Here is a 144,179-nt window from a genome sequence, read left to right as displayed (position 1 = left end):
TTTAACAGCATCATCTTTAGGGATTTGAAATAGCTCAACTGGAATTCCATCACCTCCACTAGCTTTGTTTGTAGTTATGCTTCCTAAAGCCCACTGGTCTTCACATTCCAGGATGTCTGGCCTCTAGGTGAGTGATCACATCATCATGGTTATCTAGGTCATGAAGATTTTTTTTTGTATAGTTCCTCTGTGTATTCTCACCACCTCTTCTTAATTATCTTCTGCTTCTGTTAGGTCCATACCATTTCTGTCCTTTATTGTGCCCATCTTTGCTCATTTTTAAAGATGGTTTTGAGTAAAGAAGCAATATATGACAATTAAAAGCTGATTTAATGACATTTAAGGCCCACATTATAAAAGCTATGCATATATTACTACGTTCTAGTGACATAACTATAATATTGCCACAATTTTGAAAACTAAAATTTATTTTATGGTTAATAGAGGGAAACTCATCATTGATGATAAAAGTTCAACAAAACAAAAATTTTTACTTGTCACTCTTCAGGAAAATTACTAATTGTTTTTACCTTACATATGGTCTGATTTGTTCAAATCTATAAACGTATCCTATAACACAAATACAAATGCATATGTAAGAAATATCAACTTAATTTTAAAAGTGTTGATTGTGAATATGTCAATTAAATGTCTTTATTAATAGATAAATATATTGCTGTGTAATAAAACACTTATGTAGGCTATGAAATGTGGACACCAAATTAATCCTAACATTAGATAATTGAAATTTGTTTCTCAAATTACCTGAATTATCCAATTTTTTTTTATTTCAAACACTCACTAAAAAAAAAATCTATTATTAGAAAAACCAAAGTCTTATTGCTGTTTTACTGTATTTTTATATGACTAATGGAAAAGTTTTTCATGAGATAAGCAGTTGAGTTTTACATTTGTGTTCATATAATCTACTTATCATAATTTTTGTAATAAATATTGGTTTGAAACAAAAAAAAATCATTGCTAGTGTGAAAATCTAGACTAGAATCTGTAACTAAATAAATATTGGGATATTTGTTTTACTATGGGATCAAGAGAATTCTACTTTCAGAAACTCTAAAGTACCAAGAGTAATGGGGATTATGAATAATTCTGTCAAGACATGAAAATAGGCCACATTGACATATAAGCAATATATTTGAAATGTACGGTGATGGGCTGTCAAATCAGGCTTTTCAGTCAGACATACAGCCTTTTCCTTGTCTCACTTTCTCCCTATCTTCTCATCTATCAAGCACAGTCCTTGGTCTCATTTTCTACCTAAAGACTTTGACAACTTTGAATTCCATTCGTCTTCTCTTCTCAGTTCATTATTTTATTTCTCAAATTTTTGGTACATGGTCACATGCAAGAGATAAACATTTACTAAATTTCCTTAGAAATAAATAATAAAGACAAGATAGGTTAGGATACTTTCAGCTACAAATACCAAGTATACACTAAAAAATTATTTTAAAATAAGTAGATTACATTAACTCACAGGAAAAGAAGGCAAGGTAATTTGGAGACTCTTTAATTCAAAGATATTATCAAGGATCTAAATGTGTTTGTTATTTTTTCTACCTTTGTTGGCTGGAACTTCTCATTTATTCTAGACAGTTGCAAGAATTCAGGTGTCTTAAGACTTTTAAAGTCTTTTTTTCACAGTAAAATTTGTTTTCCCCTAGCATCTATAACCTGAAGGAAAATTATTGGTTCAGAGTAATCAGTAGTCATTTCTGGATATTTGGAAAACATCAACTAAAATGATTCTGAGGTAAAAACTAGATTAAATACATTGGCAAATAAATTGTGTTGCTGACTTTTTCCCTTTGTTTTGCTTCCCATTCCAAAGTTGAGAGAAAAATTTCTATGAGGAAGAAGCAAATTTGACAAATAAATACCTATGAACTGCTGAAGTATATTGGACCCACCTCATTCAAGAAGACTGATTTGTTTGCAATCTGAGATTTCTTTTCTGTGCCTTTTTATTTATTTACTTTATTTTTAATTGGAGGACAATTGGTTTACAATATTGTGTCAGTTTCTGCCATACATCAACATGATTCAGCTATAGGTATGCATATATATATATATATATAGATATAGATATATATATGCCTCCTCCCTCTTGAAACTCCCTCCCACCTCCTACCCCATCCCACTCCTCTAGGTTGTCACAAAGCACCATGTTTGAGTTCCTTATATCATACAGTAAATTCCCATTAGCTATCTATTTTATAGGCTTCCCTGGTGGCTCAGATGGTGGAGAATCTGCCTGCAATGCAGGAGACCTGGGTTCTATCTCTGGGTTGGGAAGATCCCCTGGAGAAGGGAATGGCTACCCACTCCATTATTCTTTCCTGGAGAATTCCATGGACAGAGGAGCCTGGCAAGCTACAGTCCATGGGGTTGCAAAAAGTTGGACAAGACTGAACGACTAAAACTTTATCTATTTTACATATGGTAATGTATGTGTTTAAGTGTTACTCTTTCAATTCATCCCACCCTCTCCTTCCCCTACTGTGTCCACAAATCTGTTCTCTATGTCTGCATCTCCATTGCAGGAGATGCAATCTGAGAGTTAAAGCTTCCAAGCTTCCTAATATCTAAATATCAACATCAATAACTAAATTGTCATTTGTTAATAATATGTTGATTACTGCCAGGGTAAGCAGTCTAGAGTTGCTAGTCTTTCATTTGTCAAAACAAGGTTCCTTGATCCTTCCTTACTTTACTTTTAAATCCAATGGACACCATCAGCACTCATATGAAGACTTTTGGGAATACCAGTTACTAGCATTGTCCACATTTTCCTCAGATCTCTATCCATTGTTCATATTAAACTTTCATTTCTTGATGATTGTTGATCTTCATTAATGATTAAACTGAAATGATTAAATTCAATTCCATAAGCAATCATATTGATCAATAGACAAGATTTCTGATTGGTCATTAATATTTTTAATGTATATTAAATAAAATCAATTTTTAATCAGTGAAATTGAAAGGATAGATATTTGTAAGAATGGTTCTGTTCAGTGCTTACCAATTACCCTTTAAGGAACTAGATCAAGATTATTTTAGCTCTGTTTTTTGTATGTTTTTGCTTTAGACCCAGGTTCCTTAGATTCTAGAATGCTAGAAGAAGACAAAAAACTAAATTTTGATAAAATTTAGGTAAAGTTCAGTTCAGTTCAGTTCAGTTCAGTTCAGTCGCTCAGTCGTGTCCGACTCTTTGCGACCCCATGAATTGCAGCACGCCAGGCCTCCCTGTTCATCACCATCTCCTAGAGTTCACTCAGACTCACATCCATAGAGTCCGTGATGCCATCCAGCCATCTCATTCTCGGTCGTCCCCTAAATTGGTGCATATAATACTCCAGGAATCATAGTTTAATGCAAAGAAAAAGAATAGAGAATGAGCCTAGCACCTGTTAAGTTTTGTTTTTTATCATTGACATTAAACATGGAAATGATAGTACCCACCTTCTCGATAGATGGAACAGAAGATAATTGTTAGGGAGAACATGACAACATTCACAGGTCCCATGCTTGTGGTTAGATGTCTGATTTACTCCTTGACACATTCTCACTAACAAGGTGTTTATCTTTCTTTCTTACTATTAGCTCACAGTTAATGATGCATCTTTATACAGAGGTTTCATACCTCATTTTCTTTTTGGCTTATGCTTTTGACAAACTGTAGAGTGTTAATCAAAGGGAAAAAATTGTAATTCATCTTAGTTTTAGAATTAATTTTTAAACATTTCATGCTTTACTCTCAGGCACTTAAGATTTACTTCCTTATTTACAGGTTTGAGTGTAGTGAAATTCCTTGATAATAAGAGCCAGGAATACAATTCACTCCGATTTCACTCCCATCCTCTCTACGAGTTACCATGAGCTTTGGGTACTCCACCAATAAATAAAATACAAGAAATTGTAAATGACTTCTATTTCAGTTCTTTAGCTGTTATTATATTAAAATCTATGCTGTACACAATGAGACACATTAAAAGAATATATTATCCCCTGAAGTATATTTAGGGTATTATTTTGCATTTAATTATTTCATGTCATCCTTTGCTACTTCACTGAAGAATTCTGAACTATTTGATGTCAGGCATTAGAGGATTTCAAAATTTTGGTATTTGCTTTAGCAGGTTGCCCTCTAACACAAAATATGCACTAATTTAATCTCATGAAACTCTCTTTTAAATAATGAAAATAATTATAAGAAGTATTTTTGATGGGAAGAGATAATAATCATGACAATTGCCATTTAAAATCATGTAATTCACACACAATTTGCAATATGTTTATAAAAGAGCATCCTTACAAGAGGAAAAAATATCACCCAGTTCTTTAAGTGGCTATAAGTTATTACTTCCAATATGACACTTCAATCTATACGTATCTGTTAAAATTTTAGGATAAATAGAAGATGTTAAATATCCACATATTCTTAAAGAATATTGTATATTTTGTAAAAGTGACTGTAAAATAGATTAATCAGCTCTGGTTTGCAACTGAGACTTTGGATAATAAACCCTTGAATGATTTATAGGAATTATTCATGCAAAGTCTTCTTTTCAGCAAAGACTCAGTTGATTGGCCCAAACTAGCATTATTCTGAAAGAATTTTCAAATGAAATTAGATTGTCTATTCAGATACTGGCTGAACAGGTTTTTGTCCAAGCAGTCATTCAGCTTGGAAACTTGACAAAATTAATTGGATCAGTCTTCACATTGTATGAATTTCTCTGAACACAAAGAGCAGACATTCACCACATTAGACTTAAGCCAAAAAAAAAAAAAAAAAGAGCAACTCCTGACATTGAGGCAATGGCTTGGCGCTCACATCTAGGCTATGTTATTTTCCCACTAGACATAAACAATCTCACAGAGTGCCAGCCTCAGACAAGGTTATTCTGAGACCATAATGCTGCTGCTAAGTCGCTTCAGTCGTGTCTGACTCCATGCGACCCCATAGATGGCAGCCAACCAGGCTCCCCTGTCCCTGGGATTCTCCAGGCAAAATGAGACAAATAGAGGCTACTTCATAATTTTGTCTATGCACAGACAAAATCAATATTCTTGTAAAACCTCCGAAATATGAAGTACCTCCCCCACTTTCTGGGCAAAATAAATGAATACTTAATTAATTACAGTGTAATTCTTATGTTTGTCTTCACTTTCTGTACGTAAATTTTATTGAGAGAGACAATCACAGAAATGCCTCTACTTCCTGAAAACATTCAGTCTAGAGAGAACACTTGCTTCCTGACATCCTGCCTTAAATTACCCAGCCAAAGCCCCAAATTTTATAATAGGTCCTTTTCTAACAACTTCTTAAGGCAACACCCCACTGTTCACCATTGTCTGTTTTCCCCCTCGTGACAGTGAGTGAAAGGTTGAATATGTTTAACTATAAATGTGTTTCTGGAGATTTTTGGCTTAAATATATTAAATAAAGGTGATAATATTTATGGTAATTTGACAAAGAGTAAACCGCCATGGTCATCAAATATCTAAGTTATGCTTGCTTCCTATTTTGAATTCTCTTATGACTGAAAACAAACAAATGCACACATTCACAAAATCCTCTTTAACATTCAAACCCAGAGGAAAACAGCAGAAAATGATATCGATTTACCATTATTATAAGAAATAATACTTTTAGCGAGGAATAATGAGAGGAATCATGAATAGAGATATGTTTTTAAATTTTAACATTAAAATTAATTAATGGTGTTTTTTAGGTTTTTTTCTTCCAAGAACTTGGTGTGTGGGTGTGATAGGCTGAACAATTGTCCCCCAATATGTCCAGTTTCTAATCCCTGAAATCTGTGAATGTGTTACATATACTTTGCAAAGGATTTTGCAGACATAATTAAGGTTATGGATCTTAAAACAAGGAGATTATCCTGGATTATCTGAGTGATCTCAATTTAATCACATGAGCCTTTCAAAATAAGTATTTTCTCTGGCTGGAGGCCAGGGATATATTAGAAAGAGAAGGAGGAGTTACTGGAAGTAGCGAGAGACCTAACCCCCAGTTTCTGGACAGAGGCTATTGGAAAGCATGAGAAGGAATGTGGTAACCTCTAGGAGCAAAGATTATACTTAAACTGACAACTGAATCATAGTGGGGACTTCATTCTTACAACTACAGGAGGAATTAAACTTGAATGATTTTAGAAGTGGATCCAGAGACTTATGAAAGAAATGCAACCTTGCTGACACCTTGATTTCAACTCTAACCAGAGGACACAGTAGTGTGAAGCTATATCTGGACTCTGACCTACAGAACTGTGAGATAATAAATGAGTGTTGCATCCAACTGCTAAATTTGTAGTCATTTGTTATGCAGCAATAGAAAACTAAAAATTCCTTTTGAAGCTAAGGTTAACCAAAAGAGTTTGCTCTGCAACCTTTTGGGAATAATTCTTTTACTCAGGGTGATTCTCTAGATCAACATCGATTTCTGCTTTATATGTCAATTTCTTTTTCTCTGGAACAGGGGTCCACAAACTCCAGGATCTAATTCTGAGCTGGAACTGATGTAACAATAAGCACACAATAAATGTAATGTGCTTGAATCATCCAAAAACTATCCTTCTCCCCCAGTTTGTGGAAAAGCTGTCTTCCATAAAACCAGTTCCTGGTACCAGAAAGGTTGGGGACTCCTGCTCTACAATCTATGATTCACTTTTATAACTGAAAAAAAAAAAATACAGTATATTTTTATTTAAAGAAGAGGAGATAAGGAAGGCAGATACTACCTTGAGGAAGTATCTAGGAAATATGAAAGTATAGTAAAGGAATAGAGCATGAAAGAAATTTATCCAAGTATAAATTAATCTAATGTATGAATACAAATACAAATTTTGTTACATGGAAGCAATTGGGTACAAAAGAGAAAAGTCTCTAAATTATTGTAATAAGTTGATGAATGGATCCAGAAAAAGCTAGAAAGCTTTCAGGCATTTGAACATGATGAAAGCAAGAAAGTAGGAATAAAATACTTAATCTTGGTATATGTGGTTAGAAGGTTATCAAATTGTTAAAGGAAGGAATTAATTTTGAAACTGGTAAGTCACAATTCATGTAATTAAGTGTATTAGCAAACATGCTTACATTTATATAATGCATTTTATACAGGCATGTATATAAAAATATACAAAAATCTGCAAAATTTTCTATGGATTTATTTTTTATATGCATTTATTTTTATTTACTTATTTATTTGGTTGCACAAGATCTTAGTTGCGGCATGTGGGATCTAGTTCCCTGACCAGGGCTGAGTCTAGGCCCCGTGCATTAGAAGCTTGGAGTCTCAGCCACTGGACCACCAGGAAAGTCTTGGAGTTATGTTGATATTGTTAACTAGTTCACATTTTTCTGAATTACCAAGACAGAAAAATATGTTTTATATACCAGAAATATTTGAATCTATGGAGACCTAAGAAAGAATTAGGAAAAGACAACAGTTGTGTCCAAAAAGCCACAGCTTCCTACTTATTAGGGAATCATACAATTACTCCATAAACAAAATGTTTCTAATTGGATTTGGCAAGATTTACCTCTGATCCTTTCCTTAAGAATGGCTTTTGGATTCAATGTTTTCTTGTACTTTATATATGACAAAAATTTATAAAACTTTTTCATTAATTATATTAAAATTTGTTAGATTTCTAAAAAAATCTATAGGTACATATTCCTTGAGTCTATCTTCAAGTTATTTGAAAATTTCCTGAAGTGAGTTAATTTGGCTTATAGCATTTTGAAATTTAATTTAGCTGCAGGTATATGAAACACCTGACTAGAATGGTCTAATCAACGATGGATTTTATTTTTCACCTACAATGTCTGAAAGTAGATGCCCCAAATCTAGTGTAATGACTCCACAATTTCTTAAATGTCTCAGTCACATACTATTATTTAGTTATGGTTCCTTTAGCAGCTGCTCATATGATTCTGATATGCTCACAAAGACACCTCAACATTTTTACCTTCTTTTTTTCCTGTGTGCTACACAAGAAGATGAGGAAGTGACAAATTAGACATATTATAGAAGCAAAACTTTCCTAACCAGCTCCAGAAACCATGTCCTTTTGTCTAGTTAGTTGGCATTTATTCACTTTGTTGTTGTTCAGTTGATCAGTCATGGCTGACTCTGTGACCCCAAGAACTACAGCATGCCAGACTTCCCTGTCCTTCGTGGTCTCCTGGATTTTGTTCAAATTCATGCCCACTGAGTTGGTGATGCCATCCAACCATCTCATATTCTGCCATCTCCGTCTCATTTTGTCTTCAATCTTACCCAGCAACAGGCTCTTTTCTAATTAATCAGTTCTTCCCATCAGGTGGCCAAAGCACTGGAGCTTCAGCATGTCTTTCCAGTGAATATTCAGGACTGATTTCCTTTAGGATTGACTGGTTTTATCTCCCTGTGGTCTAAGGGAATCTCAAGGATTCTCCAACATCACAGTAGAAAAGCATATATTTTTTGGTGCTCAGCCTTCTTTATGATCCAATCTCACATTGGTACATGACTACTGGAAAAACTATAGCTTTGACTGTGTGGAGTTTTGTCAGCAAAGCGATGTCTCTGCTTTTTAGTATGCTGTCTAGGTTTGTCATAGCTTTTCTTCCAAAGAGCAAGAGACTTTTAATTTCATGGATGTAGCCATCATCCAAAGTGATTTTGGAACCCAAGAAAATAAACTCTGTCACTGTTTCTAATTTGTCCCCTTCTATTTGCCATGCAGTGATGGGACCTGATGCCATGATCTTAGTTTTTTGAATGTTGAGTTTTAAGCCAGCTTTTTCACTCTCCTCTTTTACCTTCATCAAGAGGCTCTTTAGTTTCTCTTCACTTGGATAGCTCTTATTGCAAGAAAGTTAAGGAAATGGAACTGATAATCTGAGCCTGCTTGCATGTATGCTAAGTCACTTCAGTTGTGTCCAACTCTTTGTGACTGTATGAACTGTATCCTATCAGGCCCCTCTGTCTGTGGGATTCTCCCGGCAAGAATACTAATATGGGTTTGCATGCCCTCCTCCAGGGGATCTTCCTGACCCCAGGATCAAACCTGCATGTCTTATATTTCCTGCTTTGGTAGTCAGGTTCTTTACCACTAGAGCCATCTGGGAAGATAGCCTAAGGCCAAGTCCCTGGGGGCAACTCTGGCTCCTTTTGAGCTGCTGTCTGGCTCCGAGCCATCAGAAGCATTTGTTTGTTCTAGCCAATACCTGAGGAAAGATCCCTGTCCTCCCTTTCTCAAAACATTTACTAAAAGAAAAAACAAACAAAAAAACTTGAATCATTAAACGTTTCTCTGTCCTTTAGAGATATATGTGTATCTCTTCCAATTCAGGAGTATCTTTCTCAGTGATCCGAAAACAAGTTTTTGAAACATAATCATCAAGAAGTATAGGACCTTCAGTCTCCCAGGCTCTTTGGGAGGATAGAATCCTAATCTGTAATTGTCAACTAACAGACACAGCTGGTGTAATGACATTTACACTAACCAGTTTGTATTTTTCTCTTCTCCAACTACCCAACTTGTTCTCCTCCCTGCTCTTTTATTCTCTTCAGTGCTCTCTTGATCTCCTTTTAAAATGTCCTGTCCTCTCTACACAAATCAGAATGGAGTTCAGATTTTTCTGTAGTGTCTTAAGCATTGAGTAAAATCTGTGAAAACAGATATCCAGCTTTGTTTATCACTGACAGGATGAACTTAAAAGTACATTGAGTTTAGAGTGCTATTAGATGCTTTTTTAATCAAGCCATGACAATCGAACAGCTTTAAGCAGTCTTCCTATTTGTTTCCAGAAGGCATTATTTTCAAATTTAAATATAAATCATTCTCATAATTAGCTTTAAGCAGTCTTCCTATTTGTTTCCAGAAGGCATTATTTTCAAATTTAAATATAAATCATTCTCATAATTATTCTCCATAGTTCAACACATTAAAATTGTTTACATAGGGAAGTAATGAAGAGTTGGAAAAATGTGCATTACTTCTTTCTTAAACTGTATAGATTACTAGAGAATTTAACAGTAGAAACTTGAGTTTTTATTCAAGATAGTAGAAAGAACAAAAGGATTAATTTAGTTCATGAAATTCTTTTAAACTTATGGTGAAAGAAGAGAAGTAGGGTAGCTGAAATCATGGCCTAAATTACTAGCAAAGAGGGTGACTTTATTAGAGGAAGGTTAAATACTCAAGGGGCTTCCCTGGTGGCTCAGAGGTTAAAGTGTCTGCCTCCAATGTGGGAAACCCAGATTCAATCCCTGGGTCAGGAAGATCCCCTGGAGAAGGAAATGGCAACCCACTCCAGTATTCTTGCCTGGAGAATCCCATGGACAGAGGAGCTTCGTAGGCTAACAGTCCACGAGGTCACAAAGAGTCGGACACAACTGAGTGACTTCACTTTAACTTTCACTTTCAAATACTCAAGAGATCCTGGGAGGATTGGATAGGACGGTGTGATATGAGCTGATTAAAGGAACAGGAGAAACAGAATTCTCCCATCTCAACTCCTGTTTTACCCAGTGCACAAAGTACTGGAATTAGTTACCTAAACCCGAGTTAAAAATGAACAAACAAGCTTACAAATAACTATTTATGATAAAATAATAAAAATAAAATCACAAAAGACAGGTTATTTTCTAATAATGTAAAACAGTGGGGGAACTGAGGACTCTAATATTAGCTTTGATATTTTCTCCTGGTGGTTTTTAGTGTATTCTCAACTTAAATATTTCTTTCTCATGTATTCTAAAATACGTTTGTTTCACAATTCGGCACATGTACATAGACCTCCCACTCATATTTTAAAAGTTATTTTCTGTTCTTCTATATAGATGACAGTATAAAAATTACACAATCTGTATAAAACATAAAACACAAAACTCTGAAAAACTATAGAAAAAATAAACCCTGGAGGAGAGATAGTCAATGATAATAAGAGAATGAAATAAAACATACAAAAATAAGAGTAAAAAATGATATCCAATAACATAATGAAAAGAATACACAGAATCCAAACAAAGGGGTTAGACAATAAAATAAGATATAAAAAGAACTTTTTAAAAATCAGTATAAGTTCATGTTGAGGTTTGACCGAAAACAGCAAAATTCTGCAAAGCAACTATCTTTCAATAAAAAATAAATTAAAAAAATAAGTGTAAGTTGAGGAGCGGATATCTGAGCTAGAAAATTTGTCAATAGAATTCTTGAATACTGAAAAAAAAGAACAAAGACAAACAACAACAAAAATCCCAGAGTATCCAAGACCTGTGAGACAGGTATAAGAGAGGAAATATATATGTAATGGGAACAGCAAAAAAGAAAGAGGGAAGTACAAAGGAATAATAATGGCTAGGATTTCCTCAGATTAATTTCAGACACCGAACCACAGATCCAGGAAGTTCAAAGAACATGAAACAGGATAAGGGTGTCCACAAAACTCCTCCTAGGCATATCATTTTTAAACTATAGAAAATCAAAAATAAACTCCTAAAGAAACCAGGGGAAATTAAAAAACCTTACCTGGAGCAGATGAATAATAAGATTAGCATTCAGTTTCTCCTCAGTAGCCAAGCAAGCAAGAAGACAGTGAACAAAATATTTTAAGTTTGTTGAAAGAAAAATAAGAACCAACCTCGAATTCTGTATTGATGAAATTATCTTTCAAAAGTGAAGGAAAAATAAAGCTGTTAAGGAATTTGTTGATGGTAAACTTGAAAGAAACCTTTAAGAAGTTCTTTAAAGAATGGAAATAATATAGGTCAGAAACAGATCTATATGAAAGAAGGAGGAATATTAAAGAAATATTAAGTAAAGGTAAAATAAAAATTTTCTTACTATCAATTAATCTAATAGTAATGTTCAAAATAATAATACAAGATATTAGACTATGAATGCTAATATATCATACATATACTGTCTGGTTCCAACTATATGACATACTGAAAAAAAGAAAAACTGCAGAAATAGTAAAAAGAATAGTAATTTCCAGGAGTTGTGGAATGGGGAGGGATAAGAAGGCAAAACAGAGGATTTTTGCATGCTCAGTCACTCAGTCATGTCTGACTCTTTGTGACCCGCAAGGCTCCTCTACCCACAGGATTTTTCAGGCAAGGGTACTGGAGTGTGTTACCATTTTCTTCTCGAGGGTATCTCTCCAACCCAGGGATAGAACCCATATCTCGTCTGTCACCTGCATTTGTATGTGGATTCTTCACCACTGAGTTATCAGGAAAGGCCTAGAGGATTTTTAGGATAGTGAAGATTCTCTGTATGAAATCTGAAAAAAAGATACACGTCATTAAACATTTGTTCCAACCTATAGGATGTACAATGCCAAGAATAACAGCAGTGTAACCTATGGACTTAGCATGATTGTAATATGTCTATGTAGGTTTATCCCTTGTGACAAACGTAGCATCTGATAGGGATATTGTTGATAGGGGGGCTATGCACGTATAGGAGCAGAGTGCATATGGGGAATCTCTCATGTTCTCTCAATTTTCCTGTGAATCCAAAACTGTGACCCCAAAAGTCTTGAAATAAAATAAGAAAAGAAGCATAGATTGGAAAAATAAATTATCTTAAGATCAAATATATAAAACTTCATTTTTCATAATATTTTGTTCACTATTTTGAGGATAGGTACCTATCACTTTTCTTTTATAAACCGTACTTGTGGCATTCCTTTCACAATTTCCATTTTCAGTTTCCTTAAGGTGAGGTGAGAACTTAGAGACACTTGCAAAGATATCTAAATGCAGTCTTAATATATTTTTTTAAATTTCTTATCTTTTACAGTTGTCTCACCCACACCTTTTCAGCAGGAAATATTTTTAGTGCCTCTACTTTGTCAAATCTTTTAAAAACACTCTTACTTTTCATAAATGCAACACTCTCTCCATTCACATTCAGTATGTTTTAAAAAGAAAAGGAACAACAAACAGTCAAAAAATGCTATCTAATATTATCTAATGTTTAAACTTGTTTGTATTATTAGAGTTATGTCTATGTGCATGTTTTAGTAAAATTTAAAATGAATAAAATATTTTTTTTTAAATAGAAGAAAATGCCTTATGTTGTGCCTTTATCTTATGCTACCTGGGAAACATTCACTTCCCTTCTATTTATTCACTATGATGGTGACTTTGTTCTGGTTCTTTATTGCCTTGGTATTATTTATCTGATATTTCTTAGCACTTCATTCAATTTCTGAAGAACAGAGATTACCTACACAGCTTATATTTTAAGATAATTGTTTAACACAGTTCAGCAAGCAGTGAAGATTTTCAAGAGCCTAAACAAAAATGTATTTTATAATGAAAAATACAATCTTAGATTAAGCTCCAGTGAATTCCATTTCACTTAATTTTAAATTTAGGAGATTTAGTATGTTTCACACAGATCTATTACTTACTGGAGGAAGTATATTCATTTTTAAAATGACTTTTTTGTCCACTAAGAAATTAGCCCTGTAAAATCAATGTTTGATTGTTTTGCACTGACTTTAATCCTGATGCCTCCCACAGGAGCAGCCCCCCATTCCCTCTCTTTCTTCCTCTTCCAGCCACAGAGAGTTTTCACCAACACCCTAATGTCAGCAAAGCTTGTAGTCATTTCTTCACAGACTGAGATAGTGGTGCTTTAGGATCAGAGCAGGTCTGAGATTTACCTCCTACTCTCCTGACATTTCCTTCTTCTGTGTCTGCGCCACACGTTTTTAGTGTTCTTTCTAAACTTCTCTTCGAACACTTATTGAGGTTTGTGGGGGAGAATCTGTGAGAAAATGCAGACACCACAGTTTCTGCAGCCCCTGTCGGTCTCACATGTTCTACCAGCCTGCAACTGGCCTTCTCCCAAGTGTCAACTTGTTCTTTTGCTCAGTTGTGTCTGACTCTTCGTGACCCCATAGACTGCAGCATTCTAGGCTTCCCTGTCCTTCACGATGAGAGAGTCAACTCCTAGGTAGGTTGATAAGCAATCTGAGGTCCCCGAGGAAGAGAGAATATTCTGGGGCTCTTGAGGAGGAGATAGGAGTCTGGAGTTCTCAAGGAGGAGAAAAGGACAATTTTTCTTTTTTTCCTGCATTGCTTTGTCTTAGCAAAATAACAATGTAGATTCCTCAAGGACATGTTTCTCCTTAACAAGAACTTTCTGACTAATCTTGCTATCTTAAGACATATATTGTGAGTTTGGTCTGGTGAAGTGAAAGTGAAGTTAGTCGTGTCCGATACTTTGCGACCCCGTGGACTGTAGCCCACCAGGATCCTCCATCCATGGGATTCTCCAGGCAAGAATACTGGAGTGGGTTACCATTTCCATCTTCCAGACCCAAGGATTGAACCCAGGTCTCCCGCATTGCAGGCAGACACTTTAACCTCGGAGCCACCAGGGCAGACCTTTCTATTGTTAGTTCTAATCTTGTTAATTTATGATGTATGTTGTGGGAGTGGGTCTGGTAAAGGTATATAATTCCTTGATAAGACTAGCCAGTGGGGGCACTCTCTGTCCCCCTTCTGATGTCTGTGTTAGAAGCTTTCTTTGTCCCTTTTTGTACTTTAATAAAACTCTGCTACACAAAGCTCTTGAGTGATCAAGGCTGGTCCCCAATCCCAAAGCTAAATCTTCTTCAGAGATCACAAATCTGATTCCTTTCACTGTAAGCTATCAACTATCTTTGAGCTCAGACTCATGTCCATTGAGTTGGTGATGCCATTCAATCATTGCATCCTCTGTCTCCCCCTTTTCCTGCCTTCAATCTTTCTAAGCATCAGGGTTTTTCCAATGAGTCAGCTCTTTGCATCAGTTGACCAAGGTATTGGAGCTTCAGCATCAGTCCTTCCAATGAATATTCAGGGTTGATTTCCTTTAGGACTAGCTAGTTTGATCTCCTTGCTATCCAAGAGACTCTCAAGAGTCTTCTCCAGCACCACAGGTGAAAAACAAATGTTCTTATTTTACCTTGTTGCATCTTTTCTAGGTAAGAATATGCTCCATTATTCTTTCTCCTGAAGGCCCAAATTTCCTCATATTTTTAACCTCAGCTCTCTGATGGGTTTGAATAAAGCAGTGAATTTGAAGTTAGACCAGATTGTTTCCGCTGTGAGTTTGAGAAGGGAGCTAATTCCATTTTTATATCTTAGAGCAAAACCAAAAGTGGAAAAGCATAACTTAAAACATTATTTCTGGTGATTAAACACATACGCATTATTGCTAAAGATTTTAGAAGTGATGAACATATTTTTTTACAGTATTAACCTACTTTGTCTATCTCTACATTTTTAACTTGAAGCTATAAAAAGTAACTTATAGTCCTGTTTGCCTCCTAAAGAACTAGGAAGCTAACATACAGGAAGTTAATTGCTACTTGTTTTTGTGGGAATATTTACAAGAAGTATACATTTTAAAAATGTGTCCATATTTGCTTTTATATTTTAAGTATAAAAGGAATTGAAGCATAAGCTACCATAAGATACTTTATGCTGAAATAAAGACTTTTTATTTTATTCTAAGTAAAATGTAAATCTATTTTTTAATATATATATAGCAGAGGAATGGTAATGTGATTCATATGTGAAAACTTCAGAGAATATAATCCAGAGAGGTAAGAACAAAGGTTTGAAGATCATTATGAAAGAGCTCTTAGTAGTCCAACTGAGAAAAAAAAATTCAAAAGTAGTTTAAATATTGCACAAAATGAAAATGTACAGCATTTAGGGTATATTTTGAAATTAAAATTGATAGGTTTGCTAATGGGTTGGATATAGCTTGTGAAAAAAAGTGAGGAGTCAAAGACTAATAGATTATTGGCCCGAAAGTTACATAAATTAAAGTGTCATTTACAAAAATTTATTTAAAAAATAAATATTAAGTGAAAATAGAATTTAGTCTCAAATTTAGCAGCTGTCACTTTAGGAGTCTTGGTAGCCTATCTATATGCCTTTGTGTAATCTTTCACTTTAGAGAGAACTATATTAGGTAGCAGTGTTGGGTATAGACATCTGGACCCTGAGATAGGTTAACATTGTGACAAGAATATAGTATGATGTAGATATTCACATTCTACCCTAAAGACTCACACCTATTCTTTATAGAGAGGGACTCCATAGAAAACAAAGAAATGCTTGCATTCGGTGAAATATCTTGCTATAAATAAAATTTGTCACAAAAGATAAAAGATGGGGAAAAATGTGTTTAGAATTTCAGTTGTATTAAGTTACACTATGTTTTGTTTTGCTGCAGTAAGCAAACCAATTCTGTGAAATCTAGAATAGCTATAAAAGTTTTAAGGAAAAAAGTTCACAAGTGAGTTTCATACAGCTATAATTACAGCTTAAAATTATAGAGACATGATCTTAAAGACTAAGTAAAACTGAGTGCACGGACACAAGCTTTTGAAGTTTCTTTTCAACTAGGGTATTAACTAACTCCAGAAGAGATAAAATTGCAAGAGACATGCTAAGAAAATATTTCAGCAGCTACAAAGGGCTACTAGGAAAATCAGAGTCCAAGTTATGTCTCATAGTTTTGTATCAGGGCCCAAGAAGTACAACAGAAGTGGAAAACAGCTGGTCTTCCCAAGGACTGAAATTCAACTTTTCACAATATCCACGAACCAGGGCTGATAGTCCTCCAGAGACACTAAAAGAAAATAACATCATTTTAGACCTCACAGTGTTACCACAATTTTTTTAATACAATTTTTGGTACATACTAAAAGCAAGCTGTTCATAAGGAGGCAGGAAAATGCCATTGAAAACTAAGAGAAACAATAGAAATAGAAGACTCATAGATGTGACAGATACTAGAGTTTTCAAGGACAAATTTAAAATAAACATGCCTAATATGACTTAAATGATAAAAGATAAAAATTTTGGAAAAAAAAATACTAGAAATCATAGAAAAATTCAGAAGGAAAATTTAGAAACAGTATTACATTAAAATCAATTCAAAAGTTGTTAGTGATGAAACTCATAGCAATACAGGAATGGAAAAAGTCTCTTTACATTATAAAGATTATCTTAAAAAAATTTTACTTACAGCAGGCTTCATACTTACAAATTTCTTCTAACTACAAAATTTTAAAAAAGAAGCCTACTACTAATACTTCTAATCAACATTATATAAGAATTATTGTATAATGCAATAAATTAATGCAATAATTTAATGCAATAAATTATGCAATAAATGTAACACAAGGAAAGAAAAAGAATTAAATAAAATGGAAAAGAAAAAATAAAAGTGTACTTGCTAATTAATATAATAGTATATATAAAATTTGAAAATATCCATTATAATTTTTATAATGTAAAATTCAGTTTAGATGTTGGTTAATCAATAATAAAAATCTAAGTTCAAGTTACAAAAATTGATGTCATCGTTAACTTTGTAACTCAGAAATGAAGATAAAGAACAATATATATTAATTATATAATTGAAAATATAAATGCTTAAGAATAAATCTAAGAAGAGTTATGTTAGATATGAAAAATACTATATTGAAGATAAACTAAAGCCTATAGAAATAGGAAGCTCAATATTTTAAAGATCTCAATTCTCCTCATATTGCTTTGTAGGCTCATTGCCCAATTAAAATGCAAATAAAAATCTAGCAAAATGCTTGTATTCTGAAAATCACATCTTTAAATTTCTATAAAATTGAAAATAGCCAAGAATAGCAAAGTCAATTTTGAAAGAAAAAGTGGGTTCATTGTTCTACAGTTATCAAGATTTTTTTAGACTGCTGAAATCAGTTAAGAAATGTGGATTTTGATATTTGAAATAAAATGTTTGAAACAATGTTGTGTGTCAGTTACACATCAGTGAAATTAAATAAATAAAAAGGTGATTAGATCTATGACTTCAAGCCTCAGATGGGTCTCTAGGTTTTTGAGAACACTCTGGGCACTGATGAAAGTAGCTATCACAGCATTCTACAAGCACTGACACAGATATTTGTCTTTTCAATATAACATTTTCTTTACCTTCCTGGATAGCATACTGTATATTTTTATTCATTTTTATTCAACTTAAAATTTGTTAAATAAACATCCAATCAAAAATTCTACATTTGACCTCATATTTCACCTTGGATCTTGCTGATTCTTTCTCTACGTACTTGTGGAGCAATCTAAATTTAATGGCTCTCACCTTTTAACCATTAATTAGACTCTTTTGGGAAAAATATGTTCAAGTTGTGGCATGCCGTAATGAAATATAGAAAGTGTAAAATCAGCATTTTTCTTTAGCTTAGGCATCTTTAGGCAGGAAGTAAATTAACTACACACAACACTATTGAAGCATTTCACCTTGATGGTTACCTATGCACATACAACTCAGGCCAAACAGAGATCACTAGTGTCAGCATCACAGTCATATGCTGGTAAATGGTCAATAATCAACTGGGTGGGATGGGGAGAAACCCTGATCTGTAGCATTTACTGATTTATGTACTGTAAATACTTCCTAAATAGCTTATTTGAAGCTATAAATGTGATGTCATGAAACATAGACTTGGCAAAATTACTCTTCCAAGGCAATCCCTGCCCAAATTGCCTATCATTAAAACATCAGTTATAGGCACTGTAATTGACTAAATAAAGCTCTCTTAAATTATTCTACTTCAGATTTCACATTAAATGACAGTCAGAAATTTGTTGTCCTTTAAAAATTTTTTTTTGTGTGAAACTAACATTTAAAGTTCACTTCAGAAGGATTATCATACTAAATCATTTTAATTCCACCAACAATTTCAAGTATATTTGAAAAGGGACAGATGGCCTACAGTGAAGAAAGGACCTCCGTATTACATAAGGACACATGCAAAGAGATAGAAAAATGACCTCAGAAAAGCCATGCATCATTAGTTTAGTCTTTGCCTTTAACTACTCTTTTCATAGTGTAACTTTGTTTCAGATATCATTCATGAGTGCCCTAGGTTAAGAATTATAATAGAATTTAAATGACAAAAATTCTGTTTCAGTATGAACTGTGCCTACGTTTAAATTTTTAACACATATATTTTAAAATATGCTTTTGGCCAAATGTGCTCAGTCACTTAGTTGTGTCTACCTCCTTGCAGCCCCATGGACTGTAGCCCACTGGGCTCCTCTGTCTGTGGAATTTCCCAGGCAAGATACTATAGCAGGTTGCCATTTCCCACTCTAGGGGATCTTCCTGACCCAGGGGTTGCACACATGTCTCCTGTGTCTCCTGCATCAGCAGGTGGATTCTTTACTACTAGTGCCACCTGGAAAGCTAGCTTTAGAGGTATTTTGACATTTTTAAAGATTTGTATTTTAACTGAGAGTGTTATCTGTGGTCAAATAAAATATAGTTTATTACTAACAAATAGGAAATCTCCAATCTTGCTCCAATTACAGAGTTTAGCAAATTCTCCAATTAATATGTACTCTCCAATGGGAAGACCCAATTTACTGTTGCCTTACTGTGTGCCTTCCAGGCTTTGGTCTATGTGCAATTCATTTGCACTGGAAAAACGTGCATTATGAGGATGATAATCTAAGGTTAGCTGCAAACAGTAAGTTTAATTCTTAAATATTTAAAATCTCCCAAGCACTAATCACGGGAAAGGCAATGGCACCCCACTCCAGTAGTTTTGCCTGGAAAATCCCATAGACAGAGGGGCCTGATAGGCTGCAGTCCATGGGGTCACGAAGAGTCGGACACAACGGAGCGACTTCACTTTTACTTCTCACTTCCATGCATTGGAGAAAGAAATGGCAACCCAGTCCAGTGTTCTTGCCTGGAGAATCCCAGGGATGGGGAGCCTGGTGGGCTGCCGTCTATGGGGTCGCACAGAGTCGGACACAACTGAAGCGACTTAGCAGCAGCAGCAGCAGCAGCAAGCACTAATCAGATGACAAGATCCCAAGTGTTGAACACAAAATATTAGTTTGCACAAAAAGAGAGCATTTGGTAGATGCTATTAAAAGAATTATTCTGATATAATTGTGTAGACATTTCTTACTTCTGGTGATCTACATACACTCTTTCAATGGATCTTCAAGTTACTTAACAAAAATAGTTTTGGGGATTTAGTTTGTGCTATCATTGGGCTCAGTTCTAGGAACAGGTCCTTACAACAACAAGGGTTGGTGATTTCAGGCGATCAAAATAATTTCTTTTTCAAAAGAGGCATGAAACAGCATGATGTGCCAAAAAGGAATTAGCACAGAAGTACATACTTCAATCTACCAACATTTAGAAAATTCCATCTCTATCATATTCATCACATGTTCTGAGGAAAATTGCACACAGGAGAATTAAATGATTACCTAAAGACAACAGGCCAAATTAATAATTGAGGTGCATAATTTGTGTAATAAAGTAAATTTATTTAAGGGACTTGATTACTCATATTCATTATCTGCACGGTGTGAAGTGCTCTACTTTCAATTCTGCTTTAACTAATGAAAACATCTTTTTACCATAATTGATTGTAAAACAATCCTTATAGATTTTATTATTTTTTTGTGAGTAGTTACATAATTTTTTTCCTAAGGCAAGTATTAATTAAACTTCCTAAATTTGAAAATGTATGATTTTATGATATTTTGAGACATTAACCTTAGAGTAAATTCATTCTAATATTTCTATCTTCTCTATTATTTTCCCTGAATCTCCTCTTTCTCTGTTCATTTTCAAGTAGAGGATATGATAAAAAAATAATCACACATTGTAAGTTTTTATGTTTGATTTCTAAACCCTAAATTCTAATGAGTGTTGAAGTAGTTAGTTGAAAAGAAGGTAGGGACTTCCCTGGCAGTCTGGTTAACATTTTAGCTGCCAGTGCAGGGGAAGCAGGTTTGATCTCTGGTTAGGAAGTTAAGATCCCACATGCCTCTCAGGCAAAAAAAAAAAAAAACAGAACATAAGAAACATAACAATACTGTAAGAAATTCAATAAAGAATTTAAAAAAATAACAAATGTAAAAAAGGTGGATTTCAGATAGTAGATCATGCACAAAGCCAATAATGGAGAATGATTAAGTTTGGGGTGGGGATTCCTTTAAGAATTTGTGAGAGCTGGTGAGAACATTATTGGTGGTTTCCAGCCCAGAGATTTGGTAGCACAGTGAAGCTTCAGCTGCCCTCTCAGTTTCCAGAATCTGTGATGGCATCTATGTTATCTATCAAAAGGCATTTTGCAGATATGGTTTTTCTAGTAATCATGCACGAATGTAAGAGCTGGACCATAGAGAAGGCTGAGCACCGAAGAATTAATGTTTTGGAATTGTGATGCTGGAGAAAACTCTTGAGAGTCCCTTGGACTGCAAGGAGATCAAACCAGTCAGTCATAAAGGAAATCAACTCTGAATATTCCTTGGAAGGACTGATGATAAAACTGAAGCTCCAATACTTTGGCCAGCTGACTCATTGAAAAAGACTCTGGTGCTGGGAAAGATTGAAGGCAAAAGGAGAACAGGGTGGTAGAAGATGAGGTAGTTAAATAGCATCACCAACTCAATGGATATAAATTTGAGCAAACTCCAGAAGATAACTGAGGACAGAGGAGCCTGGCCTACTATAGTACATGGGGTCGCAAAGAGTAAGACACGACTCAGAGACTGGGCATAGTTCATGACCTTATGTGTGATTTTGATATTAGATTCATTTGAGAACTAATTAGATTCTTTAACTCATTTTATTAATAGGCAAAAATTTATAAACATTATTTGTTTGTAAATTCCTAGTTCTTTATTGGCAAATCTCAAAACACTGATTGATACTCCTTGATAATAAGCAATACCAAAATAAATGTGTCTATATTGCACTTTATTTTATTGCAACTCTGTTTTAGATAGGAAACCAAATACATTATTTTTTTTTAATTTTTTCCTATCTCATTCCATTTTGTTTTTCCTTTTTTTTCTTGTTTCTTATCTCATTAGGATCTCAGTAAATTACTGACTACTTCTTTCAACATATCCATAACCTAATTCACAATATCATAGTGTTAGAGCTACTTAGTAGAGAAGGAAATGGCAACCCACTCCAGTGTTCTTGACTGGAGAATCCCAGGGACGGGGGAGCCTGGTGGGCTGCCGTCTATGGGGTCGCACAGTCGGACACGACTGAAGCGACTTAGCAGCAGCAGCAGCAGCAGTAGCTAATATCGGAGACGGCAATGGCACCCCACTCCAGTACTCTTGCCTGGAGAATCCCAGGGACGGGGGAGCCTGGTGGGCTGCCGCCTATGGGATCACACAGAGTTGGAGATGACTGAAGTGACTTAGCAGCCGCAGCAGTAGAGCTACTTAGAAACTCATATCAAAAACAAAATACACATAGTAAATGGAATGTGTTTGAAAGTAAACACTTAAAACATCAGAGTGCTTATTGGAAGAGAATTTTACCAATTTTTAAAAAATTATTTACTTAATCACTAAGCTAAGACTAGTGTATATAACTATGTGGGAAATAAGACAGAACTTTAAAAATATATCAGCTTAACTGGATTCATTTTTCTCTTAAATACATTCTATTTCAGGTTCTGGAATTTTTTAAAACAAAAAAAATAGATAAAACAAGGTCTTTGGCATTCAATTTGCTAAATCCTTAAAATTGGCAATTATATGAGAAGCATTAAAAATGTTTTATATGTACATACCAAGAGCTCTCTATTTAAACAAACTTTTGAAATTATTTTAGTTGCATAACTTTGCCCATACTCTTCTTTTTAATTTTAATGAATTCTTAAATTGATTCAGCATTTATCTAGTGAGGATTTTAATATTAAAAGAAGAATCAATTCTGCTAATGTCAAAAGAATAACAAGATTTTTAAGATTATTTATAAGGGTTATATGTGGAGGGTGCAATTTGCTTCCACTATGTCAATTAGGAAAACCCAAAATATTCTTTTCATTATAATTGCACTTTAGAATTCAGGCAATATTACCAATTTAATATAGTGGTAACATTTTCAAGCAAGAACACTGGAGTGAGTTGCCATTCCCTTCTCCAGGGGACCTTCCCAACCCAGGGATCAAACTCCAGTCTCCTCCATTGCAGGCAGATTCTTCACCATCTGAGGTACTAGGGAATTCCTCTTAATTGATAGGCATATAGTATTTTCAATTATCTCCACTAGAGAGAAAATGGAAAAAAGACTCAAAACATCATTTAGTGTATATTTATATTTATTACATAGTTATGTCAGCTAACTTTCAAATTAAGTTGGTTATTGAAGAGGTTCAGATCTTATTTTTTCATAATATCATAAAATATGAAGGAAATATTTTCAGAGTAAGAATAAAGTTAATTTATGGAAAAAATAATAATTTTATATTGATAAAGTATTAGTGATCATCAGATCTAAATTTTCTTTTTTAATAGGAAAGGAAATTGAAAGTGAAAAGTTTATTGACTTGCTCAAGGTTTTTGACTACCTAGGAGCATTCAAAGATATGGAATTTTACTCTCACTTTGGTTTTGTTTATTTTCTTTAGGTTATTGCAGTAAATACATTGATTTTTACATAAAATGCTATATGAATTTTATTGCACAGTTTTTGAGTACTTTAATATATGTCATAACTGAGAAGCATGTGTTTTATTACAATTGGTTAATACATTTATTCAGTCCTTCACCTTACACTTTGACTTTTTGAAGATGTTTGCTTTAGGTTACAAAAAAAAAAAAAAAATACACCAAATATCTCTATCCTTTCCCCAGTCTCTCCTCCCACACTTAACACTGAAGAAGATAAATAGATGCAGAAGAAATAGAATGAGTGGGAAAGAAGAGCGAGTAGAAAGACATGCTCTGCTTCGTCACTTGGGCTGCCTGAATTTTAAGGATAAAGTGTGAACTGAGGAGGTGGATGATAATTCAATTAAATTTAACATTAAAGTTTTAAATGAATTAATGTAGGATAAGGAATGTATCCAGGAGAGAAAGCAAGAAATAACCTTGGAACTGCATTAGAGACACTAGTTTTAATGACCCTGTAGGGAAAAGAATATGAGACCTTACACTCAGTCATATGGCAGTGTTTGAACTGAAATGACTGTATAAAGCCACGTTTCTCAAAAGCCAGGTGGTTAAGTGAAATGATGAAATGAGAAAAAATTTTTTTTTTAAATTGAGATAAAGGGTGACCAGAAGGGGATTACTTTTATGCTGATTTCTATTAGAACTGGCTAAAATTTGAAAAAGAAAGGAAGGAAGGGAAAAATGTCCATCTTAATGTGAATCCATAGTGTTGCTGTCATGGAAATTTGAGATTCAAAGGTATACACATGTACGATACAAGAATCCTAAAGATTAGAGAATAAAATAAAGCAAATTCAAACTGGCAGTACTCAAGTGCATCCAAAGATGTAAATACAAATTCTTTCTAGAGGAACTAATCCTCATGATGTTTAAACATTTAGATCAATTGACTATCAGCTTGCAATCAATAAACAGAAGAAAAATATGAAAGAAACCATATAATAAGGCATGACTGGAGACATTAGGAACTATTAGCAGAATTAAACTTTGATGTTTTCAAATATGATATTCTAAGATACAAGAACTATAAAAAATAAATTATTTCAGCAAGAGATAAACTAAAATTAAGTTTCAGGTCACCAGTAAAAAACAAATGCACTATATTCACCTTTAAAACACATCTCATTTCTTTATTTTTAAGGACAAGAAAACATGTTCACTTTCTTAGTGGAGGAGAAGTTAGATTTTGTGTTCTTCAGTTTCCCTTCCAATTGCAAAATTCTATAAAATGTGTATGATTTTCTTGATGACAACTATACATGTATGACAAACACATGTTCATAGCCAGTCTAAAGTTATTTGAGAGCTTCCAATACTGGGCAGGACCTTGGAAGTAAATGCACATTGCCTCTTCACCCACTCTGGTAAAGAATTGATTCCCCTTGCTAGCCACATTCTCCCTATTAGCTGTCCATGGATCAACAGCAAGAAAGCCAGATCTGCTATTGTCATAAATTTTTTCAGCTGCAAGAAATCACATTTCAGAAAATTAAAAAAAAAAAAACTTGATGGAAATTCATGTACAGAAAGTACAGAGGTGTCACGACCACTAGGTACAGAGCACTTGGGTATGTGGCTCCTTTTCTATGTGGTTCTCTTGACTCTGCCTCCTCCATGTGACTTCAGCCCTGGGATGGCTGCTCACTGAGGCAAGAAAGGTGTTTGTTCACATCCATAGGGGGAGAGGGAACAATATACGCCTAACAATGAAGTACATTTTTCCCTTGAATTTTAGCAGACTATTGCAGTTTATCTGCTGACACCTAACACACAAATCCAGGGATTCGATGCCAGACACTAATAAGATCAGGCTTACGTTCCTGAACCAAACACAGATTCCAGGAGTCCTGATCATCAGGACTGACTCACTCTAATCAGGACTCAGAACAGCTTGGGTTGCCTTCAGTTTCGCTGAGTCATCTGGAAAACATGAATTGAGTGAACACAAGAAGAAAATTGTGGTTCACTAAGCAAAATTGACAGGAGGGATTGATAACCAAGTATATATATACCTTAGGGGTCAATGTGTGGCATAGGAAAGTATTTTCTCTCTGTTGAACCTAATCAAGAATCTTAAAATTAAATCTATAGCTTTGAAAGATAGGAAATTCAACAATACAAATGTATATGCCATGTGTACACTATTTTATAAATACTAGGCTGTTTAATGGAGAAGGCAATGGCACCCCACTCCAGTACTCTTGCCTGGAAAATCCCATGGATGGAGGAGCCTGGTGGGCTGCAGTCCATAGGGTCGCTAAGAGTCGAACGTGACTGAGCGACTTCACTTTCACTTCTCACTTTCATGCATTGGAGAACGAAATGGCAACCCACTCCAGTATTCTTGCCTGGAGAATCCCAGGGACTGGGGAGCCTGGTGGGCTACCATCTATGGGGTCGCACAGAGTCGGACACGACTGAAGCGACTTAGCAGCAGCAGCAGGCTGTTTAATAGCTTCCCAAGTGGCACTAGTGGTAAAGAACCTGCTTGCCAATGCAGGAGACATAAGAGAGGCAAGTTCGATCCCTGTGTTGGGAAGATCCCCTGGAGGAGGGCATGGCAACATACTCCAGGACTCTTGCCTGGAGAATCCCTATGGACAGAGGAGCCTGGCGGGGGGTTACAGTCCACAGGGTTGCACAGAGTCAGACACAACTGAAATGACTTAGCATGCACACAGGTTGTTTAATGTAATTCAAACTGCAACTGCTGTTTTATCTTCAATGGAACAGAGATAATTCACCTTTTTAACAATTAAACCAGAGGCTGTCCTTATCTTTAGTAGTTTGAATACTTTGAAAGTTGGTTTTATCATGGTATGACTTCAGATATCAACATGTTCTCTTCACTGGAAGATCTATAGGATGAGCATTGTATTAAGTCTGGGTTCTCTCAAGAAACAAACTATTAGGATATATACATATATATATCTTTATCTATCTATCTATCTATCTATCTATAAAGAAAGAGACAGAGAAAAGAAAGGAAAGGATGAAAAAAGAAAGAAAGAGAAAGAAAGAAAGTTTTACTGTAAGAAATTGGCTTATGTGATTATGGAGGCTGATAAATCCAAGCTGGAGTCCAAAGGCCTGAGAACCAGTGTAACTGATGATGTAAGTTCCAGTCCAAGGCCATATCCAGAGACAGAGAAGGCTAATGTTCCAGCTCAGACACAACCAGGCAGAAAATTATCCCTTCCTCTGTCTTGTGTTTTATTCAAGCCTTCAATTCAAATGTTAATCTTGGGAGTTCCCTGGTGGTCCAGTGGTTCAGAATCTGCCTTCCAATGTAAATGTTAATCATGTCTGAAAACACCCTCACAAACTCACTTAAAAATACTGTTTGTCTGAAAATCTGGGCCCCTCATGGGCCAGTCCAGCTGACAATTAAAATTAATCATAACAAGACTTACACAGTCAAAGGAACAATGAGATAATGTTTTCAGAAAGGTGGCTTTTGAGAAATATCTATTATCCATTCGATTGACTGTGGAAGTTTCTGTAGGTTTTCCTTTCATGTTTCTAAAGAAATTTGTGAGCATTGCTATCACTGCATATCAGTATTTTCATATGAACTTGAAATCTGTGTTGGTGACCTTCACAATTGCCTTAATTAGCATAGTCTTACTAAGTGAAAGCAGTTACATTGGTTTACTACATTACTTAAATACATTCATAGCTTAACATCATTTTCTTCAAAAGAAAACTGCAAATATGCCCTTAGTTTGACCCATTGTATTAATTTAAATGTCTGGAAATCAAGCAAAATATTTAAATCAGGCTTTTGTATAATACTGGGGTTTAACTAAGAACACATTTAGGTAGCAATGCAATGAAGCAGTGAAACTCTGAGTTTTATGTTTGCTGTCATGAATCTGAGATAAAAACTGCTGCCTGTGCATATCTCTATATGATACACTGTATTTAAATATATACAAAATATTTATATAGTTAATTACTTGAACTTACCTAAATTATGGGTTTTATCTTTAATAGTTTACTTAATCCTCTCTCACTAGGGAGAGGGAGTAAACTGTGATCACTCTAATTTATTTAGAAAAATACTTGTCTAATACTTCTACCTTCTCTAACAGGAAATTAGGAATGACATTTTGAACAACCAATCACCTGGCCAGTGGCAGCTTATTGTCATGCACCCCAGGAAAAATATAAGTTCATGAAGGAGCCCTAAAAAAACTACCAAGGTCAGTTTTAAAGCACCTAAAGTTTCTATCCATCCTATCAGGATATTTTAAATTGAAAGTAAAAGTTGCTCAGTCGTGTCCGACTCTGTGACTCCAGTCCATGGAATTCTCCAGATCAGAATACTGGAATGGGTAGCCTTTCCCTTCTCCAGGGATCTTCCCAAACCAGGAATTAAAAATTTCTCTCAAATAAGTTCAGGGAAACTTTTGTTCATAAACCTAATGTGTATATATACTGTATATACTGCATATGTTTAATGGATATTAGAGAAAAGAATATATATATATGGATATATATAATATGTACATAATATATGCATACTATATAGAGAGTATAGATGTAGTATAGCATAGAATTATAATATAGAACAGTATTCCTTTGTATAACATTCATTATGAGATTTTATATATATATAACATATATGTTTCCACTCCTTAGGCCAGATACACTATCCTTCAAGTTCCTAGCATAATTATGAACTCCTAGAAATCATAATATACTCAGTAAATTTTTGACAGTAAATGAACGAATGTGTGAATGAATGCAGAAATATCAGGACTTGGAATTTTTGACATTCTAACCCAAATATTTCCTGAAATATAATCATCGTATATCATGGGTTAGATTTATTTTCTTTTTAACTTATACAAACAAGAAAAGTATGATATTCACAAAAAATAAATATAATAAAAAATAAAATAAAACTATAAAAACCCCAAAGTTTCCAAAGTTAATATTGAGTGAGTGGAAAAAAATCAAACTAAAACTTTCCCATATGTTCAGTAGTAAGGGGAAAAAAAAAAAAAAAACACACACACACCCTTAAATATGCCTTTGAAAACATGAAGAGAAGAGGAGGTCCTGAGAGCCCAAGATAGAGTGTTTCAAATGGCAGGGGGATAATATGAAAATGTGAAATGTGAAAATGAGTGAGGAACACAGTCCTTCACTCCATCAACACCCTCTGAGATGCTGTAAAAGGGACATATGGGGAGCTCAGGCTTAACTAAGAAGTGGGAATTTCCTTGCCGTGATCATAATGATTTTATAACATTTCTTATACTTCTGAGGAGATGGCGTGTTTTAAGATAACAAAAAATGTCATATTTATTATAAGCTGTTTAAAATGTTTTCTTTTAAACATAATGTTATTCCCATAGCATATATACATGAATATGAACATATACTTCCTATCATAATTAGTGCAGAGGAAACAATGCCACCTATCTCATTTAATGGTGCCAAAAGATGTATTTAGAAAATAAATAAATCACAATTCTTCATTAAAAAATCTGTTATGAGTCGATTTATTTTATATTTAAAAAATGAAGATATTATCAGCATCTCGGGCCATCTTACATAAAAGACACTGTTGCATATTTAACTGTTAATGAGAAGTGAACAGAATTTTAACTATATCAAATAAACTTGGAAGCACATTGATGACACATATCTACAGGGAATGTGGCAGTAGGAGTTGAAATATTAGTATAGTAGATGATATAAGAGTTGACGCTAGAGAAAAAGGCGATGTGTACACACAGATTCCTACCACATCTGTTTTGAAAGGTGAACTTTGTACATGATATGAGATGTATTGAAGTGGTTCTACACAGGAAAATATGGAATATACCATCTTAGTGATTTTACTCATGTCATTAATGTAAAAAAAAGGAGTGGCAAGTTTAAAAATTTTATGTATATAACTAAGTGGCACAGTGGTAAAGAATCCACCAGCTAATGCCGGGGATGCAAGAGATGTGAGTTTGATCCCTGGGTCAGGAAGATACCCTGAAGTGGAAATAGCAACGTGTTCCAGTGTTCTTGCCTAGAAAATGCTATGGACAGAGGAGCCTGGTGGGCTACAGTCCATGGGGTCTCAAAGAGTTCTGAGTGCATACACACAGTATATATGCATATACATACATTGTATACATATATAGAGATTTGTATTTATATTCTTTTGTCATCCCAAATGTATTTTGAAGAGATTACTAATTGGATAGTCTGAACTAGACTGAACATACCTGTACTTCTTTATGGTTTCACTTTCTAACTATACAAAATGTTTTAGTTACTAAAAAGGTCACAGTTCTAAAAATCCAGGTTGTATCAAAACAAATTTTGTAAAACAAATCTATTTTCATAGTTCAATTGGTGGATTTAGTCATTTGAGGTTATAGGGGACATATTCTTTTACACAGGTGAACATGGAAGTGAGGAATAAACCTTTGAAATATGAAGTCATTCTCTTTTATTACATTTTTTTTTTTAACTTGAATTCCCAAGGCTGTATCTTCCACCCAACTGCAGACAGCTAGACCTAAGACACTAACTTCCTCAAGGGAACTGTTGTTTCTGTGGAACCAGCAAAGATGTAGGATGAAATGCTTTATATTTTATGCAGTTAGAAAAAATTCACTGTGAACTACACAGTGAATATCAAACTCTGTCTGGAAAAAAAAATCCCCTTGTCTGGGCACATGTATCAGTTTCTGGAATCATTTTTGGCTGCCATAACTGAGGGTGGGGGGGCACCCTTGGCCTCTAGTGTGTACAGGCTATATCTGCTGTGAATCCTAACACACACATGATGGCTTCCACCACACAGAAAAACCCAATTCAAATGTTGATAATGCCGGGTTGGCAAACCCTGGGTTAGAGGAAATGAGGAAAGAAGAGCTTCATTAACATGGGAGGAGAGGTAAAAGCAAGAGATCACTAAGCTCTTTGCATCCTTCACCAGAATTAGAGAGGCCTGTAGAAATTCAGTCTGTTGGCAGAGAGTATGAGCCTCCATTCCTGTGAGTGCTAAACGTCATCTATGCTAACAATTAATAATTTAACTGCCCTCGCTTTGCAAGCTAACAAGGATTTTCCTATTAACAAGCAGCAAGTATATTACCCACTAATTGTTCAAGGAGTTCTAATGCCTACTTTTGACCCCATGATTTGTTACCTTATCAAACAGACTTCCTATTGACCACCCTTGTTTCCATGACTGAGGTCATCAGGCACTTTAAAGGGAGATGCTGTAAAGGGAAAAGCCTCTATATCTGGCCCCAGGAGGATCAGAGACCATCATCTGAAGACTGACCCTTGAGCAGTGTGGTGATTGAACACCCTCCACATTATCACGTGCACATCTTCCTCTCAAAAAGTAAAGTTTTGGCATGAGGCTTCCCTTCTGGCTCAGCTGGTAAAGAATCTGCCTGCAATTCAGGAGATACTAGTTCAATTCCTGGGTCGGGAAGATCCTCTGGAGATGGGATAGGCTACCCACTCCACTATGCTCCAGCTTCCCTGGTGGCTCAGCTGGTAAAGAATCCACCCACAAAGAGGGAGACCTGGGTTCGATCTTTGGGTTGGGAAGATCCCCTGGAGAAGGCTACCCATCCAATATTCCAGCCTGGAGAATTCCATGGCAAAGAGTTGGACACCACTGAACTGCTTTCACTTTTCACTCTTAAAAGATAATTTGAAAGTCTCTATCTTAGCAAACAACTAAAAAGAGCTTGGAAAACTGTATTGAAAGGAAATAATATTTACTTATATTGTTGTTTGCCTTACATGCATATTTCCCTTGTAAGTCCATAGTAATTTCCAGGAGAAGTCATCGTGATGTAATTACTTTCATGAGATTGACAGCAACAGCACATCTATTATAGATTTTTATGACATGCTAATTTCCCATCTGTCCGGGGCACTTCTTTTCATGTGCCAACATTTTATAGAAAAGTTATAAGACTTGAAAGCATGCTCCTCTTCTAATTGCAGCTTGACAATTATTAATGCAATATACTTGCTAAAGGAGAAGGCACGCCTCTTCATTTTTTAAAAAGGTCATTTTTATTAAAAAAGAATGTTCATTATAAGCTCCAAATTGAAAATAATTTTCTCGTCATATAAGTAGGCTCTGTCCCTTTTTCACACTTATCCCTAATCCTAAAATGACTTCCTTTTACACGTTTATTTTTCCCAATATTCTCTGTGAAATTTCTTTTACATTAAGAACCTCAAGAAGTCCTCCTTGAAACATACCATGTAGAAGATTATAAAATTAGCATTAACTCTTTCATGAAAACATTGTGGATGCTATAAGTGAATCAACCAGTGATAAGTTCACTGAATTTTTTCCTTGGTTATGAGAGAAAGCAAAAGAATATGATAGAAGGCTTAAGAAATCTTAAGTTGAAGTATACATTTAAGCTACATCAGAAAACATTAAAAAAGCTTGTTTTTACTTCTTACTCGGTGTGGTGTGCTCCAAGTAAATGACATTTATGCCAACATATTACTTGCTTTGTCATTATGAGTGGCTTGAGGGGCCTGGACTCACAAGGCCTCTGGACAGATTGCCTCACATCGCAAAAAATTTTATACTCTTGTGCGTGGGACAGATGTTATTTGAGTGAAGAGAGCCATTATTTCATATTCCAATGTTTGTATATGTCATTTTATTAGTGACTAGTCAAAAAAACACGAGATTGATGGAATTGCTAGGGAAGAGAACATACACGGAAAACTAGTAGGGAGACCAGAGTGACATACACAAAATAATACTGTAGATATCATTTTGATTATAGACTATAGAGTGTTGTTATAAACTAGTAAAGTTTTTGAAAATATTGTGTAAAATATAGATTTTAAACAAGATTCCCAGATAAAGAAGTAAGAAAAGAACTAATATTCTTTAGTGCTTCGGAGGGATAGGACTTGACCTGAGAAGCATGTACTTTAAAATGACCCCAACATAGTTTCTCCCACTTAATAAATCCATCAACAAATAAGGACATTATTGTCTCCTTTCTCAACTGATGCAGGGGGAAATCCTCAGTTTGACTATAATGCCACTAAAATGGGGTGAAAAAAGCAATATTAGTTGGAAAGGTAAATTTAGCAAGGTTGATTAGATAAATACTCAGCTGATGTGACAGTTATTGAAACCAGCATTTGCAAGTTGCGTTAGATCTGCACTTTTTTCATTTAATTTATTTGAATGCTCTGAATACAGATTAACTCTCTTAGCCTAATATTTCTTGGTTCATTAGCATTAAAATGAGAACTGCAAGTTCCTGGGAATAACCTTTAAATTGTTTCCTCTAACTTCAGCAAAACTTCTGACAGTATCTCTAAATCTCCTTGAACTATTATTTTGTCATGTTCAACTCTTCCTAAGTTGTTTCTAATTTTGTTTTTTTCACCAAGGGCTAGAGATTTAAAATTGACTTTTAAAAGCAATCCACAAATTTTATCTTGGAGACAGGGGGCACAAAGCAAAGGACTTCCAAGTCTTTATTTATATACACTAGCAAAACTTCAGGCCATATGGTGGCTTTGAGAATAAGTCCCTAAAATATAGCAAGGAGCATAGTGAGGGTGGTCAGACAAAATGTTTTATGCATGATGTTTTCCCCACATTTTCAGTAGCAGAAAAGAAAGTGTAAACAATAAAGTTCTTGTTACCATCTCCACTGCTTTTTTCTAAAGACTCAGGGAGGAAATTCACTGAAGGCACTGCACGGTATTGGTTATGAGAGATATAGTGCACAGAAACCAAATCGTTTCATAGAAAAGCATTTTGAAAATGAAGTGAAAAATAAAAGGAAGAAAAGGAAAGAAGAAAAGAAAAGCCCTAATGAAAAGACTGAATAAAGCTCTGCAGGCAATGCTGGACAGAAAACAGTCTCAAGATTTTTAAGTTGATATGTAGCTTAAAAATGTCATATTGAGTAAATCAACTGTATTTCAATAAAAGGAAAAGAAAAAGTATCATGGACCACTCTCATTCACACACACACACATATATATATATATATATATATGAATAAGTGTGGTAGTAGGGGTTTTGAGAAAAAAATCTGGCACATTTAATACAAATATTAAAGTGCATTTTAAACAGGAAAGCAAGTCAGATTTTCTAGGTCAAAACAATCTCCAGAAAATAAAAATGAATTAAGGTTATGAATGCTTCAAGGTGAAATGGACCAGTCTTAAACTCTATGATTTATAATTCTCTCTGAAAGAGAGTTTTTGAAGGCACTTCAGGAAATTACAATTTTACGCTTCTTTTTCAAACGTTCTATAAAACAATAATTTAAAATATATCACAAAATCAAACATTTTGACTTATCAACAAAATTGAGAGGTAGTTATATAACTGATTTGAAATTATTATATTTTACTATTCTAATTATGTGTCTAGTACTTTAACAATATTAATTATGTCACCTAAAGAACATATATAGTTTCCTTAGGTTTTCCTATCCCTATTTGCAATAGTTTCTGGATTTTATAGCACAAGAAACAAAATTTTATATTTCTGTTTTTTCTTTTGATAATGATAATAATCCTTATATGTGTGATTGATCCACTCCAAAGTAACCGTAATAAATAAAATTAAAGATTAACTTTTATACCAAATTCAGTTATGTAAGTGAAATCCTTCAGTCTGTGTGACAATAATCATCAGTGTACACATGTTTGTTTTGGTCACATATTCTTTTTAGAATTGTATTGCTCAGTAAGAAAGCCCAGTGAAATGAGTGATTTTCTACTGTCACTTCTGTTTTCCCATTATGACTTTCACAGGGATGTATTCTAGTTTAGCCTAGTGCTAAGTGCTCAGAAAAGTTAGACCACAGAGGATTATACCAATTGAGAAAACACTTTTAAATAAATTTCACTTTCTACAGAAGGCAGCATTAACAAATGTGCCTTTTTTACTGACACTATTTTGAGGTAGAATTAACAATTTTTTTTCTTGTAGTGAAGAAGTACTTTTTCCACACACTAAACCACATATTCTACATTTCTGTGCATTACATTTCACTTAGGCCATTTCCGTTTAGGAAAATAACTTCAAATTGATTTAAAACACAATAGCTTAAAAAAAAAAAAAGAATCCATGATTTTGTCTGTCCAGAGGCAATAAAATATTAGCCTAAATTTTAACTTTTTTTTTTTGGTTAACATTACTCGGTCATTTAGTTGTCACATATGTATTTGAAATCATGCAACAGAATCAAACATATTTTAAATATTTTCAGATAATTATATTAATCATAGGACAACTTCTGTTTACTGAGTAACAAAATCTACTTCTTCTTAGCAAATAGCAGTATGGCCCAAGAGTTTTAAGATCTGTGATTAGCAGCCCTTGTTCTGCTTCTGGATATACCAACTTTTTCTCGTGGCAAGATCTTCAAACTCTTAGAAGCTGCGTATGTTTACCATAAAATTGCACCTGCTGTACTTGTTAAGCAAAGGAGATGTTTATGAATTTTAAAATCCCTGTCATCGTTTAAAGAAAATGGGCTTTATTTATTTTTTTAGTAAAATCATCCTGGTTTCTTCATTCAGAGCAGATTTGATGATGGATTCAAATGCCCTAGCTGAAAGCCACAAGTTTTAATTTTGGTTTATTTTTCTTTGTAAAACATAACCTTTGATGATTATTATAGTGGTATTCTGCAAGTAATAAACTCTTTTTTATATTAATAATTCAGCTATATTTTATTTTATCTGTAAAGGATGGTTCATTTAGATGTAAAATTCAAAACTGAAGTGTTTTCTTTTTTTTTTCAGTAGTCTAAAGCTATTACTGCTTGCATATATAGATACACTCATCTATATTTGCTAATGAGAAACAATATCTTGAAATCATACCTTTGTAGGTAGTTTGTCTCTTCTTTTTGGCTCAAAAAATTTCTTTGTTGAGATTACACTTTCACGTCAATGAATCTATGTTTATATTTGTTATGTATATATATATATATATATTTTTTTTAGTAATCCAAAGCTTAAAATGATACAGCATAAATTCTTCCTGGATAGATATAGCCCACACCCAGATAAATTACTTTGGGGGATTATCTAAGTATTAGCTTAAAAAAAAAAAAAAAAAAGCTTGGTTATGAGGATGGAAATCTACCTCAAATAAAAATCATGAAGGCTAGAAAGTAGATGGTAGTAGAGTGATAAGAATGAAGCTAGAAAGGCAACAGATGGCTAGTTCATGTAGTGTCCACAGAGTTCATGTATGGTTGTCTATATGTTAATGTATAATAATCTAAGTTCAGTTCAGTGCAGTCGCTCAGTCATGTCCGACTCTTTGTGACCCCATGAACCGCGGCACGCCAGGCCTCCCTGTTCATCACCATTTCCCAGAGTTCACTCAGACTCACCTCCATAGAGTCCATGATGTCATCCCGCCATCTCATCCTCGGTCGTCCCCTTCTCCTCCGGCCACCAATCCCTCCCAGCATCAGAGTTTTTTCCAATGAGACAACTCTTCACATGAGTTGGCCAAAGTACTGGAGTTTCAGCTTTAGCATCATTCCTTCCAAAGAAATCCCAGGGTTGATCTCCTTCAGAATGGACTGGTTGGATCTCCTTGCAGTCCAAGGGACTCTCAAGAGTCTTCTCCAACACCACAGTTCAAAAGCATCAATTCTTTGGCGCTCAGCCTTCTTCACAGTCCAACTCTCACATTCATACATGACCACAGGAAACAGGATAGCCTTGACTAGACGGACGTTAGTCAGCAAAGTAATGTCTCTGCTTTTGAATATACTATCTAGGTTGGTCATAACTTTTCTTCCAAGGAGTAAGCGTCTTTTAATTTCATGGCTGCAATCACCATCTGCAGTGATTTGGGAGCCCCCCAGAAATAAAGTCTGACACTGTTTCCACTGTTTCCCCATCTATTTCCCATGAAGTGATGGGACCGGATGCCATGATCTTCATTTTCTGAATGTTGAGCTTTAAGCCAACTTTTTCACTCTCCTCTTTCACTTTCATCAAGAGGCTTTTTAGTTCCTCTTCACTTTCTGCCATAAGGGTGGTGTCATCTGCATATCTGAAGTTATTGAGATTTCTCCTGGCAATCTTGATTCCAGCTTGTGTGTCTTCCAGTCCAGCGTTTCTCACGATGTACTCTGCATAGAAGTTAAATAAGCAGGGTGACAATATACAGCCTTGACATACTCCTTTTCCTATTTGGAACCAGTCTGTTGTTCCATGTCCAGTTCTAACTGTTGCTTCCTGACCTGCATACAGATTTCTCAAGAGGCAGGTCAGGTGGTCTGGTATTCCCATCTCTTTCAGAATTTTCCACAGTTTATTGTGATCCACAGAGTCAAAGGCCTTGGCATAGTCAATAAAGCAGATATAGGTGTTTTTCTGGAACTCTCTTGCTTTTTCCATGATCCAGCAGATGTTGGCAATTTGATCTCTGGTTCCTCTGCCTTTTCTAAAACCAGCTTGAACATCAGGGAGTTCACAGTTCACGTATTGCTGAAGCCTGGCTTGGAGAATTTTGAGCATTACTTTACTAGCATGTGAGATGAGTGCAATTGTGCGGTAGTTTGAGCATTCTTTGGCATTGCCTTTCTTTGGAATTGGAATGAAAACTGACCTTTTCCAGTCCTGTGGCCACTGCTGAGTTTTCCACATTTGCTGGCATATTGAGTGCAGCACTTTCACAGCATCATCTGTCAGGATTTGAAATAGCTCAACTGGAATTCCATCACCTCCATTAGCTTTGTTCATAGTGATGCTTTCTAAGGCCCACTTGACTTCACATTCCAAGATGTCTGATTCTAGATTAGTGATCACATCATCATGGCTATCTGGGTCGTGAAGATCTTTTTTGTATAGTTCTTCAGTGTATTCTTGCCACCTCTTCTTAATATCTTCTGCTTCTGTTAGGTCCATACCATTTCTGTCCTTTATTGAGCCCATCTTTGCATGAAATGTTCCCTTGGTATCTCTAATTTTCTTGAAGAGATCTCTAGTCTTTCCCAATCTGTTTTTTTCCTCTATTTCTTTTCATTGATCACTGAAGAAGGCTTTCTTATCTCTTCTTGCTATTCTTTGGATCTCTGCATTTAGATGCCTATATCTTTCCTTTTCTCCTTTGCTTTTTGCCTCTCTTCTCTTCATAGCTATTTGTAAGGCCTCCCCAGACAGCCATTTTGCTTTTTTGCATTTTTTTCCATGGGGATGGTCTTGATCCCTGTCTCCTGCACAATGTCATGAACCTCTGTCCATAGTTCATCAGGCACTCTATCTATCAGATCTAGGCCCTTAAATCTATTTCTCACTTCCACTGTATAATCATAAGGGATTTGATTGAGGTTGTACCTGAATGGTCTAGTGGTTTTCCCTATTTTCTTCAATTTAAGTATGAATTTGGTAATAAGGAGTTCATGGTCTGAGCCACAGTCAGCTCCTGGTCTTGTTTTTGTTGACTGTATAGAGCTTCTCCATCTTTGGCTGCAAATAATATAATCAATCTGATTTCGGTGTTGACCATCTGGTGATGTCCATGTGTAGAGTCTTCTCCTGTGTTGTTGGAAGAGGGTGTTTGCTATGACCAGTGCATTTTCTTGGCAAAACTCTATTAGTCTTTGCCCTGCTTCATTCCGCATTCCAAGGCCAAATTTGCCTGTTGTTACTCCAGGTATTTCTTGACTTCCTACTTTTGCATTCCAGTTCCCTATAATGAAAAGGACATCTTTTTTGGGTGTTAGTTCTAAAAGGTCTTGTAGGTCTTCATAAAATCGTTCAACTTCAGCTTCTTCAGCATTACTGGTTGGGGCATAGACTTGGATAATTGTGATATTTAATGGTTTGCCTTGGAGACGACCAGAGATCATTCCTTCGTTTCTTAGATTGCATCCAAGTACTGCATTTTGGACTCTTTAAGGCCAATGGCAAATCAAAACTTGGAAAGTAGTAGGGGGTGGAAGAGATCATGTTTGTATGTTGAAAGCCTTCTTTATTTCACCATGATAGATTGATAAGAAAGCATCTGGGAAAAGCAGTGAGCCTAAGGGGGAGGTGATTGTACCTTTCTACATGAGCAATGAACCAGGAGCTTCTATGTTTTCTATGAACCATAAACCAAAATGAAATCTGCCATGTATATTAAGAAAAGGAAAGTAAGCAACTTAAAATCATGCTTTATAAGAGAAAAATCTTCAAAATTTATTCAAAATATTACTATTTCAGGACACAAATATTAGTTATTAAGTTGAATGAGACAACCATGTTTTTATGTCTAAATTCAGAACTGTTCATGTTTTTAGTATTAATAGATACATTGCACTAGTGCTGAGCACCATTTAAAATACAATTGAAAAACTTTTTGTTTATTCTACTGACATCTAATCTAACAAAAATTTCATCTAAACAGTACTCAGGACTCTTAAGTCTCTATGGGATATGTCTGCCCTTAGCATTGCCAGAGGCAAAATGTATTTTTGTTGATAGGATGAACATTATGCTTTCCTCTGAAATTCTCTGGTGATGGCTTGATCACTAAGTCTTCAGTTTGTTCAAAGTACTCTTCTTATGTTTTGGACTTTTTGTGGTCTTTTCTGAATACTGGTGAGAGTCTGTATTATTTTGTTTTCCGGGGATTAAGGTGATAGAGTAGTCTTTTCAGAAATGAATTACATGGAATATAAATAGACTCATCTTTTCTCAGTGACAAAGTAAACAATTACATGGAAACAATTCATGGGGAAAATTGTATTATACAATAAAAAAAATGTGTGTGTTCTATGACCTTAGAAAAATAGAAACTGTTGATTCATGAAATGACATTTGTCTTACTTTAAACACAGTAATTAGACTAAATAGGGCTTGGTGGCCCTTCTTTCTTTCCCTCAAATCTTTTCCCTCATTTTGTGTCATCTTTCATTATTATTCTGGAAATATTTTTAAATTATATAATTTGTAAATTTTGCCAAAGTACCAGTATATTAATTACTTTTGTATATTAAGTAGTAACTGCTTAAAAGTACAGTGATTTTCAAGTTTACTAGCCATCTGCTGCCATAATTTAGGATGTCTCTAAGAAAGTGAGAATGTAGTGTAAGGTTATGCGATCAATAAGATCTCAGGTTTATATTTGCTGTGTGTGAAATAGGAAAACTGTGTTTTCCCTTTAAACAGAATGGCCAATAAATTTAAAATGATTAAAAATATGGAAAGCATGTTTCAGATCACATTAAATGCAAGTGAAATTAATAACAGGAGGAGATCACAGGAAATAGAAATTTAGTATTACTCATGTATATATAAGTGTTGGGTCACATGAGAAAACTGGGAAAAATTCAAATCTGATGATAATGAAAAAAGTCATATGAAATTCATAATATATAGCTGTAGTAGGATTTAGAGAATATCTTATAGCTTTTATTTGCTATCACTGGAGGAGAAAAATAATTTCTACAATATTAAAAATCAATCATCCCATATTTCACCCTAAAATACATAAAAAAGAAAAGTAAATTACAGTCAAACCACAGAAATAGAAGACTGAACACAAATAGAAAAATTACAAAATCACATATTGATTCTTCAAGCAGATTTTTTTAAAAATGGACCAATGGAAATAAAACAAAAATCCTTATAAGCACTTACTCAGATTGACCAAGAAACAGGAAAAAGAGGTCCCGCAAACTAGTAGGAAAAAGAGAGGAGTTATTGCTATAGAGCTTTTAGATACTGAAAGAGTCCTGTCTGATTCTGTGCGACCCCAGAGCCGGCAGCCCTCCAGACTCCCCCATTGTCCCTGGGATTCTCCAGGCAAGAATACTGGAGTGAGTTGCCATTTCCTTCTCCAATGCATGAAAGTGAAAAGTGAATTCACTCAGTCATGTCCGACTCTTAGCGACCCCATGGACTGCAGCCCACCAGGCTCCTCCATCCATGGGGTTTTCCAGGCAAGAATACTGGAGTGGGGTGCCATTGCCTTCTCCATATTTTGTACTACTTAACACCAACTAGCTGGAAAACTGTGTTGAAATGGACACATTCCTTGGAAAATGCAAATAAGCAGAACTCACATTCCATGAAAGAGGAAACTGTAATAGCCCTGTGTCTACTAAAGAAACAGAATTCATACTCAAAAGCTTTGCTACAAAGAAAATTTCATGCTCAGTATGTCACTGTTGAATTTTATCCAATACTTAAAAAAATACCAATCTTACACAAACTCGCCCAAGAAACAAAAGAAGAGGTGTCTCTTCCTACTTGCTTTATGAGTCTAGAAAAAAATCCCCCCACCTTCACAAAGACAATAAAGTAATTTATGGACCAATATTGCTCATGAATATAGATGCAAAAATGCTTTTAAATAGTGGTAATTGACTCCAGCAACATATTAAAAGAATAATACATACATTAAGACAGAGTAAATGTCATCTATATAATGCAAGGTAGTTTAAACAAACCATTTCCACAGATATTTGAAAAAATCAACTTTAACTTCTGTTAAAAATTATCAATAAACTAAGACTAGAGGAGAAATTCCTCAGTTTGATAAAAGAGAAGTATGATAAGTCTACAGCCAATATCATAACTAATGGTGAAATACTGAACACATAAGGATATCCATTCTTAACAATTCACATTCTAAGGAGAGTCCGAAAAAACTATGGGAAATAATAACTGCATTTAATACAGTTGCAAATTACAATTTTATTTTCAAACACTAGAAACAACCAATAAGAAAATAAAATTTAAAACAGTCTATTTTTGATAGTGTTGAAATTCACATGAGTTAACTATATATTTAGCAAAAGGTGAACAAAAACTATATGCCCCCCAAAACAAATTACAGATTGGAGAAAGTATAGAAAACCTAAAGGAATGATGAGTTATTTTATATTTGTGGTTTGGAAATCCAATACTGTTAAGAAATCAGCCTACTGTCCATATCTTGAAAGATATAAGAGAGGAAGAAGTCAAGAATTTGTACCTGATTTCAAAATGTGTATACATTTATATTAATCAAGAGAGTGTGGCATTTGAGTGACAGAATACATACAGATCAATGGAACAAGGCAAGAAAGCCAAAGTGAAAAATAAAACAACAAAACATCTTTTTATTTCTTCAATTTTGCTATGTAAAGTTCTTTATATTTTTACAATGTGAAATTTACCATGAGAGATATCAAATACTTCCATTGGTTTTTATCTCTCCTTATTTTTGATCTCTTTTCCTTTTTTCTAAGCATTTTTAGTTTTTAATCTATAAAAATCAATTATGAGATTTTTAAATGAATGATTATGTTGAGACCATATTTAATTTTATTTCTACCCTACTATTTCTCCTTTCACAGAACCTCCTTTTTAAAATGGTGTCAGTCAGGCATATATGACTTTTTCTTTTAAAATCATTTAGTTAATCACAAATGAGAAAACTAAAAGGGAAAAATTTTTATAAAAATATCATTAATGAAGAAAGATCAGTTATTGTCAGAACTCATATCCAACAGCAAACAATGATAACTCTGAGGCAATACAAAATGGTGAAGTAATTTCTCCCCAACAAATCACTTTAAAGAAAAAAAAAAAATCTTTCCATTGGAAATACAGTATTATTATTTCTTATCTTGTTTTATAAAATGAACTTTAGAAAATTTAGGGGGTACATCAGCTTTTATTAAAAAAAAGATTAACCTGCTTTTTATTGGCATTTCTTTCATATTTGGACATAGTCATTTTTATAATAAATGCAAGGTTACCAAAGAGATGGCTGGCTGAGTTTTACTTTCCTTCAGCAGAGCTGAACCAGGTGAGATGTCATAGAAGCATTTTACATTAAGCTTCTAGATGGTATTCATACTTGAATTCATCATCCCTCTTCTTTGTTTATATACTGTTGCTACTGCTGCTAAGTCGCTTCAGTCGTGTCTGACTCTGTGCAACCCCATAGACAGCAGCCCACCAGGCTCCCCCGTCCCTGGGATTCTCCAGGCAAGAACACTGGAGTGGGTTGCCATTTCCTTCTCCAATGCATGAAAGTGAAAAGTCAAAGTAAAGTCTCTCAGTCGTATCTGACTCTTAGCGACCCCATGGACTGCAGCTTACCAGGCTCCTCCATCCATGGGATTTTCCAGGCAAGAGTACTAGAGTGGGGTGCCATTGTTTATATAACTCCCATTTTATTCAGGTGAAATGTTCCCTGATAAAGGGGATGGGTTGCAGTCTGCTTGAACCCATGAATCTCAAACCCAGGTGCACATTCTATTCACCTGTGGAACTTCGAAGAAATTCTGATGCTCTGGAGATTTTGGACCAATTGGTTAGAGATACAAACCAGGAACAATAATTGTAAAGACCTCTAAATATTTTGACTGTTTAATATTAAGACAATGTGGCATCTTTTAGTCTAGAGATTGAACTGTCAATATCTAGACTTGAAGGGATTTTTTTTTTTTTAATTTCTGAGGAATACAAACATGAGACCAGGAGAAAATCTTTATGTGTCTATAGCTGCCTGTCCTCAACCTTCCTACATTCTTTGTTTCCTTATTTTTAGAATGCTGAAGCTTGACAATCTCATGTTGGAAAATTTGGCAGTCCTTTAGTAATCTTGAAGGGTGATTAATACCACAATGCTAAAAGCTGTAAAATTAAAGAAGTGAGGAAACTGGAATTTTTATATTAAATTGCAGAATCAACTCTAAAGATTTCTTGACATTAAGCAGTGAATAGTTTCTGCAAATAGGTTTTCTGCTGCTTACCACCAAACATATCCCAACTGATTTAATTACTGAACCATGCAATAACTCAACAATTAGAACTTAATTCAGGAAAGTTAAAACAAAGGAAGCTTTTTAGACTAGGTTTACACCATTACAATCTTTCATTTTCTTCCAAAGAGACATTCCCCAAAATTCTTGTTCTCTGAACTAGCTTAGGCTAGCTGTTGTACATTTTGATAAAGTCATTTCTTTAGTGTCCATAGTGTTTTCCAATAATATAGTTGCAGTTACATTTGATCCAGCCTGTCTCATATACAACTAATACCAAGTTTAATAATTTAGACACACTGAGGTCAGAACCATATTGTGGCATTTTGTGTTCAGAATTCAGGTATTCAAATGCATTTATTGAGAACTATTATTATCAGTCTGTTTAACTTAGTGTATAAATATATGAGATTTGGAATAAAACATGTTCAAATTCAATCCTTCAAATAAATGGTTATTTAAAGCACTCTGACAAGGGAAAGAACCTGTGGCCTTTCTAAGAAGAGTGGAAAGGGTTACAGAAGTGTAATAACAGAAAAATATGTGAAGTATATAGAACGAGGTAGTATAGACTGTTGTGTTATCCAGCAACCTGTAACTCAAGACCCACAGGGGAAGTCATTCAAAAGACTGAGAAATGTTAAAACATTGTTTTCACATTTTTTCATATCAAGGTAAAAAGAGGTCAGATAAATTTCCCCAGATAAATTGTATATAAACTAATGCAGTCAGGAGTGGAATCCTCCTTGAATTGTAATATTACATCATACTTTAAAAATTTATGCTGGAATATTACATCATTTACTGGTATACAGTAAATCTGTGATAAATTAATGAATATTGAATAAAGATGGGAATAAACAAAAGATAAACAATAACCAATGAAACCAAAGTAATAATCAATGAAGCAAAGCTATGAGAAATTTGAAACCGAGACTGCTCAGTTCACTTCATGGGCCAGGACCCAGAAATAAAAAGCCACCAGGACTCATTCTGTTTCTCTCTTCATTCTAATAGACAGTCTTTCAACCTAAGTTAGGAGCCAGGGTCACTCCTTGTGTTACAGGAGAAAAAGGGCATTATATTCCCATATCCAAAATTAAAATAAAAATCCTTATAAACTCCTGACGGTCCTAAATGAGGTCACACATTCATTACTGTGACCAGAGAGGATCAGTCCCATGAGAACCACTAAACTAGAGTTGTAGTTTGGGAGTTATATCAAAAAGTGTTCTAAAATAAAGAGGATAGATGTGACAATCTATTCCAAAAGAGAAAGTGCACTTGGAAGACACCATGTAAATTCTCTTATATTTTGTAAGGATTTCATATCTTACTCTAATGACAATAGATGCTACTCAATGGTTTAACCAGGATTTTGTAAGCCCATTTCTGTTTTAATAATTTTTTTGGTCTGCCTTTGAAGATTGAGTAAGGGAGGCACATACATCAGTTCAGTTCAGTCACTCAGTCATGTCCTACTCTTTGTAGCATGCCAGGCCTCCCTGTCCATCACCAACTCCAAGAGTTCACCCAAACTCATGTCCATCAAGTTAGCGATGCCATCTAGCCATCTCATCCTCTGTCGTCACCCTCTCCTCCTGCCCCCAATCCCTCTCAGCACCAGAGTCTTTTCCAAAGAATCAACTCTTCACATGAGGTGGCCAAAGTATTGGAGTTTCAGCTTTAGCATCGTTCCTTCCAAAGAACACCCAGAACTGATCTCCTTTCGAATGGACTAGTTGGATCTCAATGCAGTCCAAGGGACTCTCAAGAGTCTTCTCCAGCACCACAGTTCAAAAGCATCAGTTCTTTGGTGCTCAGCTTTCTTCACAGTCCAAATTTCACATCTATACATGACCACTGGAAAAAGCATAGCCTTGACTCAGTTCAGTTCAGTCGCTCAGTAGTGTCTGACTCTTTGCAACCCCATGAATCACAGCATGCCAGGCCTCCCTGTCCATCACAAACTCCTGGAGTTCACTCAGACTCACGTCCATTGAGTCAGTGATGCCACCCAGCTATCTCATCCTCTGTCGTCCCCTTCTCCTCCTGCCCCCAATCCCTCTCAGCATCAAAGTCTTTTCCAATGAGTCAACTTTTCACATGAGTTGGCCAAAGTACTGGAGTTTCAGCTTTAGCATCATTCCTTCCAAAGAAATCCCAGGGCTGATCTCCTGCAGAATGGACTGGTTGGATCTCCTTGCAGTCCAAGGGACCCTCAAGAGTCTTCTCCAACACCACAGTTCAAAAGCATCAATTCTTCGGTGATCAGCCTTCTTGACAGTCCAACTCTCACATCCATACCTGACCACAGGAAAAACCACAGCCTTGACTAGACGGACCTTAGTCCGCAAAGTAATGTCTCTGCTTTTGAATATGGTATCTAGGTTGAGACATGTATATAAAGTATGCTAAATGGAAGAATACACTTTTCAAATGACTTTTATCAAACTTTAAAGGAAAATGTATTTCTTTCTGGCTTACTTCACTCTGTATAATCGGCTCCAGTTTCATCCATCTCATCAGATACAGTATACTAACACATATATATATGGAATTTAGAAAGATGGCAATGATGACCCTGTATGCAGGACAACAAAAAAGACACAGATGTGTATAGCAGACTTTTGGACTCAGAGGGAGAGGGAGAGGGTGAGGTGATTTGGGAGAATGGCATTGAAACATGTATAATATCATGTAAGAATTGAATTGCCAGTCTATGTCCAATGCAGCACACTTGGGGATGGTGCAGGGGGATGACCCAGAGAGATGTTGTGGGAGGGGGGTGGGAGGGGGGTTCATGTTTGGGAACGCATGTACACCCGTGGTGGATTCATGTCAATGTATGGCAAAACCAATACAGAATTGTAAAGTAAAATAAAAAACAAATTAATTAATTAATTAAAAAATAAAAAAAATAAATAAACGAAAATGTAAAACTAGGATGGTAATAATATATCAATATATACAAAATTAAATCTTTTATACATTAAGTAGTAAACAAACTGAACATACATCTAATTCCAGATGAAGCACTACTGACCCGCCTGACCCTCCAGTCTCTATGGACTGGACCTGATATCATTGAGGCTTCTCAATGATCAAGGGTAGAAATCCCCAGCAAGATGGTAGGTGCTGGAGCAGTGGTTGTGCAGAGCTGTGCATCTTTGAGAAGATACCCCACATCTAAGGGCAAGGAGAAGCCCCAGAAAGATGGTAGGAGGGGCAAATTCACATTTAGAATCAAATCCCATTCCCACCAGAGATGCTCAGAGGGCTCAAACAAAACTCGTGCACACCAGGACCCAGAAACCCCACAGAGACTGAGACAGAACTGTGTTTGAGTGTCTCCTGTGGAGGTCAGCAGTGGACTGCCAAGGGACAGGGGCTCTGGGTGCAGCAGACGTGGGTATGGCACAAGCCCTCTTGGAGGAGGTAGCCATTAACCCTACCACAAGCTACCAGAACTTAACAGGCATTGGAAGTAGACTCTTGGAGGGCACAAACAGAACCTTGTGTGCACCAGGACCCAGAGAAAGGAGCAGTGACCCCACAAGAGAACCAGACTTGCCCAGGAGTGTCCAGAAGTCTCCAGTGGAGTCATGGGTCGGCAGTGGCCTGCTGCAGAGTTGGGGGCACTGAGTGTAACAGTTCCTACATGGGATCTTTTGAAGGAGATCACCACTATTTTCATTACCTCCAACATAGTTTGACCTCAGGTCAAATAACAGGGAAGGAAAAAAGCCGTGTTCTTCAGCAAAAAAAATTGCATTAAAGGTTTCACTCACCTAGAGCCAGACATCCAGGAATGTGAAGTTAAGTGGGCCTTAGAAAGCATCACTATGAACAAAGCTAGTGGAGGTGATGGAATTCCAGTTGAGCTGTTTCAAATCCTGACAGATGATGCTGTGAAAGTGCTGCCCTCAATATGCCAGCAAATTTGGAAAACTCAGCAGTGGCCACAGGACTGGAAAAGGTCAGTTTTCATTCCAATTCCAAAGAAAGGCAATGCCAAAGAATGCTCAAGCTACTGCACAATTGTATTCATCTCACATGCTAGTAAAGTAATACTCAGAATTCTCCAAGACAGGCTTCAACAATACGTGAATGGTGAACTTCCTGATGTTGAAGCTGGTTTTAGAAAGTGTAGAGGAACTAGAGATCAAATTGCCAACATCTGCTGGATCATGGAAAAAGCAAGAGAGTTCCAGAAAAAACATCTATTTCTGCTTTATTGACTATGCCAAAGCCTTTGACTGTGTGGATCACAATAAACTGTGGAAAATTCTGAAAGAGATGAGAATAGTAGACCACCTGACCTGCCTCTTGATAAACCTGTATGCAGGTCAGGAAGCAACAGTTAGAATTGGACATGGAACAACAGACTGGTTCCAAATAGGAAAAGGAGTATGTCAAGGCTGTATATTGTCACCCTGCTTATTTAACATATGTGGAGTACATCATAAGAAACGCTGGGCTGGAAGAAGCACAAGCTGGAATCAAGATTGCTGGGAGAAATCTCAATAACCTCAGATATGCAGATGACAACACTCTTATGGCAGAAAGTGAAGAGGAGCTAAAAAGCCTCTTGATGAAAGTGAAAGAGGAGAGTGCAAAAGTTGGCTTAAAGCTCAACATTCAGAAAACGAAGATCATGGCATCTGGTTCCATCACTTCATGGGAAATAGATGGGGAAACAGTGGAAACAGTGTCAGACTATTTTTGGGGGCTCCAAAATCACTGCAGATGGTGACTGCAGCCATGAAATTAAAAGATGATTACTCCTTGGAAGGAAAGTTGTGACCAACCTAGACAGAACATTCAAAAAGCAGAGACATTACTTTGCCAACAAAGGTCCATCTAGTCAAGCCTATGGTTTTACCAGTGGTCATGTATGGATGTGAGAGTTGGACTGTGAAGAAAGCTGAGCACCAAAGAATTGATGCTTTTGAACTGTGGTGTTGGAGAAGACTCTTGAGAGTCCCTTGGACTGTGAGGAGTTCCAACCAGTCCATTCTAAAGGAGATCAGCCCTGGGTGTTCTTTGGAAGGAATGATGATAAACTGAAACTCCAGTACTTTGGCCACCTCATGTGAAGAGTTGACTCATTGGAAAAGACTCTGATGCTGAGAGGGAATAGGGACAGGAGGAGAGGGTGACGACAGAGGACGAGATGGCTGGATGGCATCACCGACTTGATGGACATGAGTTTGAGTGACCTCTGAGAGTTGATGACGGACAGGGAGGCCTGGCATGCTGCAATTCATGGAGTCTCAAAGAGTTGGACACGACCGAGTGACCTGAACTGAGCACTGAGCACTGAGCCTGGCTGAGACCATCAGATCAAGACCTGGCTTCCGCCTCAGTCTGTCTCTTTCATCAGGAAGCTTCCATAAGCCTTCTATCCTTATCCATCAGAGGGAAGACAGACTGAAAACCACAATCACAGGAAACTGAACGATCTGATCACATGGACCACAGCCTTGTCTAACTCAATGAAACTGTGAGCCATGGAGCATTAGTTCAGGTCAGTTCAGTCCTTCAGTCATGTCTGACTCTTTGCAATCCCATGAATCGCAACATGCCAGGCCTCCCTGTCCATCACCAACTCCCGGAGGTCCCTCAGATTCACATCCATCGAGTCAGTGATGCCATCCAGCCATCTCATCCTCTGTCGTCCCCTTCTCTTCCTGACCCCAATCCATTCCACCATCAAAGTCTTTTCCAATGAATCAACTCTTCTTATGAGGTGGCCAAAGTACTGGAGCTTCAGCTTTAGCATCATTCCTTCCAAAGAAATCCTAGGACTGATCTCCTTCAGAATGGACTGGTTGGATCTCCTTGCAGTCCAAGGGACTCTCAAGACTCTTCTCCAACACCACAGTTCAAAAGCATCAGTTCTTCAGTGCTCAGCCATCTTCAGAGTCCAGCTCTCACATCCATACATGACCACAGGAAAAAATATAGCCTTGACTAGATGGACCTTAGTCGGCAAAGTAATGTCTCTGCTTTTGAATATGCTATCTAGGTTGGTCATCACTTTTATTCCAAGGAGTAAGCGTCTTTTAATTTCATGGCTGCAGTCACCATCTGCAGTGATTTTGGAGCCCCCCAAAAATAAAGCCTGACACTGTTTCCACTGTTTCCCCATCTATTTCCCATGAAGTGATGGAACCAGATGCATGATCTTTGTTTTCTAAATGTTGAGCTTTAAGCCAACTTTTTCACTCTCCTCTTTTACTCTCATCGAGAGGCTTTTTAGCTCCTCTTCACTTTCTGCCATAAGGGTGGTGTCATCTGCATATCTGAGGTTATTGAGATTTCTCCCTGCAATCTTGATTCCAGCTTGTGTTTCTTCCAGTCCAACGTTTCTCATGATGTACTCTGCATAGAAGTTAAATAAGCAGGGTGACAATATACAGCTTTGATGTACTCCTTTTCCTATTTGGATCCAGCCTGTTGTTCCTTGTCCAGTTCTAACTGTTGCTTCCTGACCTGCATACAGATTTCTCAAGAGGCAGGTCAGGTGGTCTGGTATTCCCATCTCTTTCAGAATTTTCCACAGTTTATTGTGATCCACACAGTCAAAGGCTTTGGCATAGTCAATAAAGCAGAAATAGATGTTTTTCTGGAACTCTCTTGCTTTTTCCATGATCCAGTGGATGTTGGCAATTTGATCTCTGGTTCCTCTGCCTTTTCTAAAACTAGCTTGAACATCAAGGAGTTCACGGTTCACGTATTGCTGAAGCCTGGCTTGGAGAATTTTGAGCATTACTTTACTAGCATGTGAGATGAGTGCAATTGTGCGGTAGTTTGAGCATTCTTTGGCATTGCCTTTCTTTGGAATTGGAATGAAAACTGACCTTTTCCAGTCCTGTGGCCACTACTGAGTTTTCCACATTTGCTGGCATATTGAGTGCAGCACTTTCACAGCATCATCTTTCAGGATTTGAAAGAGCTCAACTGGAATTCCATCACCTCCACTAGCTTTATTTGTAGTGATGCTTTCTAAGGCCCACTTGACTTCATATTCCAGAATGTCTGGCTCTAGATGAGTGATCGCATCATCATGATTATCTGGGTCGTGAAGATCTTTTTTGTTCAGTTCTTCTGTGTATTCTTGCCACCTCTTCTTAATATCTTCTGCTTCTGTTAGGTCCATACCATTTCTGTCCTTTATTGAGCCCATCTTTGCATGAAATGTTCCCTTGGTAGCTCTAATTTTCTTGAAGAGATCTCTAGTCTTTCCCATTCTGTTCTTTTCCTCTATTTCTTTGCACTGATCCCTGAAGAAGGCTTTCTTATCTCTTCTCGCTATTCTTTGGAACTCTGCATTCAGATGCTTATATCTTTCCTTTTTTCCTTTGCTTTTCACCTCTCTTCTTTTCACAGCTATTTGTAAGGCCTCCCCAGACAACCATTTTGCTTTTTTGCATTTCTTTTCCATGAGGATGGTCTTGATCCCTGTCTCCTGTACAATGTCACGAACCTCATTCCATAGTTCATCAAGCGCTCTATCTATCAGATCTAGGCCCTTAAATCTATTTTCTCACTTCCACTGTATAATCATAAGGGATTTGATTTATGTCGTACCTGAATGGTCTAGCCGTTTTCCCTGTTTTTTTTCCATTTGAGTCTGAATTTGGTAATGAGGAGTTCATAATCTGAGCCACAGTCAGCTCCTGGTCTTGTTTTTGTTGACTGTATAGAGCTTCTCCATGTTTGGCTGCAAAGAATATAATCAATCTTATTTCAGTGTTGACCATCTGGTGATGTCCATGTGTAGAGTCTTCTCTTGTGTTGTTGGAAGAGGATGTTTGCTATGACCAGTGCATTTTCTTGGCAAAACTCTATTGGGGATTAAGTACTTGAATTTGACTTGTCATCTTGGACCCAGTTGATTTTAATTGGTTTACATTATACCCTTGTGCTATGTCATTCTTTCAAAGGTTGTACTCTGCCTCCTTCCCTCCTGTTTCATGCTCTTTGCCTGAGCCCCATCCAGACCCACAAGGTTGCCTCTACAATCTTCTGGAGGGACAATCAGAAAATAGCTCGCCTTGAGAGAGAAATACTCTATAATATCCAACCTCCTAATCCTACCCAGTACTGGTCACACTGGAGACCTTGGGGATGCCCAACTCCAGTCTGGAGGTCCCACGAGGTCATCACACCTTGACCTGCCTAGGGATCTGGTCCTCGATAGGTTGTCATGCCTCAACCTGCTCCAGGATCCACTAGTTCCAAGGGTCCCAGGAGGTCATCACGCCTCGACCTGCCCAGGGACCCCATTCTTGGGAGGCCATCATGCCTCAGCCTGCCCGGGGATTTGATCTCTAGGAGGTTGTCACGCCTTAGCCTCCCTGGGGATCTGCACCCTGACCCGGGCACGCCTGGCTCTCAGGTTGCAACAGTTCTGGGTAAGATAAGCTTCAGAAAGACTCACCCCTAAGGAAGTCCACCCATGGAAACAGAAGGAAGCCTATTGTGGGACTGTGCCCAGTCTCAGCAATAACTCAGGAGCCCAATGAGAACCCCATTGCTTTTTCGGAAAGGCTAGAAGAGGCACTCCAAAAGTTTACCAATCTGGACTTAGACCTTTATGAGGGACAGGTAATTTTAAAGGACACCCAAGACGGATGGGTAATGGTGGAGTGTTCTGACAAAATGTGGTCCACTGGAGAATGGAATGGAAAATCACTTCAATATTCTTTCATTGAGAACCCCATGAACAGTATGAAAAGGTAAAAAGATAGGACACTGAAAGATAAACTCCCCAGGTCGGTAGGTGCCCAATACTCTATGGAGATCAGTGGAGAAATAACTCCAGAAAGACCGAAGAGATGGAGCCAAAGCAAAATCAATACCTAGCTGTGGGTGTGACTGGTGATAGAAGCAAGATCCAATGCTATAAAGAACAATATTGCATAGGAACCTGAGATGGTAGGTCCATGAATCAAGGCAAATTGGAAGTGGTCAAACAGGAGATGGCAAGAGTGAACATCGACATTTTAGGAATCAGCAAACTAAAATGGACTGGAATGGGGGAATTTAATTCAGATGACCATTATATTTACTACTATGGGCAAGAATCCCTTAGAAGAAATGGAGTAGCCATAATAATCAACAAAAGAGTTTGAAATGCAGTACTAGGATGCAATTTCAAAAACAACAGAATGATCTCTGTTGGTTTCTAAGGCAAACCATTCAATATCACAGTAATTGGAGTCTATGACCTGACCAGTAATGCTGAAGAAGCTGAAGTTGAAGCTAAGAAGACCTACAAGACCTTCTAGAACAACCAAAAAAGATGTCCTTTTCATTATAAGGGACTGGAATACAAAAGTAGGAAGTCAAGAAACACCTGGAGTAACAGGCAAATTTGGCCTTGGAATACGGAATGAAGCAGGTCAAAGACTAATAGAGTTTTGCCAAGAGAATGCAATTGTCATAGCAAACACTCTCTTCACACAACACAGAGAAAACTCTGCACATGGAAATCACCAGATGGAGGTCAACACTGAAATCAGATTGATTATATTCTTTGCAGCCAAAGATGGAGAAACTCTATATAGTCAGCAAAAACAAGACTGGGAGCTGACTGTGGCTCAGATAATGAACTCCTTATGGCCAAACTCAGACTTAAATTGAAGAAAGTAGGGAAAACCATTAGACCATTCAGGTATGACCTAAATCAAATCCCTTATGATTATACAGTGAAAGTGACAAAGAGACTCAATGGACTAGATCTGATAGACAGAGTGGCTGAAGAACTCTGGATGGAGGTTTGTGACACTGTTCAGGAGATAGGAATCAAGACCACTCTCAAGAAAAAGAAATGCAAAAAAGCAAAATGGCTGTCTGAGGAGGCCTTACAAATATCTGTGAAAAGAAAAGAAGTGAAAAGCAAAGGAGAAAAGACAAGATGTAGCCATTTCAATGCAGAGTTCCAAAGAATAGCAAGGAGATATTAGAAAGCCTTCCTCAATGATCAGTGCAAAGAAATAGAGGAAAACAATAGAATGGGAAAGATGAGAGATCTCTTCCATAAAACTAGAGACACCAAGGGAACATTTTATGCAAAGATAGGCACAATAAAGAACAGAAATGATATGATCTAACAGAAGCAGAAGATATTAAGAAGAGGTGACAAGAATACACAGAAAAACTATAAGATCTTCATGATGCAGATAATCACAATGGTGTGATCACTCACCTAGAGCCAGACATTCTGGAATGCAAAGTCAAGTAGGCCTAAGGAAGCATCACTATGAACAAAGCTAGTGGAGGTGATGGAATTCCAGCTGAGCTACTTCAAATGCTAAAAGATGATGCTGTGAAAGTGCTTCATTCAATATGTCAGCAAATTTGGAAACATCAGCAGTGGCCACAGGACACAAAATTGTCAGTTTTCATTCCAACTTCCAAAGAAAGACAATGCCAAAGACATGTTCAAACTACTGCACAATGCACTCATTTCACACGCTAGTAAAGTAATGCTCAAAATTCTCCAAGCCAGGCTTCAACAGTAAGTGTACCATGAACTTCCAAATGTTCAAGTTGGATTTAGAAAGGGCAGAGGAACCAGAGATCAAATTGCCAACATATGTTGGATCATCAAAAAAGCAAGAGAGTTCCAGAAAAGTATTTATTTCTCCTTTGTTGACTCTGCCAAGGCCTTTGACTGTGTGGATCACCACAAATTGTGGAAAATTCTGAAAGAGATGGGAATACCAGACCACCTGACCTGCCTCTTGAGAAATCTGTATGCAGGTCAGGAAGCAATAGTTAGAAGTGGACATGGAACAGACTGGTTCCAAATAGGGAAAGGAGCATGGCAAAGCTATACAGTGTCACCCTGGTTATTTAACTTACATGCATAGTACATCTTGAGAAACATTGTGCTGGATGAAGCAAAAGCTGGAATCGATTACCAGGAGAAATAGCAATAACCTCAGAAATATAGATGAGGTTATTGCTCATCTTATGAGGTTATTGCTCATCTTATCACCCTTATGGCAGAAAGCAAGAAAAACTAAAGAGACTCTTGTTGAAAGTGAAAGATGAGAGTAACAAATTTGGCTTAAAATTCAATATTCAGAAAACTAAGATCATGGCATCTGTTGTCATCATTTCATGGCAAATAGATGAGGAAGCAGTGGAAACAGTGACAGACTTATTTTAGGGGGTTCCAAAATCACTGCAGAATGTGACTGCAGTGATAAAATTAAAAGACGCTAATTCCTTGGAATAAAAGTTATGACCAACCTAGTCAGCCTATTAAAAAGCAGAGACATTATTATGTCAACAAAGGTCCATTTAATCAAAGCTATGGTTTTTCTAATAGTCATGTGTGGATGTGAGATTTGCACTATAAAGAAAGCTGAGTGCCAAAGAATTAATGTTTTTGAACTGTGGTGTTGGAGATGAGTCTTGAGGTTCACTTGGACTGCAGAGAGATCCAACTGATCCACCCTAAATGTAATCAGTCCTGAATATTCATTGGAAGGACTGATGCTGAAGCTGAAACTCCAATACTTTGGTCACCTGGTGTGAAGAATTGATTCAGTGAAAAGGCTTTGATGCTGGCAAAGAGTGAAGGCAGGAGGAGAAGGGGAAGACAGAGGATGAGATGCTTGGATGGCATCACCAACTCACTGGACATGAGTTTGTGTAAACTCCAGGAGTTTTGATGGACAGGGAGGCCTGGCGTGCTGTAGTCCATGGGGTTGCAAAGAGTCAGGCAAGACTGAGTGGCTAAACTGAACTAACATGATTTTTCTCATATCTATAAAAGATAAGGAAATTAGCCAAAGTTAATAATTTGAATAGCACCAAATATTTTTAAAAAGTTTCAGTTAATATAGTCAGCATGTGCTCAGTTGCTCAGTCATGTCTGACTCTTTGCCATCCCATGATTTGTAGCCTTCCAGGCTCCTCTACCCATGGAATTTTCCAGGCAAGAGTACTGGAGTGGGTTACCATTTCCTACTCCAGGGCTTCTTCCCAATCCAGGGTTTGAATCCGCATTTCTTGTGTCCTGCCTTGGCAGGCAGATTCTTTAGCACTGAGCCACCTGGGAATCAGAGTCAGCATAATTCCATTTTTCTATTCAATCATGTTTTAATGGTGGTAAGTAATTTACTAATTTACATATCTATTATTTTTTTATATTCATCTTTTAATTTACTTGTTATATGTTTTTCATATGACATCTTCTAATATATTATAAAGTCCATGTTCCAAAATGATTCAAGGTGTGTTATGCTATACAACATTGATCTAAATAAGAATTGAATGCTTAAAACCTGCAAAAGTATATTTGCTCTAGACACTGAAACTGCATCTGTTTTATATATCTAGAGCCCAGAATAGGCAAACTTGTGATTAAAATGGTGTTCCCTTTCTAGAATGTTTCATTACTGTCTCAGTGTTCTCTTTTGGAAAATTTCTCACTCCAGGCCCTGTCTTCCTTGTCAGGGCTAGGCTGGAGCTTTGAGTGAGTGAGCATTTCAGGGCTCTGGGCAGTGCCTGTGTCTGCAAGGTACTTGGCTAGACGATAAATCTAATTCAACATAAAAATAACAGAAAATAACTAGGATATATCAATGTCCAAATATCATGCCAGCATGCCTCTTTACATTCACACTACTTTTTAAACTCAGAAGAGGTGAAATTTCTATGATAGTAAAGGTTAAGACAAAGGAGAGGCAGAAAGAGTGGTGTCCTCATGTCACAGGAAGAGACTTTTAGGAAGTATTAGAGCCAAATGCTCTTGTTTAAAAATATCAAAAATTAGTTACTGCCTATTTAGCACTTGAGAAAACTCAAGAGGAAGATACATTGTGGTGAATGTAATAATAGACACAAGATTTTTAAATTGTGTATATGACAATAGGGAACATAAGAACTGAAAATTGAATACACAGTTTTTTTCTAATCCTTCTACATTGTATGGCAATTTAAAGATAGCTCATGAATGAGTTAAAACATTTTATTTGCTTGTAGAATAAAATTTATAAATCTTGTTATATCTTTTTGTAACATAACATTTTAAGTGGTCATGGGTGTTTCAAGGACAGAAAATAATTTCAGTTACTTATGAATTTCTCAGAGATGTCAAAAGGGAAAGTAGTCACCATGGTAATTATTTTGGAAGTGAGAAAACACTGAGCCAATAAAGAGTAAGCAATTTCCCCAAAGTAGACTAGATGAGACCAAGATTTAAGTTCCACTAAACCTGTTTCTAGATTTTGTTTCTTTGTAGTCTAGGTTTTCTTAAGGTAAATAAAGTCAAGAGACAGAAATAGAGATGACATTATTATAGACCTACATATGCCAGTAGATTTGTAAATGGTAAAATTCTATAATATTTCTCATGCTAACCTAACAGATGGTACTGCCTCCATAAAATGCTAGCACCAACACAGAAATTAATAGATTTAATTAGCATTAATTTATCTGAATTAAAGAACCAGGGTATTTTTACACCAAGATTGATTTAAATTTTATATAAAACACAGAGATGGAAAAACTTTCATGTATTTATTCTACAGTGCATGTTTATGCATATGTATCTATCTTTCTATCTATATATATACCTATTTATAATTTTAACACAAAAAGTAGCTTCATAGCCTGGTGAATCCATGAATGTCCTGTTACAAGGAATTATTATCTTGGCAGACAAGTGTACCAGGTCTTATAATAGGAATCTCCTTCACTAGCTCTAACAAGCAAATTCCCTGTTTCCCAAGAGACTCTTGAACGTGTATCTGCCTTGAAAGGATAGCCTCTCTGCACTGTGGTTTTTCTCTTTTTATCGTCAATATTTGGAATTCAGCTCAGATCAGGACCAAAGAAGCAATTCTACCTCACAAGGGCTGCAGCTGGTTTCCTCCAGCACCCCTCCATTCATAGAAAGGGAAGGAGTGGCAGACTCATACAAGATTAGTTTAAAAGGAAAAGCAATTCTGCTTCCTCATCCTCATGAAGTCTTGAGCTACGCTGGCCAGGATTCAAAGAAAGGCTCAAGGGAAAAAAACGTGGCTGTTGGCGAAAACAATACTTGGAGATGTACACCAGGTTATTTGGACTTTTGCCAATGAATACATCACTAGAAGATGAAGATGGCATGGCTTCCCTCCACCATCTGGCTTAACTGAATTGAGAAACAATAAGCCAAAGGTTTCTTTCCCTTAGCCATGTGTTATTATTGTTTAGTTATGAGTTGTTTTTCCAGTATTAAAAAGTTTCTTAAATATGTGTATAAATATAACACATGAAACAAACAATTAATTATTATACTAATATTACAAACTAATGGTGAATTCTATCAAAAACTCATTGATGTGAAATATTTGGATTATCTCAATAGTATGTTTTCCCTTTTCCCTTTTGATTTTTAATCAAAATACAAATCTAGAAATTATTTTAATTTCATGGAAATGTATTATTTTCTTTATGTTTTACTTAGGCATTCTAAATTAAAAAGTTCCAGTGCCAAATGGAATAAAAAGAAATGTAAAATTATATATATATATATTTATGTACATATGTGTGTGCACGTGTCATCATTTGCTAAGCACTGGTATAAGAAATAATATATGATCCCTACTTGGAAGTGGGGATACACACTAAACTGGGAAAAATATAAAAGTTAATAGATTTTTCCAAATTTACAAAGTTAATGTCAGTAACTAACTTTAAATTACAGAAAAAATGCATTTCCCCTTCCAACATTCTAATTCCTTCCCCTTTCACATATTTATTTCCTCTCATAGTGAATGAATTCATCTGACCTTAGTCATCTCCTTCAAGGCCCCATCTCCAAGTACAGTCACATTCTGAGTTACTGAGGGGTTAGAATTTGAACATATGAATTTTGGAGGGAGGCAATTCAGCACATAAGAGAAGAAAGACTATCTTTGAAAGTTAAAAATGATACCTCTTATATGATTAAAATATAAATTTTAATAAATAAATATAAATTAATATTAAATTTAAAGGAGACTAAAGATTGTTGAATGTTTATGCTAATTTTTATATACTCATAACCATGATCACATTGGACTCTACATAATGAAATAATAGCTAACCTTTATGCAGTTTTATTTTCTACACATTTTTCCATTTTCCATGTGTTAATGATTTCATTGTTCAAATTGTATAAGATTGATTCTGTTATCAACCAGAATTTTTTGGCAAAGAAAATAAACCTGTAGATTTGTAGTGAATTTCACAGGGGAATGTGAATACTAAGGAATTCAGCAAATCTATATTGCCTATTCTGTCTAACTTCAAGCCCAAACATTTATTTATATAGAATGTGACTTTTTGAAAATTTATTATAACATATCTTGGTTGTATTTGAATTAGAGTTTTAAGAAGAAAAGTATAATATAACATATATTTTATACTGCTCTGTGTTAGTCTCTCAGTCGTGTCTGACTCTTTGTGACCCCATGGACTGTTGCCTGCCTGGCCCCTCCATCCATGGGATTCTCCAGGCAAGAGTACTGGAGTGGGTTGCCATGCCCATCTTCAGGGGATCTTCCTGACCCAGGGACCGAACCCAGGTCTCTTGCATTGCAGGCAGACTCTTTACCATTTGAACTACTTGGAAAGCCCCTTTATACTGCTAGTTTACTAAAATATTGTAGGGATACTAATAAAATTAAGTACTTCACTTTGTTCCATCACAGAAATATTTGTTTACACAAGTAATTGTACAGCACGATAGCAATGGTGAATTCACAAAGCTGTATTCTGGATAAACCACTGTAATATTTTGCTCTCCTGGAATCTGCTTGGTTACACAAATATTTAGCCTAAGTAAAGAGAAAGCTAAGGAAGAAAACCTATGACTAATCTAGACAGCATATTTAAAAGCAGAGACATTACTTTGCAAACAAAGGTCCATCTAGTCAAAGCTATGGGTTTTCCAGTAGTCGTGTATGGATGTGAGAGTTGGACTATAAAGAAAGCTGAGTGCCAAAGAATTGATGCTTTTGAACTGTCGTGTTGGAGAAGACTCTTGAGAGTCCTTTGGACTGCAAGGAGATCCAACCAGTCCTTCCTAAAGTAAATTAGTCCTGAATATTCATTGGAAGGACTGATGCTGAAGCTGAAGCTCCAGTACTTTGGCCACCTGATGCATAGAACTGACTCACTGGAAAAGACTCTGATGCTGGGAAAGATTGAAGGTGGGAAGAGAAGGGGACAACAAAGGATGAGATGGTTGGATGGCATCAGACTCAATTGATGACAGTTTGAGTAAGCTCTGGGAGTTGGTGATGGACAGGAAAGCCTGGCATGCTGCAGTCCATGGGGTCACACAGAGTCAGACACAACTGAGTGACTGAACTGAAAGATAAAACTTCACACACATTTCACACGATTCTCTTCCATTTATACAAATAAAAAAATAAAAATTTACAAGGTTGGGAAATTCTTTCAGTATCATATCTTTTTTGTAGTGTAGTAGGGTCAATCATACCACAAAAGCTACAATATTAATTCTTAGAACCACAGATGTGTGCTTTTTTTTCAGTGTTTAATTGGAATTAAAAAGCCAGACTTCAACGTCAAATTTAATTTTCTAATGTATGGGGATACACCATTGGGAAAGTGTAGAAAAGATATTCCCTTGTTGTCCAGGATTGTATTTTTAACTATAGAAACACATAAGGTGGTGTTAACTTTTTGATTTTTCACTTCTATCTTGACAATATTGTTGAAAAAATGTCAAACACAGATAATTACCTTGTAAAGTAGAAAAAAATTTCAATCTTTCACCCTCAAGGCTACTTTATAAAAAGTAAATAATGTTGTATAATATAGAAAATTTTAAATAAATCATAATTCTTTGAGTTTAGAAAGATGAAGAGCAACTGTAGTAACAAAATTAGATGTCACACTATGCTAAATATGCAAAAAAACTTTATGCAGATGGTGGAAATCAAATCCATTCTCAACTTCACAAGGCATGTCTATATGATGAAAAATATCATTTTAACAAATGATCCATCTGTCTTATTCAACCATCTTAAAAGCAAAAATGAAATGTAAATATCTCATGGCTAATTGTACAGAAATATTGTGCCTTTTAAAAAATTATAAATAATATGTGTAACTCCATTCAACAGTTCTTTGATTAGCCAATTTTATATTCACTCTTAAGATAAGTATGTCATTAAGGTATTTTTTTAGTTGATATTCTTAAAGTGAAGCTATTAGTTAAAACAACAACAACAAAAAACTTAGTCCAATGGAACACATAGATATAGATACAAATATCTATTTATGTTCCTATCTATGTATTAGTAGATATGGACATCAATAAATCTATTATCTCACATGCTAGTAAAGTAATACTCAAAATTCTCCAAGCCAGGCTTCAGTAAAACATGGACTATGAACTCCCTGATGTTCAAGCTGGTTTTAGAAAAGGCAGAGGAACCAGAGATCAAATTGCCAACATCCGCTGGATCATGGAAAAAGCAAGAGAGTTCCAGAAAAAACATCTATTTCTGCTTTATTGACTATGCCAAAGCCTTTGACTGTGTAGATCACAATAAACTGTGGAAAATTCTGAAAGAGATGGGAATACCAGACCACTTGACCTGCCTCTTGAGAAACCTGTATGCAGGTCAGGAAGCAACAGTTAGAACTGGACATGGAACAACAGACTGGTTCCAAATAGGAAAAGGAATACGTCAAGGCTGTATATTGTCACCCTGCTTATTTAACTTCTATGCAGAGTACATCATGAGAAACGCTGGACTGGAAGACACACAAGCTGGAATCAAGATTGCTGGGAGAAATATCAATAACCTCAGACATGCAGATGACACCACCCTTATGGCAGAAAGTGAAGAGGAGCTAAAAAGCCTCTTGATGAAAGTGAAAGAGGAGAGTGAAAAAGTTGGCTTAAAGCTCAACATTCAGAAAACGAAGATCATGGCATCTGGTTCCATCACTTCATGGGAAATAGATGGGGAAACAGTGGAAACAGTGTCAGACTTTATTTTGGGGGGCTCCAAAATCACTGCAGATGGTGATTGCAGCCATGAAATTAAAAGACACTTACTCCTCGGAAGAAAAGTGATGACCAACCTAGATAGCATACTCAAAATCAGAGAGATTACTTTGCCGACTAAGGTCCGTCTTGTCAAGGCTATGCTTTTTCCTGTGGTCATGTATGGATGTGAGAGTTGGACTGTGAAGAAGGCTGAGCACTGAAGAACTGATGCTTTTGAACTGTGGTGTTGGAGAAAAGTCTTGAGAGTCCCTTGGACTGCAAGGAGATCCAACCAGTCCATTCTAAAGGAGATCAGCCCCGGGATTTCTTTGGAAGGAATGATGCTAAAGCGGAAACTCCAGTACTTTGGCCACCTCATGAGTTGACTCATTTGAAAAGACTCTGATGCTGAGAGGGATTGGGGGCAGGAGGAGAAGGGGACGACCGAGGATGAGATGGCTGGATGGCATCACGGACTCGATGGACATGAGTCTGAGCGAACTCCGGGAGATGGTGATGAACAGGGAGGCCTGGCGTGCTGTGATTCATGGGGTCGCAAAGAGTCGGACACGACTGAGCGACTGAACTGAACTGATGTTGATCTATATATATTTGAATCTATATATACCCCATTTCATCTTTTCTGAAATAATATTAGAATATAAAAATCAAATAAACCTTAGTATCTAATGTTAGCTTATAAAATATGTTGTTGTTACCTTTTTATAGTTTATACAGTGATTATAATGGCGTTTGTGGTATAAATTCTTTAACTAGTGTAGGTGAAATTATTTCTCAATAAAAGTTGAGAAAATTAGACTCTAAAATGTTTTTGTTATATATAATTCCATAGACAGTATAGTCGTAAGAGTCGGACATGACTGAGTGACTTGCACTTGCACTTTTCATATCAGGCTTCCCTGATAGCACTGTTGGGGAAAAATCTGCCTGCAGTGCAGGAGACCCTGATTCAATTCCTGGGTCAGGAAGATCTGCTGGAAAAGGGACAAGCTACCCACTCCAGCATTCTTGAGCTTCCCATGTGGCTCCGTTGGTAAAGAATCCGCCTGCAATGTGGGAAACCTGGGTCAATCCTTGGGTTGGAAACATCCCCTTGAGAAGGGAAAGGCCATCCACTCCAGTATTCTGGCCTGCAGAATTCCATGGATTGTATAATCCATGGGGTCCCAAAGAGTTGGACACAACTGAGCAACCCTCACTTTCATATATATACAATTAAATATTAAAAAATATATAAAACATTATCCTTCATGTTTTGCATTACAAGCTCTTAAAATGTTTTCACATAGACAGATTTCATTTTTCTTGACAGAATGTTTTTTATGTCTTTTGAGCTAAAAAGTGCTCATTTGAGTCAAAGATTATATTACAATGTGATTATCACCTCTCGCTGATCAATTTTCTCTTTACTTTATTTCTAAATCGAGGAATAGATCTTTGTGTTTTCCCTATATTTCACTGATTACATTATATGCCATATCAACTGTTTTGACTGTTTCTAAACCTTTTGAAAATTTTATATAAACTTATCTCTGTTGCCATCCCAACCTGCTCTCTTTTCATTAGATAACCTAGCTTTTTAGAAAACAAGTATTGGGTTATGCCTCTATGAAAGTACAAATATTTTCTTATTGTAGAATTATAAGGGATTATATTGGTGTTCTTCCCAGATTCCCGCTGATCCCTTTTATGTTTTTGTGCACAACTACTCTGGCATCTGTGTGTTTGCGTCACATGCATCTCGTATAGGACTCCCTTTGGATGACTATGCCAGGTTACTTAGCTTGCTTTTCAGAGAAAAGTGCCTAGGAATTTTCATTGCTGAAGTGAAGGGGAAGAACAAGGATCTGGCCAATAACTGACTAGTTGGGTGATCAAAACTCAACTCCATTTTCTAGTCATGATTTACACTCAAGAGCTTCCCCAGAGCAGAAAGGGAAAGGTGGAAGCTATAGGGTGTGGCCTCTCTCCTCTAACATTTCTAATGCTCAACATTATTCTTCCACCAAAATTCCTGATAATTCCTCATTTTACAAGCTGACTCTGTAGAATCAGTCTTATGACCCGAACTTTTCTCTAAGATGCCACAGAAATGAACATCCGTGTTAAACTAAATAAAATCATATATATTATTATGTAATACATATGATATATAATTTTCTGTACAGACAGTCTCCAGCTTACAATGGTTCAATTTAACATTTTTTTGACTTCATTATGGATGGTGCAAAAGTGATAACACATTCAGTAGAAACTGAACTTCAAATTTTGAATTTGATCTTTTCTTGGGCTAGTGATGCATATGAGATAGATGCTCTTTCATAACGCTGGGTAGGGGCAGTAAGCTGCAGCACCCGATCAGCCATAGGAATCACGAAAGGGAACAACCAATACACTTATAACTATTCTACTCCCTTACAACCATTCTGTTATTCACTTACTGTATGATATTCATTAAATCACATGAAATATAAATGCTTAATGATAAAATTAAAGTGTTAGATGAGTTTGCCCAACCATAGCCTAATGTAAGTGATAAGAGCACATTCAAGGTAGATAAGGCTAGGGTTATAATGTATATTTGACTTATGATATTTTTAACTTATAACAGATTGCCTGGGCCTATATACCTGGATTTGTGCCCAAACATGTACAGTAAATTAATATTTGACTTGAGATCCAAGAATAGTCAATGGAGATAAGACAGTCTTTTCCATAAATGGTGTTGGGATAATATGATAATTCACTTGTAAGAAAATGAACTGGACTCATAACTTATACCACTCAAAAATTAACTCAAAATGGCCTAAAGATTTAAATATAAGACTTGAAATTATAAAATTTCTAGAAGAAAACAGCAATAAGACTCTTTGACATGAGTCTTAGTAATGATTTTTGGATATGACACCTAAAGCATAAGCAACAAAATAAAAAATAAGCAAACAGAATTATATTAAACCAGAAAACTTCTGTATAATAAAAGAAACCATCAGAAAGTGAAAATACAATCTATGAACCAGCAAAAATATTTACAAGCCATATATATCTGATAATAGGTTAATATTCAAAAAACATACTAAAAATTCATACAACTCAATAGTAAACAAACCAAATAAATCCACTTGAAAATGGGCAAAGGACATAAATAGACATTTCTCCAAAGAAAATATGCAAAGGAACAACCGGCACCTGAGGAGATACTCAATATCATTAGTCATTAAAGAAATGCAAATTAAAACCATAATGAGGTATCATCTCATGCCTGTCAGGATTGCTTTCATCAAAAAGACAAAAGATAACAAATGCTGGCATGGTGTAGAGAAAAGAGAACCACTCTGCACTGCTGGTATAAATTGGTATAGCCACTGTGGAAAACAGTATGGAGCTTTCTCCCAAAATTAAAAATAGGACTACTATGTGCCTCAGCAATTCCCCTTCTGGTAATATATACATGGAATGAAAACACCAACTTGAAAAATATCTGCACACTTGTGTTCATAGTAGCATTATTTATAATAGTGAAGACATAGAAACAACTGTCCATAGATAAATGTATAAAGAAGATACGATTATATGTGCATGTATAAATACACACACACACATACAAAATACAGAAATAATTGTTAGAGTTTTTAGTTCACATTAGCAAAGTTTTGATATCTTCTATATAATTCATTTACTTGAATAATGAATTGTAAAAGTGATTATTTTTGAATCATCCTCTAACATCACTTGATATTTGGGTAAGAATTCTATTCTCCTTTTGGGTACAAATCAATCAATCTAACAATAAATATATAAAACATTTATTATGCAGGTGGAGAATTATCATTCTACAGGTGTACATCCAGGTGAGGACACTTCGCTGGTTTTAAGCTTTCCTGCTCTGACTTAGTATACGTATTCCTGAATGTTTCACATTCCATAAAATTACACTCAACATACAGCAATGAATGTGGTAAAAATATAATTTATCACCTAAACTGAGGCACTTTTAAGAATGAAGTAAGACACTATTCATAATCACACCAGAGACAAAGACAAAACCCAGGACCATCAGGGGCAACCCCGAATTTCAGATCACCTTGTTTATGGGAAAACAAGTTGGAGGAAAGACATCTCAGAACACGTGCAAGTCTGTATCAAAGCTGTAAGATAAACACAACTGATCCTTGTGGGAGATGATCTGGACCACTTAGGCAATTCATTCTGGTTAGAGGCTGCCCTTGCAATGCCTATTTAGGCATGACAGTAACAATCTAGAAGTCTTGACAGCAATTTACTTAGAGTTCAATCTACCCAGTGCCTGTGAGGACAGTGCAAAATTGGAGTCCTGCATTAGTGGACCTGCAATTCAGGTTAACACAGTGGACTGTGCACCCCATGGGTGGTCAAGAGTTGCTCAAGGTTGAGAGTACACCCCTCTGTGGAAGAAACCCCAAAGGCATTTTTAATTTTGTTGAAATACAGTCCAAAGATACATGCCTTCAGCAAAGCACACTTACTTGACTTTTCCTGTTGGAAATTTTAACCACATCTCTATGATTTTAACTTTTCTCCCTTAGCAAAGATTGTGAATGAAACAATGAAACTCCTACCTTTTCTTGATGTTTCCCTATTTGGTGTCATGCATAGAAAATCATGTTACCAAAAAGGGCTGTTTACAATTAACTCTAGGTAAAACAATACATTGAAAAAACATTCTTTAAAGAGCTATCTGTAGATTCACATGAAAGAGAGCTCCCTTGTACACTTAGGTCTGTCTTTCAAGGCTTCCCTGGTGGCTCAGACAGTAAAGAGCCACGTGCAATGCAGGAGACCCAGGTTTGGTCCCTAGGTAGGGAAGATCTCCTGGAGGAGGAAATGGCAACCCACTCCAGGATTCTTGCCTGGAGAATGCCAGGCACAGAAGATCCTGGCAGGCTATGATACATGGGGTTGCAAAGAGACACAACTGAGCAACTAACACTTGCACCTACAGTAATATTTTGTAAAACCTTTGTATATCATAACCAGGATATTGACATCAATATGATCCACTAATCTCAATCAGGTTTGCCTAGTTTTACCTATATTTATTTGTGTGTGTTCATTAAGTTCTACACAAATTTATCATATGTACAGTTTTCTGTGCCTACCATCACAGTCAAAATCCTGAACAGCTCCAACACAACAAGAATTACTTTTGCTGCTCTTAAAACCACCTCACCTCCTACTTCTTTGGCTTTTCACCTCTATCATCTACCAATCGTTAGTCTGTCTTTTAATTCCAAAATTTTCTTATTCCAAAAATATTATATAAATGATATTATACAGTGTGTAAACTTTTGGGATTAGCTTTTTTTTTTTTTTTTGCTCACCATATATTCCTTGAGATCTATCCAAATTTTTGCATGTATCAATAGCTTGTTTGTTTTGTTGTTGATTAGCATTTCACTACATGGATATAGCATATATGTACACATAGCAAGGTGTTCTTAACCATTCACCAGTTGAAGAAATACTAGGCTTATTCCAGTTTTTGTCTGTTAGACACAAAACTAAAATAAATTTCTTCTGCTGGATTTTTTGAACGTAAGTTTTTATTTTTCTATTGATCAATGCCCCAAATTACAATTGTTGAGTTGTATGGTAGTTATACAGGGCTTCCACAGTGGCTCAGCGGTAAAGAATCCTCCTGCAATGTAGGAGATGCAGAAGGCTGGGGTTCGATACCTGGGTCAGGAACATCTCCTGGAGGAGGAAATGGCAATTCACTCCAGTATTCTTGCCTGGAGAAACCCATGGACGGAGAAGCCTGGCAGGCTGAAGGCCTTGTAAAGAGTCAGACACAACTGAAGCAATTGAGCATGCATGCATGGTAATTACACACTTAGTTTTTACAAGAAACTGTCAAACAGTTTTCCCAAGTGATTGTACCACTTTTAGATTCCCACTCTCCTGCATGAGAGATCTAGTTCCTCTGAACACTTTACACTATTTGGTATTTAAAATAATTTTAGCGATTTTGGTAGGTGTGTAAGGATACCATATCGTGTTTTTAATTTTCATTTCTCTAATGGCTAGTGACACTAAATATTTTAATGTAATTATGTGCTGCTTGTACATCTTCCTTGATTAAGTGTCTATTCATTTAATTCATCCATCTTTCAATTTTTTCTGTTGTTTTGAGAGTTCTTTATATTCTAGATATTAGTTAATTGTTGTATATGCAGCCTGGTAATATTTTTACCCAGTCCATAGCATATTTTTAAATTCTCTTCACATAAGATTTCAAGAACAAAATTTTTTAGTTTTAATTGGGGATTGTGACTAGTTTAACAATTTTTTTTTTCTTTTTCTTGTATATGACTTTTTTTTGGGGGGGGTTGAGAATTATAACTTTTTAATTAGCTATTATCCCATGATTTTCTCTTTTTTTCCTAGAAATTTTTATAGCTATATATTTTAAGTCCATTATCCTTTTGCATAAGATTGAAGATTTGGGTTAAGATTCGTTTTGCCTATGGATGTTTAATTGATGTAGCACAATTTGTTGAAAAGACTATGCCCGCTCCCTTGAAAGAGTTGAAAAAGAAAGAGAAAGTGAAGTCGCTCAGTCATGTTCTACTCTTTGCGAGCCCATGGACTGTAGACTACTGGGTTTCTCCATCCATGGGATTTTCCAGGCAAGAGTACTGGAGTGGGTTGCCATTTCCTTCACCAGGGGATCTTCCCTATCCAGGGATCGAACCTGGGTCTCCTGCATAGTAGGCCGATGCTTTTACCGTCTGAGCCATGATAAGGGAAATGGTTGAAAACTTTTGCAAAAAATCAGTTGGACATATTGGTGTGGGTCTATTTCTGGGATTTCTTTTTCTGTTTCACTGATCTATATGTCTATCTCTCCTCCTATGTCACACTGTTTGATCACTCTAGATATAGTACATCTTTACCGTTGGGTAGAATAGTTCCTCCTTCTTCATTCCTCTTTGTCAAGGTTGTTTTGTCTATTTCAAATTTATGAATGAGTTTATGTCTATGCCTCCCTTTGATTTTTACAGAAATGACATATTAATAGTGTAGATCAACTTGGAGATAACTGACATCTTTACTATATTGAATATTTCAATCTATGAATATAAGTTTCCCTTATATGTGGATGTTCTTTGATTTCTTTCATTACAACTTGCAATTTCCAGCATCACAACAGGAAATATTTTTAAAAGTATGTTCTTAAATATTTCATTGTTTTTGGATTTTTGTAAATAGTACTGTATTAAGTTAGCTGCGGGATTCTTTTACTATCTTTTAATGGCACCAGATTTGTTAATGATATAACAGTTTAATTCGTGAGACTGAATTATCTTCTATTTTCCTGACTGTGGTGAGAAATTTATCAATATTTTTAGATTTCTGAGAAGTGTTTTACTTCAACTTGTTTACAGATTTTACTATTGCCTTTCTGAAATTGATTTTGTTATTGTTAGAAATGTCACACTATATGATTCCAGTGCTTTTAGATGTGTTAAGGTTAATTTTATGACCTTGGCATTGGTATGACTTGGTGAATGTTCTATCAGCATTTAAGAAAAAAAAAAAACCTTCATTCTGCTTTTTAGGTGAATATCAGTTCAGTTCAATTCAGTTGCTCAGTCATGTCTGACTCTTTGTGACTCCATGGACTGCAGCATGCCAGGCTTCCCTGTCCATCACCAACTACTGGAGCTTATTCAAACCCATGTCTATCGAGTCAGTGATGCCATCCAACCATTTCATCCTCTGTCTTCCCCTTCTCTTCCCACCTTCAGTCTTTCCCAGCATCAGGGTTTTTTTCCAGGGAGTCAGCACTTCACATCAGGTGGCCAAAGTATTGGAGTTTCAGCTTCAAAATCAGTCCTTCCAATGAACACCCAGGACTGCTCTCCTTTAGGATGCACTGGTTTAGATCTCTTTGCAGTCCAAGCAACTCTCAAGAGTCTTCTCCAACATCACAGTTCAAAAGCATCAATTCTCTGGTGCTCAGTTCTCTTCATGGTCCAACTCTGATGTCTATACATGACTACTGGGAAAACCATAGCTTTGACTAGATGTATCTTTGTCAGCAAAGTAATGTCTCTGCTTTTGAATGTGATGCCTAGGTTGGTCATAGCTTTTCTTCCAAGGAGTAAGCATCTTTTAATTTCATGGCTGAAGTCACCATCTGCAGTGATTTTGGAGCCCAAGAAGATAAAGCCTCTCACTGTTATCATTGTTTTCCCATCTATTTGCCATGAAGTGATGGGACCAGATGCCATGATCTTAGTTTTCTGAATGTTGAGTTTTAAGCCAACATTTCACTCTCCTCTTTCACCTTCATCAAGAGACTCTTTAGTTCTTCTTCACTTTCTGCCAAAAGAGTGGTGTCATCTGCCTGTGTTAGACTATTGATATTTCTCCTGAAATCCTGATTCAGCTTGTGCTTCATCCAGCCCGGCATTTTGCATGATGTACTCTGCATATAAGTTAAATAAGCAGGGTGACAATATATAGCCTTGATGGACCCTTTCCCAGTTAGGAACCAGTCCATTGTTTCATGTCTTGTTCTGACTGTTGCTTCTTGACCTCCGTATAGATTTCTCAAGAGGCATATCAGGTGGCCTGGTATTCCCATCTCTTTAAGAAATTTCCACAGTTTGCTGTGATTCACACAATCAAAGGCTTTTGGGTAGTCAATAAAGAAGAAGTAGATGCTTTTCTGGAACTTTCTTGATTTCTCAATGACCCAACAGATGTTGGCAATTTGATCTTTTGTTTCTCTGACTTTTATAAATCCAGCTTGAACATGGAAGTTCTCAGTTCACATACTGTTGAAGCCTAGCTTGGAGAATTTTGAGCATTATTTTTGCTAGTGTTTGAGATGAGTGCAACTGTGTGGTAGTTTGAACATTCTTTGGCATTGCCTTTCTTTGGGATTGGAATGAAAACTGACCTTTTCTAGTCCCATGGCCACTGTTGAATTTTCCAAATTTGCTGGCATATTGAGTGCAGCACTTTCATAGCATCATCTTTTAGGATTTGAAATAACTCAACTATTCCATCACCTCCACTAGATTTGTTCATAGTGATGCTTCCTAAGGCCCGGTTGACTTCACATTCCAGGATGTCTGGCTCTAGGTGAGTGATCACACCATCATCATTATCTTGGTCGTGAAGCTCTTTTTTTTGTACAATTCTTCTGTGTATTCTTGCCACTTCTTCTTAATATCTTCTGCTTCTGTTAGGTCCATACTGTTTCTTTCCCTTATTGTGCCTATCTTGGCATGAAATGTTCCCTTGGTATCTCTAATTTTCTTGAATAGATCTCTAGTCCTTCCCACTATATGCTTCCTCTATTTCTTTCCATTGAGGAAGGCTTTCTTATCTCTCCTTGCTATTCTTTGGAATTCTCCATTTAGATGAGTATAATCAGAAGTTAAGTTTTAAAATAGGTAATCAGGAGTTAAGTTTAAAAATTTTAACATTTAAATAATTTCCTAATATCCAATATTATTTTATCTTTTTATTTCAAATATGTATACTTCCCTAAAATTCAACCTGATCTCTAAATTATCTACAGGTATAAAATAAACTTTATTTTTATATTAAATCTTACTTTTAAGTTTCAATCTCACAATACCTACTGGCTTACTACATATCTCATCTGCTTCAACTTTTACTAAACCTGAAATCAGAAAAGCAAAACAGAAAAAATACATCAGATAGCTTAAGATTTCTCCTAAACTCACCAAGGTATTCCAGAACTACTTCAAAAATATAAATATCTGTTAATATTTTTAAAGCTTAATTTTGAGCTAATGACATGAATTCACTGAGTATGTTGTAGCCACGTGTTCTGGGAAACAAACTCACTCAGAAGGACAATGCAGATGGTGGAGTGCAGTTTATTACCCCAGTGGGCCCAAGGCAGAGTCTCCTCTTAGCTAAGGACCCTGACCAGTTTTTCTGAAAACCTTATATACCTAAGTGTACATGCCCAAACCCACCTCCCCAAATTCCCTGAAACTAGTCTGAACAAAGGAAAAGAAATATACAATCAAAGTTAACCTGTGATTCATATGCTTTAAGCCTAGGTAGTTAACAGTGGACAATTATCAATAGGCCTGTGGTCATACCCCAATAAGCATAATAGAATTTATGATTCTATTTGGTTACACAGATAATTAGGGTATTCTTTTAGGTGACAGAGAGTCTAGGTATGAGCCCTGGGGCTCTTCCTTCCAGGGGGCCTGGTTTTCCAGTTGGTATGTCATTTCCATAGATACTGGGCATATAGCTCAAAGTCCACAGTCTGGCCCAAGATGGAGCCCTGCTTTCAAGATGGAGCCTGTTCTGTCTGTTTCCTCCTTCAAGTATACTCACAAATAGTTGAAGAGAAGCTATAAAAGATGAAATTGAACAGTGACTTTCTATTTCTGTCTCGTGTAAGTCTTTTAAATAATAGAGAAAATTCTATGCAATGTATTAGAATATGGTAACTTCATAGTCTGCAATATTCATGCATATTTTAAAGTTAAGCAAAAACATGGCAGTCTTATTTTAAATTTTTTATCATTTAAACATCTAATTTACATCAAAATCACAGTTACATGTATTATTTTCATGCTTATACTCTGTATCCCCTCCTCCCACAAAAAGTAAAATTTGGTCTATAAAATGGTTTTGTTTATATACCTTTTAAATTTTCATCACATTGTTGGATTACTTAGTATTTTTCTAAGAACTACTAGCTTAATCCTTGTAATCAAGTTGAGGAATATGTCATTATTTCTTTTTTCTTTAGAAAAGTCCTTGAAATGATTCTAGAAAAACTTCCACGCTGTTAACCATGCTCTTATAAATGTAAGAGCATTTATAAGGATAGATGTGTTTGTTTTGATATCAGCACACAAGCTTTTATGATCCCATTTTCAAATTTAATATAAGTACTTAAAAACTGTAAATAATAGAAGACAAGACGTTCTGAAACTTTTTATGTGATATGTGGATGTGTTTGAAGTATTTCAAAGTATGTTTAGAACTTAATTTTTAAAGAGGCAATATAAGCTATAGTGAGGAACTAAATGAAGGTTTTAATAAAAAGCAAAAGAAGGAAGATCAATTTGTAATTAATATATGGGCTTGCGGTATATCTAGTAGAGATTTATCTATTGAAGTGTAGCAGCTTTTGCTTATATTCTCACTGCCAAGGTACTAACTCATCTTAAAATTAGGGTTTGGCCTCTGGATATTATTTTTTTTCATAAATAAATGTCCTCAATTGTAGATGAGAATTTTACATTATGAATGTACTGTGTAGGACATTGTGTCAAGGATTATAATAAATCCTTCTTCAAATTTGAATCTAATGTATCATACAACAATAAGGGATGAAATCACATACATTAAGGAAAAAGGAAATATCCATTATGTGGTACTTTAACAAATCTTTATTGACCTCTAAAGATACACGTTTCCTATCTTCAATCACATTATGTACACAATTATTGTTCTTACTACTTTACATTAGAACATATATATATTTAAGGTGATTTTTCTTTAAAATTGTTAGAATAATACCTTTAGAATATGATAAATATGTTCTTTTGAAGTTACAGATCATATTCAATATTTTTGGTCCAATGTCAAAATCTCAATAACTTAAAAACATAACATAGAAATGTATGAAAACTATATGTTCATTAAATAAAATTATGAAAATATCTGTATTACACAGTTTGGAAGCTTGAAATTCAAATTATATTTATGCCAAAGTAAAATAGCATACATATAGAATTTTTTGAAATGTGGTTAAATCTATTTTATGTTTAAAATCACATAAATTGACACTATTTGAATTTGTAAAACATATAATTAGACAATATTTCATGTTTTAATATCCCTTCCTTTACTATATACTATTTTGTTGACTGTTCATGGGTATTAAATGGAATCATCCACTGTAAATTCCAAATTTGCAATACATTTGCTAAAACAGGAGAAAATACCTACAAGAGAGTGTTAATAGCCTCAGTAGGGAAGCGAGAGGTCCCCAGTTGGCAGGAGGAAATAAAACTTCAAGTGGCAGATTTTTTTTTTTTTCTTTTCTCTTCTAATCCTGTGTTGTCATGGTGACACCTGGTTCTGCCTAACTTAACTTTATCTCAAACCTTGAGCTAACCAATGTGTTTTTCTCATGGAAATACATTCCTCAAGCTATGTTGATGAACTATGTATTTGCTTGGAAATCTGCCTTTCTTCAAGATTTATGTCAATTGTTTTATGGCCAGGGATGACTCAACTTGTGCCAATGCTATCTCAAAAGGCATGTTGTGGGGGAGGGGCCTGGTGCAACTCTCTCAGTTTTGATGCATTTCCTTTCTCTCATTAGCAGCTTGCCAATAGGTGTAAAACTCCTCATTAAAAACTAGCAAGTGGGCACCCTTTCTGTCTGTCTCCTTCTGATGTCTATGTCAGAAGCTGTCTCTATCTCTTTTATACTTTAATAAAACTTTGTTACACAAAATACTCTGATCAATCAAGCCTCATCACTGGTCCTGGATCAAATTCCTCTCCTCTGGAGGCCATGAATCCCAATTTTGTTCATGGCTCATAGCAGCAACCTTGCATACATAAAAAGAGATGTGGACCATAAAGCAAAACTCAATTTCTATTTGTATTTTTTTAACAAGTAATAATTCAAAAAAATCTGTGGAAATGATACAAAGTGATGTATTTAGTCTACAAATGTGATACATTTATACACAATGTGATCAAAATGTGGTTAAAAAAATCTAATTTCATTGCTAATTGTTCTCTAAAATTACATAAGGCTCAAAATCTACTATTTTAAAATAACTGTTATATGAACTTTTTTCTCTTTTGTAATGGTAAGCAAGCTACTATAGATTTAAAAACTTTTAAAACAGTGAAATACAATGTAAGCATTATGCAATAATAGGAAATTATGTTAATTCTTTCCTTTTGCTCAGAGTGATTTCTGTAAAAGAAATGATCGGTTAAATTTTTACTAGCAATGATGAGAGATTTGTGATCTCCCATTAATTTCATACAACTTTCTAAAAATTTTCAGGAGATTGAAACAAGGAACTAATACCAAAGTGAAACAAAACATATAAAAATAAATTTACTCTGCTAAGATACAGCATCTTAAAATATTAAATACACCTGATAATATGTTGAAAATGTTAAAAAAATTTTTTAATGAATAGCTATAATTTATTGAATTCCTATCAGATTTCAAGAACCAATAAACTATCCTTGGATGAAATACCTCTGAGGCTTTTCAGTCCAATAATTTTGGGGGTACTTGATTTACAATTGAAAACTCTTCTCTGTTTCTGTCTGTCTGACTTTCTCTGTCTCTGTGTCTGTTTATCATTGCCTCTCTGTCTCTCTTTCTGTACATCAGTTCAGTTCAGTTTGAAGAAGGAATTCACAGGGCCTGGATTCCATCTTAGGCCTGTTCATGCTGATCATGCTCGGCCACCTTTCCAATAGACTCTGAACTCTGTGTTTAGTGCCTATGAAAACAACAACAGAAGGATAAGACCCCCTCCAGACAGGGGAACCTTGAAGATCGTGTCTAGGTTACTCATCGCCTAAGAGAAAACAGACAGACTTCCAGACAGGCCGTAAATTTTTCTCTGTCAGTCGGAGTGTAACCTCGGGTTTATTGATTATTGGCTAATTGTTTGACTGTTTGAGCACATGAGTACATGGCACGTGAATGATGGGGTTATTGGGATCATATTTTCCTTGGTTTATGTAAGTCTCAAGGAATTTGGAGTGGTGGGTTCAGACACATACACATGGGGTATAAGACATTTTCACAAATGCTGGTCAGGGTCCTTGGCTAAGAGGAGACTCTGCCCTGGGCCCGCTGGTGTAATAAACTGCACTTCACTATCTGCATTGTCCTTCTGAGTGAGTTTGTTTCCCGGAACCCATGGCTACAACAAGTTCAGTCTCTCTGTCGTGTCCGACTCTTTGCAACCCCATGAATCACAGCACACCAGGCCTCCCCGTCCATCACCAACTCCCGGAGTTCACTCAGACTCACGTCCATTGAGTCGGTGATGCCATCCAGACATCTCATCCTCTGTCATCCCGTTCTCCTCCTGCCCCCAATCCCTCCCTGCATCAGAGTCTTTTGTACATAATGTTGTTAAAAGATAACAAAAATGTTGTTAAAAGATACACTGTGGCACATTTAAAAAATTGAGTCTATTTAAGCAAAATGTGCTTGAAATAGGGTAACATCCAATCTAGCCTACAGAAAGGAGCTCCAAGGAGCAGTACAAAATGAAAGACTTGTATAGACAGAAGGGAGCAAGAACAAGAAAATTATATTAGACCAAAAAAAAAAAAAAAAAAAAAAGAAAGAAAGAAAGAAAGAAACGTTCCTTATTGCAAGATTTTTTTCTTTTATAGAATGACAGGCATCTATCAGGCAGGGAACCTACCTGATATTGATCAGGTGATTCCTGATTGGGAGAGTTGAAACTATAAATTCTTGGTTTGATGATGTGGGGCTTAGCATAAATGACTCCATTTGAAGCCTATTGTCTTGTTTTAACAATACATGCATATATATATAACAGCTGTTTGATTTCAAACCTATGTTTTTTAACTTCTGCAAGATAGTTCCTCTTCTCACATTTTATCTACGTTGTTTCAGCAGTCCTGTGGCTTTCTATGTTATATACTCACATACTCATCTCAGCTTGACAAAAAGCACAAATAGATAGCCTTTTAAGAGATCTTCCTGCTTTCCAGGTCATCTTCATTCACATTATCCTCTTTATTATCATGAGAGTGTTATTTTTTAAAATGTTAATTTGAGCATGTTTCTGTGCTCAGTTCATCTTCTCAACGATACTTCAACCTGTCCTCAGCTTTGTTATCCCAACCTTGGATTTTATAACATAGCAATGTTAAAATGTTTGAAATACCAGTATTCTCTTTCTCCCTTAACCTTTTTCTTCCACCGTCATCCTTGCCACTAAATAAACACAGGCACCTGTGTGCACATGCTTACCACTCACAGCTCTCACTCTGGCTGGCTTATCTTCCATGTTACCTTTTGCAGTATCTTGTTATTTTTAAAACTCCAACATGCATTTCTCCACTAGAATATCATATTTGATATACTAAATATGGCTAAATGCTTATCTTTCCTTTCAAGATATTTCTTTTTCTTTGATTTTCCATAGTGTGAAAATAATATATTTAGATGTATCTTGACATTTATCCATCTGAGCTTCCCAGGTCTGTGTTTTGCTGTCTGACATTATCTGGGGGAAATTCTCAGTCTTTGCTTCAGATAGTTCTTACGTTTCTCCTTTTCTTCTCCTTCTGGTATTCCCATTACCCATATGTCACACCTTTTGTAGTCATTGCACAGTTCTTGAATATTCTGTTTAGGGTTGTTTTCAATCTTTTTTTCTGTTGCTTTTCAGTTTTGTAAGTTTGTCTTGACATGTCCTCAAGTTCAGAGGTTCTTTCTTCAATCACATCAGTCTACAAATAAGCCCATTAAAGCCAATCTTCACTTCTATTATAGTGTTTTTGATCTCTAGCATTTCACTTTGGTTCTTAAATTTTTCATCTCTCTGCTTATGTTACCCATCTGTTATTGCATGTTGTCTACTCTTTCCCACCAAAAAACTTAGCATATTTATCATAGTTATTTTAGATTGCCAGTCTGATAATTCCAACATGTCTGCTATATCTGACTCTGGTTTTGATATTTGCTCAGTTTCTCTGAACTGTTTTTTTAATCTTTTAGTATGCCTTGTAATTTTCTGTTAAAAGCCAGACATCATACAATAGGGTAAAAGGAACCCAGTATTGATTCTATGGAGGTTTTTTACTTGTGTGTCTCTGCTCTGGTAAACTGTGATTCTCTGCATCCTCCTGTGTGTCTTCCAATTCCTCAATCCTTTAGTCGTACCCGACTCTTAGCAACCCCATGGACTGCAGCATTCCAGGCTCCTCCATCCATAGGATTTTCCAGGCAAGAGTACTGCAGTGGGGTGCCATTGCCTTCTTCACATTGATATTATAAGAGATGCTAATTTTTCATTTAGGCTTTTATTTGTTTTTAGGACAGAGAGATGTCTTTGAAATTCCTAACATTCCACACCAGAAACTGGAAGTAAGACCTTTTTTGGTGCTTCCCCCCAACCCAGCTCAATAAATATGCATTTATGTTATCTTGTTTCTAGAAGCTGTGGGTTGTGGGTGGGTTAGTTGCTTAGTAGTGTCCGACTCATTGTGACCACACAAACTGTAGCCCATCCGGCTCCTCTATCCATGGGATTCTCCAGGCAAAAATACTGGAGTGGATTGCCATTCTAGAAGCTATTGATTAATCCAAAAATTATCCATATCAATTTTTAATAAAACTTTGTTTACTGTGTTTTCCTGTTCTATAGTATATAAGTATTTTGAGGATATTTATTGCAGCTTTATTCATTATTCTAACACTGGAAATTAGCTCAATATTTGATGGTGGTAAATTATTTTGGAACTGAGTTAAATATAAGTGATAGTTATATTAAAAGTGATTATTTTAAGTTTACTAAGCTTAATTGAGGCCTAGATATTTGTAAATTTATTTTGTGTTTTAAATACAAATAGGTCTTCAGTCAAGATTTATATTACATAATTAAACAATCTCCCAGTCCCAATACCTTCCACTACTTAAGGTTTATTTCTTGTTCACATTCACAGATGATTGTCTGAAGGCTCTGATAAATTTGAGTTTTATTGAGACTCACAGGGTGACAGAATTAAACATCTGGGATATTTCAGGTAAATAAAACTTTTGCCCAAAATTGACACACTTGAGAACAAATCATCTTTCTTTGGTCAAAAATGTCACATGACCATACTGAACTATAAAAAGGAGTATATGTCAACTTACTATATGCTGAGAAGAAAAAAAAAACACACTTTCAGTTTTTCTAAACAATTATGTATTACACTATGTATTTTTAAACTGTCTCTACATGACAACTTGTCCCTAGGCTTTCCTCTTAAATGTGAACATTGGGACATTTAAATTTTCCAAGTACTTCTAATTATGATTTTTATTACTTAAATTTTTTTTTTTGCATTTTCCTTCTTATTGTATGATAGTAGGGAATATTAAAGATCTTAAATTACCATTTGAGTATGTACCATATTTTAACCTAAATCTGATGAAATAACAGCTGTCTCCATGAATTTGATAAAAAGTAATTTCAAATAATTGATTAAGATCTATAGATAATATGCTATGATGTAAAAGAACATTGTAAAAGAATTCAGCAATGGAAATGAAGCAATACATCTAATAATGAAAGGCCCTTGGGCACATTATTTAACCTTTTTGGATGTCATAGAATGATATTTATAAAAAGACAGTTGGACTAAACGATAGCTTTTGTTCCTTAGCAGAGAAATTCTGACTTATAACAGTTGGTAATGAAGGCATAGTATATACTTGTAACTTACTTTTACTTGCTCTGTTTATAAACTGCTGGACACTGAATTCTCTGTATTCCCTCGCCTGTTATCTAAGTTTTAACTTTTCTTATATTAATTAGAAGAAATTAAAGTGGATTAGCATAATAATGATTTTCATAGTCTACAGTTGCCAGGAAATACAATATCTAGAAATTCTAACTCTTCATATATTATCTTTAAAAAATTTACTGATTAGGGGACTAACCATTGGATAGTTATTTTAAATATAATTCAACAAATAAGTTTTCAGTCACTTCCAATAATTTTAAGTAGCTTTAAGTCTTTGCTTCTACTAAGGATTAATTATACTAAATGTGTGACAGACATTTACGAGCTACATATTTATATAAATTGATTCTTTATTAAATTTATATAAATGATAAATTAAGGGAATTTAGACTCAGCAGTAAAGAATCTGCCTGCAATGCAGGAGACACAGGAGATGCAGGTTTGATCCCTGGGTCTGGAAGATCCCCTGGAGGAGGGAATGGCAACCCACTCCAGAATTCATGCCAAGAGAATCCCATGGACAAAGGATCTTGGTGGGCTACGGTCCATAGGGTCACAAATAGTCAGACACAATTGAAGCAACTGAGCACAATACTATTTCAGCATTGAGTTGGGGGAAGTGATTGAAAAAAAATTAATGCTTTACCTTTTCCTAATTGATAAATTTAAGCAGAAGGAAATTGGGTTATATTATTATCATTTATAAAAGAAGTTTGAAAAGCATATATCAATATTTTAAGATATTCTTCACAATTTGCACATTAATGACACATATTTTTAAACATTTTTGTTTTAGAATCAATTCACAAGTCAATGTTCCACATTATCTTGCCATAAATTGTTGTGTATCTCCACATTAAATAAAGCCTTATTTTAGAAGTCTTAATATTCAGTGTAATCAATGTTTATAAGTTTATGTATTTGATAATTCTACATTTTTCCTTGACAATTTCTTTCTCACATTTACTACAATAAGAAATTATTATTATTATTATTATTTGTCAGAAATTGAAAGACTTGAAGTGAAGTGAAGTAAAGTGAAAGTCACTCAGTCATGTCCAACTATTTGCAACCCCCTGCACTGTACCCTGCCAGGCTCCTCGCTCCGTGGAATTCTCCAGGCAAGAAAACCGGAGTGTGTAGCTGTTCCCTTCGCCAAGGGATCATCCCAGCCCAGGGATGGAACCCAGGTTTCCTGCATTGCAGGCAGATTTTTTACCATCTGAACCATCACAGAAGCCATAATTTCAAATAAATAATTTTTTCCAAAGAAGAATAACTACATTAGGTGAAATGATTTTTTTCCTAATGAATAACTCTGATCATTATTTTAGAAATGTGAAAGCAAGAGCCTTTTAGTTTGACTTGTGAAATACTCTGCTTTATTATACTTGCAATGGGCATAGGCATAGTTGAAAAAAGTTATGATTTTTATATGATAAACTTAAAATCTCATCTAATATAAGAGAGGCCTAGAGAGTTAGTTCAACTTCTAATATGTGCTAATAATTATACTTTATTGTATATCCTTCCCTGAAATATACAATACTTTTGTATTTAATCAACATAATTAAGAAAAATATTTCATTTTTTAATCTAGAAGTAGTTAAACCAACAACAATAAAAAATAGAATTTCTAACATTTACAAATAAACTAAGAATTTTCATTTTGGTTTAGTCATATTTTATAGAAATTAAACTTGACTCTTGAAGTTTTGTTAGTAAATTGTTGCTATCACTCTCCTGCTGGTCTGAGATATACTTCCTTTTTAATTTTTTTTTAATTGGAGGATAACTACAATATTGTGCTGGTTTCTGCCATATATCAACATGAATTAGCCATAAGTATTCATATGTCTCTTCCCTCTTGAATCTCCCTCCCATCCCATCCCACCTCTTTAGGTTGTCACTGGATTTGACGCTGGATTTGAGTTTCCTGTGTCATATGGCAAATTCCCACTGGCTATCCATTTTAATATGATAACATATATGTTTCAATGCTACTCTCTCTAATCGTCCCACCTTCTCCTTCCTGCATTGTCCTTTTATATTATATTCCCCTAAACCTAGATGCTTATTCCCTGTTGGCATTTTAGCAGACCAACTCCAGAAAAGTTGGAGTTCTTGAACAAAACTTTACCAGAAAAAAAGAAAAAAAAAAGAAAAAGTAGTACCTAAGTGGAAACAAAGAAAGTAACATATATTTTCCGGTCTATTAGCTATTCCTTGTTTTGCTTTCATGAGCTAACTGTGATAGCAATAATACCCATTGCTGTATCTGGTTTCTTAGATCTTTTGTCACATAAGGGTAAATCTCTTTTTTAGGTGACTGACAGACAACTACTAGGAGATATCCAGTTCTAGGAGCAATCATATGCCTATGTGTCAGATAGGCCTAAGTATGAGAGGATAGTAAACTATTATCAATAAGGCTAATGCGGATACCATACTCAGTGCAATAATAAACATTATCAGAGGTTATTCCATTGTAGGACTAAAGGTACCTGATGATTTTAGTTCAGCATTTGTGGCTGAACTAAAATTAGATAATAAAGTAGAGCATTTATTTCCTTTATTTTATATTTCCCATGAGTCACTGATAGCTTTTTATTCACAAAAATCAACACAATACGGTTTTCCAAAAGATAGTTTTAATGAGTCTTTTTTAGATAAATCACCCTTTGAATATTTTATTTATAGTGATCAATATGAACCTGTTGGTATATTATGGAAAATTAGCTCAAATTATTTTCAATGATAAAAGGCTTACAGCCCCAATAGTCACAAAACCATTTTAGTTTATTTCCATAGTTCTTGAAACTTAATGAGAGCTTACAATGTCCCATATTTTATGCTAGGTACTTAACACACATTATTAAATTTTTTAATCCTTATTTTGTAAGGATGAATATTATGGGTGATTATTATGCCCAGTTTCACCTGAAGAAGTTATTGAGTTTAAAAGAGCAAAGCAAGCTGTCTAAGTTTATGCATCTGGTAAAAAAAAAAAAAAAGTAGGGTGGCTATGTCTGTGCAATTGGAATCAACAGTTTTCCAATATTTTTTCTTAGACTGAGAACACTCCTCTTTGTCTAGAGAAAATAACTTTATTAAAATTTAGCACTGTGTGCTGACCACGAAGTATGCAAAAAATTTTATATTTTTCAACTAAACTATGAGTTTTGCCAATTCAAAATTGATACTTAATATTAAATCTTTGAAAATATTTTATTATTTAAAACTTATTATTAAAGTCAAATAATTTCCTTGAAAAAATAAGATTCTTATGGTAATAGTCCCCTTAGTCATTTTCCCCTTAAATTTAATTTAAAGGAATTAAAGGCAAATCTGATTCTGGAAGAAAAATGATTTAACAACATACATTACTAAAAGTACTAGATACATAGCTAGTTGTTATCTAAGATTTTTATAGTCAAGTCTAAATGCTTTTAGCCATTATGTAAGGAAAAAGAACATACTATATCAAAGGGATCCTTGAAACTATTTCTGATTATCAGTCAAAAATTATAGAACAATTATCGTATTCCTTTAGTTTAGTAAACAGTATATATATGAACACACAATTTGCTATTTATTTTAAGGCAAGTATTTTAAGTCAGCAGTCATAAATTTTATCACTGTATTAGTGAGAGCTATATAGAAATAGGCTTCATGAAGAATGTTCAGTATACATCAGTGGTACCAACATTTCATTCTTTTATTCACTTATCAAACCATTGATTGGCTATCTTTTCATTCACCCATTCCTTCCACTAAGCTAGTAGTAACTATATTTTAGGGTTAGAAGAGTTAATGACAAGAATTATTCAAAAATCATCTTTCTAGTTATACATTCATAGCCATATAAAGAAATCAATTATTTGAAGATTCTATATATCTATTGATAAAATATGAACAGTTAGGTGAGTTAGACCAGAGAGGTTTTCAAATATAGACATTGTTGATAGAAGCAGTAGAACACAATCTGGGACTCATTCAAGCTGAATTTGTATTAAATTTTATATTCATATACACATATTTATTCAGCAATAGACTTCAGCACTTCACATACTTGAAATGATTAAGAGCATAGGTCTATCCTTAATGAACAATGTACTTGTCACACCTACCTACAGGAGTAGCTGTTGAACCTCTTGACTGCTACAATAACAGGAGGATTTCTTTGTCAAGCTGTGCATTGTTCAATTTACAAATGTCATCACACTGGTGTACTCAGTGATTGACATCTTTGTGCTTCTTAACATAGTTAAAACACAGATCCAACATCATAAGTTTGAGGGTTACCTGTAATAAATGTTAGAGGAACAATAACACATTCATTATGGTGTGCTAGTTTACACACAGGAATCAGTAGATGACTCTTTGTTGAACGTAAGTAAATAGGCACTTGACTCTACAGAAATAGTTTTTAAACTGAAAATCTCAATGCAGTGAAATACTTTTTTTTCAAGTAATCAGAGAAGTAACTTAGAAATGGTGGTTTAAAATACAGACAAGCTTGACAATCATTTAGTATTCTAAAGTACACTTCAAAGTCTAGAGGCAGATTTGGGGGAGGGAATAACAAATCAGATGTAACTTATTTTGCATAGAGTAGGGTAAGCAGTTAGACAGTGTATTAAAAAGCAGATACATCACCTTGCCCACAAAGGTCTGTCCAGCCAAAGCTATGGTTTTTCCAGTAGTCATGTATGGATGTGAGTGGGACCATCAAGAAGGCAGAGCACCAAAGAACTGATGCTTTCAAATTGTGGTGCTGGAGAAGATTCTTGAGAGTCCCTTGGACTGCAGGAAGATCAAACCAGTCAATCCTAAAGGAAATCCATCCTGAATATTCATTGGAAGGACTAATGCTGAAAGCTGAAGCTCCAATACTTTTGCCACCTGCTGCGAAGAGCTTACTCACTGGAAAATACCCTGATGCTGGGAAAGATGGAGGGCAAGAAGAGAAGGGGCTGACAGAGAATGAGATGGTTGGATGATATTACTGACTCAATGGACATGAGTTTGAGCAAACTCTGGGAGATAATGAAGGACAGGGAAGCCTGGTGTGCTGCAGTTCTTGGGGATGCAGAGTCAGACATGACTTAGTGACTGAACAACAACAAGGGTAAGCAGTATGCAGACAGGGGCCAATGAATCTGGGGCTTGAAATTCTCTTTCATTTGTATCTGAGTATGGGTAATCCTAGATTTGTGCTCATTTCCTGCTTGATCCCATGTTCAAACCACTGTTAGTATATAATACCATAATTGGCACTTGTATATTAATGCCTACATAAAAATGCTAGAAGAAAAATTCAAGAGCAACCAGAATTCTAAAGTGAAGACATAATCTAAATTTCTTTATGTAAATAATTACTTTCAAGCCATCAAAGATTGATGTTACATTAAGTAAAGTAATATAATAAAATGAGTAGTTATAAATAATGTAAATACTAACCAAAGTCCTGGTTTTGGTGTATAGCAAGTTTGGCTTTGAATCATGATTCCCTCATTTCTTATGTGCAAGTAACCCCATATGATTCATATGCTTATGTGGAAAATAGAAAAAACTAGTAACTATATTTAACATTAAAAGTTATTCTATGTAAAGTACTTCATAGGCAACCAGAATTGTTGACACTTAAAAATATCTTTCCAAATGTGAACATGCATGCTCAGTTGTGTCTGACTCTGTGATTCTATGGACTGTAGCCTGCCAGGTTCCTCTGTCCATGCAATTTTCCAGGCAAGAATAGGAATGGATTGCCATTTCCTACTCCAGGGGATCCTGCTGACCCAGGGATTGAACCAGCGTCTCTTGTATGCCCTGCATTGGCAGGCAGATTCTTTACCACTGTGCGACCTAGGAAGACCCACCCCTTTATTAAATATACCTCCTTTCTTTTCAACAATGAATGAATAAGAACTGTCCAGAATTTGGTGAGGATGAAGTCTGTGAACATCAGTGACTACTTTATTACTGTTTTTTATGTTTAATCTCCATGATATTACAAGGATTGTTAACCAGGTTTCTTTCCCAAAAGACAACACGGGCATTTTTTAAAAATATTGAATCATATTGTTTTACACAAAGAGTAATGATTTGTAGCTGGAAGGCTTGAATTTAGATGTCATCTCTACAACTTTCAGTCATGTGACAATGGGCAAAACATTTATTACTCTGTCTTTCAGACCCTTCATATGAAATTCTGTGGGGTAATAGAAAATGTATTTAAATGAATACTGAGTGTTAAATGACATTTTGAATGAAAATTTTTTTTGCATTTGATTTGGCTTTTTAGTCTTAAAAATTATCAAGATCAATTGATGGCAGCTAATATAAAATGTGTTGGCTAGTTCTGGTCTTCATACTATTAATTCTATAACAATTCAGTTCAGTTCAGTTCAGCTGCTCAGTCGTGTCTGACTCTTTGCCATCCCATGGACTGCAGCATGCCAGGCTTCCCTGTCCAACAACACTAACTCCCGGAGCTTGCTCAAACTCATGTCCATTAAGTTGGTGATGCCATCAACCATATCATCCTCAGTCGTCAACTTATCCTCCTGCCTTCAATCTTTTCCAGCATCAGAGTCATTTCCAATGAGTCAGTTCTTTGCATCAGATGGCCAAAGTATTGGAGCTTCAGCTTCAGCATCAGTCTTTCAATTCTAAAACATGTTTCTTGTTACAATGAAGTGTTCTCATGAAACATCTACCTTTACATCCTTACAAACAAATTAACAGTGTTTCTCTCTAAAATCTATTTTGCTATTAGTAATTTGAGCTAATGTAAAGAAATCTCTAGGTATAAATAATCTATTACACTAATAATGATAGAATTCATATTACATTGATATTTTTATTAGTAGTTATATAAACTAGTAGTTTAGACTAGTGGTTATTCTTTTGAGCCTTGACAAGTAAATGATTTATACTCAGGCCATATTTTAGCCCACAATAAATGTAAAATTTAATTCCCTCAAGATTGATCATAAAAAGTTATTGTAAATTACCACATCATATAAGATAATATATATCTTATAACATGAAGCAATCTTATTACATAAATGTGTATCTTATTACAAAAAACACAGCATCTTGTTTGTTTGTGGTCTGCCACATTTTTCAAATGTTTCTGGTTACTAATAAGTTATCTACAAAATTCCATAAAGAAATAAATCTCATCATTATATAAGACAAGCAGTGATGTGTTCACCAGATTATGGATTCTGGTTCTAAATTAACAATGCCTGATGCTTTCCTTTAGAAATGTATGTGTATATATATATATATATATATATATATATATATATATATCCACAAATATAATAGCTGTAAATGAGACAGAAATAGAAGATTATTTTTAGATCTGGTAGATTATCAAAAGCTAGAACATCTTTTTTGAGTGCACTCTATTTCCATATGATAAGTTTGAATTCTCTTCCTGGATTTTCAATTAAAAGACATAGGGGATGTTGTTTTTGGCAGTGCAACATAAAGACATTTAAAGTGCATCAAAGATTCCCATTTTGCTGCCCTTTGATACATAGAACTTTAGTTTCAAAAATCCTTTTCTATTTACCAGTAAAGTTTGCTTTTTATTTAAGCTACTTTAAGACTATTTCTTTTTCATATAAACCAACTCAGTTCTGACAGCTTTATTTGTAAATCTGAAGTGGAAAAGTGATTTAAATAAAAAAAAATTGTAATTCGTTTGGCTGCAAAATTATGGCAAAAATTTCTGTCAAGCCAAACTATCGTAGGGTACTTATAAACTTCATTACTCCCTATCCATATATTTTACAGAGAAATAGTAGCATGGAGCTGTCCAGAATCTGGTAGAGATATTATATAAAAAACAAAGTGCAAAATTGTGACATACATGAATTTGGAAGATGTTTTCTGTGTCTTATGGGCTTCCTTGGTGGTTCAGACGATGAAGAATTTGCCTGAAGTGCAGGAGACACGGCTTTGATTCCTGCCTTGTGAAGATTCCCTGGAGAAGGCAATGGCTATTCATGCCAGGATTCTTGCCTGGAGAATTCCATGCACAGAAGAGCCTGGCGGGTTACATTCCAGGGAGTTGCAAAGAGTTAGGACAATGGCACTCCACTCCAGTACTCTTGCCTGGAAAATCCCATGGATGTAGGAGCCTGGTGGGCTGCCGTCTGTGGGATCGCACAGAGTTGGACATGACTGAAGCGACTTAGCAGCAGCAGCAGCAGAGAGAGTAACAGTCTCACTTTCATGCTTAATTCAGTAGTTTGGGGACTTATTGTATTAATAGTTCTTGACTTTTTATATTTATTGTTAATACAGTTTGATTTGATAATCTCTTCCCATTGTAATATAATTGGATATTTTTAAAAGTTTTTTTTAGATGACACAAAAACAAATATCTCTGACCATATGTTCTTGACTATCATTGAATAAATGATCTGGACTGCCATTTTAAACTATGACTTATTCTTAATTCATTTCAGTATGACACAAATATTAAAACTTCTACTAGAGTGTGTGCAATGTTTGAAACAGTTACATATACTGAAAAAAATATTTTCTAAGTGCCTAGTTATAAACTGTACACTTACTAAATCAATCAGGAAACAATTCATGAATATTATATGGTGCATTGCTGAATTGTATACAACAAAGTGTTAAAGATCTATTGGGCAAAGAATATGAATTATGCAACACATTTTGATATCCCTAGTAAACACATAATAAAACATAACTGATTTACCCTTCTGGTATTGAAAGAGTTTTATGAGATATCATCCAGGTAGTATCTTGTGACACAGTCTAAATTCATGAACTATTTCCTGCATTGCATCCAAATTGATATCAGAAGAATATGACAATGCAACACATGGAATATAAAATTCTTCATAAAACATTACATTGAAATAAAGATGGTTTCAGGATGTTTACTGACTTTGCTTACAGTAATTAGAATACTTAGATTTTATTTGAAGCCACAAGTTCTCTTAATGCATATATATTCAAATGTTTCTTTTTCTTCTAAAAACTGTACTTTGTTTGTATCTCAGATTTCAAGTGTGCAGACAAGACTTTATAAGTAAAGCTTAAAAAATTCACCCAAAGAAGTTGTGCATTGTAGGTGAATCATATGCATATTGAAAGTCAGTAAAGATTTAAGGATATGGCTATCTTTGATTGACTAGTACTTAAAGGATTTCTTAAGAAGTTAAAACAAACCAAGTTATCTATATGTGATTTAATTTTAAAGCAAATACATAAATATACATTTTTGGCATTGCTTGGAAAACCCAAAAGCAAAATATAGCAGCATTGAAAAGATTTGCATTTTCTGATTCCACTTAAATCACCTATTTCTGAATATGAGTATTACATGTCGTGAATGGGAAAACAGGCAGTAAAGTTGCTACACAAATAGAATTTTATATTATTTATTTTATAAACAAATCTTTGGATAATAATAAATGAATAAAGAGTTGAAACTGACAAATGGAAAGTTCTAAAGCAAAGGGTGGCTACAGTGTTTTGTCCCTGACAAGAAACTGAATAACTACCACTACCATTTCACTTGCATCCTTAGACTCCTTCATTCCTGTTTCTGTAGTAATGGTTGGCTGATGCATTACTACCCACTGGGGCAATTCCACTAATGCTGTTGCAGCAATTGCTGCTGCAATGACAGCAGAAGACTTCTTCAGGCTCTTAGGCCAGATAAAAAATTGAGACACAAGTTCAGTCTGGACCCCTGAAGAGCCACTCTCCAAGGTCTTATCAACTGTAATCTCTCTGAAAGCTCCTGGTCATCAGGTCTAGCCTAGAGCAAATAGAAAATCCCAATAGGTAGTCTGTTCAAGAGAATAGAAAAATCAGTGGAATTAGATGATTTTATGGCAATTCAATCAATGAATGAAGCAATTTTCCCATTTTTGTCTATTTTTTAAACATTTTATTTGACTAGTGTATAGGCCTAGCTTCTGAAAATCATTGGAAAATCCAGGCCTTATATGCTTTGCACTTAATTTTCTATACTGTACCTGTAAGTTGCTGTCTTTGAACAGCACAGGACTTCTGAATGCATGGAAAATAAATTTCAACAAATGATACCAATTCTGTAATGCACAGTCAGTGCAAATAAATATAAATTCCATTTGTTTCCAAATATCCTATACTAAAATATTCTCACCTTGTTAGTACTTATAAAATCTGTTGCCAGGTGTTTTGACATATACTAGTCTAAAAATGTTAGATTCTCTAATATTTATATAACATTAATCTAATAATAATATGAGAATCTAAAGTTTTTGATTCTTCCATAAATAGTAGTTTTAAAAAGAATGAGAAAATATGTATGATTAGATTAACTTTTGTTTAGAATAATTTAATTGTACTTTTTATAATCATTAAATAGTTCTATCATTTTTCCCAAAGATGCCAGAATAGTCTTTTATTAAATATTAGAATAGAATTACAAAGTCTTTGATTTAAAAATAAAGATAAATCATTTGATGTCATTTTGTACTTTTTCACTATGATAAGCTTCAGTTCCAAACCAAGTAACAAAACAATTACTTTATGCTCATTTAAGTTATATGCAAATATTAGAAAAACTAAAGCTCATAAAATTTCTATTTTTTTCCTTCTTTAGTAATAAAATAGTTTGTGATCATGTGTACATGCATGCATGCTAAGTCACTTCAGTTGTGTCTGACTCTTTGAAACACTATGGACTGTAACCTGCCAGGCTCCTCTGTCCTAGGGATTCTCCAGGCAAGAATACTGGAATGAGTTGCCGAGCCTTCCTCCAGGGGATCTTCCCAACCCAAGGATCAACCCAAGTCTCTTATGTCTCCTGCATTGGCAGGCAATTTCTTTACCACCAGCACCACCTGGAAAGCCCATCTGTGATCATACCCACACTTATTGGTATTGGTAAGAAATAGGAGATAGTTTTTAAATAATATAAAACAAACCTCGAGGCGGTCCTAAGATGGCAGAGGAATAGGACAGGGAGACCACTTTCTCCCCAACAAATTCATCAAAAGAACATTTAAACGCTGAGTAAATTCCACAAAACAACTTCTGAATGCTGGCAGAGGTCATCAGGCACCCAAAAAAGCAATCCATTGTCTTTCAAAGGAGGTAGGAAAAAATACAAAAGAAAAAAAGAGAGAGAAAAGAGATCGGGACGGAGCTCCATCCTGGGAAGGGAGTCTTAAAAAGAGAGGTTTCCAAACACCAGGAAACACTCTCACTGCGGAGTCTGTGGCAAGCCTTGGAACCTCAGAGGGCAACATAACAGGGAGGAAAAATAAATAAATAATTAAACCCCACAGATTACGTGCCCAGTGGTAACTCCCCCAGCGGAGAAGCAGCGCAGATGCCTACACCTGCCACTAGCGACTGGGGGCTGGGCAGGGAGGCATGGGCTGCATTGCTTAGAGTAAGGACCAGGCCTGAATGCCCAGAGGGCAATCTGAGGGAACTAACTTGGGCTAGCAAACCGGACTGTGGGATAGGACCACGGGAAAAGCCCTAACCTAAGACACTGCCAGGCCCGCACACAGAACAAAGGACAGAACAGAGATAGCTGGCTGCAGACAACCCCCCTCCAGTGACAGGCAGCCAGAGCTGGAAGAGGGCAATCGCAGCCCCAGAGAGGCATTATCTACCAAACTTCAAGCAGGCTTCTTTGCTAACTAAGACTTCTTGGGGTTCTGGATGGTCAACATCTGCCTGAGAAGGTACGCCGGTTGTACACCCAGAAAACCGAGCAGCAGGGATGGGAGAGGCAATAAGTTGCAGTGACCAAGCTCGCCAAACACCTCATACCAGAGCTGCTCGGACATGGGAAGGGCACAAAATGCAGGCCCAACTGAGTCTGCGCCTCTGAGGACTACCAAAGTGCCTGAACCTGAACAGCTTAGACCTGGGAGGTGCACGCAGCCCAGGGCCAGCCTCAGATGGTTCCCAGCGGAGCAATCTGGAGCCTGAGCAGTGTGGGCAGGAAGGGCACATGTGCCATGAGCAGGGGCAGGCCCAGTGTGGCTGAGGTACTGTGAGCACACGCCAGTGTTATTTGTTTGCAGTGTTCCTCCCTTCCCACAGAGCGTCTGAACAAGTGAGCCTAAAAAAGTGTCCACCACCGCCCCCTTGTGTCAGGGTGGAAATCAGACACTAAAGAGATCAGCAAAAAGTTCAGTTTCAGTTGAGTTCAGTCGCTCAGTCGTGTCCAACTCTTTGAGGCACCATGAATCACAGCACGCCAGGCCTCCATGTTCATCACCATCTCCCAGAGTTCACACAGACTCACTTCCATCAAGTCCGCGATGCCATCCAGCCATCTCATCCTCAGTCATCCCCTTCTCCTCCTGCCCCCAATCCCTCCCAGAATCAGTCTTTTCCAATGAGTCAACTCTTTGCATGAGGTGGCCAAAGTACTGGAGTTTCAGCTTTAGCATCATTCCTTCCAAAGAAATCCCAGGGCTGATCTCCTTCAGAATGGACTGGTTAGATCTCCTTGCAGTCCAAGGGACTCTCAAGAGTCTTCTCCAACACCACAGTTCAAAAGCATCAATTCTTCGGCACTCAGCCTTCTTCACAGTCCAAATCTCACATTCATACATGACCACAGAAAAAACCATAGCCTTGACTAGACGGACCTTAGTCGGCAAAGTAATGTCTCTGCTTTTGAATATACTATCTAGGTTGGTCATAACTTTTCTTCCAAGGAGTAAGCGTCTTTTAATTTCATGGCTGCAATCACCATCTGCAGTGATTTTGGAGCCCAGAAAAATAAACTCTGACACTGGTTCCACTCTTTCCCCATCTATTTCCCATGAAGTGATGGGACCAGATGCCATGATCTTCGTTTTCTGAAAGTTGAGCTTTAAGCCAACTTTTTCACTCTCCTCTTTCACTTTCATCAAGAGGCTTTTTAGTTCCTCTTCACTTTCTGCCATAAGGGTGGTGTCATCTGCATATCTGAGGTTATTGAGATTTCTCCCGGCAATCTTGATTCCAGCTTGTGTTTCTTCCAGTCCAGCGTTTCTCATGATGTACTCTGCATAGAAGTTAAATAAGCAGGGTGACAATATACAGCCTTGACATACTCCTTTTCCTATTTGGAACCAGTCTGTTGTTCCATGTCCAGTTCTAACTGTTGCTTCCTGACCTCCATACAGATTTCTCAAGAGGCAGGTCAGGTGGTCTGGTATTCCCATCTCTTTCAGAATTTTCCATAGTTTATTGTGATCCACACAGTCAAAGGCTTTGGCAAAGTCAATAAAGCAGAAATAGATGTTTTCTGGAACTGTCTTGCTCTTTTCATGATCCAGCAGATGTTGGCAATTTGATCTTTGGTTCCTCTGTCTTTTCTAAAACCAGCTTGAACATCAGGGAGTTCACGGTTCATGTATTGCTGAAGCCTGGCTTGGAGAATTTTGAGCATTACTTTACTAGCATGTGAGATGAGTGCAATTGTGCACTAGTTTGAGCATTCTTTGGCATTGCCTTTCTTTGGGATTAGAATAAAAACAGCTTTTCCAGTCCTGTGGCCACTGCTGAGTTTTCCAATTTTGCTGGCATATTGAGTGCAGCACTTTCACAGCATCATCTTTCAGGATTTGAAACAGCTCAACTGGAATTCCATCACCTCCACTAGCTTTGTTCGTAGTGATGCTTCCAAGACCCACCTGACTTCACTTTCGAAGATGTCTGGCTCTAGATGAGTGATCACATCATCAAGATTATCTGGGTCATGAAGATCTTTTTTGTACAGTTCTTCTGTGTATTCTTGCCACCTCTTCTTAATATCTTCTGCTTCTGTTAGGTTCATACCATTTCTGTCCTTTATCAAGCCCATCTTTGCATGAAATGTTCCCTTGGTATCTCTAATTTTCTTGAAGAGATCTCTAGTCTTTCCCATTCTGTTGTTTTCCTCTATTTCTTTGCATTGATTGCTGAAAAAGGCTTTCTTATCTCTTCTTACTATTCTTTGGAACTCTGCATTCAGATGCTTATATGTTTCCTTTTCTCCTTTGCTTTTCGCCTCTCTTCTTTTCACAGCTATTTGTAAGGCCTCCCCAGACAGCCATTTTGCTTTTTTGCATTTTTTTCCATGGGGATGGTCTTGATCCCTGTCTCCTGTACAATGTCACGAACCTCATTCCATAGTTCATCAGGCACTCTATCTATCAGATCTAGGCCCTTAAATCTATTTCTCACTTCCACTGTATAATCATAAGGGATTTGATTTAGGTCATACTTGAATAGTCTAGCGGTTTTCCCTACTTTCTTCAATTTCAGTCTGAATTTGGAAATAAGGAGTTTACGATCTGAGTCACAGTCAGCTCCTGGTCTTGTTTTTGTTGACTGTATAGAGCTTCTCCATCTTTGGCTGCAAATAATATAATCAATCTGATTTCGGTGTTCACCATCTGGTGATGTCCATGTGTAGAGTCTTCTCTTGTGTTGTTGGAAGAGGGTGTTTGCTATGACCAGTGCATTTTCTTGGCAAAACTCTCTTAGTCTTTGCCCTGCTTCATTCCACTTTCCAAGGCCAAATTTGCCTATTACTCCAGGTATTATTTGACTTCCTACTTTTGCATTCCAGTCCCCTATAATGAAAAGGACATCTTTTTTGGGTGTTAGTTCTAAAAGGTCTTGTAGGTCTTCATAAAACCGTTCAACTTCAGCTTCTTCAGCGTTGCTGGTTGGGGCATAGACTTGGATAACTGTGATATTGAATGGTTTGCCTTGGAGACGAACAGAGATCATTCTGTCGTTTTTGAGATTGCATCCAAGTACTGCATTTCAGACTCTTTTGTTGACCATGATAGCTACTCCATTTGTTCTGAGGGATTCCTGCCCGCAGTAGTAGATATAATGGTCATCTGAGTTAAATTCACCCATTCCAGTCCATTTTAGTTCGCTGATTCCTAGAATGTCGATGTTCACCCTTGCCATCTCTTGTTTGACCACTTCCAATTTGCCTTGACTCATGGACCTGACATTCCAGGTTCCTATGCATATTGCTCTTTACAGCATTGGATCTTGCTTCTATCACCAGTCACATCCATAACTGTGTATTGTTTTTGCCTTGGCTCCATCCCTTCATTCTTTCTGGAATTATTTCTCCACTGATCTCCAGTAGCATATTGGGCACCTACTGACCTGGGGAGTTCCTCTTTTGTTATCCTATCATGTTGCCTTTTCATACTGTTCATGGGATTCTCAAGGCAAGAATACTGAAGTGGCTTGCCATTCCCTTCTCCAGTGGACCACATTCTGTCAGACCTCTCCACCATGACCTGCCCGTCTTGGGTTGCCCTGCAGGTATGGCTTGGTTTCATTGAGTTAGACAAGGCTGTGGTCTAGTGTGTTTAGACTGATTAGTTTTCTGTGAGTATGGTTTCAGTGTGTCTGCCCTCTGATGCCCTCTTGCAACACCTACCATCTTACTTGGGTTTCTCTTACCTTGGGCATGGGGTATCTCTTCACGGCTGTTCCAGCAAAACATAGCCACTGCTCCTTACCTTGGACAAGGGGTATCTCCTTACCACCGCCGTTCCTGACCTTCAACATGGGATAGCTCCTCTAGGCCCTCCTGTGCCTGCTCAGCCACCGCTCCTTGGGATGCTCCTCCCAGCCGCCAGCCCTGGCTTTGGGCGTGAGGTGTCTCTTCCCAGCTGCCGCCCTTGGCCTCGGGCTCGGGGTGGCTCCTCAGGGTCACCGCCCTTGGCCTCGGGTGTGAGGTGGCTTCTCCCGGCCGCCCCTGACCTCAGACATGGGTTATCTCCTCCCGGCCGCCCCTGACCTCGGACGCAGGTTAGTTCCTCCTGGCTGTCGCCCTGACCTTGGATGCAGGGTGTCTCCTCCCGGCCGCCGCCCTGACCTTGGACGCGGGGTGTCTCTCCCGGCTGCCCCTGACCTCGGACGCAGGGTAGCTCCTCCCAACCACCACTGACCTTGGATGCAGGTTAGCTCCTCTCGGCTGCCGCCCCTGACCTCAGACACAGGGTAGCCCCTCTTGGCCATTCCTGCACCGTCGCAGCCTGGCACTCTAGGCCGCTGCCCCTGACCTCAGACCTGGATAGCTCCTCTTGGCCAGGCTTAGTGCACTGGCTCTCGCAGCTGCCTGCGCTTAGTGCGCTGGCTCTCGCAGCCGCCTGCGCTTAGTGCTCCGGAGGGAACTGTCTTGAAAGTGACAAGTGCAATAGATTAAAACCCTGTAGTTAGTATCGACTGCATATGAAGGGTCCTATAGATCTTGAGAACTATAAGCTGGACCAAGGAACTAACTGAAAAAGAACTGACCTGACACTGCCCACAACAACACCAGAGAAAGTCCTAGATATATTTTTACTATTTTTACTATAATTTTTTTTTAATTTTTAAGTCATCTATTATTCCTTTAATTTTCATTTTGATAACCTACTATTACTTGGCAAAAAAAAGAGATCCTACTTTTTAAAGCAAACTTCATACATATTTTTTTTTATACTTTTTGTGACTTTTTTTCTTTTCTTTTTCTTTTTTCTGTTCTTTAATATTGTATTTTTGAAAATCCAACATCTTCTCTAGATATTTAATCTTTGCTTTTTGATATTTGTTCCAGTTTTGTACCTGTAAGAACCCAATCTTCAGTACCCATTTTATTTGGTAGCAAGATTACTGGCCTTGACTGCTCTCTCCCTCTTTGGATTCTCCTTTTTCTTCACCAGGTCACCTCTATCTTCTCCCTCCCTCTTCTCTTCTCTACCCAACTCTGTGAATCTCTTTGTGTGTTCCAGACAGTGGAGAACACTTAGGGAACTGATTACTGGCTGAATCTGTCTCTCTCATTTTGATTCCCTGCTTTTATCCTCCTGGCCACCTCTCTTATTCCTCTCTCTTCTCTTCTCTGTATAACTCTATGAACATCTCGAGTGGTCCAGACTGTGCAGCACACACAAGGAAGTTATTACTGGCTAGCTTGCTCTCTCCTCTTTTGATTCCACCTCATCTCATTTGGATCACCTCTAACCCCCTCCTCCCTCTTCTCTTCTCCATGTAACTCTATGAACCTCTCTGGGTGTCCCTCACTGTGGAGAAACTTTTCATCTTTAACCTAGATGTTTCATCAATGGTGCTGTATAGATGGAGAAGTCTTGAGGCTACTCTAAATATAAGACTGAAAACCAGAAGCTGGAGGCTTAAGTCCAAATCCTGAGAACAGCAGAGAGCTCCTGACTCCAGGGAACATTAATCGACAGAAGCTCATCAAATGCATCCATACTTACACTGAAACCAAGCACCACCCAAGGGCCAACAAGTTCCAGAGCAAGACATACCATGCAAATTCTCCAGCAACACAGGAACACAGCCCTGAGCTTCAATATACAGGCTGCCCAAAGTCACTCCAAACCCATTGACATAGCATAACTCATTACTGGACACTTCCTTGCACTCTAGAGAGAAGAAATCAAGCTCTACCCACCAGAACACCAACACAAGCTTCCTTAATCAGGAAACCTTGACAAGCCGCCCATACAACCCCACCTAAATCCTGGGCCATAAATCTAGCCTTGGTAAATTTAAAAAAAATTGAAATGATATCAAGCATATTTTCTGACCACAATGCAGTAAGATTAGATCTTATTTACAGGAGAAAAACTATTAAAAATTCCAACATATGGAGGTTGAACAACACGCTTCTGAATAACCAACAAATCACAGAAGAAATCAAAAAAGAAATCAAAATATGCATAGAAATGAAGGAAAATGAAAACACAACAACCCGAAACCTGTGTGACACTATAAAAGCAGTGCTAAGGGAAAGGTTCATAGCAATACAGGCATACCTCCAGAAACAATAAAAAAGTCAAATAAATAACCTAACTCTACACCTAAAGCAACTAGAAAAGGAAGAAATGAAGTACCTCAGCATTAGTAGAAGGAAAAAAATCTTAAAAATTAGGGCAGAAATAAATGCAAAATAAACAAAAGAGACCATAGCAAAAATAAACAAAGCCAAAAGCTGATTCTTTGAAAGAATAAATAAAATTGACAAACCATTAATCAGACTCATCAAGAAACAAAGGGAGAAAAATCAAATCAATAAAATTAGAAATGAAAATGGAGAGATCACAACAGACAACACAGAAATACAAAGGATCATAAGAGACTACTACCAGCAATTATATGCCAATAAAATGGACAACGTGGAAAAAATGGACAAATTCTTAGAAAAGTACAACTTTCCAAAACTGAACCAGGAAGAAATAGAAAATCTTCACAGATCCATCACAAGCATGGAAATTGAAACTGTAATGAGAAATCTTCCAGCAAACAAAAGTCCAGGTCCAGATGGCTTCACAGCTGAATTCTACCAAAAATTTAGAGAAGAGCTAACACCTATCCTACTCAAATTCTTCCAAAAATTGTAGAGGAATGTAAACTTCCATACTCATTCTATGAGGCCGCCATCACTCTAATACCAAAACCTGACAAAGATGCCACAAAAAAAAAAAAAAGAAAACTACAGGGCCAATATGACTGATGAACATAGATGCAAGAATCTTTAACAAAATTCTAGCAATCAGAATCCAACAACACATTAAAAAGATCATACACCATGACCAAGTGGGCTTTATCCCAGGGATGCAAGGATTCTTCAATATCTGCAAATCAATCAATGTAATACACCACATTAACAAATTGAAAAATAAAAGCCATATGATTATCTCAATAGATGCAGAGAAAGCCTTTGACAAAATTCAACATCCATGTATGATAAAAACTCTCCAGAAAGCAGGAATAGAAGGAAGATACCTCAACATAATAAAAGCTATATATGACAAACCCACAGCAAACATTATCCTCAATGGTGAAAAACTGAAAGCATTTCCCCTAAAGTCAGGAACAAGACAAGGGTGCCCACTCTCACCACTACTATTCAACATAGTTTTGGAAGTTTTGGCCACAGCAATCAGAGCAGGAAAAGAAATAAAAGGAATCCAAATTGTAAAAGAAGAAGTAAAACTCTCACTGTTTGCAGATGACATGATCCTCTACATAGAAAACCCTAAAGACTCCACCAGAAAGTTACTAGAACTAATCAATGAATATAGTAAAGTTGCGGGATATAAAATCAACACACAGAAATCCCTTGCATTCCTATACAGTAACAATGAGAAAATAGAAAGAGAAATTAAGGAAACAATTCCATTCACCACTACAATGAAAAGAATAAAATACTTAGGAATATATCTACCTAAAGAAACTAAAGACCTATATATAGAAAACTATAAAACACTAGTGAAAGAAATCAAGTGAAGTGAAGTTGCTCAGTCGTGTCTGACTCTTTGCGACCCCGTGGACCATAACCTACCAAGCTCCTCCATCCATGGGATTCTCCAGGCAAGAATACTGGAGTGGGTTGCTATTTCCTTCTCCAGGGGATCTTCCCAACCTAGGGATTTAACCCGGGTCTCCCATCTTGCAGGCAGACGCTTTAACCTCTGAGCCACCAGGAGGCCCACACTAATAGATGGAGAAATATACCATGTTCATGGATCGGAAGAATCAATATAGTGAACATGAGTATACTACCCAAAGCTATCTATAGATTCTGTGCAATCCCTATCAAGCTACCAACGGTATTTTTTACAGAGCTAGAACGAATAATTTCACAATTTTTATGAAAATACAAATAGCCAAAGCAATCTTGAGAAAGAAGAATGGAACTGGAGGAATCAACCTGCCTGACTTCAGGCTCTACTACAAAGCCACAGTCATCAAGACAGTATGGTACTGGCACAAAGACAGAAATATAGACCAATGGAACAAAATAGAAAGCCTAGAGATAAATCCACACACCTTATGGACACCACGCACTATGAACATCTTATCTTTGACAAAGGAGGCAAGAATGTACAATGGAGGAAAGACAATCTCTTTAACAAGTGGTGCTGGGACAACTGGTCAACCACTTGTAAAAGAATGAAACTAGAACACTTTCTAACACCATACACAAAAATAAACTCAAAATGGATTAAATGGATCTAAACTTAAGACCAGAAACTATAAAACTCCTAGAGGAGAACATAGGCAAAACACTCTCCAACATAAATCACAACAGGATCCTCTATGACCCATCTCCCAGAATATTGGAAATAAAAGCAAAAGTAAACAAATGGGACCTAGTTAAAATTAAAAGCTTCTGCACAACAAAGGAAACTATAAGCAAGGTGAAAAGACAGCCTTCCGAATGGGAGAAAATAATAGCAAATGAAGCAACTGACAAACAACTAATCTCAAAAATATACAAGCAATTCCTGCAGCTCAATTCCAGAAAAATAAACGACCCAATCAAAAAATGGGCCAAAGAACTAAACAGACATTTCTCCAAAGAAGACATACAGATGGCTAACAAACACATGAAAAGATGCTCAACATCACTTATTATCAGAGAAATGCAAATCAAAACCACAATGAGGTACCATTTCACGCCAGTCAGAATGGCTGTGATCCAAAATTCTACAAGCAATGAATGGTGCAGAGGGTGTGGAGAAAAGGGAACCCTCTTACACTGTTGGTGGGAATGCAAACTAGTACAGCCACTATGGAGAACAGTGTGGAGATTCCTTAAAAACCTGGAAATAGAATTGCCTTATGACCCAGCAATCCCACTGCTGGGCATACACACTGAGGAAACCAGAGTTGAAAGAGACACGTGTACCCCAATGTTCATCGCAGCACTGTTTATAGTAGCCAGGACATGGAAGCAACCTAGATGTCCATCAGCAGATGAATGGATAAGAAAGCTGTGGTACATATACACAATGGAGTATTACTCAGCCATTAAAAAGAATACATTTGAATCAGTTCTAATGAGGTGGATGAAACTGGAGCCTATTATACAGAGTGAAGTAAGCCAGAAAGAAAAAACACCAATACAGTATACTAATGCATATATATGGAATTTAGAAAGATGGTAATGATAACCCTGTATGCGAGACAGTAAAAGAGACACAGATGTATAGAACAGTCTTTTGGACTCTGTGAGAGAGGGAGAGGATGGGTTGATTTGGGAGAATGGCATTGAAACATGTATAATATCATATAAGAAACGAATTGCCAGTATGGGGTCGATGCATGATACAGGATGCTTGGGGCTGGTGCACTGGGATAACCCAGAGGGATGGTATGGGGAGGGAGGTGGGAGGGGGGTTCAGGATGGTGAACATGTGTATACCTGTGGCAGATTCATGTTGATGTATGGGAAAACCAATACAATATTGTAAAGTAATTAACCTCCAATTAAAATAAATAAATTTTAAAAATAAATAAAGAAAAAAAACTGGCTTTAATGTTTCTGTTACTAAAATTTGAAAATAGCAACAAATATAAAATTATGTCTTTATGCTGATGTATTATTGATTATACATCAATATATTTAACCTGAAATATGTGTCAATATTTTAAAATATTAGTACTTAAGTAAATTTTATACAGTTCATATTCAGGACTTGAATTTTGTGATTGTATATATGTAAAACATGATTTCATCAAAACTCAGAAAATTTTGTTTAAATATAAAAGCTACAGTTGTAGTGATTGATCTGATAATGAAGAAGGCACTTAGAATTGTTTTTAAGTGTTCATTTCCAGAAACATAAACTTTTTCTGATATGACTATGTCATTTACCAAACAAAAGGAAAATATGGTCTAAAGACATGCTTTGTTTGTTTCTTCTATGCTCTTATTAGTATTGTCTCAGCAAACTTGTCATAGTTTTGATTTATATAGCAGCCAAGATATCTGAAATAACCATACTGAAAGAAATAATTTCGTAAATACTACATCAAAAAGTCCAACCAAAAGTATGGATAATTTACATATCATTAATTTTAAAAAAATGTTTTGAGGGAGGGACAGAGAGACCGAGAAAGAGCACATATATAATGTATTAAAATGACATGTTTTATAAGATTTCTTATTTCTTTTTACTTAAGGGCAGCAGTTCCTCTCCTGGATTCTATGAATTTGGGTGGGAAAAATTCATCCTTGTTCTCCTAATGTATCTCTAACTGAAATTTACCAGTTCTTTTCATTATGAAATAGACATAAAGATACTACAGCATGATGGCATTGTCTCTGACACTATTGCCAATATAAACCACAGATATTTTTGTATCATACTAAAATTGTTGCACACAATAAGATTCTGCTTATGTCTGCTGCTTCAAAATTGGTCATGATACCTGCTGTGGAACTATTTTAGTTAATATATCAGTAAAGAAGCACATATGACAATTAAAATATTTTTATAATTAAAAAACTTTAAATATTTAGCATGTTTTAAGTTCACCATTGCCCTGGTATGGGCATGGGGGTAGGGGATGGAAGAAAAATCTTAGAGACTAAAAACAACAAGGAAACGGAAAGTGACTAAGACAAAAGGAAAAGTGTGTCCAGAGGATGGCAATGACCTGTGGCTTCTGTCAATAAGCTAGATACTGGCTTTACTGCTCATAGGTCAGAAATAGAATCCTACATAAAGCTTTGACTACAGAAAATGTCATCCTCAATATGTAATTAGGAAGAACAAAACAAATCAAAACCAAAGTTTAGAGGGAAATTACATAAATAATTTTAATTTTCTTGTCTTGTTCTGTTTGATGGTCAGAGGAAAGAAGTCTGACTTGAGAATGTATAAAAGAAAAATAATTTCATCTTCAACCTGGTTTGAAGATGGAATTTGTACATCTTGTGTTGAGGGAGTGTTGGGGAGGTGACAGAGGAGAGCATAAGCCACAAGAACAAATTTTTATTTAAAGTCTTTTAATGGACATGAGTCTGAGTGTACTCCGGGAGTTGGTGATGGACAGGGAGGCCTGGTGTGCTGCGATTCATGGGGTCACAAAGAGTCAGACACGACTGAACGACTGAACTGAACTGAAGGTTGTTTATGCCCACAGAAAACTGGCAGTGGCAAGAATAAAGTAATATCTAAGAGAAGAAACCATCATAAAAGACATTGAAAACTTCCAAGACCTGGTATACCAGAAAGCATGAATTCAGACTATAATAAAATAAAATAATAAAATTCCACACAGAGCAACAACAAAATTGTTGGAAATATGCCTTAAGTGGGTAAAGAATGGCCTTTTTAATAGATAGTCAATTGAATTTCCACAAGGGAAAAAAAAAACAAAAAAAACAAACTTTGACCCATTCCTTTCATTTTGCATAAAATTAATTCCAAATTTATCGAGACGTAAATGCAAATGGTGAAAGAATAAATCTTCTAGAACCTACTATAGAGAAATATTTTCTGTATATCAGATTGGAGAAGTAATTTCTTAAATGTGACACAAGAGTCTAACCATTGAAAAAAGTATGGACAATTTGGACATCATCGATCTTTTAAAACCTGTTTAGTAGAAAGAAGAGGAAAAAGTGTATACATAGGAAGGTGAAAGGACTATATAAAGAATTCCTACAAATCAATAAGTAAAAAATCGATAACCCAATCATTTAACAATTAGGCAGAACTTTGAACAATCACTTCAGAATAGAGGATATCCAAATAGTCAATAATCACCTGGAATGTAGCCCAATTATTTAGCAACATGGAGAAATGTTAATATATGGAGAATGGAGAAATGAGAAAATGAAAATATAAAACCACACTGAGACAAAACTACAGATCCAACAAAAAGAGATAATTAAAAGCTAGGCATTGAAAATTATCAGCACACCTGGAAGTCTCATATATAACTAGAGGATTACAAATTTCTATCAATGTGGTAAAAAATCAATTTGGCAGAATCTACTAAAACTTGAATTCACATAACCAATGGCTCACTGAATAGTATATAATTTACTATATGCCCAAGAGAGGTGGACCATAATGAAGACTGAGCACAGAAGAATTGATACTTTCAAACTGTGGTGCTGGAGAAGACTCTTGAGAGCCTCTTGGACTACAAGGAGATCAAACCAGTCAATCCTAAGGGAAATCAACCCTAAATATTCATTGGAAGGACAGATATTGAAGCTGAAGCTCCTATACTTGGCCACCTGATGGAATGAGCTGACTCACTGGAAAAGACCCTGATGCTGGGAATGATTGAGGGCAGAAGGAGAAGGGGATCACAGGATGAGATGGTTACATGGCATCTGACTTAATAGACATGAGTTTGAACAAACTCTGGAAGGTAGTGAAACACAGGGAAGCCTGGCATGTTGTAATCCTTGAGGTCACAAAGAGTCGGACATGACTAAGTGACTGAAGAGGAACAACAGGAGAAATTAGTGTCTGTACAACATATGGGTTGATAATGTTTATACTAACTTGATTTTCTTTTTTTTTTAAATTTGATTGGAAATGACATGAAAGTCACTCAGTGTCTGACTCTGCAAAACTGTAAACTATACAGTCCATGGTCTCCATGTCAGAATACTGGAGTTGGTAGCTGTTCCCTTCTCCAGGGGATCTTCTCAACCCAGGGATCAATCCTGGATCTTTCAAATTGCTGGTGATTCTTTACCAGCTGAACCACCAAGGAAGCCCAAGAATATTGGAGTGGGTACCCTGTCCCTTCTCCAGTGAATCTTCCTGACCCAGGAATCAAATTGGGATCTCCTGAATAGAAGGTAGATTCTTTACCAGCTGAGCTACGAGGTGAGATAAAAAGCTGGAAGTATTTCAATTGTCCATCAATGATAGAAGGGATAAATAATCTGAGATATATTTCTAAAACATAATCCCATGTTATAGTATAATAATGAATTAGTGTAGTAGATTATAACATGATGCTCATAATAGACAAAATGTTAAACAAAGAATTTGGACATAAAAAAATGTATTCTATACTTTTCCATTTAAATGAAGGTCAAAAACAGGTAATCCTAACATTTGTTGACAGGAGTCACAATGGTGTTAACCTTTGACAGTATATTCAAAGCAAGAAGAAAGCTTCTAAAACTCTACTAGTGCTTCATACTTAGATCTACGTGATGGTTATATAAGTATATACATTTGTACATTAAATTGTACATTTAATAATCATGAGTTACTCTCTATAGGTTATCTCCAATAAAAGTTAATTTAAAAATGGAAAACAACCATTTTCAGGTATAAGTAATAGATCAGTCCCCACCAGAACCAATATAAGGAGACTATAACATTTGAAATATAATTTTTTTTCATGTAAGTTAGGAAAAATATGAGTAAATGGCAAAGTAACAGGTTATGCAGTGATATCCAGTGAATCCACATTCAAGGACATACCCTAGAGAACAATTGCATGTTTGTCTCTGAAGATATAAATAATAATGTAAATAGTAATATTATGATAATAAACAAAGCTTCTATGGGGGCCTTGAGGTGGTAAAGAATTCACCTGCAATGTAGGAGACCCGGGTTTGATCCCTGGGTTGAGAAGATCCTCTGGAGGAAAGAATGACTACCCACTCCAATATTCTTCCCTGGAGAATTTTATGGATGGAGGAACTGGGTGGGCTACAACATGTGGGGTTGCAAAGAGTCAGACATGACTTGATGAATAAACAACAACAAAATAATAGGTAAACTTGAGAAAACTAAATGCCTATCAGTTCAGTTCAGTTGCTCAGTCATGTCCGACTCTTTGCAACCCCCATGGACTACAGCACACCAGGCCTTCTTGTCCATCACCAATTCCCGGAGTTCACCCAACTCATGTCCATCGAGTCAGTGATGCCATCCAACCATCTCATCCTCTGTCGTACCCTTCTCCTCCTGCCCTCAATCTTTCCCAGCATCAGGGTCTTTTCAAATGAGTCAGCTCTTTGCATCAGGTGGCCAAAGTACTGGAATTTCAGCTTCAACATCAGTCCTCCCAATGAACACTCAGGACTGATCTCCTTTAGGATGGACTGGTTGGATCTCCTTGTAGTCCAAGGGACTCTCAAGAGTCTTCTCCAACACCACAGTTCAAAAGCATCAATTCTCTGGCGCTCAGTCCTCTTCACAGTCTAATTCTCACATCCATACATGACTACTGGAAAAACCATAGCCCTGACTAGACGGACCTTAGTCGGCAAAGTAATGTCTCTGCTTTTGAACACGCTACCTAGGTTGATCATAGCTTTCCTTCCAAGGAGTAAGTGTCTTTTAATTCCATGGCTGCAGTCACCATCTGCAGTGATTTTGGAGCCCCCCAAAATAAAGTCTGACACTGTTTCCACTGTTTCCCCATCTATTTCCCATGAAGTGATGGGACCAGATGCCATGATCTTTGTTTTCTGAATGTTGAGCTGTAAGCCAACTTTTTCACTCTTCTCTTTCACTTTCATCAAGAGGCTTTTTAGTTCCTCTTCACTTTCTGCCATAAGGGTGGTGTCATCTGCATATCTGAGGTTATTGAGATTTCTCCTGGCAATGTTGATTCCAGCTCGCGTTTCTTCCAGTCCTGCATTTCTCATGATGTACTCTGGATAGAAGTTAAATAAGCAGGGTGACGATATACAGCCTTGCCATACTCCTTTTCCTATTTGCAACCAGTCTGTTGTTCCATATCCAGTTCTAACTATTGCTTCCTGACCTGCATACAGATTTCTCAAGAGGCAGGTGAGATGGTCTGGTATTCCCATCTCTTTCCGAATTTTCCACAGTTTATTGTGATCCACACAGTCAAAGGCTTTGGCATAGTCAATAAAGCAGAAATAGATTGATACTTATCAAATATAATTAAATAGTTGAATAATCATATTGAAATGATGAAATGTGTATTTGTCGAGGAAAATTCAGAAACAGAACAATAAAATAAGAATGTATGTAATTAATAGATTTCTTTTAACAACAATAAACAATTGTAGCCCAGGAATATTGTAGTCACGGTGACAGAGGACACTATAGATGGTTGCAATGGTGAGGTACAGCAATTTTCCTGGATATATATGTATATATATATATTCATATATATATATGGTTCTAAATAAAAAGTACCAAGTGCTGCGTGTGCAATGTTCCTGACTCCTTAAATTATCCGTTGTCTCCCAGTGTATCTCAATCCCGAGTTCAATCATGCCCCATTTTCTCTTTAAATATCCACTTATTTTCCTTGTGATTACTGTTTCACAATTTTAGCTCAACTTTTGAACTGGGTACACTCCCCACTAAGCTATAATTTAAGGTATTCATTCTACTCATTCATTCTACACACATTTTTAAATGAGAAAAAGGTAAATGTGCAACATTTTGAGCTAAACTAATGAATAAAACTACCTGGGCAAAACTATGGCAAGCAATGCCTGGTCTGCTGAATAACTGAAGGATGGCAGAGTGACTTAGCTGCAGTCATCAGGGTGGAGAAGAGCATGGATGCAGAAGGAGAAGCAGATAGAGGCAAACTTGCAGGACCTTCCTAGCCACTTTAATGTTATTGTTCTTCAATAAAAAGACATGGTATCATTTTGAAGTGAATCTTATCAGAAGAGAATGCAGTGCTAGTGTATTATATTTTGATAAAATCATATTTGCTGCAGTAGGGTTATGACTTGGAAGAAAACTAGAGGAGAAGAAAGAAATTAAGTTAGGAGTCTTTTCCAGTGTCAAAAGCTTAAAGCTAATTAGAAAAAGATAGTGCAATGAAGATTCTGGGTAAAGGGCAGATTAAGTGACAGAGTTAAAATCAACAGGGCTGGTGCTCAACGTAAAATGATGGGAGTGTGAGACGTTAAAGCTTAGTCTTAGATAGCTGACCGATACAATAGAATAGAAGGTGAGGTCATTTAATGAGAGGCAGAAAAATGGAAGAGAGCTGAATTTGAAAGAAGATCGTGAGGGCTTAGCTTTGAAGACACTGAATTTGAGGTGCCTTTGGGCTAGCAACATAGGAGATCATACAGGAGTGTGGATTCTTCAGTCTGAAAATAAGATAGTAACTGAAAGATGCTCATTTTGGTCCGAATGGAGATTTTAGCTGATTTTAACAAGTTGTTTCAGATAAATGTTGGCACAAAACCCAGATTATATTGTTCTGAGGAGTGAAAGAAAAAGAATGAGAAAATGGAAATACATATATATATACAAGCAAAACCTTTATTGGGGGTATATTACTGAAATTACTGTTTAGATGTAGATTAAATTGCTATAACATGGAGATGGGGTTTCAACACCTTAAAACAGAGACGAATATTGATTAGAGGGTGTTCCTTTTTTGTTGTTTAAACTTTTTATTTTGTTTTGGGGTATATCCAATTAATAATTTTGTGATAGTTTCAGGTGAACACCGAAGGGACTCAACCAAATATATACATTTATCCATTCTCCTCCAACTCCCCTCCCATACAGATTGCCATATGGCGTGGAAAGAGTGTTTCCTATGACTGAACTAGGAATTGAAATTCAAAATTCAGGGGATGTTTTAGCCACACAATGTATAGGGAGGAATTTATACTGTAAGAAGAGCAATGAGGAGAGAGTGCTTTACATTTGGTTTACATCTGGTAACACACTGAGCAAAGGTTCCTGTTAAAGTGGTGTGATGCTTGGTTCCTCTGGGATACTGACATTTTGCTGGCAAGTGGGGCAAACGGTTTATAGCAGATTAAAATGGACTTGGTAAGCAGATGTGTCTGTGTGCTCAGTCACTCAGTCATGTCCAGCTCTTTGTGTCCCCATGAAGAGTAGCCAAGCTCCTCTGTTCATACAACTTCCCAGGCAAGAATACTGGAGTGGGTTGCCATTTCCTCCTCCAGTGGATCTTCCCTACCCAGGGAAGTTAAAATCCCATGTCCCTAGTGCCTCCTGCATTAGCAGGCAGATTCTTTACCACTGTGCCACCTGGGAAGCCCTTGGTAGGTAGGATACCTCACTGTTGTACACATCTTCAGCCTCCTTCTCTGTCACTGAGGCTACAATATTCCTGGGCCCTCTGGGCAGTCCTGAGATGCACACTGATAAAGTCTGGCTTGTAAGTGGAATCATTTTGTCTGTTTGGTGGTTCATGCCTTTTCCATACAGATGTTTTATCATGGGGACTAACATGAGACACAGAAATCTTCACACTCTATGCCCCATTCGTGCACAAGCCCTTTCATGCACTCAGACCTCCTTGTCTACCATCTTCCAGTCTTTTTCTTTTCCATGTACCTGTTCAGTGAGTTAGGCCATCTGCCAACTAGATGCAATCTTCTAAGCACTTTAAAATATATTAACTATTTTTTGCCCAATAAAACAGCATAATATAGGTATTAGCATTATCCTTCCACCTTTAAGCAGTTTCCCTGGTAGCTCAGATGGTAAAGAATCTGCCTGCAAGGCAGGAGACTCCAGTTCCATCTCTGGGTCAGGAGGATCCCCTGGAAAAGGGAATGGCTACCCACTGCAATATCCCTGCCTGGAGAATCCCATGAACAGAGTAGCCTGGCTGGGTACAGTTCATGGAGTTGCAAAGAGCTGGACACAACTGAATGACTAAGCACACACACACATCCCACTTTTAATGATGAGTAAAGTCTTTATTTGCCCAAAGTCATACTGTGAGTAAGTGGCAGAGCTAGAATTTGAATCTAGGCATTATGGCTCCTGGGTCCTTGATGCTTGTGGTCTTTCTTTAGATTAGCTCTACCCAGTTAAGGAACCTGAAAAATTTATGTTGTACACTTGTCAGGTAACTCATTCCCACCACTGTGGAGCAAGAATTTGATGGCGTTTAGGGATAACAAAGTGTGGAGAAAAGTCCCCTACCTCAAATTTGGATCTACTATTTCTATTTGAGTTTAACTGTTCTACAATTAGTTAACAGACTATGCTTATTAAATGTGACTCAAGATTATTAGACACATTTGACAGAGCCAACCTATATGACCTCAAAAATAACATGGATAAAAATAATATTTTTACCCTAGTTATCATGATACAGAATTTACAGTGACAACTTGAGACATTAAATTTCTTTAGTCCAATTCTATCACAAACTATGATGGAATTACATTTTAAAGTAAAAAGAATATCACATGTAATTATTACTCATTCTTATTCATGACCAACTTGACCCAACATGATTAATTTGTAAATAGATAATGTATAATTTAAATGGATATACAGTTTTTTAAATTGTTGAGGGTATTTGCCTATAAATAAAATAGAAGTTTTTATTCCAGAGTGTTTATTTACATTTATTCTCCAGCAAATCTATGCATTAAAAATTGTGACCTTAATATTTCTTCATCTTTTTGCAGTATTAGAGTGACTTAGAAAGCAGGCTCCAACTATCTTCCAGCTCAAAGAACACAGAAGTTCAGATTCTGATCCATATTCATAGAAATTGTTCAGACCTTGTATATTATACTATCACAATCTAAGAAACTGGGAACATTTGATCAAGCTACCTGTTTCTTTGACTTTTATATTCTTATTTTCCTAATGAGTATAGAAAACATGAATGGAGAAATAAACCCAAGGAAAAATTAAAAAGAAGTAGAAATATTTTATTTTATTGAAATATTATTAATTTGGGATATTTTCCATTAGTCACCATCAGGAATTATGCTTCAATCTGAGTGTTTCTGAACAAATTTTGGGGTATTAAGGAATTTTGCTGCATAAAATAAAAGCTTAGAGTTAACATAAATCCTGATCCAGCTCAGATTCTCTGTGGATTATACTTTCATTGAGTGACGTTTTTATCTAATTTAACCAACAGTGGCTTGACTGGTACTAGTGGGGGCTGGAATTAGAAAAAGATACAGCCTCGGTCCTCTGCAAGGACAGATAATACAAAGTACAAAGTGATAGTCTCAGAATGGGATTTTGATGTGCCATCGGCACTTATAAAAGGGGAAAAGTTCATTGAATGGGAAAGATCGCAGTAAGTTTCATGGAGAACATAACATTTTATTTAACCTGTACTTTGTAAAAGCTTCAAAATGCATGCTGAGGCCTTCAAGTTAAGAAAGTAGGCCAAAGAGTCACAGGTATGTGAAAGTGGGAAAAACACGGAGAACAGAGAAGTTGATTAAAGGAAAGTATACAAAAGGGAGATGTCTTCATTTTGTATCATGTTTCTCAGATCAAATTTGCTTCTAAAATATGACTCTCATCAAAGTCCCCTGATAATATAGTATTATTTAGTAATCAATTCTAAGCCCATGCATTAGACAAATATTACAAACTTTGACTCAATCATTCTCTTCTTTTTAAGTGTTTTGTTCACTTGGCTTCTGTGCTAACATAATCTTCTGCACCCACCTACCCCACTGGCATTTCTGTATCAGTCCTCTAGTATATGAATTGTTCTCACCCAACCCTAAATGTGGCCAGAGCTGGTGGTTGTCCACAGGCATTCTCTAACTATTCACTTTCCTTGCTAAGTGATATCATCTGACACCATGGTATTAGATACTATCTGTACATCAGTGACTCCAAATTTATATCTTTAATTCGATCATCTTGGCTAAATTACACAACTGAATGATCACTTAAAGACCACATGGTTCTTAGTCGAACAGTTGTGTTTCCCTGATGGCTCAGAGATTAAAGTGTCCGCCTGCAATGCAGGAGATGTGGGTTCGATCCCTGGGTTGGGAAGATCCCCTGGAGAAAGAATTGCAACCTACTCCAGTATTCTTGCCTGGAGAATCCCATGGAGGGAGGAACCTGGTAGGCTACAGTCCACAGGGTTGCAAAGAGTCGGACACCACTGAGCAACTTCAATTTCACTTTCTTTCTTTGTGACAACATGGGCTGTAGCCCTCCAGGCAAGAATACTGGAGTGTGTTGCCACATCAGGGGATCTTCCCAACCCAGGGATCAAACCTATGTCTCTTGTGTCTCCTACATTCTCAGTCAGGGTCTTTATCACTAGCACTGTCTGGGAAGCCCCTAAATGCTACTTGGGCAGTGCAAAATTGATATATCCAAAGTCAAACCTGAATCCCAATGGGCTTCTTGGATTCCTCTATAACATTTAATAACAAATCTACATGTGTATTTTCTCAAATTAATTATTGATTAGGTTCTTTTTTTTTTCTTTCACATCAAGAATCAAACTGCTCAGCAAATTTTCTCAACTTTACCTTACAAATACAGTTGACCCTTGAAAAACAGGTTTGAACTGTGCAAGCCTATGAAATGTGGAGTTTTAAACTGAATATATTAGAATATTTTTTGAGATTTGAAACAACTTGAAAAAACCTGCATACTAAGTAGCCTATAAATATTGATAAAATTAAGAGAAAGCTAGGTATGTCATGACTGAATAAAATATATGAATAAAATTTATTTTATCATTTGCTATGAAAAAACATACACAAATCTATTATAAAAAGTTAAAACTTATCAAAACAGGCACACAAACACAGACTGTACCTAGAGTCATATATAAAGGGCTCAGGAGAGTGGACGAAATAAGCAGACTTTACAGGAGAGATGACACAGAGAGAAAGCAAACAGCATGGGGTGAGTTTGTGATTTTGGTGACTCTGCCCAGTCCACAGACTACCTGGATTCTGGTTTACTGTATCAGGGGTAGGAGTCAAGGTAACCAAGTTTTCTAGACATGCTTGGGATAAGATTTCCTGGAAAGGAGGGAGCCAGAGACAGCTAACTCCAAAATGTATATGTAAACTCTACCCAGATCTCAGAATAACATATGAACCATGAATAAAGAGTGAAGTGAGATTATACTGAACTGACATTTGAGCTACCATCCAGAATAGGCAAGAGAGAGTCTGCAACTTGAGTCTAATCAAGTGAATTGCCTGGTTAAGCAAATATTTCAATAGTCTGTAAAGGAATATAGCATACAAAAGGCATGAAAATGTTCTCAAAGGAAAAGATGACCAATAGAGTTCACCCTGTAATGGCCCCACATGCATATTTTATATTTTATTGAAAATATAAAATAAGAACTCGAAGGGAACTATCTTAACTAAGGGCAATAAGGTAAAGGAATTTACTCTTGACATAGATAAAATGACAGGAGAAGAAGAAGAAATGACAGAGGAGAAGAAAGTATTGGAAAGAACCAAAAGATATTATAAAGCTGTAAAATCAATATATTAAATTAAAAAAAAATCCCTGAGTAGGTTAAGTGACAGAAAGGAGTAGAAAGAGAAAAGGGCCCGTGGACTTGAAAATAGATCAATGAAAATTATCCAATAAGAGAAAAAATAGAAAAATAATGAACAGAATTCCATGGATCTGGAGGGGAATGCAGAAGGTCTCATATGTGGGTAACTCAAATCCCAGAAAAAAAAAAATGAGAGAAAGTGAGGCAGAAAAATATTTGAAAAGTTAATAGTTTAAAATTATCTTCAAACACTGGAGGATATGAATTTATAAATTCAAGAATCTCACCAAAACTCAAATGGGTTAAATTTGAAGAAAACCACTCTTATCCAGAACTTAGTTAAACTCCTAAGAACCAAAAATCAAGAGAAAATCTTACAAGCATTTTTCACTCCCTAACAGTATGTACCATAGAGGCATCACAATGTAATAGTTAAGCGCCTCTTGTTGCTTGGTGAAGTCAGACTACATATGTTTGTTTCTACCATTTGAGGAGGCTAGTTCTTGGCCAAAAATGCATTTGTGACTTTTCAGGCCAGACTGAACAGCTACAATGTATTCACCTGGCAGGACACATTGGAGAAAGCTGCCCTTCCCACGCTACCCCTGATACACAACATTACAGTTTCTGGATGGGCTGCAGGCAAAGATTCTGGCCTCTCTGGCCACCATACTCATGCAGTTTGCATTACTGCCTCAAGGACCTACATTCCTAGATTATTTATCTAAAGTCGTCATGTCAGCCGAGATCTTCCTTAGGCATCTCAGCTCAAGCCTCCTTATGGGCCAAGGAGTTTGGGTGGTATTTTGAAGACATGTTTTCCCCACTCTCAGAACCTAGAAGTATTCTATTCCTAGCTATCTCCTTTTTTCTTTCCCCTGAATGCTGTGTCCATAAAACTTCAGAAGCCTCTTGTTCTGGGCTCCTTTGGAGGTGAGAGATGGCTCTGAGGTCTGTGCTGAGTCACCTGCCTTTTTAAAAATCTTTTTTTTAAAAATTGAAATATAGTTGATTTACAAAAGGTGTCTGGTGGCATAGTCAGTGAAGAATCTGCCTGCATTGCAGGAGATTCAGGTTCAATCCTTGGGTTGGGAAGACCCCCTGGAGAAGGGCATGGCAATCCATTCCAGTATGGTTTCAATATATATATAGTTCTCAGAATTTTTTTTTTCATTACAAGTTATTATAGGATATTGAATACAGTTTCCTGCAGTATATGTAGGTCCTTGTTGCTTAGGTATTTTTTATGTAGTCTTGACCAGTACATATTCTATATAAGAAAATGGAACTGAGGAAGCCGATGCTTTCCCTAGTTAAGTCTCTTGCTTACACTATGTGCATATGTGCTAAGTCTTCTTTGACTCTTCATGATGCTATGGACTGTAGCCCTCCAGGCTCTTTTGTTCATGGGATTCTTCAAGCAAGAATATTGAAATGGGTTGTCATGCTCTCTTCCAGGAGATCTTGCCCACCCAAGGATGGAACCTGCATCTCCTGTGGCTCCTACATTTCAGGAGGAGTCTCTACCTCTGAGCCACTAGGGAAGCCCTGCTTATACTATAACAGTAGGTAATTAAAGTCTTGATTCTTACCTTTTAACTTGTTGCTTTAAACCAGTACTCTGACTTTCGGCAGCTCATCTCCTTCTAGCTCAAATGAGCTCTCAACACAATGAGTAGGGTAGTTTATTAAGCATAATGCCATTATGGAGAACAAAGTCCTGAAAATCTTGCAGGGCATCTCTCTGTGTCTGGGTTACATTTTACATGGGTATGAGTGGATTATTTTCAAGTTTGATGGTCCCACAAGGATTTCACCACCAGGTCTTAGAAACTGTTAGGCTCGCCCATGGTGCAATTCAACTGACATGGCCAGTGGTCTTGGGGAGTGCTAACAGGAAGCAGTGCAGCCTCCTTGGGGGATGCTAGTGCATTGTTGATATATTTTTTCTTTTTCTTTTTTTGTTTCCATGGAGAATCTTTGATCCTTCTTTTGACTCTGACTCCTGCCTAAGTTCACTTTGAACTTAAAGATCTAACAGAAGAGGTAGGGAAAAATTTCCCTAGCCACCATTTGTGGCTTTCAAATAATAGAATCAGAGATGGTTGAGGATTTCCTGGGAGCTATGCAGGTCAGGAAGCAACAGTTAGAATTGGACATGGAACAACAGACTGGTTCCAAATAAGAAAAGGAGTACGTCAAGGCTGTATATTGTCACCCTGCTTATTTGACTTCTATGCAGAGTATATCATGAGAAATGCTGGACTGGAAGAAACACAAGCTGGAATCAAGATTGCCGGGAGAAATATCAATAACCTCAGATATGCCGATGACACCACCCTTATGGCAGAAAGTGAAGAGGAGCTAAAAAGCCTCTTGATGAAAATGAAGGAGGAGAGTGAAAAAATTGGCTTAAAGCTCAACATTCAGAAAACGAAGATCATGGCATCCAGTCCCATCACTTCATGGGAAATAGATGGGGAAACAGTGGAAACAATGTCAGACTTTATTTTGGGGGGGCTCCAAAATCACTGCAGATGGTGACTGCAGCCATTAAATTAAAAGACGCTTACTCCTTGATCAACCTAGATAGCATATTCAAAAACAGAGACATTACTTTGCTGACTAAGGTCCATCTAGTCAAGGCTATGGTTTTTCCAGTAGTCATGTATGGATGTGAGAGTTGGACTATGAAGAAGGCTGAGTGCCGAAGAATTGATGCTTTTGAACTGTGGTGTTGGAGAAGACTCTTGAGAGTCCCTTGGACTGCAAGGAGATCCAACCAGTCCATTCTGCAGGAGATCAGCCCTGGGATTTCTTTGGAAGGAATGATGCTAAAGCTGAAACTCCAGTACTTTGGCCACCTCATGTGAAGAGTTGACTCATTGGAAAAGACTCTGATGCTGGGAGGGATTGAGGGCAGGAGGAGAAGGGAACGACAGAGGATGAGATGGCTGGATGGCATCACAGACTTGATGGACATGAGTCTGAGTGAACTCTGGGAGTTGGTGATGGACAGGGAGGCCTGATGTGCTGCGATTCATGGGGTTGCAAAGAGTCGGACATGACTGAGCGACTGAACTGAACTGTACTGAACTGAAGGGAGGTAACTCTAAGCAGGTCCCTGATTCTGATAAAATAAACTCAGCAGTGTAGCAAGTTGCTAAAATTTAGGGGGCAAAAAAACAAAAGCACAGAGCTGTATAGGATTGATTTGTCTAGTACCTTAGAGATCTAGTTAGATCTTCTCTGGAGGTATCTTGCCCAAGCTAAGAAGGGAGAGTGGCCATGTGTGGGACAGTTCCTACAAACTCCCTCCTCAGAGCACCCCAAGAGCAAGTGTTGCCAAGAAATGACATGAACTGCAGCAGCAACTCTGGCCTGCCCTGCATAGCACCCTGGAGACAGGACACTCACCAGTTGGGCCACTCAACAGACAGCCCACTCTAGCTCGCTGCTCTGCTCAGCTCTCCACCTTTCTCTCCCAGCCCAGAGAACCTGAAGCTAAATTCTTCTGGGCAGCCCTGTGACTGACAAGGGCTCTGTTCCTTCCATCTGTGATGGACAGAATGTTTAATACTCTTCCCCAGTCCTGGGGCACAGCCATTGGTGGTGTTCACTCTAGATGGATGGGATTGTGTAGGTAATGACTCAAAGTGCTTTTCCATGAGCTACCACTGTCACCAACAGGGCCTTAAGTCACTCTCCCACCAGGCCTTCTCCCTTCCTGGGCTTCCCCTCCAGACTAATCACTAGGGTTTAGCCCTTCAGCAGCTCAAAACTTTTTCAAAACTTTTTTGTTTTGACTTGTTGACCTACTTAATTACTAGGGAAAGCCATCTTTTTCTTCCTTCATTTCCCTTAAACACTCTTCTTTTCTTCTACCCCTTTACCAATCTGAGTCCAGTGTTATTGTCCCTTCTCCTTAATATCTATTACATTCAGAACTTAAATCATTAGCCATGATAAATTTTTGTTGCACCTTCTTCAAAAACAAGGAAAGTTTAATTTGAAAACATCCCCAGGAAGTTAAGAAAAAATATGGGAATGTTGTTCTTTTCATATTAAAAATATATAAACAGTGAGATTTCACATTTTAAAAAAGTTGAATTCTTTATTATGCCATGCAAACATGGTTTAATTCACATTAATTTCTTGCATTGTATATAATATGAAGCAATTATATTGAATAAAACATTTTTCATGACAACACAAGTCACATTGTGTTTTATAAAATTCAAGGATCTAATCTGTCAGTACCCAGTAGACATTTCTGCTGGCAACTTATTTCCAGGCAGGTGAGTCCTGGAAATACAAAATACAAATATGAACTACAAATACAAAAATGGGCCTTTTTTTATTTAATTATATAAAACCTACAAACAGAGAGTAAAACAATTTCCACTGAAACATACAGGAGTTTTTAATGTGAATTGTCATAGAAAACTGAAAAGGGGAAATATTTATTTGATTTACCACTAACCACATTTCAATAAACCTCAGACCTGTCTATATGGCCTGTACTATCTGATTAAACAATTTTAAAAGTTTGGGAATATTTCATAACATGATTTGACTATAATATTTCATGAATATACTACTATAAAATATTATGAAAAAGTAAATATTTCTGATAATCTTTGGAAATAAATATTTGTTTGGACTTCCTAAGATTAAATGTCTCAAATTCCAAGTCAATGATTTATTAAGACCTAGATAGTCACTTTTTGAATATGCACCTACAGTTAAACTCACCTATACTAAAACTATAAATTTGCATTCATGACAATGTGTATTAAATCTTTATTTAGAGAATTACTCTTATTTTGTCTCTATATATACATATATCTTTATTAAAATATCAACATAGTATTCACTTTGTAATTTTTTGTTAGCCATAGCTAACATGACTAAATGTTTGCATGATAGAACTCTAATTTATAGTCTCATTTTTAGGGGAGAATATATATTTACATACCTATGGCTTTGCTGAACTCCTTTATCTCAAGGAAAAAATTATCATAAGGTAAGCAGTAAGACTTTGCACACAATTTCTAAGGAGCTAAATAATAGGTTTTTAGTTACCTTGAAACCTTCCATTGGAAATTTATTTAAATAATTTAATAAATGCTTTTAAAACATTTAGAAAATAATTATATAATCCTTATTTAAACTACTTGTATTTGCTGATATTTTAATTTCAGTATATTAAAAACATTCTCCCCAGTAACAAAGTTATATCACTATCATTTGCATCATGGTAAGCAAAAATGCTTATTTAAATCTGTGTTCAGAAAAAATAAGAAATAAGATATTTTTCAACCAAGAATAGATTTCATAAAATTGTAAGAAAAAGAGTGAGAAAGGTACAGATAAAAAGCAGAACTGCTAACGGCACTGTGCTTCAAGTAGACAGAGCAGCCGTCTCGATGGCGGCTATCCATGAATTTTAAAGGAAGTGAACAAGAAAACCAGTGAACCTTTAACTGACATTTTTTAAAGTTCACTAGACTTGGGAGAGATTCTAGAGGATTTGAAAGCAGCAAACATGACTATGTTATTTCAAAGGGGTCAAGATAGAAGCAAAAAAATATATATGTTTTGAGAGCAGCAAGTTGAGAAAAGTCTTACTAACTCAAGCTGCACACTGACAGAATATTAGAAAAACATTATTTTAATTTAAAATAATCAGCACAAATATACTCACTGGATAATATGCTAAACTAAAATAAACATCACACACCAGAAAACATACATTGGAAGTCAAAGTTGATATTGAAGTAATCCTTGAATAGTTGCAAACTCAGAAGGAAAGGAAAATAAAATGTTATAGTATTTGAAATGTTTTGAGAAGGTAATGAAGAGAAGATAAAGAATGCGCCTTAAATTTAGGAAACATTGATTTGGTATAGCATTTAACCTAGGGATAACTAAGTTGCAAAGGGTAAGATCCCCCTGAAGTGGGTTTACATAAAAGGATATACGGTAATCCATCAGAACATCCCATGGGACCTAATTTCAGCAAAATCTTCACACAGCAGGTCTAAATGATTCTCTAGGTTTATTTTCTCTGTTGAATATACCTATCCCTTCTCCTTTGCCTGCTTCCCTTCACTCCCTTTATCAGTCTTTGTTCTTTAAAGGCTATTGGTTCTTATTCTTTCACAATGGCAAAGTGGTTTTGGTTATTACTAGCCCAGTTCAGTCTTAACACGAACTTCTTAAATCCAGTGGCTGTCACTACAGGCCTAACTTTGTGCTTCTTCATTCAAATTTTAGAGATGTCAGTTGGTTTAGGTTGGATAAAATGACCATCTTGAAGCAATTTCAAAAATAAAAATTTTTTTTGATCATCTGGCCTCTTAGCTTATGCTTTAATCCGAGGTTGCAGCAGCACACTTCCAATAAAGTGGTGGTATGGGTTACGAGGGCTTCCCTGGTAACTCGGCTGATAAGAAATCCACCTGCAATGCAGGAGACCCCAGTTCAAGTCCTGAGTTGAGAAGATCTCCTGGAGAAGGGATAGGCTATCCACTCCAGTATTCTTGGGCTTCCCTGGTGGCGCAGATGATAAAGAATCCACCTGCCATGAGAGAGACCTGGGTTTGATCCCTGGCTTGGGAAGACCCCCTGGAGGAGGACATGGCAACCCACCCTATTATTCTTTCTGGGAGAATCTCCATGGACAGAGGAGCCTGGAGGGCTACAGTCCATGGGTAAACAAAGAGTTGGACACGACTAAGTGACTAAGCACAGCACAGTACATGGGTTGCAAGGAGTCGAACATGACTCAGCGAATGAGCATAGCACAGAACAGCACATAGGTAATTTAAATCTGTACTCAGTATAAAAGACCTGGCTTGGAGACTTTGTTCAACACATGATCATGATTATGATAAGGATATTAGTCATATATATTGTGTTTTATTAAGAGAATAAATGTACTTCAATGTACTGCACTATAGGTAACAAAATAGTGCTACAGATATTACTAGTTCTTAATCTGGTTTTGATTTTTATTCAAAAAGCAATGAGTTGTTATTGTTGTTCAGTCAGTAAGTTGTGTTCAATTCTTTTGTGGCCCCTTGGACTGTAGCCCACCAAGGTCCTCTGTTCATGGGATTTCCCAGCAAGAATACTGGAGTGGGTTGATATTTCCTTCTCCAGGGTATCTTTCCGATCCAGGGATCGAACCTGTGCCTTCTGCATTGCAGGCAGATTCCTTACCACTGAGCCACCAGGGAAACCCAGGCAACTGGTAGCCAATGACAAATCTATAAAAGGTGATGACTAGTAAAATAATTAGACTTGTGTTTTAGAAGTATTTCTCTGTCACTAATGTTAATATTTTCCCAGAATTAATACAATACATGTTTTGGATAGAGGAAACAAATAATGTATAGTAGTTATAAGTTTCACAGCATCCTAGTTGAAGTATTACTAGGGTTTTCAGTAAGAAATGACTAATTAGGCTGGCAAGGAAGTATTGGATATAAAATACATGTAAGACCTATGGAATTAATAGGACCCAGCAATTAATTAAGTATAGAGAAAGAAGAGCAAAGATTGCACTCAAATTTCTAACTTTTGGTTAAAAGTGCAAATCATGACAGTAATAAACACTGAAGATGTGAAATGCTCAGTGTGTGGCTAGCCTGAAAGGGAAGTTGGGGGACAGTGTTCATCAGAATTTTTTTCAGACAATAAAAACTTCTGTTTTTAAACAGAAAAATGAAATTATTGGAATCTTGTTGACTGGGTTACAAAATCAATGACATCTATGGAACTAGGCTCACAAAATTGGCAGAAATCTTTGAATGTCAGGCAGTAAAAGTTTACACAACACTGTGCCATGCAGGCCTGCTGGTGGTCTCTAGGTGTTATCACAGCCTCCTGCACCAATGTAACTGACATTTTTTTTTTTAAAATGAATTTCCTTGCTATTCACTATGGAGTCAAATTTCAATGAAAGCTAAGTAACCATCCAATCTATATAACATATCATAGTTTAGTATCAAAGAGAGATATTCAGCTTCATTCCTAGTAGACAAAATCCTGCCCCGCCACCCAAGAAAGCATCTAGTGTATTCTGCTCAAATAAAAAGTGCTTTCAGATGTTAGTTGGCTGAAGAACAAAATTTAGAAAAAATGACTAGTGTCTTTCATGGAGAGTAAATGAGTGAGAAACCTCTGTGAAGGATTATGACTATATGGGGGCATATATGATTTTGGAGCCTCAAATAAAGACTGAGAGTTTTCACTCTTTAACATAACAGATATTTGCTAAAGCTGTAGTAGTAGCTTTGATCACTCAGAGAGTAAATCTCGATTACAAAGAGAAAAGGTTGGAGAATATTCATGATCAGTGATATTTGAACATAGTAAAAGACATGGTAGCCTATAAAGCAGAATGAAAAGAAATAGTTACCAAAGCAGAAGAACTGAGAATGAGTAGTGTTCAAAAATTTAAAATAAAAATCAAGTTTCAGAGCAGAGATTAGATAACCATGCTAAAAGCTACTGAGGTGGAGTAACATGCCAGCTGGGAACTGAACTTAATAGTAGGAGGTCTTTGGTGACCATTAATTCAGTGAAAGCTTGAAATAGAAGCAAATAATTACTGAATTTTAAAATAGTGGAAAATGATGAATTGAAAGCAGTAATCATGAAATATATTTGTTTAATTTTTTCTTTTTTCTTTCTTTCTTTCTTTTTTTTTTTTTTTTTGCTGTTAGAGAAATAAGAGAAGAATAGTGGATAGGAAGAAACGGTTTTGTTGTATTCTTATTCCTGTGACTGTTTGAAAGTAACATTAGTGCAATGATGAGCTAATTAGGAAGGAGGTTGTAGGTCTGAGGGTTGAAGGCATGGATGAGAGAAAATTTCGAAAGAACTCTAGATTGACATTTTCTGATGAAAGATTGTAATCAACAAAAGTCATATTATCCCTTTTTGGTTCCTCCCTTCAACTTGAAATATTTCCAAAAAGAATGAAAGGAAGGAAGAGAATATTGAAAATGTGAAAAACATAGAAAAAGAAAATTAAAAAATAAATAAATCATGGCAGAGGTGCACAGACAGAAGGCAAAATGTATTCTGCATGGCTATCTACTTTTCTTTCTGGAAAAGACAAGCACTTTTCTTCATGCAAGCTAAATATTTTGTAATAACACCTTTAGATAAGGAATCCACTGATGTCTTCTCAGGCAGAAATTTCTATATAAAGCAGAGGTAATTAGGGCCTCGGGTTATGTATGAGCATCTAATGGCCCAATTAGTCCTTCAGGGAAGCTAGTTTTATTGTTCTATTGTTTCCTCTTCAGTGTTTCCAGTTTTAATGTAGGTTCCCAATTTAGAAAACTTGCTTTGTACTTTGACTGACTCCACTTAAAAATTAAGGCACTTTTAACTTTTGAATTACATATACATACATACATACATTACATATATACATATACATATACATATACATATATACATATACATATACATATACATATACATATACATATACATATACATATACATATATATATGGCAAGCTTGCTCTCTTCCTTTCCCTCTCTTCATATTCACAGACAGGATAGCTCATACAAGGTCAGTATAGATGCAGATGACGCTTTCCTTGATTAAACTTTAGTCAGTCTCTTCTGATTCTCTTCTCCACTAGGTCTCATCCTTGCCAGGCTGAGACATCCCAGTTTTAGCAAGAATCTCACTAAGTTAGAGTGAATCTCCCACACTTGATATCTGATCACTAGCCTAATCACATCTCTCATCCTCCATGACCATCCAGGTGATATTCGATCTCTCTAGCCTGCCTTCAGCAAGAATCTTGTTTCGTCAGTCTAGAAGAATCCCCTCAACCTTTGATTTCTCCTTTTAGTAATTTTACATTCTCTGACCACCCCCAACCCTGTTCCTTGGCTATAAATCCCTACTTCCCTTTGTCATATTCAAAACTGAGCCCAGTTCTCTACTGAATTTTCTTTTCCCTCATTGCAATAGTTTCTGAATAAAATCTCATTTTATTTCTTTAACTTTTGTCCAGTGGTGACTTTTTTAAACATATTTTTCAGTTTGTCATAACCTAAAGTAAGGCTTATCCACATGCCATATAATGTTCATTTATGCCTTTGTATTACCAATAAAATAATTTTAAATATAATTTAACATTTTATAACTCATTTAATAATTACTGTACTATTCAAATAATTTTCACACAGGTATGTTGCAAATTTGCTTCCAAAATATATATCCCTTGCTCTTTTATTTTGTAACAACACATATCATTTTAATTGATAATATTCCATGATTTGACCTTAGATATTTCTAGCTTTGGTAAGATTTGAAATTTTAAAAAATTCCTGCTGGTATTTCATAAAATGATAGTCATTAAGGGCTACGCTTTCTTATCAGATTAAGGGAAAACTCTTTTATAATATGTGTGTTTTCTATTAATAAATGAAGTAATAATCATTTAAGAATACTTACATTATCATGATAATTATAGGGATATTATTGCTCTTAATACATTTTATATATTATCATCTTTCTTCTTTACATTCCACAGTTCAAAATGACCTCGAATACATTCACATATAATTGAAATAGAATGCAAGGAAACCATGGGGATTTTTACCTTCTTCTTGAGTATGCTCTATTATCAAGTGCTATCCAGACATCTGACATGATAACTAAAATTTTAAATAATCTACTGTACTTATCCTTACTGTCAAAACTTTCCTTCTCCAATATAATCTGATAGGGCTTAAAGACATAAATTATAATGAATCTATTACCTTAGAAGTTACTTTATAACAAATATGTTGCTATAGAATGTAAAAAATTCACATATTCATTGAGCTATCTTACTTGTTTTATATTCTAGAACAATGCCCACAATGATCTTTGATCTTCTATTCCCAGTGATTCTTTGTGTGTTTCTTAGGGCAGTATCTTATGGCAGAGTCAAAGGCAGTCTATTCTATTTAGACTAATACTGCTGCCCTCTTTAAGATCTGGTTCATTTCATCCAAATAACTACTGCAGTTAAAAAGGAATGGCCAATTAAGTAATCTTCTACTCTGCCCACTCCCTGCCAGTATCCCTCAGGTCAGCCTTTGATTGGATGAGAAATTTATGCATTTTTGCACAAGTCTAATCAGAATGCATACAGAAAAAAAAAAAAAAAAAACACTCCACTGCACAATGGAGATGACTGTGACAGTCCCAGAGTTTATGTAAATAAGGGGGTTTTTGAGGCAGCCAATCTAGGACTCAAAAAGCTTGATTTGAGTGTGCCCAAGAATAGCTATAGAAAAGCATCCTGAGTTTGCATTTTAGCAGATAAGCTCTCCTTGTCGACTTTTGCATCAAAGTAATTTAGTTTGGTTCTTTAAAGAAATACAAAAGCATTATAGAAAGTGCTTTTTTTTTTTTTTTGAAAGGTACAATCAAGGACTGCCAGCTAATTAAATTAATTCACATTTTTAAAGAGTTATCATTACATACAGAAAATGAATGTAAGTGCTTTTTTCCCAAGAATCAATTCAAACATTATTAAACGTCACTGAAAAAAACCACCTCTTAGTTACCCTTGCCATTGACATATACTAGCCAGTCAATTGTATTAGATGTTAATATATGCAATCTCACATTTATTTATTTTGCAATATTTCTGCATAAAATATTAAGAAAAGTAAAAATAGTTGTTTTCTGCATTCTTACTTTGCATCACTCAGAGCCAAATAAATATGTTCACATTCTAAAGGGAGCTTTTGGAAGTTGTTAAAAAATCTCCATAATATTCTAAGTTATTTAGTACTTTGAAAACACTCAATATTAATTTCACTATAGCATAAAGAAGTTGTCAGTGCTCTCCAAAACCTCTTTTTACTACTTCAAAGATTGGGCATATGTGAGGACATATATTTCATTATAACTGAAGCTGTGTAAAAGGATCACCACTCAGACGTTGTTTTTCCTTTCACTATCATGACAACAATAGTAAATAGCCTGGGGTAAATCAAAAAATGCCACACATACCCGAAAGATAATTATGTCCTTGTCCCTGGAACTTGTAAATGTGGCCTTATTTGGAAAAATAAAATCTTTGCAAATATGATTACATTAAGGATATAGAGATGAGGAGATCACTCCAGATTATCAGGGTGGACATAAAGGCCATCTGAAGGGTCCTTATAAGAAGAGCCAGAAGAGATTAGACACAAATACCAACCAGAAGGTGATGTGAAGATAGAGGTACTGATTGGGGTGATGAGGCCAAAAGTCAAAGGATGTCTGTAGGCACCAGAATCTAGAAGAGACAAGGATGGATTCTCCCCTAGAGCCTCTAGTGACAGCATGGCCTTTGACATCTTAGTTTTGGAATCCTGGCCCCTAGAACTATGAAAGAATAAATTTAGATGTTTGAAGACACCAAGGTTTTAGTCATTTGATACAGTAGCCCCAGAAAATTCAGTCTCATTCTCTGTCTGTTTTCCTCCAGTGAAGGCCTGGAAATATTCCTTCTCTTTTACATTCATTTGAACGTCAAGTATCCAGCTACGTAAGGTATTTGACAAATTAAAATTATTTCAATCTTTACTTTCTCTACCTTGAAGAAGTCTAAGATGAAAATCTGAGATCTAAGTTTTTCTGCTGGAATAGGGAGTGAAGCAGTCAAAATAAAGTTCTTGGTTTGAAGTTATTCAGATGATGATTCTAGGACAATAGTGATTCCCTATGAGAGAATTCTTAAACTGTTAGTCTCTCAGTCATTGTCTGAGTCTTTGCAACTCCATAGACTGTAGCCCACCAGGCTTCTTTTCATGGAATTTTCCAAGCAAGAATATTAGAGTGGGTTGCCATTCTTTTCTTCAGGGGATCTTCCTGACCCAGGGATCAAACCTGGGTCTCCTGCATTGTAGGCAGATTCCTTACGGTCTGAGGCATCAGGGAAGTCCTGACAGAATTCTTAGTTGTCATATTTGTCTGACTTAGAGTTTGGGGCAAATGCATCATATAATGGTACATTTATCATTTTATTTATTATGTTTATTCTGTATATAGTAATTAGTTCTATGCAGTATTTAGATATGTCCTATCTTCTGCCCAATTATTAATTTGGCTTCCCTGGTAGCTCAGATGGTAAAGAATCTGCTTGCAATGCAGGAGATCCAGTTTTAATCCCTGGGTCAGGAAGATCCTTTGGAGAAAGGAATGACAACCCACTCCAGTGTTCTTGCCTGGGAAATCCCATGGACAGAGGAGCCTGATGGGTTATAGTCCAGGACATTGCAAAAATTTGGACACAACTGAGCAACTAACACTTCACTTATCTTCTGCCCAATTATTAAATAAAAATTTTAATTATAAATAAAATCTGTCCCTATCTCAATGTAAAATTTTGAAATTGTATATTTTAAAAAGGTATTATTATGATTCATGTTGGTACTATTACTCTATACAGCAAAACTTGCTTTTATTAAAAATTCTGTGAGTAATATAGCTTGTCAGTTTAAGCTGGGAAAAATGAATGACCAAACAGACAAAATCAGACAAACAAAAACGCTCTCATTTTAAAAGACACTTTCAGGTATGTGATGAAGCATTATTTTATGTGCCACTGAAATTGTATATTATAAAGATAAAGCAAACTCTTAAAGAACCAGTGCCCAGAGCCAAGAGAGGAAAAGAAAGACAGAAAGAGAGATCTCATACCTACAGCAAGTCAGCATGTTGATATATCTGAGGGCTCTGAAGTAGTTAGTACTTGATTCAAGGCAGAAGTGGAGTTTCTCCACTCTTTATCTTCAAGTAAAGACGAATGGGCTTTCATAATGGACCTTGCTCTGACAATGGGAATAAATGACTGTGATATTCGAACACTTTCAAGGAGACCCAGAGATTCAATATGCAAAGTCTTTCATTTTATCATTGAAAGTGCAGCCTTGGATTATTACTGACAGCCAAGATGCAGTTAAAGTAAAGGTCATGCAGACTATTGACAATAATAAATTTTAAGATTTGGTATCTTTTTGCTGAGGCCTTCTCCAAGTCATTTATCAAAAAAAAAAAAAAAAAAAGATAAAGAAAAGGAAAAAAAGAAAAGAAAAGAAGTATTACTTTGCCCTGGTATAGTTTAAAACATATGTATTTTCCAGATTATTTCTGAATAAACACTTAAAAAAACTATAGTTTATAAAATGTGTTAATAAAACTATTGCCTAAATTCCTAAATAAGGTTATTAAATTTTACAAAAGCTGGTAGTACCATGTAACTGAACTTAATAAATCTATGGATTTTGATAAAGATTGACTGCTTATAATAGAAAGCTTATTTTTTTTAATTGTATATGCTTAGGGTTGATTGGTCTTTCATTTTTTACTATTTAATTACTTATTAAATATTTCTTCTAAGAACATCAAAATATAGAATTTAAATTCAGTCCTAAAATTGTCATTGAAGTGTTCATAGTTATAGTGTATGAAGACATAGAAAATGATAAATTATTTTCATCTTAATCAAAATTTGTCTTCTTAGTGTAGCAATATATTTCTATCAACAAACATTTCTAAAATTATACTTCAATAAACTTTAAAAATTAACTTTTATGATTATCAATTTTCTTCCTCATTTGCACTGTCCTTTACTTCACTTAATTTTTCAGTTCCCTCCATTCTCCATTCTTACAAAACATATATATTTTGATTTACTGCAATATAGGAAAAACTAATTTGGCTTAAGATTTATTTATTTATTTGAAAGAATATCTTAGCGAATATAAACTTAATGATCACATACGCTTTTGCATTTGCTTTAGTTCTACCAACACACAATTTTTCACACTACCAGAGAGAAAATTGTCAGAACTATTGTTTATGCATAGGATCTGATTTGTGGCCATGAAAATTATGTGACAGGACAAGAAGCTGGGGGACTTCAGCCATCTGATTATTTAACTTATCATATTCCTTTAGCACTGTCACAATTGAAGAAAATAAAGGAAAGCTTTCTAAGTAGAAGCCCACTTCTATCAGGGACACAGATTAATAATAATAACCTCTGCTCCCAAACTAGCAAAGCCCTAGGAAAAAGAAATCAAAACAAAAGGATCCTAATTAAACTTAAACATTTTGCACAGCAAAGGAAATAGGCAAATGACACATAAAACTCAATATCAAAATAACAAACAATCCGATTGAAACTGGGTAGAAGACCTGGATAGACATTGTTTCAAAGAAGATATACATATGGCCAACAGGCACATGAGAAAATGCTCAACACTGCAGCCACTGTAGAAAAGAGTGTGGAGGGTCCTCAAAAAACTAAAAGTAGACATAGCAAGTGATCCACCAATATCACTGTTGGGGTATGTTGCTGCTGCTAAGTCGCTTCAGTCATGTCCAACTTGTGGGACCCCATAGACAGCAGCCCACCAGGCTCCCCCGTCCCTGGGATTCTCCAGGCAAGAACACTGGAGTGGGTTGCCATTCCCTTCTCCAATGCATGAAAGTGAAAAGTGAAAGTGAAGTCGCTCAGTCGTGTCTGACTCTTAGCGTCCCCATGGACTACAGCCTACCAGGCTCCTCCATCCATGGGATTTATATTTCCCTAAAAACTCCTCCACTAATTTGAAAAAAAAAAATACATGTACCCTAGTGTTCATAAGAGCATAATTTATAATAGTTAAAATATGGAAGAAACCTAAGTGTCTATCAACAATGAAAGGATAAAGAAGAAATATGTGTGTGTGTGTGTGTGTGTGTGTGTGTGTGTAGTGAAGTTACTCAGCTATAAAAAAGAATGAAATTTTGCCATTGCAACAACATGGATGGACCTAGAGAGTATATTTAGTGAAATATGTTAGAGGAAGACAACTATTCTACATTATCACTAATATGTGGAATCCAAAAGATAAATAAATGTATATAACAAAACAGAAATGGACTTACATATAAATAACAAATTAATGGTGCCCAGTGGGAAGAGGGTTGATGGGAGAGGTAAGCTAGCAGTATGGGATCAGGAGATATGAGCTACTATGCATGAAATAGATAAGAAACAAGGATATACTGTACAACATATATACCTGTGGCAGATTCATGTTGATGTATGGCAAAACCAATACAATATTGTAAAGTAATTAACTTCCAATTAAAATAAATAAATTTATATTAAAAAAAGAAAAAAATAATCACTATAGAGTACACTTAAAACTAACATAATATTGTAAATCAATTATACTTCATTTTAAAAAAAAAAGTAAAAAGGAAAATCAACACATTGACTTGTATAAATATATAATAAATAAATGAAGATAAACAAAGGCACAGAGGTAAGCTTGGTCAAATTTACAGAGATATGAGGGGCAGAGCCAGAATTCATAGTCTGGAAACTTGAAATATTTGGAGCTTAGATACTTAGCTCTTCAGTTCTATGTCGCTTCATCAATTAAGGCATGGTATTTTAGTTGATAAATTGACATTTCAAAATGACTGATGAGAATGTTGATGACACTGTTGAATGCATGCATACAGAATGGTATCAAAGCCAAGGCAGTGCTTGAAGCCAGATTTTAAGGTGTTTTTTGCCTCTGTACTTTGTGTGATATTGGTTAAATTAGCTCCTGTGAAATCTGTTTCCTCATTAATACATGAGGGTGTTTTTAGCTCCTCATAATCTTATTATTAGGACTGAACTATAGACAGTGTCTGGTTACTAACCTATTTGTAAACACAGTATCTATTTTTATTAAAATTTAAAATTATAGATTAATGGTGAATAATTTATTGAAACTATTTTCTAAAATACAACTCTTAGAGCTGCAAACCTTAGCATTTTAGCATTAGAATTCATGTTTTATTTTATGATAAAACTTCTTTGCATTATTGTACCTTTTCATTTAAAGAAGTTTTGTCCCTACTGAGGGCTGAAGCTGTCTTTATATTATGTACATGATACAAGCAAGGGTCACACTTTTTAGCTATAATGTCTAGCTAGATGTATCAAGTTCTGATGAATCAATGGGAACCACTCTTTTCTGACCATAATACTTCTTGAACAATTAACTAGAAGAAAAAATAACACATACATTCAAGTCTATTTTATTTTACAATGGTCTGAAATCAAAACGTTCTAATTGCAGATTTCTAATTTTTAAAAAAGAAATGTGTAAATGAGGTTATTCATTTTATATGCCCATATCAAGTGGTCAGAAAAATCCTATTTGATTTATTCATTTATCACTTACAGAATACTGAGATTTGATACACTTGGTTCTTCACTATAGAGTGTTCACTCTTCATCATTATTTCAATACATGTGGTAATGTGTGTTATTAACAATGATAATGATGAAATAATGATGTACTATTTATTATTTGCTATATGTTAAGAATGTTGATTAATTCTAACAAAATTCCTGTGAGTTAAGTACCATTACAGCATTTTTATAGGTAGGGAAACTGAGACTTAAAGCAGTTTAATGTTTAATGTCCTATCCAAAGCTGAGATCCATATGACCGTTGTCATCAATATCTGCTAATTAACTTGAAAGATACTGGCTAACCAGATTGTTTAGCTGTTCTTATGTCATATTATTATTTTCCATTCTTCATCAGTAAGAGAAAATAATGATTTGGAGTTTACCTAAAACTTACATTATTTATTCAGCATCACCATTCCAATCTTATACTATATTTACTAAAAATTTGGATGTTTTTGCCCCATATCCCTCCATGTCAAATGTAATTCACACAACATGATTTAAACTGATGCTATATGTTATACCTAGGAGTTGAGGGTTCCCTTCTAATTCACAGCTGTGTTGTGCAGCTATGATTTCACATGTTTTTACCTAATAATTGCATACTTAATAAGAGTGTTAGCACGTATATACAATGGAATAATATGCAGCCATAGAATAGAATGAAATAGTGCCATTTGCAGAGATGTAGACGGATCTAGAGACTGTCTACCGAGTGGAGTAAGTGAGAAAGAGAAAAACAAATATTATATACTATCACTTAAATGTGTAATCTAGAAAAATGGTTCATTTGAACGTTTTTGCAAAGCAGAAATAGAGACACAGATACAGAGAACAGACTTATAGATACCAAAGTGGGGAATGGAGGATGGGATGAATCAGGAAATTAGGATTGACATATATGCATCACTGTGCACAAAATAGATTAAACTAATGAGAACCTATTGTATAGCACAGGGAACTCTACTCAATGCTCTTTGGTGACTTAAATGGGAAGCAAATCTGAAAAAGAGGAATGTATGTATACATATAGCAGATTCACTTTGCAGTACAGCAGAAACTAACACAACATTGTAAAGCAACTATACACCAATACATTAAACAAAAAAAAATTTAAGTATGAGGAAATAATTTTCAACTTCCTTAGAAACGCAGAAGGCAGTTATGTTGCTTTACGCACTACTGTATTTCTAAAACTGAAACAAACGTTTGTTCATTAATTCTTCCAGCATCTGAGTCTTTTTTTTTTTTTTTCAGTAATTCTCCTAGCACTCTTTCCCCAAACAAGTCAGTGGTTTAATCACTTTGAACAAGTTATGGAAGAATGATTTTTATTTTCAGATGTTACTAATCTTGGAAATAAATGCATTCTAAATTACTGACTAAAAGATGTGATGCAAGGCATATATCATCTAAATCTCAAAGAAATTGACCAACAAAGGAATGGCAATTAGGTCTAGCCTTCATTTCCTGATTGCACACTCATACTGAGAGCACATGATGCTTCATGTTGTATCATTGCATGTGCATTCTTGAGATGTTAATTCTGCATACCTTCACCAATAGGAATAAATCTTATTTACTAGCACTCAGTTGTAGGTTGATTAGTTTTTTTTCCCCCGTGTTATTTTGTTGTTTGTGGTGTTGTCATCTAGGGTATTTTCCATATTCATGACTGAGTCTCATCTTTTGAATAATCTTTTCAATATTTGGAGAAATTACTATACATTCAATCTGACATGCTCCTAACATAGAAAAGTCAGAGCTAAGTACCCATTCCCCTTTACAGTGAAATCATACATATGTGACAATTTCCCAAGAGAACACCACATAAAGAATTTAATTCAGAAGTGACCAATGTGAGGAAATAGGCTTTTCTAGGACAAGTTTGTTGGCAAGATGAGGAGCAGATTATCGGCACTTAGTGGTGTCAGTTATCTGTAGAGAGGACAAATTCTCAGTATTAGCAAACCTAGTTCCACATCAATGATAGCAGCAGCAGTGAGTGCAGTAAAGCATTGATTCCTTCAAACTTCCAAGAAGTTCTGAACACTGCTTAATATAATTTAATAAATCACTTTACTACTTAAACTATCCATATTTAATTTGTATATTAAAAAAATTTTAATTGAAGGATAATTGCTTTACAGAATTTTGTGGTTTTCTGTTATACATCAATAAGAGTCAGCCATAGGTACACTCATGTCCCCTCCTCCCTCCCAACATCCCTCCCATCTCCCTCCCCATCCCACCCTTCAGCCTGTCACAGAGCCCCTGTTTGAGTTCCCTGAGTCATACAGCAAATTTCCATTGGCTATCTATTTTACATATGATATTGTAAATTTCCATGTTACTCTCTGTATACATCTCCCCTTCTCCATCCTCCGCTCTCCCTATATCCATAGATCTGTTCTCTCTGTCTGTTTCTCAATTGTGGGCCCTGAAAATAAATTCATCAGTGCCATCTTTTTAGATTCCATATATATGTGTCAGTATACAATATTTATGACCAGTGCGTTCTCTTGGCAAAATTCTACTAGCTTTTGCCCTGCTTCATTCCGTATTTCAAGGCCAAATTTGCCTGTTGCTCCAGGTGTTTCTTGACTTCCTACTTTTGCATTCCAGTCCCCTATAATGAAAAGGACACCTTTTTGGGGTGTTAGTTCTAAAGGTCCTGTAGGTCTTCATAGAATCATTCAACTTCAGCTTCTTCAGCATTACTGGTTGGGGCATAGACTTGGACTACTGTGATATTGAATCGTTTGCCTTGGAAACGAACAGAGATCATTCTGTTGTTTTTGAGATTGCATCCAAGTACTGCATTTCGGACTCTTTTGTTGACCATGATGGCTACTCCATTTCTTCTAAGGGATTCCTGCCCACAGTAGTAGATATAATTGTCATCTGAGTTAAATTCATCCATTCCAGTCCATTTTAGTTCACTGATTCCGAGAATGTTGACATTCACTCTTGCCATCTCCTGTTTGACTACTTCCAATTTGCCTTGATTCATGAACCTAACATTCCAGCTTCCTATGCAATATTGCTCTTTACAGCATCGGACATTGCTTCTATCACCAGTCACATCCACAACTGGGTATTGTTTTTGCTTTGGCTCCATCCCTTCATTCTCTCTGGAGTTATTTCTCCACTGATCTCCAGTAGCATATTGGGTACCTACTGACCTGGAGAGTTTCTCTTTCATGGGGTTCTTAAGGCAAGAACACTGAAGTGGTTTGCCATTCCCTTCTCCAGTGGACCACATTCTGTCATTACAAAATTGTGTTGTTGGAATGTGGTCCACATTCCAACAACACAAGAGAAGACTCTACACATGGACATCACCAAATGGTTAACATCGAAATCAGACTGATTATATTCTTCGCAGCCAAAGATGGACTAGCTCTATACAGTCAGCAAAACTAAGACTGGGAGCTGACTGTGGCTCAGATCATGAGCTTCTTACTGCCAAATTCAGACTGAAGTTGAAGAAAGCAGGGAAAACCACTAGACCATTGAGGTATGACTTAAACCAAATCCCTTATGATTATACAGTGGAAGTGAGAAATAGATTTAAGGGCCTAGATCTGATAAATAGAGTACCTGATGAACTAAGGACTGAGGTTCATGACATTGTACAGGAGACAGGGATCAAGACCATCCCCATGGAAAAGAAATGCAAAAAATCAAAATGGCTGTCTTGGGAGGCCTTACAAAAGCTGTGAAAAGAAGAGAGGCAAAAAGCAAAGGAGAAAAGGAAAGATATAAGCATCTGAATGCAGAGTTCCAAAGAATAGCAAGGAGAGATAAGAAAGCCTTACTCAACAATCAATGCAAAGAAATAAAGGAAAACAACAGAATGGGAAAGACTACATTTCTCTTCAAGAAAATTAGAGATAACAAGGGAACATTTCATGAAAAGATGGGCTTGATAAAGGACAGAAATGGTATGCACCTAACAGAAGGAGAAGATATTAAGAAGAGATGGCGAGAATACACAGAAGAGCTGTACAAAAAGGACCTTCATGATCAAGATAATCACGATGGTGTGATCACTCACCTGGAGCCAAACACCTGGAATGTGAAGTCAAGTGGGCTTTAGAAAGCATCACTAGGTACAAAGCCAATGGAGGTGATGAAATTCCAGCTGAGCTATTTCAAATCTTGAAAGATGATGCTGTGAAAGTGCTACACTCAATATGCCAGCAAATATGGAAAACTCAGCAGTGGCCACAGGAATGGAAAAGGTCAGTTTTCATTCAAATCCCAAAGAAAGGCAATGCCAAAGAATGCTCAAACTACTGCACAATTGCACTCATCTCACACGCTAGTAAAATAATGCTCAAAATTCTCCAAGCCAGGCTTCAGCAATATGTCAACTGTGAACTTCCTGATGTTCCAACTGGTTTTAGAAAAGGCAGAGGAAGCAGAGACCAAATTGCCAACATCTGCTGGATCTTGGAGAAAGCAAGAGAGTTCCAGAAAAACATCTATTTCTCCTTTATTGACTATGCCAAAGCCTTTGACTGTGTGGATCACAATAAACTGTGATCCATAGTTTTCAATTCTGAAAGAGATGGGAATACCAGACCACCTGACCTGCCTCTCAAGAAACCTGTATGCAGGTCAGGAAGCAACAGTTAGAACTGGGCATGGAACTACAGACTTGTTGCAAATAGGAAAAGGAGTATGTCAAGGCTGTATATTGTCACCCTGCTTATTTAACTTCTATGCAGAGTACATCATGAGAAACGCTGGGCTGGAAGAAGCACTAGCTGGAATCAAGATTGCCAGGAGAAATATCAATAACCTCAGATATGCAGATGACACCACCCTTATGGCAGAAAGTGAAGAGGAACTAAAAAGCCTCTTGATGAAAATAAAAGAGGAGAGTGAAAAAGTTGGCTTAAACTCAACATTCAGAAAACGAAGATCATGGCATTGGTCCCATCACTTCATGGGAAATAGATGGGGAAACAGTGGAAACAGTGTCAGACTTTATCTTTTTGGGCTCCAAAATCACTGCAGATGGTGACTGCAGCCTGAAATTAAAAGACACTTACTCCTTGGAAGGAAAGTTATGACCAACCTAGATAGCATATTGAAAAGCAGAGACATTACTTTGCTGACTAAGGTCCGTCTAGTCAAGGCTATGGTTTTTCCTGTGGTCATGTATGGATGTGAGAGTTGGACTGTGAAGAAAGCTGAGCACCAAGGGATTGATGCTTTTGAACTGTGGTGTTGGAGAAGACTCTTGAGAGTCCCTTGGACTGCAAGGAGATCCAACTAGTCAATATTAAAGGAGATCAGCCCTGGGTGTTCTTTGGAAGGAATGATACTGAAGCTGAAACTCAGTACTTTGGCCACCTCATGGAAAGAGTTGACTCATTGGAAAACACTGATGCTGGGAGGGATTGGGGGCAGGAGGAGAAGGGGATGACAGAGGATGAGATGGCTGGATGGCATCACTAACTCTATGGATGTGAGTTTGAGTGAACTCTGGGAGATGGTGATGGACAGGGAGGCCTGGCATGTTGCAACTCATGTGGTTGCAATGAGTCGGACATGACTGAGTGACTGAACTGAACTGATACAGTATTTATATTTCTCTTTCTAACTTAACTTCACTCTAAAAGCTCTAGGTTCCTCCACCTCATTAGAATGAACTCAAACATGTTCCTTTTTATGGCTGAGTAGTATTCCATTGTATATATGCACCACAGTTTCTCATCCATTCATCTATGAGTGGATATCTAAGTTACTTTCATGTTCTAGCTACTGTAAATAGTGCTGCAAAAAACAATGGGGTTCAGTTCAGTTCAGTTCAGTTGCTCAGTCATGTCCGACTCTTTGTGACCCTGTGAATCGCAGCACGCCAAGCCTCCCTGTCCATCACCAACTCCCGGAGTTCACCCAGACTCTCATCCATTGAGTCAGTGATGCCATCCAGCCATCTCATCCTCTGTCGTCCCCTTCTCCTCCTGCCCTCAACCCCTCCCAGCATCAGGGTCTTTTCCAATGAGTCAACTCTTCTCATGAGTTGGCCAAAGTACTGGAGTTTCAGCTTTAGCATCATTCCTTCCAAAGAAATCCCAGGGCTGATCTTCAGAATGGACTGGTTGTATTTCCTTGCTGTCCAAGGGACTCTCAAGACTCTTCTCCAACTACACAGTTCAAAAGCATCAATTCTTCGGTGCTCATCTTTCTTCACAGTCCAATTCTCACATTCATACATGACCACAGGAAAAACCATAGCCTTGACTAGATGGACTTAGTCGGCAAAGTAATGTCTCTGCTTTTGAATATGCTATCTATGTTGGTCATAGCTTTCCTTCCGAGATGTAAGCATCTTTTAATTCCATGGCTGAAATAACCATCTGCAGTGATTTTGGAGCCCCCAAAAATAAAGTCTGACACTGATTGCACTGTTCACCTGTCTATTTCCCATGAAGTGATGGGACCAGATGCCATGATCTTCGTTTTCTGAATGTTGAGCTTTAAGCCAACTTTTCCACTTTCCACTTTCACTTTCATCAAGAGGCTTTTTAGTTCCTCTTCACACATGTGCATTTTTCTATTTTGGTTTCCTCAGGGTAAATGCCTAGGAGTGGAATTGATGGGTCATATGGTGGTTTTATTCCTAGCTTTGTAAGGAATCTCCAACTTTCTTCCATAGCGGCTGTATCAATTTACATTCCCACCAGCAATGCAAGAGTGTTCCCTTCTCTCCGCAACCTCTCTAGCATTTGCTTGTAGACTTTTTGATGATGGCCATTCTGACTGCTGTGAGGTGGTATCTCATTTTAGTTTTTCTTTGCATTTCGCTAATAATGAGTGATGTTGAGCATCTTTTCTTGTGTTTTTTAGCCCTCTGTATTTCTTCTTTGTGAAATGTCTCTTCAGGTTCCTTTCTCACTTTTTGACTGGGTTGTTTGCTTTTCTGGTATTGAATTGTACGAGCTGCTTGTATATTTTGGAAATTAATTCTTTGTCAGTTGTTACCCTTGCTATTATTTTCTGCCATTCTGAGGGTTGTCTTTTCACCCTGTTTGTAGTTTCCTTTGCTGTGCAAAAGCTTTTAAGTTTAATTAGATCTCACTTGTTTATTTTTATTTTTATTACTCTAGGAACTGGGTCATAGAGGATTTTGCTTTGACTTATGTCATTAAATGTTCTACCTATGTTTTCCTCTAAGAGTTTTATAGTTTCTGGTCTTACATTTAGGTTTTGAATCCATTTTGATTTTATCTTTTTGCATTAGGTAGTGTTCTAATTTCATTCTTTTACATGTAGCTGTCCAGTTTCACTACTTATTGAAGAAGCTATCTTTGCCCCACAGTATATTTTTGCCTGCTTTGTCAAAAATAAGATATCCAGAGGTGCATGGATTTATCTCTGTGTTCTCTATCTTGTTCCATGGGTCTATATTTCTGTTTTTGTGCCAGTACCATACTGTCTTGATGACTGTAGCTTTGTAGTATAGCCTGAAATCAGGAAGGTTGATTCCTCTAGCTCCATTCTTTTTTCTCAAGACTGCTTTGGCTATTTGGGGTATTTTGTGTTTCCACATGAATTGTGAAATTTTTTGTTCTAGATCTGTGAAAAATGCCATTGGTGATTTCATAGGGGTTGAATTGAATCTGTAGGTTGCATTTGGTTAGTCATTTTCACAATGTTGATTCTTCTTACCCAGGAACATGGAGTCTCTCTCCATCTGTTTATGTCATCTTTGATTTCTTTCTTCATTGTCTTATAATTTTCCATATGTAGATCTTTTGTCTCCTTAGTTAAGTTTATTCCTAGATATTTTATTTTATTGTTCCAATGGCAAAGGGATTAATTCCTTAATTTCTCTGATTTTTCATTGTTAGTATATTGGAATGCAAGTGATTTCTGTGTATTGACTTTGTATCCTGCAACTTTGCTGAATTCACTGTTTAACTCTAGTAATATTCTGATAGTTTCTTTTGGGTTTTCTCTGTATAGTATTGTGTCATCTGCAGTGAGGATTTTACTTCTTTTCTTATCTGGATTACTTTTATATCTTTTTCTTCTCTAATTGCCATAGCTAGGACTTTCAAAACTATGTTGAATGATAGTAGTGAGAGCAGACACCCTTGTCTTGTTCCTGACCTTAGAGGGAATGTTTTTCACCATTGAGAATAATGTTTGTTGTGGGCTTTTCATGTATGGCCTTTACTATAGGTAAAGGTTCCATCTATGCCCATTTTTTGAAATGTTTTTATCATAAATGGATGTCGTATTTTGTAAGAGGTTCCATCTATGCCCATTTTTTGAAATGTTTTTTATCATAAATGGATATCATATTTTGTAAGAGGCTTTTTCTGCATCTGAGATGATCATAAGGTTTTTATCTTTCAATTTGTTAATATGGTGTATCACATTGATTGATTTGCATATATTGAAGAATCCTTGCATCCCTGAAATAAAGGCAACTTGATCATGGTGTATGAGCTATTTAATGTGTTGTTGAATTCTGTTTGCTAGAATTTTGTTGAGGATTTTTGCATCTATTTTCATCAGTGATATTGACCTGTAGTTTTCTTTTTTCATGTTGTCTTTGCCTGGTTTTGGTTTCAGGGTGATTGTGTCCTCATAGAATGAGTTTGGAAGTGTTCCTTCCTCTGTAATTTTGGAAATTTCAGAAAAGTAGGCATTAAGTCTTCTCTAAATGTTTCATAGAACTCCCCTGTGAAGCCATCTGGCTGTGGGCTTTTGTTTTTTGAGGAGATTTTTGATCACTGTTTTAATCTCGGTGTTTGTAATCCAGTTGTTCATAATTTCTGTTTCTTCCTGGTTCAGTCTTGGGAGGTTGACATTTTCTAAGAATCTGACCATTTCCTCTAGGCTATCCATTTTATTAGCATATAGTTGCTGATAATATTCTCTTATGATCCTTTGTATTTCTGTGTTGTCTGTTGTAACCTCTCCTTTTTCATTTCTAATTTTGTTGATTTGATTTTTCTCCCTTTTTTCCTTGATGAGTCTGGCTACAGGTTTGTCAGTCTTGTTTATCTTCTCAAAGAAACAGCTTTTAGTTTTATTAATCTTTGCTATTGTTTCCTTCATTTCTTTTTCACTTATTTCTGCTCTGATCTTTATGATTTCTTTCCTTCTGCTGATTTGGGGGGGTTTTGTTCTTCTTTTCCCAGCTGCTTTAGATGTAGAGTTAGCTTGTCTATTCAATATTTTTTTTGTTTCTTGAGGTATGATTGTATCACTATAAACTTCCCTCTTAGAACTGCTTTTGATGAATCCCATAGGTTTTTGGTCACTGTGATTTCATTGTCATTTGTTTCTAGGAATCTTTTGATTCCCTTTCTTATTTCTTCAGTAATATCTTTGTTCTTTAGTAATGCATTGTTTAATACCCATGCATTTGTGTTTTTTGCATTTTTCCTTTAGTTGATATCTAGTCTCATAACATTGTGGTCAGAAAAGATACTTGACACAATTTGAATTTTCTTAAATTTACTGAAGCTTGACTTGTGGTCCAAGATGTGGTCTATCCTAAAGAATGTTCCATGAGCACTTAGAAGAAATTGTATTCTTCTGCATTTGGATAGAAGTATTGAAGATATCAATTAGGTCCATTTGGTCTAATGTTTCATTTAAGGTTTGTGTTTCTCTGTTTTGGTGATTTGTCCAGTGATGTAAGTGGTGTGTTAAAAGTCCCCTACTATTATTGTGCTATTGTCAATTTCCCCTCTTATGCCTCTTAATGTTTGCTTCATGTTTTGAGGTGCTTGTAGGTTAGGTGCATAGATATTTACAACTGTTGTGTCTTCTTCTTGGATTGATCCCTTGATCATTATGTAATGTCCTTCTTAGTCTCTTATAATATTCTTTATTTAAATTCTATTTTGCCTTAAATAAAGATTGCTACTCTGGCTTTCTTTTGGTTTTCATTCACATGGAAAATCTTTTTCCATCCTTTTACTTTCAGTCTGCATGTGTCTCTAGGTCTGAAGAGGGTCTACTGTAGCAGCATATATATGGGTCTTGTTCTTGTATCCATTCAGTCAGTCTGTATCTTTTGGTTGGTGCATTTAATTCATTTACATTTAAGGTAATTATTGATACATATTATTCTATTGGTATTTTCTTGATTTTTTTTTTTTTTGGTCTATCTTTTCTCTGGTGTTTACTGGCTATGTAAGTCCCTTTAGTATTTGTTGCAAGGCTGGTGTGGTGAAGATGGATTCTCTTAACTTCGTCTGTAAAGCTTTTGATTTCTCCATCAAATTTGAATGAGATCTTTGCTGAAGTAGTAATCTTGGTTATAGAATTTTCTCTTTCGGTACTTTAAATGTATCCTGCCATTTCCTTCAGGCCTGCAGAATTTCTGCTGTAAGATCTGCTATTAATTGTATAGGATTTCCCTTGTATGTTACTTGTTGCATTTCCCTTGCTGCTTTTAATATTCTTTCTTTGTGCTTAATCTCTGTTGGCTTGATTAATATATGTCTCAGTGTGTTTCCACTTGGGTTAATCTTGTTAGGGACTCTCAGCACTTCTAGGACTTGACTATTTCCTTAACTTCTCATGTTGGGGAAGTTTTCAACTATAATTTCTTCAAAAATTTTCTCAGTGCCTTTCTTCTTCCTCTGGGACCCCTATAACTCAAATGTTGATGTGTTTAATATTGTCTCAAAGTCTCTGAGGCTATCCTCAATCTTTTTCATTCTTTTCCCTTTAGTCTGCTCTTCAGCAGTTATTTCCATCATTCTATCCTCCTGCTCACTTATCTGTTCCTCTTCCTCAGTTATTTTCCTTATGTTTCCTTCCAGAGTATTTTTAATTTCAGAAATTGTGTTACTCATTGCTGTTCTTTATTTCTTCTATGTCCTTGGTGATTGTATTAACTGTGTTAAAAGTTTCTTCCATTTTCTCCATTCTATTTTCAAATATTTCAAGCATCTTTACTATCATTATTCTGAATTCTCTTTCAGGGAGATTGTTTAGTTCCTCTTTATTTATTTGGTCTTGTGAGTTTCTACCTTGCATTTTTCATTTGTGCTGTATTTCTTTGTTTTTTTTTTTTTCATCATTTTTTTTCTAACTTGCTCCACTTGAGGTCTACTTCTCTCAGGCTCTAGAGCTGTATTACTTCTTCCTTCTGGTTTTTGCCCTTAGAGGGAAATGTTGGTTGGGTGGTTTGTGTTAATTTCCTGTTAGAGGTGACTTATGCCTGTGTTCTCATTACAGGGAGCTTAGCCTGCCCATCTAGAGGCCTGAGGTCTTCTGCTGTCACCTAGATGTTGCTTTGTAGGAGCTGTTCCATATCTTGATGAGTTTTTTATGTATTTGTGGGGAAGCTAGAGTTCTCGCCATCTTACTTCTCCACCATCTTCTTCCATCTCCCTAATTTGTCGATTTTATCAAAACTTTTTTTCTAAGAACCCTATGTAGTTTTGTTTGTATGTATGTACACTTGCTTTTAGAGGCTTCCCTAGTGGCTCAGTTGACAAAGACTCTGCTTGCAATGCAGGAGACCCAAGTTCCACTTCTAGATTGGGAAGATCCCCCGGAGAAGGAAATGGCAACCCATTCTAGTATTTTTGCCTGGGAAATTCCATGGACAGTGTAGCCTGGTGGGCTACAGTCCATAAGGACACAAACAGTTGAACACAGCTTAGTAACTACTCAACCACTGTGCTTTCTTTTAAGTTGAATAGAATAGGTTCTGAGTTGTATGTGTGGGACTGATAATATACATGAAAAGAAAACTTACAGGATATAAAATTTGGGGAACATGATTGTCTTCTGTCAAAATTTTGTAAGTATTGATTACATTCTTTCAAGCATTTTTGGTGTCTCCACGTTTTGAAGACAATAAAACTGTGACCAGGAAGCGTCTCTTATCATCCAGATTCTTTCATTAGTTTTACTGTTGAATGCAGGATGATTTTCAAGTTAAATCTACTCTATTTTTAAACTGGCAAATTTATAGTTGTGTTTTATATAATAACTTTCCAAAAATTTGTCAGGTTTCTCTGTTAAGAACACTCTTAATTCTTATATTGGGGCTCTATTTGCTTTCCTTAGTTATACCTGCTCTTTCCATTTTTTTTTCTTCCTCTCTTATCTTTTTTCTTCAATCAAGCATAGAAGGAAAGTTGATTATCAACATCATCAATTTTTTCTTCATCATATCTTATTTTAAATATCTCCATAAGAATTTTATTCTGATAATCAAAATAGGGTATAATTTTCAATCTTTATATACCTTATGACAAATATAAGTTCTATCTTCTACTGAAATCTTTATATTAATTCATATGAGAAGATCTTTTAGCTGGAAGTATATAACCTTATGTACAAATATGACACAAAAATGCTATAGTATATTTCATCTATGACAAGAATAATAAAAACATTCAGTATACAGGTTTTAGTGCCAAATCGAAAGCACTAAATAATTTGCTAGTTTTCTAATGACTCTGAAGATCTCCTTTCTCTGGATCAAAAATAATAATAATAATAATCAGGGTCCAATAAGAGGCCTTGACCTATATACATTCTGAAGAATCATGTGAAGGATCGTAATCACCACTTCTGTCTCAGAGAAGTGGAATTAATAAGATACCTTCAGAAATACATCTGCATGAATTAGCTTGTAGTTACAATCACGGTTTGAGGAAGAAGTTGCTTGTATCATTTTCTTAAAATATTTTGATAGTCTTTAGGAATAGCTACCTATTTTAAAGTCTGTATAGCATTGCTTCCAGGTAGGAAGCACATTAGAAATTCCAGTATATGTTGACAGGTATAAGTTTACTTCATGATCTAAGGCTTTGTTAGTCACTCAGTTGTGTTCAACAATTGTAGCCTGCCAGGCTCCTCTGTCCGGGAAGATTCTCTAGGCAAGAATACTGGAGTGGGTTGCCACGCTCTCCTCCAGGGGATCTTGTCGACCCAGGGATTAAACCCAGGTCTCCTGCAATTTTTTTTTTACTATCTGACCCACCAAGGAATCTCCCAATCTAAGGCTTAAGGTGAAGGTGAGGTGAAGTCGCTCAGTCGTGTCCGACTCTTTTCGACCCCATAGATTGTAGCCTACCAGGCTCCTCCGTCAATGGGATTTTCCAGGCAAGAGTACTGGAGTGGGTTGCCATTTCCTTCTAGCAGAAGATAATTACCTATCTATATGTTTTTGATGTCTTTCAATCTTTTCCTTCTCAATCTCCATTTTAACTTTGTTTTTGGCTTTTTAATCCAGTGAACAAAACAGAGAAGAATTTTACACTCATTGAGCATATCATCTAGTCAGTGAAAGCACTATTAGAAAAATAAATAAATAAATCATAGTTCAGCGGTTTTAGGATTATAAAGAAAATATTGCAGGATATTAGGAAATTGAGTATCTCAATGTGTGTGTGTGTGTGTGTGTGTGTAGCATAGTGGCATCTCAGATAGATGCAATTCTTAATACTGTTATTCAGGTTTACCTATCACTGAAAAGGGAAGTGGATATCCAAATCCTATCAACTTAGGTAAATATTTGCATAAAGTTAAAGATTATAGATTACATCCTTCCAGTCCAATTTCCAACATATATTTATTTACTGAGTATTTTCATCTCTTGATGTGGGTCTTCTCCTATCTACATTAAATGTGTCTAATACTCTTAACAGATCAAGAGTAAATATAGAAAAGATCCTATTAGAGTTTATCATGTTTTCCTTTCCCCTCCTCAATTAGCACTCTAGTCACAGGAAATCAGTCTCAGCTTTCAAGTCATTTCCAACCATTCTTTTCCTTCCCTTGTTCATTTTTTTTTAAAAATTATAATATCTGAAGAGATAAAGAATGAGACATAGTATTAGAGGTCAGGGCAGGGGGCATGGGAAATTGAAACATTGCCTAAAATTTAGCATGCAGTCAACAGAAGGATGGCTATTCAGTTTTCTGCTTGGTTGAGATTTTGTTTCTGATCCAGGGATTAGAGAAAGAGGGAAAAAATAAAGGTCTTTCTATCTATTTTCTGGCAAGCAGGCACACTAGCAGCATCATACTGATTGTCTATTTAATCCATTCCCCTTGGCCTTGTAGTTAATGGAAATTCCTCTCATATTCTGACAATAAGTCAACAGTGAGTCCCAGTTCACAGTGTTGTGCAATTTCATCTTTTAAAGTCTCTTCCTAACTACTTTAGTGAAAGGTGGAGGAGGCTTTTTCAAGGACTACTGGCCAGATGGCATTTCAGACTGGAAATAGAAATACAGTTTTTGAGTTTCCAATATATCTGTGAATTCTGTATAAGAAATAATTTGATGTACAACAAAACAGATGTGCTACACTCAGACCTCATAGAAAAATTGAAGAATTAATCTAAATAAATAAGACATATATTTTCTGTTTCCATCGCAGCTCTATTACTTTCTCTTTCTTTAACCTATGTAACATTTATAATCTCTTTCTAATGCACTCTCTAAGTAAGTTATTATGTTAGTAATAGTAGTTTAGTTGCTAAGTTGTGTTCAACTCTTGCAACCCCATGGACTGTAACTTGCCAAGCTCCTCTGTCCATGGGATTCTCCAGGCAAGAATACTGGAGTGGGTTTCTATTTCCTTCTCCAGGGGATCTTCCCGACCCAGGAATCAAACCTGGGTCTCCTACATTGCAGGCAGATTCTTTACCGACTGAGCTATGAGGAAGCCCAAGTTACTATGTTAAAGACGTATCAAAGTTACTGAATAAAAGGAAGCTACTTGATATTTTTTACAGAGTGACATTTTTCTAGAAAATTATTATCTGGAAGAAGTGAATCCTTTTCAGAATTAAAAAGTGCAAAAATCATACATAAACCAATTGTGCTGTTTCCTATGCTAACAAATATCTTTTCTTGAAATTAAAAACAAAATTAAGATATTCATGGAGAATCAACTTTTTTCTGTGTTGTTGCAGACACTATAATGGGA

The sequence above is a fragment of the Oryx dammah genome, unplaced genomic scaffold (genome assembly GCF_014754425.2).
Source record: "Oryx dammah isolate SB20612 unplaced genomic scaffold, SCBI_Odam_1.1 HiC_scaffold_12, whole genome shotgun sequence".
NCBI classification, from domain to species: Eukaryota; Metazoa; Chordata; class Mammalia; order Artiodactyla; family Bovidae; genus Oryx; species Oryx dammah.
This window is presented reverse-complemented; position numbering follows the sequence as displayed.